This window comes from Lepidochelys kempii, chromosome 15 (assembly GCF_965140265.1).
Source record: "Lepidochelys kempii isolate rLepKem1 chromosome 15, rLepKem1.hap2, whole genome shotgun sequence".
NCBI lineage: Eukaryota > Metazoa > Chordata > Testudines > Cheloniidae > Lepidochelys > Lepidochelys kempii.
Window position 1 is genome coordinate 28254484 of NC_133270.1, and position 143512 is coordinate 28397995.

Consider the following 143512-nt stretch of genomic DNA (forward strand, 5'->3'; position numbering starts at 1 on the left):
TGCACGAGACCTCTTTCTTTTCTTCTCCTTTGATCCATGTTGCTTTCGCACACCCTGGATTTCAGCCAAGCCCTTGCACTGACAGAGAAACATGGACAGAAGCACCGGATTCACGTTAAAACCACAAATCTATCCAAATTCATGTGGGCAAATCCTATGCCCCACAACTTCCCCCTGCTCATTTGGGACTCTTGTCATCTTCCCCATTTCTGAACTGCTAATCTTCTGGGTAAGAGAGGGAGCCCAGTTGGTATCTGGTGCACCTCTTCTGACTCACTAGTGCATGTGTGCACAGGGGGCGGCTTACACTGCCCCTGAGAATAGTGTATCTTAAAGTAGCCACAAGTAATTTAAATTAAAGATCATCTTAGGGAGGCAAGATTGGACTGACTTTCTACTACAGACTTCATTCCTGAGAGATGGGGAGTGGTTTCAGACTCCTGAAGGTTTCATTTTGGTAAAGCCCTGGACACTTCAGCTTCTAGGGTACTGGATCAATGGTTCTCTTTGTTTTAATCTTCTGGCACTCTGGCTTTGCAGCCAGGCCCCACTGCAGTTCCTAAGATCTGTCCATCACTAAAATCAATCAATCATATCCTGAAAAGATTGCTGTCACTTCCAGGTGAGGCCACCTCAGCCTGACAGAATAATTTTCATAAACTGGGCTGCCACAGGAGGGCCTTGTGTAGGGAAGCTAATCCTGCCTTTAAGGGCTCTTGAAGAGCTGCCAGCTGTCCTTGTCCAAAGCAAAGGAATTTCAATAGTTTGTAACAACAGCTCAGGCCCCTGACAACTTCTCTAAATCCACGTGGCTGCTGTTCCGTTAGTGGGGGGCTGGACATCATGTTTAATGCTAACCAGCAGAAGCGGTGTGGCGGCTAAGGTGGCAAGGTCTGGGTTTGCCAGTGAAGCAAGGGTGTGTATCTGCATGAGGCTCTGGTGCATCCCTGGCAGCAGAATCCAGGATGGAAATCCACACAAGGGGACTGCCCGGCCCCTGTGGTCAAAAATCCGAAGGCCAAGCAAACTCATTCCAGGAGACGTACTTCCCAGCTGAAATGCTCACCCAGCCCCATGCCGTATTACTGTTGGTGTGAGGAGTTAACAGACTCGTTCCTGGCGCAACACGAAGTGGTGGCTATAATTGTCCTGGAGAGCTCACAATCTAGACAACAGGCAGAAAGTGCACAGGCCACAACGTACGTTAGGGCGCCGTGCCCTTGCAGCCTCCTGTCCTGAGAACCGCAGGAAATAGGCAGGAAAATACCCCAGGCTGGGGGTGGTTTGCCAATGAGAGCGGGTGTCACTTCAGGCGTAGAGATCTCCACTGACCGACCTAGAGGTAGAGGTCAGGGTAAGTCTGACCTCAGACAATCCAGCCTGCTTTGTCTCAGCATGACCCAACAGTCAAGGGAAGCTGCAGAGGGTGATGTAGTCCTTGGAAAGCATGCTATTCATTTAGCGCAGTGGGGTTCTCAAACTTTTGTACTGGTAACTCCTTTCACATAGCAAGCCTCTGAGTGCGACCCCCCCCCCATAAATTAAACACGTTTTAATATATTTAAGAGCATTATAAATGCTGGAGGCAAAGTGGGGTCTGGGGTGAAGGCTGACCCCCCCGTAATAACTTTGCGACCCCCTGAGGGGTCCCAACCCCCAGTTTGAGAACCTCTGATTTAGCGCTTCCCTCCACTTTGTAAGGAAGGAGCAGTTAAACACTTTGATCCAGATTATGACTCCAAACTGGGGCCAGCTGCAGTATCCAATGACCTGAGCAAAGGTCTGGTTTGTTTAAAGTATGTGATAAGGCAACCCACTGAGATGAAACAGCTGGTTTCTAAGGGAGGCAGGGGGTAGTGATTATAGCCACAACGCTATAACCAAACAGCATATTAAAGATGGCTCAGAACCAAAGGGGGAAAGAGAGGAGACAACAGTGCTGATCCTCTGATTCCTTCTACTCACTAAGGGCTTGTCTTGTTCTATTCCTGACTGACCCCATAAGGGGACACTCTTCTTCTGGCACAAGGGGTGCCTCATTCCTGATTAAACTTCCCACACTTTGAAAGGTGCTTAGGGTGAAATTTTCAGAAGGGCCAGAACGTGCTGGAACCTACTTACTTGGGAGTCGTCTCACTGAATGTCAGTGTCACTTAGGTTCACACCTACCTCTCTCAGTCACTTTTGAAAAAGGGATGTAGGCTCCTAAATGGCTTTTTTTTAGATGCTTTTGGAAATGTGGCCCCTTGATCCTTCCGGGGGCTGGAGCAGACTGGACAGATCAGAGCATCACTCCCAAATTCCGTGGCGCTCTCCTCTCTCTAGCAGGTCGACCTACCTTGGAGCAAGCGACCTCCCTCACTCCCAGCTGTGGGGAAGCGGCAGTCCGGGTTCCTGGGTGCAGTCTGGGGCCCTGCGGGCGGGTACAGCGACTCTCCGAAGCTACCGCCCTGCAAAACAACGGGACAACTGCTTGTGAGAGAGGATTGCAGACCCCTCCCTGCATTCAGGCAAGTGCTTAACTTGTAACGAAAGAGGCGGGGCTGGGGCTATGAACGGCCAAGCCCAGAGGGGCTGGGACTCAGCCCTGGCACAAGTTAAGCCCCGATTCAGGCCGGAGAGGGGGCGAGGCGATTATTCATCGTGTCCTCCTGCTGGGGCTGAAGCTGTTCGTGTGTCTGGAGCCAAGGGGGTGAGTGGGAGGGAAACACCCTCCGCTGTTCTGATCGTCAGCTCCCCTGGTCACCTCCCCTCCCCTCCCCTCCCCTGCTGCCTGGGCGGCCCTGAGCCCCCACCCCCCTGTCCCCAGCACCTCCTTGGGGGAGCGAGGCAAGGCAGTGACACGTCCCAAGAGCCCAGCAGCCTGGCTCAGGGTGTGTGTGTGTGTGGGGGGGGGACACAAGACTCCCTGCCCCCCCCCCCACCTCGCCTGGCCCTGGGCGTGACTTCCCAGCTGGAATCGGTCTGGGGCCAGTTTTGACCCCCCGCCGGTGGCAGCTGGCAAAGCCCTTCCCCGGGCTGGGAGAGGCGCCCCCGGCTCGCTGGAGCTCTGCAGCAGGGCTGCCGGGCGGAGCAAGGGGCGGGGGGTCCCCGATCCGCCTCCTGCGCTCAGCCCCGGCCTGCTGCGCGCACCAGGGTCCCGGGGTGGGGTGTGGGCTGGAGCCGCCTGCGCCCTGCGCGCACCGGGCAGCGCTGCTCTGTCTGCGGGGCGAAGCGGCACGAACTCCGCGGAGCCTCCCGGCCGGCGCCGCCCTGGTAAACGGGCCCGCCTGCGGGGAGCCGGACCAGCTCGGCGGCAGACCCGGCTCGCTTGCCGGGGCTGGAGAGCGAGTGGGCTGGCGCGGAGCGGGGTTTGTCCCCCCGCGGGAGGGTGGGGACGGCGGGTGCGGTGCGTTCCCCGCTGGGGCTGTGCGGGGAGACGCTCGGGAATTGGGGGGTGCCGCCCGCCCGCCCGCTGGCCAAACTTGTCTAGGAGCGTTTGAATGGTGCCTTTGTTCTTGCGTCCCTGCAGCAGCCGCTGCGCGCTGAGCTGGGCTCCCCCCTGGGAAAGGGGGTGCGGGGGGATCCCCGTCTGAACGCCTGTAACGTCTGCTAGCCCCCCTGTAAATTAGCCCTGGCATTTCAGACGGGTCCCAGCTCCCGCGTCTGCCGCGGGGTGGGCGCGCTGGATTGACTGGCGCCTGGAGCGGGTTCGAGTCAGCATCTGGGAAGGTCCCGCATTCTGGGTCCTTTACGCACCAGATGCCCGGGTCTTAAAACTGCTCGCGGAGAGGAGGATGCTGATTGCGCCGGACAGAAAATGAACCTTGCAGCCCATCAGTAATTCATGGGTTAATCTCGCTCCAGTGAACCGGGGGAAATCAGATGTGCATTTGTTCCAGATCAACCTTTGAGGCTTCATTATTGTTTTCGCTATTCTAATTCATAAAACGAGACCTCACCCTCTCTAATTGAAGTGAGTGGGGCGGGGGGAGAGGGGAAGAATGGATGCAAATAACTCTAGTGGCTAAAATATTAAACACATGTAAAAATCTGGGTTGAAGGGTAAGGAAGAGAGCGAGTGGTGGATGGGGCTTGTCGCCTGCACCAAAACTCTGGCAAGGTTTAAACTCCAATATTTTGAATATTCCATGCGTGAGACAGGTATGAACAAGAGTCTTTCGCTTCGGAGACTAAAGATCTGAGATCGGGGGAAGTGCTAAGGGTGGGGCATTAGCCCTTGGAAATGGATCTATGAAAAATGTGTGCAGTCTAAGGAAACAGGTGGATTTTAAAATTCAGCAGAGCAGGGGGTCATCCTGCCTGGATTTCAGTAGCAATTGTCTGTCCATTTTCCTTGTAGATTCTCTAGTGTCTCTGCCGCTGGCTGGCTGGCTTGTCTTTCTCGAGGGGCAGAAGATTGTTGCCATGGTGAGAATGTTGCAGAGTTCATGGTCCTAAGGGTGGTGAGTTTGGGGGGCTTAATGAAATAGCATAAAGAAAAAGAATTCTTATGTAACCGTTGAAAGCAGCTGACAGCATGTTTTCATTGCACCTCCTGATTCTCTGTATTGCGGGGGAGCACCTAGCAAATAGAGGGATGTAGTGAAAGTTTGAGAATGGATGTGATGTAAACTGGTCAGCAGCCTAAGAGCTAGGCTACTTCTGCTCTAGGAGTATTTCCAGGGAGGTAAAATGCTGCAGATGTGGCTAACGTAACCATTTTGTTTTACTGGTGTTTTTTTTATCAAAACCTTTGTTTTTGTTTAAAAAAAAGAAAAGAAAAGAGAAACCCCCCACCCAACCCCAGATTTTAACAAACTGGTTTCACAAAGCATGAGATTTTACAAAAGAACAGGACTTGTATGTGAAATTAGCATCTCCAATTGTGCATGAGTTGTAGAGTATTATTCTAGTTTAATGTAGACAGAGGGAATGAACTATTTCCTGTCTCAAAGAAATGCTGATCATGGATTTTGTGGTTATACAGGGATCATGGTGATCAATGCAAAATATAGCGAGGGGAAAATTGTCCAACAACTTAGATTTTTTTTTTAAATACGCCAGATATCCTTTACCTTCCTATTTTAGTGCAAACAGCAAATGGTGCGCGAACATTGCACAGAGCGAACAGTAGTTACTGTATCAGAGTTGATCACGGCAAACTCAACCTAACGCTACACCATTTAAAATATGATAACGTTGGTGGCCATGTAGAAACCTCCCCATCCCGGCTGGAACTGAGAGTTCACTAGTCTGATTTGTGTATTGCAGTGGTCCTGGCCTCCTATTCAACCAAGGCTTTTAATGCAGTAGCTCTCAAATTTGTTCAATTGTTCTGCTAGTGTATCTCCTCCACCATGCTCCCTGAGCGTGCAAAAGCTTGCACGGGCATTTTTAAAAAAGACCATCAGGATCATAGTCTCTTAACTCCTGTGGGCAAAATGCAGCAGTAAAGCAAGTGGAATGTGGTAATGCTGCTAAACCTTCTAGCATAACTAGGTAATTTAAAATCAGGCCATGGTTATTTAACTTCTCTGTGCCTTCTTATTTGTCTTGTTCTCCAGCAGGCATGCAGGCAGTATTTAAATCAATAAAATCGAAGGACCAAATAGCTAGGTTTCAGCTATTAACGTTTGTTTGGTCTGCCACTTAACCATCTGAACCAGATGGCTCTACCCGAATGCTTCTATACTTTGAACTTTGTCAGTGTTATGCTGTTCCTGGATACTGAGGTCTATGCACCGAGTAGACTGATTCCCTCCCCCGCCCCCCCCTTGTGAGATTGTGCTTTCAGAGCTAGGAGGAGAATTCTCCACAATGGATATGACAAGGAGAACAGATGAATAATTGGGTTTATTTACTTATAGCCAGAGCTTGTGCTGTAATGTAGCATGGAAATAGATCTTGTTAATGTTTTGATGCTGGGATGGATTGGAGGACACATTGTTCATCCGCTCCTAGGGCTTCATGGTGCTGCTATTCAGCTATGATATAAGGGGCAGTTCATGAGGTTTAGATTCAGTCCTTCCTCAGGGACGGGGATGGAGTAAAACAGAGTAAGGGCTTTAGGCTTGGGCCCGAATTAGGAATTGCTGAAACGATCACTGAATCCCAAGTGCTGCTAAGCCAGCATGGACACGCTCAGTTAATCCTCTAACTGCCCTCATTGTGAGCTCTCTCGCCAGGCTGCTGTTTGCTGCAGGGCTCTGATATCTTCTGGCATCTCTGGAAAAGAGACTCTGTACCAGTAGCAGGCTGTTGGCTCATTCCAGCATCGTCTCGGTCATCTGCAGAAGTAGCACTCAATAGCTCCAGCAATTGGTAACTGAGCATGAGCTCTTCTTTCTCCATGTCACCTGTTCACATCAGCAGTGGCCTACAGCTGTTAACATCTGGTGGCCCTGTGCTGTCCCTGGGATATCCCTGATGGATAGATGTCTGTAACACATCTGGCACCCCAATGGTAGCTTCAGTAGAGAATCTGAGGTCAGAATGGACATGGACACTAAACTCCCCTCTGTCCAGGTCAGGCTATGAGGGGTAGGACTGGGGAAGTTTACACTGATGTTGCCTGGCTTGTGGTTAAATAGGGGACTCTAGGCTGGAATCTGGCACTTTTCAACAGCATGAAATTCACATAAATGAAAAGAAGCAGCCTCATTTGGCACTGGCCCCAATCAATGGAGTAGGACAGTAGGTGGTAATAAATTACCTGAATTAGGCCTCAAAATATCCCTAAGCCCGGAGAACCTAGACTTGGTCTCAGTGATTTTGGCTCCTTTTCCTGAAAAAAAAAAATAAAAAAAAATGGTGCTACGGAGTGATACAGACACCTAACGACTCTTCTTCCTTCCCCCGCTGCCCTAGGTTAGAGTCTTCTGCTGAGCACCCTCCGCTTCCACTGACTCCAGAGAGAGTTGAGGATGCTCAACAAAATGGTGGCCTTGATTTGTCTCTCTGTTACCTGTGAAGTATTTTGTATGTGTGAGTGAGAAAGAAGGGAACTGGTCTGGATATACATAATATCTATGTGTTGTACCTGATTTATATTTCCCAGTAATAATTGCTCTTTTTGTAATGTCTTTGTAAATTCACAGGTATTACAAAAAAGAGACCACCTGAATTGAAAATATTTTTGATTCTTGCTGGCTATGGTACATCATTTGATTCTGGGGAGTTTAAAGATGGAATTTGGTTGGCTGTTGCTAGCCTTGCAGTTGGATATGAGCAAATATTTGGAGCTGTGTGTGTGTGTAAATTTAAATTCCTGCTGATCTTAAGTTTATTAAGCCGTGCAAGATGAAAGAAACTGCACGGGCTGGACGTATTGGTTAGGAATGGAGTCTATGTGGTTGACTGGAAAAATAACTATCATTGATCTGAAGTTTCTTTTGGGGTTTAAAGGAGTGATTTGAGAGGCTGCCTTGGTCAGGGGACAGAAAATGACATGTGACTCTTTCAACGCTTCATCATCACTTTGAATAGGATGCAAGTTAGTAGTGACTAAAAGTTACTATTTGACAACTGTTGATCCTTATGGAATGACCGGAGTGTCTTCAGTCTGTTCCTGGTACACAGGTATCTGTGATGAAAATTACCAGCATAATTGGTGCTAGTAATGAATCACTGCAAGCAGAGAGCTTCATTTTTGAGTAGGCAGGAGTCTAAGCAATTGCATGTCTCTCAAAGTGGTGCTTCCCGGTCCATCTCGAGTCATTCCTTGGCTTTTCAATGAAATTGTGAACAAGGGTCACCACTGGTACTAATTATGGTGTTGGGTTTGTAAGGCTGGGAAAATAACGTGTGATAGGGGGCTTGGAGATTAGCACATCTGACTTCTGCCCTCTGTCTCTCTCTCAGGGGGCAGTAGTGGTGCCTGGTTCCGGACCCTAGGCTGGGAGCGTTTGGGCCTCCCCTGTCGCATCTGGGTCTTTGCCCTTAAGTGGGGCATGGTAGAGGGACCCAGGGCCTCCCTCCCCAGGGGGCCCTGCGGAAGTAAAACTGGCAGATTCCTCTCTGGAGAAAGTCTAAGTGTGCCACCCTGGGTTACTTCCTACCTATGATCATAGTTCAAAGCAGCAGCACCTGCTGGTTCTCAAAGGGGATGATGGTTGGAGAAGGCTCTGCCTAGTGGCCTAACCCACCCTGTGGTCCCCTCTCAGCTCCACCTTCTGTCTGGCTTCCTGGGGAAGAATTCTCTGGAATAGCCTGTTCACCCTCCCCTTGCCTGGCTTCTGAGCTCCTTTTAACCCACCCTTCCAGCTCAGCAGGCCTGGAGGGGTGGGTCTACCAGGGCCCTGTATTGCCTTTTAATCCCGTCAGGCCCAGTGTGGCATTTATTGACCCCATCACAACAAATGTCTTGCTATGTTAAGGAACAGCTCTTTCTCCTCCGTCCAACTTTGTGAACAGGGCTTAGTATTTGGGGATTCTTGAAATGGAATCAAAATGTTTTTGTATGGCCCCCTTTTTGCCCACGTACTGCTCTGTTTATGAATCCTGATCGGGGAAGGGCAGGGCAAAATCTGCGCGAAATTAAACATTTTTGCTTCTGTGTTTTTTGGGTGTTGAAAGAGAAAATGGTGGTCCTGTCCCCACCACACCCCTCTCACCCCACCTAATCCTCTGGCACAAAACCTAAGATTTCCTGGGAAACCAACTCCCGTGGGTGTTAGCTTGGCTGATTTATGTCCCTGACTCTGATGGACTAGTGGGGTGTCTTCTGGCTTCATTCCAGCTGCTGATCTCAGGATAACGATTCTGTTAATACTTCTAGCTGCCTGCAGAAGTGGGTAAACTTTAAACAGATCAGTACCTTGCTGGCCACTGGATCACCATGGGATGATGAACTGAATGTTGCCATCTTTTGGACTTTGTCCTCCATGCACAGTCATTGCACCATCACGCTGATATTTCTAGTCTAGGCAGCAGGATTATATTTCTGGATTGTTTTAATATCTGACCCAGGCCAGCCGCTGACAAAATTGTTACTGGGCCAACAGGGAGCTGGAAACCAGAGAAGGGAAAAGTCAATTCTTGGAGGGCACTTGAGGTTTCTCTCTTCCACCTTGTAATGTGTTCTTTTTCTGTGGTCTTGGCTCTCTCCTCATTTTCCTGGTCACTGGGGCTGAAAGGCAGCTATTGAGATACTGAGACGGTAGTATCTGAGAGCGCCTTTCACTGCAGCCAGATATTGCCAAGAGATCCCTTTTCAAAAGACCCTCCAAATGGCACATGCACCGGGGTACCGTGACCCCTGGTTTGCGGGTGCATTTACCCGATCTGTGTTGACGATCAGATGCACCTACAAATCCTCTGCAGACAGACCTCTCCTAAGGCTCCCTTGAACATTTGTCTCCAAATCTTCTCTCCCTGTACAAATCCAGTGTCAACCTGATTGTGGAGCTTTCATTTTGCTGAATGTAATTTTTTTTTTTAAAATAAAGCCAATTAATTTTCGCAGCTCTAGGCAGGCATCAGGTGCTCTGTGAGTGATTTCCCCCTGCCCCCTCCTTTTGCCATGGTGCCTTCGCTACCCTGCAGGAGCTGGCATCCAGCGATGCGCATTATAGCCGTGCAGTGAACTGCTTCTGAGCTGTGCTTTCGAGCCAGCTTTGAGACAAGTAACTGTAATGCTGCCATCAGGTTTAATAATATGATGCAGGCTTAAATTACATCGTAATATTGTCTTGCTGGAGATCCCAAGGCCTAGCACTCACAGATCAGTCATATGAACCAAGGACTGATTTGTTCCCCCCCACCTGCTCTTAATCAACTGGAGAACATTCACATGACAGCATTCTAATGGTGTTTGGTTTGTGAAGGAGTTACTTGAAAAATGTCACTGCACAGCTTAAATAAAATGTCCTGCTCACCACAGCTTAGCTGCCTTTGTTCTATTTTGTCTAGAGACTGACAGGAAACTGATGGAAAAGAGACATTTTCCGCATGTCGCATGCTATGTAAATGAAGTCGTATGCCAACAAGAGGGCATTAGCTAAACAAAAGAGACGGGGGTATGGAAAGGGGAATTAGCTAAATCTCTCTGGACTTGATTCCGGTCTTACACCGGTGTTCCTTCATTAACTTCAGTGGCGCTGGTCTGGAGTGAATAAGATTTCAGTGGCGTTACTTCTGATTTACACCACTGTAAGTGAGAGCAGAATGGGGGCAGGTCTACATGTCAAACGCTGCATCGGTGCCATGTACTGATGCTGCTGTCGTGCTTAAGTGAAGATGCTCCTATGCGCCGGGAGAGAGCTCTCCCGTCGGCGTAGGTAATTCACCTCCCCTGAGAGGCAGTAACTATGGCAGCGGGAGAAGCCATCCTGTTGACATGGCCTTGTCTACACGGGGTTAAGGTCAGTGTAACTGCGTTGCTTGGGGGGTGAATTTTTCACACCCCGAGCGATGTAGTTATACTGACATACGTCTGTAGTATAGACCTGGCCTAATAGTCTCTCTTGCCTTTCTATAGTCACCTACGCCCATCAGGGGGTACCCATAAAACGAAGTGTACGGGGAGGGTTTTATCCCCCAAAATCTGTTGCCGTAGAGCTGCTCGTTAAATCTCTTTCTGCAGAACTTGGTATGCAAAATGCAGGAAGATAAATCCTGGAGAGGTCGCAAGGAGAGGACCGTATACCAGTATCCACCAAGGCTTATTTTGCAGGAGGAATACTCCTTAGCACTGTGATCCCTATTGGGTCCCTCTGGATCTGAATAGGAACAAAGAGAAAACAGGAGGGCAGAAAACAGGTGGCGAAGATCTGAGTGTGCCTGAGGGATATTTATGTGAGACGGGCTTATTTTGTTTAAAGCGGTACCTTTGCACAAGTGCTTTGGGAGCCGTGTTACACCCTTGCGGTCGCACAGTTAGAGATGGGCTGGGCAGCGTTCCAGCGATTTTTCAGCAAGAGTAGCCATGAAATTAGTCCTCCTGTTGTTTAACTGAATGGCTGTCACATTTGCTGTCCTTCAAGCTCAGAGAATTGATCCAGTGGTGGCTGCATTGTAGGCTTGTAACCCTTTCGTACTCCGGGTGCTCGAGTTCAGGAGCCTGTAGAAATGGCTGGGTTTTTGTAGCCTGCAGGGATTCTAATGCTGGTGATTACTCATGATCCTTTGCACTTCTGCAGGGCCTGTTTCCTGTGGATCACAATCAAGTGCCCGCAGCCCACCCCCACGGGATAGGTAAGTATGGTAGCGTCCCCATTTTACTGGCAAGCAAACCAGAGGTACAGAGAGTCTTTAAATCATGATTTGAGGACTTCAGTAGCTCAGACATAGGTGAGAGGTTTATTGCAGGAGTGGGTGGGTGAGATTCGGTGGCCTGCATTGTGCAGGAGGTCAGGCTAGATGATCATAATGGTCCCTTCTGACCTTAATGTCTATGAGAGAATAAGGACAAAATCTTCCTGAGTGGCCCCTGATTGAGGATCCTTCACTTTCTGGGGGCCCATCTTGAGACACGGGGGGGTAGGGGGAAAATTTTCAGAAGTGCCGAGCACCTCCAGCTGAAGTCAACGGGAGCTGCTGGTGCTCAGCACCTCTGCAGATTGGGCTCCATCTGTCTCAAATTGGGCACCTGAAATCAGGGGCCACTTGGGAAAGTTTTAGCCTAAATGACTTCCTTGCTGCCAGAGAGAAGGGGGAGGGGTGAGGTAATATCTTTATTGGACCAACGTCTGTTGGTGAGAGAGAGGAGCTCTCCTTCCGGTCTGGGAAGGGTGCTGAGAGCGTCACAGCTAAGTACGAGAGCAAATAGATAGTTCAGCATAAGTAGTTAATGGTACTTCTAGGGGACCATTCAAGGTGAAGTGGTCCATTAAAACCCTTACAGCCCTAGGACAGAAAGGGGGGTTAGTGGGTTACAGATTGTCGTAATAAGCCATAAATCCAGTGTCTCTGTTCAGTTCATGATTTTCAATATCTAGCAGAGTAATGAATTTAAGCTCCTAGGCTCGTCTTTAGAAAGTGGTGTTCAGGTTTCCTTTGGAGGATGAGGACTGATAAGTCAGATGTAGAATGGTCGCTTTGTGGAAAGTGTTCACCCACCAGTGATGTGGTATTCTTGTCTCTTATCATTTTCCTGTGTGAGTTCATTTGAGAGTGCGGTGATTGTCTGGTTTCACCTCCCTAGTGCACTGGATGAGGGACACCACAGTATGTGATAGGCACGTGTAGGACCCATGGATCTTGAAAAGTGTGTTGTGGGGGGTGTTGATCATTGGAGCTATGGCTGCAGGTTTTGCATCTGTTGTTCTGGCAAGGCCTGGTGCTGCTTTGAGTTGGTGTGTCCTGGTCTGTGGGGAACTTGCTTCCGCTGATGAGCCTGGAGAGGTTGGGGGGTTGTGTGAAGGCCAGAAGTGTGTGTGTGTGGGGGGTCAGGCAAGATTTCTTTCTCAATGGGGTCCCCATCGAATATGGGCTGTAGTTGTTTGATGGTGCCTCATATGGATTCCAGTGTGAGGTGGTAGGTGACAACCAAGGATTTGCGGATCCCTGCCTGCCCTAAGCCCATGCTGCTCCCACAAGCGGCCGCCATATCCGGCAGTAGCCCCTGGGGGGAGGGGGCGGGTGACTCCACATGCTGCCCCCGTCCGCAGGCACCCCACCCTCCCCCGCAGCTCCCATTGGCCAGGAATGGGAGCCGCGGCCAATGGGAGCTACGGGAACTGCTGCCAGACATGTCAGCCGCTTCCGGGAGCGGCACGGGGCTAGGACAGGCAGGGAGCCTGCCTTAGCCCCACTGCGCCACCGGACTGTTAGTGGCCGAACTCCCAGGTTGGCTGCAGGAGGGTTGGCAACCCTATCGCGGTTGACTGGTCGGTGACCACTGGACTAGATGATCACGATGGTCCCTTCTGGCCATAAAGTCTGAGTCTATAAATCTTTTTTCCTCCCTTCCTCCCCCCCCTGCTGTCTGCCAGTGGCTGCCGAAAAGGACAGAGTCCTCTGCTCAAGTGGCTCTGGGAAATGACCCCGAGACACTGCCATCTGCTGAGAATTAACCAGTGAGGCTATTTGGTGCTGTCCCTGCAAACAAGCTTTGGCTTTAACTGTGAATTTCTCCAGTGCTGTAAAGAAAAAGTGCCCGCAATAGACTGTTTGAGCCCAATCCTCATGTAAATTGGTGTGGCTCGGCTGAATTGGGTTTGACCTGGCTACCTCAATTTAATTCAGATAGTGGAACATGTCTGGCTCTTTTTAAAGAACAGCAACAACAACAAAACCCTTCACCATGGCTATTTCCAGTGGTGTGATCCAAAATCAACTTATCCCGGTATGCCCAAACTTTCTAAAATCATTTCTCGCTGAGCAGAGACCAAGCATGATCACTTGCTGTCCTAAAGGGGTTTTTAATTTGAGAAAGTTATAATAGGAAGGAGTTGGAATCAAGTGGTTTTCATAGTCCTAACCACAGGGTAACTGCTGTGATGCTAAAATACACCAGCCTTAATACTTTTGGGTCTGTTCCTCAGCTTGTAGCTAACTAATTCTTACCACTTAGCTCCTGGGAGGAAAGGTAATTGATAGTGGGGATGAGTGGGGCCACACAAAACTTGTTCAAGTTTGTAAACCACTTGCTCTGTAATGTAAGCCTCCCCCGCATGAACAAATCATTTAAATGCCCTTCTAGTTAGAGAGAAGCTTGTTCTATATATTAGGGCTTCAATTCTCCATCTCATTGCTCTACTCAAGAAATCTAGGCTAATAGATGTTCTATGTATCAATAGATCTCCTCTATTTGGTACATAGATCAATTCATATACACAACTACAGTGTAGGAGATCGTGTATATACCACAGGGAAACCACTTTTAACAGCCTAATTTTTGGAGGGGAGCAGTTAGGTCATTGAAATATATACAGATAAGGATAACGTGTTTTATTTACACACTTACCCCAGTCCTGGAATAGAGAAGGTCAAACAGCAGGCAGAGCAATCTCTTCTTTCAGGGATCTCAGCCCAAAACAATGCCCAGTTCTCTGGGAGCAACTCTGCCTCAAGAATTGACTCTAATCAGAGGCCAAAGCAGAGACCAAACTATCTTGCTATTTGCATAGCTCGCTAACCTGATCCTCTGCATTATAAAATGAAGAACACCACACCGCATATCTCCCCAAGATTGAACATTTGCTCCAACCTGAAGAAAAAGATCTTGGAAGACTACGTGTAACAGCACCACCTGGTGACACCTCTCAGAACAATATGTTGGCCCATCTCTGAAAATCTGAGCGGGGTCAAAACCAGATTCTGTTACCTAAATACCCTCTAACTTGGGTGCTTTTAGGTAATATGGAACTTGGATCCAAATCACTTCTGGCCCTTTTTGTGCATGGATTTTTCCATGTAATATCGCAGGGGAAGTGTGCTATGTTGCTAGCCCTATCTGCTCAATCAGATTACCTTTGTGCTGAGCCTTTTGTACAGAGCGATCCTGCAACCCTGACTGTCTCTCGGCGGTGGATGTGGTGTCATTAGTCCCTGCGCTATGGGCTTTGGTGAGCACACTTTTAGCTGGGAAGTGCAGGCTTGATAGTGAAGTCACGCAGTTGAATTCAAGTAGGATGCTCTGTTGGTAGGATTAAACCTGTTAAATACACTTGTAGATGGACTTGTGAGACAATGGCATATTTCAATGCTAATGGAGACCATATCTTCAGAAATGGATTAGAAAACCCTTGGATCAGATGCCTGGTAATTGTGTGTGTGAGCATGAGTGGAATGGAAGTAACTATCCCCATCACACGGCAGGATACCTGGATAGCAAAGCTATGGAGAAGAATCACTTTGAGAGCTGCTTCTGCTCTTTATTCAGGTTTCAGAGTGGTAGCCGTGTTTGTCTGTATCAGCAAAAAAACCGAGGAGTCCTTGTGGCACCTTAGAGATGAACACATTTATTTGGGCATAAGCTTTCGTGGGCTTTTCAGAGTGCTTGTAAAGGCCTGGCAAAAAAATAAGGGCAAAGCTGTGGGTGAGTGTGGGAGTTTTTGGAAGGAACGAACTTCATAATAGTGTATTTGGTTACCTGGCTGACACCCCAAAAGTGTGCAAAACTGGCAATGGGGATGAATTTGCACCATCCTCCCTGCAGAGAACTCCACTAGAGGATCTATCAAACAATTCTGCGGAGCCTTCCTTTGCCCTCTCAAAGTCCGTTACGCTGCTGAGAGATCTAAATGAATGTGTTCTCCCAGGCTGAGAGGACCGCAAACGTGGGTTGGTTTAAAAATCATCAGCTCGATACAGGAGGGTATTTGGATCTGTTTGAGTTTGAAAACTCTTCTTTGGGGATGACAGAAACCTTCAGCCCAGAACCCGCGTTGCAGTTTGGTTTGTTTGTTTGCCAGACAGTTATTAACACAAGAAAATCTGCTGCAGATGTGACGTTATCAGTGTGTTTTGCTGAATGCACGGGCTTTCGAGCCTGCTCTCTTTAACCAGATTAATGGCATTAGGCTTTCAATGTAAAAACTCTCTCATCGTTGGCACTGGCAGGTGGTGTAGGAGCAGCAGGCTTGTTCAATGTTTAAGAAAGCTGCATTGCAGAGCTGAGAAGCCTGGGGAGATAGGCTGCCTGGGTCAGTATCGTGGCTGTTGGATCTCTGCAGACAGCGTGAGGTGTGAAATGGAGGGCTCAGCGCTTGGCTGTTGAACTGATGATCTTTCAAATACTGACGCTTCTTCTTTTTTACCACGGACACGAGAGATGTGGGACTGTTCCGTTCAGTGGCTTCTCTGTACAGGCATTGTTAAAGTGTGGGTGAGGCAATGCAGTTTGAGTTTGATGCTAAGCTTCTCGTGCACACAGTTGCTCGCTCTGCAGGCTCGTTCTTCTGCATCTGTTTAGTTATTCCTACTCAGAGGGGCTGGGACTGCGTTTGTGCTGGTTCATCCCTCCCAAATATCAGGGGCTAATTAATACAATGCCCCAACCTGATACCTGGGAGGAAGAGGCGAGGGTTGAAGAACAGGAGCTGGAGAATGATTCAGTGATTATTTTTTTTCCTGGTGCTGGCACAAGTATTGTTTCAGCTGTGTTCTGGGCTCCCATCCTGCACAGACTGAGCAGAAATTGAGTTTATTATTTATGTATTACTGTTCTTATTAAGTGCTGACAGGAACTGTGTTAGACCCCTACCCGATCTGAAGAACTGACAGTGTAAAAGTCACACCCAGAGAACTGGGAACCCCCCCGAAGAGCGGGCCTTTTTCTTTGTTGTAATGAATAAACCAAGGGTTAGATCCTCAGCTGGTGTAAATGGGCCTCGCTCCACTGATTTGCCCCGGCTGGAGATCTGGTGCTGAATCCCTCGGTGAGGCTGAATGAACAAAAAGGGAAAAGCTGTTTAACATTTATCTGTGGCCTTTCTCCCCATCCCCTTTGAATTCTCTTCCTCGCCACCGGCTGTCAAGGTGCTGGAGTGTGGCGTGGCATGCAGCGTGGCACCCATCGCTGTGCTGTGCACAGGTGACCGGCAAATGCAGGTGTTCCAGCGTGTAGTTGCTAGCGGCCAGCCCTCTGTGTCTGGGAGGGATCAGTGTGGGGGTTATCACGACAGTTTGAACCCGAGTAGACGCCTCGCAATGGATCAGCGCCGTCCCCCTCGCTGCCTCCCTAGTTAGCTGTGTCCTCAGGGATATACGTTAGAGGAGCAGATGTGGAGTCTGGGAAGTTTTCCAGATGATCACTGGGTGGGTGGGGTGGGGGGTGCACTGAGCTGAAGTCTCCTGTCTGGAATGCTGTTGCTAGCAGCACTGAAGCTGTGCTGGGCACGGGTGCGGATGGGATGGGGCTGGTGCTTTTTTGCCCTGCTTGACTTCCCGGCACAATACAACCTAATTCTGCAGAGGGGCATAGCCCCAGGGGGCTGGTCACAGAGAGGAGCCGCTGGCTGATGGCAAGACTGGAGTATGGAAAATGTGCAGGGTCTCCTCAGGGCACTCCCTGAGCTGCAGGGACCTCTCCCACAGAATGGAAGGCAGGGCCTTGGTGGCCAAATAGCTGGGAGTAGTCAGGGAGAAGCGGGTAACTAGTACCCAGGCTAGTACCAGGGGGTTGACATCCCCAGGTTGCCAGCCAGCGGCAGCTGTAACCAGCTTACGCTCCACTTCCCATGACCCACTGTGAACAAAGACCATGGGAAGTTCTGCCTCATGGGTTTGACAGACAGCAGCCCCCTGGCTCATGACTGGATTCCTGTCCTATATAAAGCCAAGGGACATTGCAGGAAGCGTCTAGGCAACGTGGATCTTCTGTAGCTGCCGTGACTGCTCCTTGCCGTGGAATTCCTGGCTTCACCTTGGCTTGATTTGGACTTTGCCTCCCGACTCGGATTCTGATCCTTGGTATCGACCCTGGCCTGGGCCTGACTATGAACTCCTTGGCTACTCCTAGCCTCGGGTTTGCTCTGCCTTGGCCCTGACTGCCCTTGCTGGGGTCCTGATGGTAGCAGACACTCCCCTCTTGACCCTGTGCGTATTCATGCAGGTGTTAATGCTGCTGGGCTCCCATGTTGATCCCCTTTTGTGGCTTGTACCACAGCAGAGCTTCTGAGGGTGCCATGCTGCCAGGGACAAGCGGGGGGCTCCAGTCATTGTGGAACGAAGTGTAGAGAGAGGTTCTGGGAACCCACCAAATTGGGGAGCAGAGATTCCTGAGGCTTCCCAGTGTTAGAGGCTTAGGTTGCAAAGCACGGCTGCAATCCCTCTTCATTCCTCCCCCTGCCATCCTGCCCCCAAAACCTCTTCCTAAGGAGGGAAAGATTAGGAGGAATCTCTGTTTCCCAGGTCCTATGCGGCTGCCCCAGCTCCCTTTTCTAGTCATTCTGTGTCCAGTGGTAATTAGTAGACCATCAGAAGGTGGAACATGCAGTCATATGGTCAGTAATCAAGGGAATAAATCTGAAGAGCCCTAGAGATGGGAGAGAGGATATGTTTGCAGGTGAGATTGGGGAAGAACTGTAGGATCGGTGAGGATGAATGATGCAGAGGAAAAGACTCTTGTACAAAGAGAGGCATGAGATGTGGCAGGTGGCACCAGCAGACAGGAGGTGGCCGTGGGAAAGGGAAGTCGGGGGAGCGGCCGGAGTGAGTCTAGTGCACTAAGAGATTTTTCTTGTGAATTTTCAAGCCTGGGAATCTCTCTGTCTTTCATGTAGAAACCCTTCAGGGTTATTTTCAGTAGCCCGGACCCACTCTGGATTGAAGAGAAAAGGCACAAACCAATCACCCTGCCTTCTGAGGTGGTGAGGGTTCGCTGCTCCTCATGGTATAATTATGGCTGACGGTTGCTGTCGCTAGTGCCCCCTCTCGCTCTCCACTGGTGTGAAGTGGTGAGTCTCCATTGCCCAGCTGTCTGGAGCGGTATCTGGTCTGGACACAACAACCACCTGGTGCTCTGGGGTGGAATTCTGCTTTGTTGTTCTGGTGGAATGCCAGAAGTCAATGAGGACACGAGTCCATGGGGCTGCACTGGTATCATGGAAGGCAGAATTTGAGTACGTTATGGACGTCCAGTGCTGCTTCTGGCTCTGAAATCAGGGCCTCCTACCGCACTGCATTGCCAATACACATCTTCCCTTTGAGCCACACCAAGGGAGTGCAAGACTCTCCTCTTGGCTTCGGAAGGCATTGACCGGTCACAACTCTCAGCAGGAAACATCCAAACAGTGGTGAGATTCCCCCCTCTCCCTCCTTTGACCGTAAACGTTTCTTGGTCCGAGCTACCAGTCTGGAATGTGACAGAACTACAATCTCTCGTCTGACCCAGGGGTCTGCTTGGTAGTGGGGATGTGAATGTTGGACCCCCTCAAATTCAGACCACATCTCTTTCTTCTGCCTGTGACTTTATATGGCTTTGATACAGGTGAGTTTGGGGCTAGAATTCAGGGCAGTTGCTGACCCCTGTTGCCTTGATGATGTGATCTCTGGATAGGAAAGATGCCAGTTAAGTCAGGGATCTCTTGAGAGGGACTGTATAGAAATGTAAGTTCTGTATCCTGTCTGCTGGGAGTGAGTAACAAACTTTGTACTTGGACATGTGCTGCAGAAAACCAGGGCCAGTTGGCAGAGAGTCCCCATGCTAGATGACCCACTTTTGACTGCACATGGTTTGCGTGTTTGTTCTACTGGTGAAGAGACAAATATGCTTGTGCAGGGGAGCATCTGTGCTTCCTGAATTGATTTTGCCCAGTTTTAAATATGAGGCCAAAAAAAAAAAGAAGCTCTGATTATCTTCAGACTGAGACTCTGAAGCAGTTGGCTCATCATATGGAGTCAGCAAAACATTTAGAAAAGTCCCAAATACAGAGATAAGCAGCTAATGTGTTTGTGTGAATTTTCCTTTATGCACTCAAGTTGTAATCCTACTGTAGTTTTTGTGCGTATGGTATTAGTTCCTGGTAATGGATCCCACTGTATTTAACATTAAGAGCTTAGCAGCAGCATTATAAACATCTAGGATTTCAGGCTAGAGAACAGGTATTATACTATGCTGGGGTAAAGTTGGAGCAATTCATAGAGGACTTTCTTTTAATTCATGCATTAGCAGATTCGTGGGCTCCATCATACAGAATGGATTTGGTCTTGCGGCTATCCCACAAGGCCAGGAGTCAAGACCTCAACTCTATTTCCAGCTCTTCCCTGAACTTACTGTGTGACTTTGGGCAAGCCACGTGTGTCTCAGATTGCCCATCTGTAAAATGGCTGCAATACTATTTCGGGTAGTCACTGTGAGAAAGTCATCGCTTGCCAAGTAATCATGTGGCTGTGTCTCGTTATTTCCTATTCTTAGTACAGGACAAATGTGTGAGATCTCAAATACCACTGTGTGGGTGACGAGCTCTTTTGAATGGTGACCATTTTGCCAGTGTCACAGGGCTGGTATCGGACGACATGCATTAAGGTTTGCAAAGTGCTTTGAGATCCTTTGGCTAAGTAGGGCTGTATTTGCACAAAGTGTGATACTGAAAGAATATGTAATAAAGTAGCAAGCTCCAGCAAAAATTGCTAGAATGAGACAGTTATTGAAATTGGCTCCCTACTACAGAAACTTAAACTTGAGTAATTAAGCAGCTTTGGCTGGGCAACTCTCTTCCAACAACCGAACATCAATCCCCAGCCTCTGTTTCCGAGGGCAGAACTAAAGGCGTTCTTATGGGTGGAAAGAGGAGAATTTTAAGTCAGTTCTTGTCCAACTCTGATTTATTATCTGATCTGACTTCAGATAGTCTGGGCTTAGTTATTCCAGTGAATTTTGTCACCTCTTAGGATCCCAAAGCAAATACATTTTCTCTTTTATGCAGGCTAGCCATGAATTGGATTGAATCTTGCAAGTAAAAAGAAATCGTTGAAAAGCTTGTTTCAATGAGATCAAAATTCCTCTTTTTGCTTGAGCTGGAAGATCCAAGAGCAGAAATCTAGGCTGGGCAGTGTGGTCTAGTAGTTAGAGCACTGGACTGGGACTCCGGAGATTTGGGTTCTTCTGTTCCTAGCTTTGCCACTGGTCTGCTGGGTGACCATGGGCAAGTCATGTTCCTGGACTTTGCCTCCATTTCCCCATCTCTAAAATCAAAGATTATCTGTTATTTAGGTATGGTAACCAGGATCCAGCTATGTAATTTGTATAAGCAAAATGACATTAGCTGCCACAAATGTAATCTTAACGCTGTAGGACTTGGTTCATTTAAAGTCTTTGCTGCCATGCTGTGCAAAGCCCTGGCAGCCCTTAATGGGGTTGATCTTAAAGCTACACGAACACTTCAAATTTCCAGTCAGAAAGGTTAAAGTTCAGTCAAACTCCATTTTCCCCATTGTCAAACCTTGCTGCGGAGGGTTGGATGGAACTAGTTTACGAAGGCTCACTGGGACTGGGACGAGTGGCCATGTTGTAAACTATCATGTGACTTGTCCCATATGATATTTTCAAGGTAAGCCAGATTGATTTGAGGTGAGAGTCATCCTTGGGTGTGTGGCTCAAATTGGGTGAGACGTTCACTGAGCATAGTACAGAGATGTGTGTCTGAGACCTTTTTTTTTTTTTTCCATACCTCTTTGCATTTCTCCACGGTCTCACCCAAGGATCTCAGAACACATTACAAACGCTAATGAACTAAGCCTCACAATTCCCTATGAACTTGGCAAGTGTTATTCCCACATCACTAGTCTTGAAAGAGGGACAGAGAAGCCAAAGCAACCGGGTCAAGATATTACTGGCACAGCAGCTGGGAATGAAATGCGGGACTCCTGACGACTGGACTTTTGTGCCTGAGCCGGAAGCCCATCCTTCCTCACAAATACGTTAGGTGCTGGACTGACGTAATGCAATGGCAACACAGTAGCCGTTTTTAAATGATACAGGAGTTGGCAGCATCCTTTTAGCAAAGTCTTGGAAAAAATATTTCAGTTTTTTAACTTAAATATTTCATACACCCCACGGTCGAGACCTGCAGTCTGCTCTGCCAGATATTATTGCTCAAGTGTAAAGGGTTGGAGAAATCCAACGGTGAGCTGTTGTTTCTCCTCTTTATCTTGTGCTAAAAATGCTCCAGCAGGCATTAGAATGAGCAAGAGTGGATGCTGGAAGTAATGCAATTTAGGTCTTCAGAATCTGTTATTTATACGCACAGAGAAAGGCTTGTGTATTTCACCAGGGTTTTTTCGGTACCTGTAGGAAATGCCGTTGGCTTAACCATTATGAGCAGAAAGTTCTAGTTCAAGAAGCGAATTTTGCTTATTCCTGGCTGAAAGGTCAGTTGGTTTCTTTGATTGCTTAGGCTGACAGACAACGTGAGAAAATGGTCCCTTTTTTAGATTTCATTTTGCTGCTGCATGCGGCACAAGGGAAACCAGCTATCAAGTGCAAAGCAGTGGGGGGAAGAGGGCAGATGCTCCACGGTGCTGATCTGTGACATGGGAGACCGGGTTCAGTTCCCTGCTGCACTACAGGTTATCGGTGTGATGATGGGCAAGTCACTTAAGCTCTCTGTACCTACCGCCCATCTACAAGTGGGGGATAATCTATCACTGCCCTGAGTCACAGGTAAGTAATGAGGACAAATGCATTAGAAGTTTGTGGGGTGCTCAGATAATGGGGGATTGCATAAATACATTACTCTAGATGAAGGTAACATGTTAAAAACACTGCATGTTTGCCATAGGTTTTAATTGACTTAGATAGTAAACTCTCTCTCTGTGTATGCAGCACCTAGCACAATACGGCCCTGATGGTAGATTATGGCCCGAAGGGCCTACTACAATACAACGCCTTATAACTGGGAGGAGTATGTCACTGTAGCGCAGATTCCAATAGCCGCTAACGTGCTCTACATTAAACGAGTCATTTAATTTAAACTGACCCCCCTCAACTTCTCTTTGCCAAACCGGAATGTGCACTGTAGGAAAATGGGGGAACGTTATTTATCCAGATCAGAGCTGCTTGCACCGAAGATTTTTTGTTTTCTTTACAAGTTGGTGTCTGTAGAGAGGGTCCCTCGTTATTGAAGAAAACCCTTTGCAATACTTGAGAATAAATAAAATGTTGCCGGGTTGGGGTTTTTATTGCCCTGCCTCAGTCTGGGAAAGTTGCAGTTTCTCTCCTGGCTCAAACTCCGCCCTTTCAGAGGGTGAGTTTGAATGGACTGCCTTTTAGTTTTGCCAATAACTCTTCTTTCTTAAAAGAAGAAAAAGTAGCTGAATGACGCCATCTTGTTCCATTTCTCATCCTGAGTGGGAGGGAAGCACAATCATTCTCCCCATTTTACAGAAGGTGAATTAAGGCACACTGAGTCATATTAAACTGTGGCAGAGCTGGGCATTGACCTGCAATATCCTTGAAAGACCTTATTGTGTTAACGTTGTGTATTATTGTTGACTGGGATTATATGTAACCTCTCTAGGGGGAAGATGGGACCGATGTAGGAACTGGGAGTTCAAAAGGCTACACTGAGAATATACCAGACAAGTTTGGACTTTTGGGACAATAAGTGTTAAGTGGATTTCCTGGGGAGTTCCTAGGGAGTGGTTAATGCAAGTTCCCCAACTCTGATTATGCAAAAAGCCAGCCTTTTGACGCCACACCCTGAGGAGAGGGTCACTGTTGATTCTCTATTACAGAAGGCCAGGCTCATGGGCCTGAGCTGTATAAAGAAGCCACTGGTCTGGCCCGTTTTTGATCTGGTTCTGGATTGAAGATTGGTATGAACTTGTAACCACAGGGAAAAGCCAGTTGTGGGTTTTGATGGACTAAAACTACCAGAGCCCTAGGCTGGAACTGGGGTGACCCTGTGGTGAGCTTTGTAGTAGGTGTGTAGGAACTTCTGTCGTGTTAATCTGTTTTCTGTGTAACCTTAAGAAAAAACGGGCTTGCTTAGAAGGGGCTGTGTGGTAACTTTTATAAATGCAGGCAATCCCCACTGGTCACAGCCTTCAGAGAGAGAGAGAAAAACACACAGGCAATGGCCTTTTGGGCAATCTGGCTTGCTGGGGCTATTACAGTGTAAGGCAGGGAACTGTGCAGCCTGAGGGTTGGTCAGGAGGAAGTGCTTCAGAGCTGTAGCATTCAGCCCTTGGGGGGCTAGCGGGCTTGAGCCAACAGCCCAGGCAGTCCCAGCAGGTCTCTTTCCATTCACTTCACCGGGCTTGGGATCAGGACCAGAGAGGACATCTTGGATAGCTCCAGTGTGACCTCCTTGGCTGACATAGGAGCAGTGGAGAATGGCCCTGGCTTGATGTGGGGCCTTGTAGCCCTGGAGGAGTTGAAGCCCCACTGGGAGATTTGCATTCTACACAACCTGAACATGAGAACGTGCCTCTTTTGGTGCAGGGGGCTGAGAGCGCCTGTCCCCCTGGCTTGCTAGGCATGCTGAGGCTTCAAGCTCTGCCTGTGTTCCCCTGGGACAACATGAGCACCCTTAGCCGAGCAGGGAGCAGCAGCTCTGCTGCCCGACCTGGAAGATCACCGGTGCCGGACTCAGAAATGACCCAGGTGCAATGACACTTATTTGGATTGGGCACCTACGGCTCTCTTTAGTCCTGCTCCAGCATTCGAATCTGCTAACGTGGATCCCTGCCCGCCGGGGGGCCACACGCAGACTGAGGGGCCTGTGCTAGCAGACCTGATAACAGGATCAGGGCCTTGCAGCACAGTGGGAACTGTGAGTGCTCAGCACCTCTCTGGATCAGGCTGCCTGTCCACCCATCCCTAAATATCTGCACGAGAGTTTGTTTGCACCATGGTAAAAGCTCTGCGCTCCCCTTAAGGGTGCACCAGGGTCATGCTAGATGAGGTGCATGTTTGTGTCTTAGGGGACATCGGTTTGCAGTGCACACACTGCACGTCGGCCAGCATCAGTTTCCCAGGAGTTAGTTTTCAGTCACCGGCTTCATTCCTTCAGTCAGGTGCTGGTGGCATCCGTCAGAGCGATCGCTGTCACCCACTACAGCGCCTGAGCTTGACTCACTTGTGTTTGCTTGACTCTGCCATGCCCTTTGACAGGTTTCCATCACGTGAAGCGCAGCCTTGCGCCTGCCTGAATGGAAGTAACCAGGGATGAATCGCAGAATTGCTTTTTGCCTCGGAATTTGGGGCCCTCCCCATCAAGCGGGCAGTCTGCAGCCATTCATGCTGTCACCATCCAGGCTGAGCGGCAAAGAGGAACTAGTCAAACCCACTGGCCCTGCCCGCAAGCTGTCTTGCTTTTGCTGAAGTGAGTTGTCTCTATCGCACCAGCAAAAAATGAAAAACAACCCAAAAAACGATAACTGCAGCTTCAGGATTGAAATATCTGCATTTTAAAAGCCAGGATGAGCAGGGGACGCACGTTGATTTGATTTTTCCTAGCTGGGAAGCATAAATATACACTGTACAGATGGCACATTTTCCTCTCTAAAAACATGATGAATCGGAGAAGCCAGGGTTTATAGCAGTAGCACTGCAGGGGTTAGGCAGAAATCCAGTAGAGAATCTCATTGATAATCCGTGGTACAGTGGCTCAGAGAAGAAACCCATTTCCAGCTAACTTCTGCAAACCCAGTACAAGTCACTTCGGCTTGAATGTGCAGATCATTCTCATTGCTTGCGTACATAACTTTGCCATTAACGGCCTCTTTCTTTCTTTCTTTCTTTCTTTCTTTCTTTCTTTCTTTCTTTCTTTCTTTCTTTCTTTCTTTCTTTCTTTCTTTCTTTCTTTCTTTCTTTCTTTCTTTCTTTCTTTCTTTCTTTCTTTCTTTCTTAGTGTGGATTAGGAGGTGTGGGCGGGGGGGGGGGATAATGTGTTAACCAGCTGTAAAACAGACTTTTAAAATTCTTTGTTTTGGGGACGGCTTTGTTTCATCATAGTTCAGATCTGGTGGGTGCCTGAGTGAAATGTTCTTTGTTTGGGAGGGACGGGACAGCGCCATAGATTAGATGGCTGCTGCTTTGCCAGCCAAAAGCAATTAGTCTGGAATCCAATACAACTGACACGTCACAAAGCAAAGTCCTTTGGCTTGGAGGCACTGGAGCTGGCTCAAGGAGGGACAAACTGCCCATCAGCCTGGCTCCCTGTACCCCCATGTGGCATGGGAGGCTTAAGAGGGCGTGTGGTGGCTGTTGAACCTCAGCTACCCCCAGGTGTTGTAAGTGTGAAACCCACTGTGGTGCTCAGATACTACGGCGAGGAGCACGGTATGAGAGCCTGAGTAGACTAGAGCACAGGGTAAGCGCTGGTCCCCCAGCCTTTCCTAAGAGGGGTTTGGCTTAGGGCAAGTCTTACATGCTACTCAGCTCCATTCTGGCCATGCTGTGTTTCTAGCCAACGTTGGCCTCCATTTCAGTGCCATTGACCCCTATGCTACCAGTCGAGGGGAGAAGACAGTGATTTTCTGCCATTGCAACCTCCCATCCTGGGCTGGCACCAGCAGCAGCTGGGATGGGCTCAGCCCCTGGCTCTCACTCCTCTCCAGCGTTGCATCGTGTGGAGCAGGTGTGAACATGAGGCGCTAAATGTTGTCTTGTTTAAGGGTCTGGCTCACACACTATTCATCCTAAATAAAATGAACAAGCTAGCCTAGAAGGGACCTGAGCAGCTATGAACCTTCACTCCCATTAATTTTAATTATTTTCTTTTCATCTGCAGTCAGTAGCAAATTAACTTGTTTGATTTACAGTGAAGTGCGAATACATCAGTCATACGTTTCATTGTGGCTCAAACCAGCCTGTGGGGAGCCAAGCCCCTGTATTTCATAAGTCTGGTCTGCACCTCAAGATTAGATCAACCTAGCGGTGTCGTGCAGGGCTGTGAAGAATGTCGTGCCCTTAGCACCGTAGTTGGACCTAACCCCCAGGGTAGACGCGACTAGGTTGACAATAATTCTTCCATCAACCTAGCAGTCTCTCAGAGATGGATGAACTACAGTGATGGAAAGCCCCCTTCCGTTTACCTGTGGTGGCTGTGCTGTGGACATGCCCATAGATGCAAAATGACTGAGCAAGATTCCCATGAGCCTTGGCAAATCCGAGTAAGGGGAGGCACATGGGGACTTAGCAAAATATCCAACAGAGTGACTTACTCGTACTCAGTGTTAGCAGGGACATGCAGATGCCCTTTCCCCGCTAAATTCTACAATTCCCCATGAGAACCTAGCGGTCACCCTCTAATTCCCAGGCTGAGACTTCACTGAGAGCTGGGCTTTAAGTCAGCCGAGACCGGGACAGCTCCAGGTCTGTGCAGAGTCAATACAGCTGCTGCTGTGGCCACTAAGCAATCGCCCACTGTGAGCAGCAGCACCCAGGGAATTGGACTAGTTCTCGGTATTATGAAGGAGGCCTTGAGAAACAGCAGCTGCTTGACTGCTGTGGAATCCTGTTGTGTGGACTGCGCCCTCCAGCTGGGATGAGCCGCACATGGCTCCTACCAGCTTGGCTGGGGAAGGCTCTCCCAGGGCGGGCTCATGCCTCCGGTGAGGTAACCTGCAGGATGCGGGGCCAGAATCCTCCTGTTCCGGTCTCCACTGGGTTCACAGAATGAACCTGCGTGTTGCATTAGCTTTGCTCTTGTGTCTGGCAGGCCACAGGGGCATCTGTTAAACCACGGAAGAGTCCCCATCAATTTCCCTTCCAGACGAAGTGTGTTTATGGAAGGGGGTGGGGGAAGCAGGCAAAGCAGCCTGAAGGTTCGTTAAATGGTGTTCTTTTCAGGGTTAAAACACTACAGGCTGTAGGAGCAAATGGAGACATTTCTGGGGAAATCCTGGCCCCAGTGAAATCAGTGGGAGCTTTGCCACTGACTTCAGTGGGGCCAGGACTTCACCCCTAATCTCTGGAGGTAATGCCTCCGTCTTCTTCCTACTGTGCTAAAGCTGTTAAGACTCTTGTAAATAGCAGGGGCTGTTAGAAGCCTCCTTTTCATGGTTGCATTTTAACTTTTGCGGGGGTTGTTTCGATCACCTTAGTTTTGCCAAGTCTTGGGTGGTTTAGTGTGAGTCTTGGGATATTTGGTGCCTTTCTGAAAGGCGCAGCTCCTGGAGTCCTGGGATGAGGCAGGAATCTCTGTTTTCATTTCAGTAACAAAGTAAGGGTCTAGCCCATGTGGCTGAAAGAGCTTGAAAGAGCTATGATTCTATGAAAGTGTGCCTCTTAAAGGCTCAAAAGCCAAAGGCAAATCCAGCCTCCCAGTGTATTATTTTAAAAGGAAAGATCTCTTAATTTTTAAGCCAATCGTGTGTTTTTTGGGGTTTGTGAGTGTATGTGTGAGGGAGCCTGTTTCATGAGTTGTGAAGTCTTGGGTTGGTGACTGTATTTTGATGGCTCCTTGAGCCCAGAGTTTGTTCTCTGGCCTCCTGGGGTGGTGTAGCTACGTCTTAGGGTCCGATAGGCGGGCATGAGATGTGAAGGAAAACCCATGGTCTGAATGGATCTTTAAGAAGGAGTCAGCCTTACAGAACACTAAGTGCAGGTGGTGTGACCAGACGTCACGATATGCAATTATTACACCCCTCTGCCCCAGCCCCGAAAAAAAGTGTCGTGATTTTTCACACTTGCTATCTGGTCACCCGCAGTGCAGGTTTCACTCAGCACTGGCATAGATTTGGGATTAACTCAGTGGCTTTTGCCCAGGTCTGTGCCAGGGCAGAATTGTTATGTAGCTGTTGTTTTTACAGTACCCAAGAGCGTGCTACACCCTTCTTAGCAGAATTAGAACAGCACTGGTCCTGCTTCAGCTGCTTACCATCTAATTTTAGGGGATGGAGGAAGGTTCAGGGCTGGGGCAGTGATAGGGCTTTTGCTTAGTCACAAGAACTTTTAATAACGATTGTTATTGACTCGCTTCTTCGGAGCGTCCTGGGATGAGCACTTCTTAAGGAGGGATTTGGACAAAGGGAAGGTAGCAGCTTGGCTGGGCAGAAGCCCGGGTGTCTCTCTGAAGGAGACGCTGTAGCTCACACAGAAGCTATGGTTTGGATGCAGAAATAACTGAGTGGAGTTCTCTGGGCTGCGTCATCCAGGAGGTCAGACAAGATAATCATAATGGTCTCCACTGGCCTTGGAATCTATGACCTGGGGACTTGAGTCCAAGTGGATTTGATCTGATTTGTTAATGTTGTAGGAAAATCCTTCATATTCTGAAAAGACTCGGGTGTGTTGGGGATCGTGAATGACTCTGCTCTGGTGGCAGTCTAGAAATAAATCACAGAAACTTGACCTGGAAACCTTTGCTCTGAGCCCTGGCCTGTGAAACCCACTGCGGTAAGGCTGCTTCGCTTTCCTGCCGCCTTCCTTCTGGGGAGGCTGAAATCTGCACCATGAATGTTAATAAGATTCCATGCACAGCAGTGTGCTTGGATACAAACTAAAAAATTTCCTTTCAAATCGATTTGTTTATCTGTATATCTTTGGCCGGCATTGACTCTAATCCGTTCTCCATGCAGGTTTCAACGGAGGGAGCTTTTGGAATGAGGTTGCTTTTTATTAAATGTAACGGTTCTCACCCTTTGAATTGCCCTATGAAGGCTAACATGGCTGCTGTTCAAAGGTTGGTACTCATTTGAGGGGGGCTTTTAAATATGCTTTGCTCTACATCCTGCCCAAAACTGTTGCTCTTTGTTGGTAAGCAGCTGCTGTGCTGCACCCCAGAGATAGTTGCAGTTCTGTGGTGGATGGGAGGAACAATCCAGGTGTATAGCTTACATCAGGTCCGTTTTTTGTTTTTTTTTGGAAAGTGCCCCTTGGAGTTGGACTGCGCTATTTAATGATTGTGCTTGTGAAATATGCTAGGTACTATTACAATATACTCCCTAACCCCTGCTATCTCTTTCATGGGCCCTGCTTGAGCCCCAAATCAAAGTAAACCAAAGTTCAGCCTTGGCTTTCCAACCCCCAAGTGAGGTTTGGTTGGATCTGAGATTTGGATTCTGCACATCATAAAAGTGCAGCGTTTGGAACCTGGGTTTCAGCTCAGACCCGGGTCTAACTTCTGCTCTGCCTGTCTGGCACATCCATTCCTCCTGCAGCTATGGCATGGTGGCAGTTCAGGCCTGGGGCTTGCTGTGCCTGCGGGGTGGGGATGTGGTGCTGGTGGCACTCACAAGCTTATGGCACTCGGGAGACTGATGGGGAGACGAGAACGGATTGATTAATGCGCCGAGAATTGTAGTTAAATTAAGGATACGGGCTTCACGGACCATTGTTCTTCCTGGCTTTACAAAGTTAGAGGGCAATCTGTGTGTTTGGGGGCATGAGGAGTCAGGGCTGCCTGGCATGATGCTAGCTAAAGGAGGCCAAAAGGCAATTGATGCAGCTGGGGCTTGCTGAGCATGCACATGGTGATGCTGTGAGCACAAAGGCATTGAGCACAAAGACGGGAGGGGAGGGATAGCTCAGTGGTTTGAGCAGTGGCCTGCTAAACCCAGGACTGTGAGTTCAATCCTTGAGTGGGACATTTAGGGGTCTGGGGCAAAAATTTGGGGATTGGTCCTGCTTTGAGCAGGGGGTTGGACGAGATGACCTCCTGAGGTCCCTTCCAACCCTGATGTTCTATGATATTCTATTCTATGAGGTGCTGGGAGCAGATGTAGAAAAGTAGACAGCTGCCAAGTGACACCCGCCGCTGTATTCCTCCTCTGCACACAGTACTCTTGATTTGCTTCCCACCATGAGACTCCAAGGCAATGTTTTGCTCTTGGAAAGGACCATTTGTGGTGGTGGTGAGTACTGTGTTGTTTGTACTGCAGTAGAGAGGCCCCGGTGGAGACCGGGGGCCCTGTTGTGCTAGGGGTTGCATAGACACGAGGCAAGAGAGTGTCTCTGCCGGAAGAACTTACAATCTAGATGGACAAAAGGTGGGTGGGGAAACTGAGCCTCAGAGAGGTGAAGTGACTTGCCTGACGACTTCTGGCGGAGCTGGGAATAGAACCCAGGTGGCCTGACTTTCCTAGCCAGTGCCATACCTGCTAGGCTACACTACCTCCCTGCTGTATTGTGTCTAGTTTAGCTGGTAAATGAGTTGGGTGCTGGTAAAGCACTGCGCGCAAGTGATGCTAGATAAATAATCAAGAACTGTAGTGGCCCTTCACTTGGTACAGACAGCGGTAACTTCGAGAGAGATGCAGGATGTTTATTCTAGCGGCTCATTGCATGACTTACTGTTATGTGAATTTTCCCCGGGCCATGATAAATACCTGTAGTCTGCTAGCTGAGGACTGCACCCCAACCTTCTGCCCCAGCCCTGAGCCCCCTCCAGCACCCCAAACTCATCATCCCTGCACCCATCCCAGAGCCCGAACCTCCGCGCACCCTAACCCTCTGTCCCAGCACTGAGCCCCACACTCTGAACCCCTCATCCCTCCCCGAGCCCTCACCCCCCCCACACCTCAACACTGTCCCAGCCCTGAGCCCCCTCCAGCACTCCAAACCCCTCATCCCTGGCCCCACCCCAGAGCCCAAACCCCCACACACCCCAGCCCTGAGCCCCCTCCCACACTCTGAACCCCATGGCCCCATCCACCACGCATCACCTCCGTTTTGGTGCACATAGCAAAATTCATCCTGCCCGTGGATGTAAAAAATTAGAGGGAACGTTGGTCCTCGGTGCTCGTTCTCCTTGTAAGGCTAGATGTGGAGATGCTGTTGCGTGGGCATCAGGCTGGCTAAAGCATGTACAATCCCTGCTGAGCAGCAGCTTTGCAGTGGCTTCATGCTGTTCCTTTAAATGCTTGTCTAAGACCTCTGGTACGGCAACCTGGGCGAATTTATATGGTGATGCCCAGTTTGTTTAGAAGGTTAAATGATTTCTAACTGCTGAGCAATTTAGCCCCAACCGGCCGGAGAGATGTAACATGTGGGAGGGGAATGTTGGGATGGACCTAGGCTAATTTGTGCTGCTGTGAGGCAAGCAGCGATTGCTAAATGGCGGAAGCTGTGTTGGGATCTCTTCTGGAGCCTGCAGAAAGCAAGCAAACACCATTTCCCCACAGTGGCTTGTGAATCAAGTGGAAGAGAAGGAAAAACGATGGGTCGTACTCATGGCACATCTTTCAGGTTGGCAACCAGATCCCTTTGGAGCGCTGGTGATTGACACACTTTAGCCAGTCCCTGCACTGGTTGCTGGCTCTTTGGCCAGAGGTTCATTGCCTGCTTGTGCTGTCCCTAAAGGGAACATGGGGTCTCCTGGTCCCAAAGAGAGCTTCTGATTCTAGTCTAGCTGTATGGTTGTTTTCCCATCATTTTAAACATTGCCACACACCCTAGTGTAAGAGCAACGGGGGCATATCAGGGCCTTCCAGAGGCAGGAAGCGGATGGGACCTTATGCCAATGGTGTAAGTGAGAACTGCCTCTGTGCAGCTGTTGGGCCGGAGCTGGGCAGAAGTTGTGACCGGAGCAGAGCTTGGGTAGAGCAGAGAATCAAGCCCTCAGGGACAAATTCTGCTCTCCGCAGCCCTCGTGCAGCTTCCAACGTTTGGAGTTGCATGGGTGTAAAGGAGCAAAGCCCTTGGCCCAGGCAGCACAAACCCAGGGGCAGATTCTCTGCTCTCATGGAACTCCACTGACGTCAATGGAGTCATACCAGCAGAGGACAATGGGTGATGCAGGTGTAAGATGGATGTGAAGCATTCTCTTGATGCACAAAGAACGAGAAGGGTTACGTTCGGCAGGATGCAGTTTCCTAGGTGAGGAATGAGGTTTGAAGAGATTAATTTGGAGGCCAGGCTATGCACCAGCCCCCTCTCCCTCTTCTTACGCTGACTTGGGCTCTGCAGGAGATTCTCCTTTCTGCTGCAGCCAGGAAAAGGCAATTCAAATGCAAGTGCTGGAAGCGATGCAGGCATCAGCTACTGTGTGATGAACACAGTCAAGGAAGCGGTGATCCCAGCAGATCACCCTTTGACAGCAGCACCAGCAGCTCTATCAGCCAGCTCTGAAGGGAAGAGAAGCAGGAAAGGGGGAAAAAAAAAGGTCAGATGTGAAAAATGTCTGGAATCGTAAAACTTTTGGGGGATTCGTGCTCTCAGGGTTGAGACTTGGGGGCCTGTATTCCTGTTGACTGTAGAGAGTTTTTAATGAAAAAGAAGAATTCATATCTATTCTGGAGTCTTGTGGTCTCATTAAAACTGCAGCAAAATGAACACTTTTAGAGATGTCTCACTGATTTTATTTCCCAAACTACTGATTTGAAGGAAAATGTAGCTTCTCTCCTCATAGGTAGGTAAAAGAGTCTAGTGCAGCTGTAACTCCAGTGACCCTTATTCTCAAACTGTATAGCTAGTGTCTTTTGATGACCGTGTGGGGAAAAACACAGCACCGAACTTTCACTGGTGGTGGTGGTGGCCGTAAATATTTATGTCATGGTAGCAGATGCAGATCCCAATTGGGATTGGTGCCTTGTTGTGTTAGGTGCTATATGACACAGCAAAGAGACCATCCTTGCTTTCTTTTCTGTGTATCTATCTAATACACTGTGCACGAATCAGCCTGATCTCAAGATGTCCTATAGTCTCCATAGGGCAGATGTAGTGTCCTTTTAACTCTCTTTAGCTAATTGGTTGTGACAAAGGAATAGCATTAAGAATCGCAATTAATGCCCTTTCACTGGAGCTGCTGCTGCGGCAGTGACGTTTTTTAGAAAACTGTAGTTGCTCGAGGAAAGGTGGGTTGGCGCCTTCACATTGCTGGTCTCTGGAAATCTGACAGCTCCCTGATAACCAGCTGAGAGCAAAGAGGCCCTAAATATCCTCTCTCTCCCTTTCCCATGTGCCCATTGTATTGTAGCTCCTTAATATTATCATCTCCCTAGTTGCTTGCATGTATCAAGCCAAACAGAAGAAATCATCTGTATAAGGAGAACCTGCTGAATTAAATTCTCACCCATGCCAACAAACTAACAAACTGGTGGTGCTCTGACTGCTGTATTTTGTGCAGTATGTAAAAATGCCCCTCAATTGGCATTATCCCCTGAAGAGGCAGAATAAACTGCCAAATTCTGGGATGATTTATTCAGTGGTGGTTGATCCCTGCAGCTTAGTATCATCTGAGATTTCTTCAGCAATGTTTACTTGTGTTATTTTAGGACAGAGTTGGGCTTTACTTGCACACACAAAACATATTTGGATCTTTGCAGAATTTCCTAAATGTGTTTCGTGTCGGACTGTCTACCTGCATAATTTGTACTTGTCCTTTATTTGCTTTTTGGAACATCAGTCAATATTCAAACAGGGCAAGTGTAGATTCTAGCATTTTTATTTTTGTTTTCATCCTTCATGGGCCGGATCTTCTTGTGAAGCTGAAATATTAAGAAAGATTTTGGTTTTCCCATGGGTGGTCTGTTCCAGAGAAGAGAAATACCATGAACAGACCAGCTTTTATGTTATGCCAGTTCTATAGTTGGCTCCAAAATGGAAAAAAGGAATCCAAGGAAGTGTTGTTGTAGCCATGTCAGTCCTAGGATATTAGAGAGACAAAGTTTTTTATATTCTTGTGCAACCAGAGTACATGTGACCACCGGGCGCCGTGTTGTTTCATTTTCAGTAACGGCTGTTTATTTTGAAAAGCGACTCAGTGGCCCAACACGAAGGCAGTTATGGCTTTGATAACAGTGACTTCTACAGCCCTGCCTATTGATACATCTGTTTGATCGAATCTTTCTGGTTTAGGTATTTACCCAGTGCTTATGCAGTAAGTAGAAAGTCGTCCCTTGGTACCTACCTTTGTTCCTCTTTTGAGAACCAGACCATTTTGGGATTCATGCTGATTCGGCTTACTAAAAACCTCACAGTGGGCCAGATCCGCAGTGCGTGAAAATTGGCGTAGATTCACTGAACTCAACAATCTGACTTGATTGACGCCAGCTCTGTATATGGCCTAGTAGTTGTACATACTGGTCGACCAGTAGCTCGTCAGGGTGTTCCGTTTAAAACTCCTAACGTGCCGTGGTTTAAAAAGGAGAGATGAATGGGAAGAGGAAATTAATGACTGGGCTACCTAAAGGAGGAAATCTGATGGTCCCAGATCATTACCTGAGTGCATGGTAGATTACATCACATTATTCTCCGCATACTGTGGCTTGCGTTTGGCAGGATTAGCAAGCAGGTCTCTGCTCAAGGAAAGAGGAAACTAATGTTCAACTTGTGCAGACTCATAGGCGTAAAGTACAGCTGGCTGGAAATTTTTCAACTAACTTTTTTTGACAAAAAATGCCATTTTCATCAAAACGGAAACGTTTAGAAATCTATTTCTGACAACATTTTGTTTACCAGAACACTTCATTTCATTTTGTTTTTCTAAGCTCAAAACAGGATATTTCAAAACTTTTAGAACAGTGGGTTTGGTTTTTCATTTTGAAATTGAAATAATTTTTTCTATTAAAAAAATTGCAAGAAGTTTTTAACAGGTTGAAATTGGAATGAGACGTTTTTGATTTTATCAAAATGTTTTGATAGTCTCAAAACTATTTCTTTTTATTTTTGAATTTCATTTCACGGGAAAGTTCAGTTTCTTTTGTTTCCTTTCCATTTCAGAATGGAGTCATTCAAAATTACGGAATTTCTCATGAAATGGAAAAATCCAGTTCTCGCCTGTGTCTAGTGCAAAGGAGTATCATTAATGGGCGCTGGACATGCTGTCCCTCACACACAGCTGTGAACACTTCTGTTACCTGGAAATACCACCCTGGCCTAGAGGGCAGTGTTGTTGATACACAGTGCCTGGACTGTGGATGAAACTGATATTCCATCTCTTCCCCCTTCCTTTAACTTAGAACAAATTTAGCCAAAAATATTTTAACCATTTTCCCCCTCTCCCCCATCTATTTTTTAAAATCAGAAACTCTTAAATTTTCCATCTCCTGAGTGGCTGCACAGCCAAGGTGTAAACTATAATCTGGAGCCGAAGCTGTGCAAAGTGAATTCTCATGATGTTAGGTTTCAGAGGACATTTAAAGCTGGAAGCATCCTGTTTAAACAAGATCTCCAACTGTTGTTTCAGATTTATGGAAGAATTAGCACTGCTGGGTTTATTTCAGTATGGCTCTACATTTCATATTTATGCGCCAAAGTGAGATTTATTGTGGATTAGAGTGACAGAAAACGCATCAGCAATATCTAAATGTTCAGTGGGAAAATACCTTTTTTTTTTTTTTTTTAAAGACTCCACTGTATACATTTCCTGTAGCTTCTCTTAACTTGGCTGAGGAAGATGATCCAATATTTTATCTTACTGGTGACTTGCAAACTCTGTTTATTTTTCCAGACAGTCTCAAGAGTCAGCCATGACAGACACGATGTTTGGCAGCAGTACTGATCGGTGGATGTGTCCAAATGACAGGCCGATGTCCCTCAGAGCCAAGGCCAAGTAAGGGAATTCTTTGTTTGTTTGGTCAATCTAGAATTGTTTGCGGCTAAAAAACGTATTGCTACAAAAATGTATTTGACATTTACATACAAAATTGGATTAAACAATGTAGATTCTACTCTGTTACACCAATGTAAATCCCAAGTAACTCCAGCTGTCAATCGGATTCTTATATTGTGTCCATCACCTTGGTGTCATGTACTCTTTGAAATGGGTGGTGGTGTTCCGGGTTTACCATTGCCGTTGAGATAGGAAGCTGGCACTGTGGCCTTGATCGTGCTGAATTGTCTGTGAAAATCCACTAGGTCTATCACTATGTGGACTGGTTGCTGGTGCTTGTACAAGCATGTCCCCTAAGTCTGTTCAGAACAGGGGTACCTCAGGTGATGGTTAAAATGCCCGTGCCTGGTCTGCATTGGCACTGTTACCACTGTCCCGCATTGATGGAGCTGCATGGATGACAACCATGGTATGAGTTTTTCAACAAATCCTCACACTTCAAGCACACCCTGTGTGTCTCTGGTGAACCCTGAATTTAGGTGCGTCCAAACAGGTCTTGGACTAGTGAATCCCATTTGTTACCAGACCTTAATAAATACAAAAAACAACAATCAAGCCAGTCAGTTTGCTCTGGAATGAAATCCAAATAATTTAAATGAATGGATGTGTGATGTATCCCTTATAAATATCAGGGATTTGTTTTTATTTTCTAAAGTTTAGGCATCATAGACGTTTGCAGAGCTCGCTGTATTCTGTAGCGAGTTGATCAGAAATTAAATTGTTTGCTGATCAAAGCCCAGAGCCATATAAGTAATGTTGTTTTATATACTTGATCTCTCACCCCGTCAGAAAAGGGAGCCGTATCTATTTATAACAGAAAAAGATGAATTGGTGTTCATGTGAAAAATTTCTTTCCAAGAAAGACTTGGACCTGTTAGCCAAGTTCTTTTTCAACTTCTAACCTTCAGCTTTTTTTTTTTAAAGTGGGGCATGGGGGTTGTGGTGGGGGGAGAAGAGTTTATGATGGAAACACTGACTTGTATTAACCTACTGCGTTGGGAAAGTGAGCCTTGAAGATCGGTGTGAATGACTTGAGTAATTTTTAGGACAGGACGTCGTGTTAATTGTTTGTGGAAGAATCTGTACTGCAGTCAAAATAATCAACTACTGCAAGGATGGAAAGATTTGCCAAGAGAGAACAAGTCAAAGGTTGATAGGTTTAGAGGATGACTGGAGATTGGAGCATGGCTACACAAAAACTGGATCTAATGGTCCCGAGAGTTTGGGAGTATTTCGATTCAGGGCTTGTTCAGAACCATATAGAGTTAAGGCCCTCTTGCGTAGGTTAGTGTTGGTGCTTGGTGCTAGGTCTGCACTTTCCTAAATTCAGGCCTGTTGGGCCCAGGAGTTTACTCGGGGCCTCTCTCTTTAGCACTTACAATCTGTCCCTGTTCCTTTCCTCTGTGTGTTTGCTGCCAGTGCTAAGGGCCATGGCCATCATGTTCCAGTGCCCGAGATGCGTTTGCCATTTCCCGTGCAGCGGGGTCTTCGGGGAAAGCGAGGAGAACGTGTCGCCTCTCCTGTGAGGGTGTGGGTGTGCGTGTGCAGGCCCCAGATGACTCACGCCTGCTCTGATGCTTGGGCTCAGCACCTGCTTCTCTGCATCGGGCTCGGAAGGAGTAATGGGAACAGTCTCGAGAGAGCGACGAACTGTCAGTTAGAATCACCAATGAAACAAGAAATGCTGTTTCTGCTGCTAGAATGAGTTGTCATCATTGTTTTTCTCACCTAATCTTTATTCCCTCTCTGTTTTTTTGTATGTCTTCCTGCAGTGAAAAGGAACAGTAAGTATCCTGCTTGCTTCCGGGTCTGTTGTATTTTGCTTGCACCTAGAGGCATTTTTATGGGCTTCAAAGGAAAGCCGAGACGTCATTAAAAATAACAGCTTTGGAAAAAGTTGTCATATATTTTAAGCAACTTCAGGGAATTTTTCAAAAAGCTCCGCAGCATCCCCAAATGTCTCTGCTTCGTCCCCTCGCTCAGTCGTGCAATGCAACTGTATCGGGCCTACGTACCAGCTGTAGTAGGTACATCCTGCAGGGCAAAGCGCTTTACAGCTCTCAGAGCTAATAACTGCAGTAAATAATAGCACAGGTAGAGAAAAATGAACATGCAGAGGCAAGGGAGAAAAAGAGAGGTCTTCACCTGAGATCTGAAGAGAGATGACAGGCCAGATCCCTGTGTATCGGTGTGGCTCCCTGGAAGTAAACAGACCTGTCTGCCATTGATTTATATCAGCTGAAGATCTAGCCTGCAGAGTTGATGAGAGAGATACAGGGAAGCTGTGCCAGATGGTGGGAGCTACAGAGGAGACTGTGTTTTTGTAGCCCCAGTGGCAAAATTGCATGGCTGGCTGGAGGATGAGGGAAGAGAATTGCTTAAGCCAATTTTTAGTCTCTTCCCCCGCCCCCAGCCCCCCTGCCATCGCCGTCTGTATGAAAAATGATCTTGGCTTCTTGGCATTTGCTGTGAGATGTGCTGAACCTTCTGAACTGGAAGGGACCTAGATTTATTCCCCTTCACACAGTCTTCTAGAGTTTACTGAGAGAGCACTCTTCGGAGTGCAATCTCTGGCCAGCAGTTCTAACCTAGTGGAGTTGTAAACCTGAAAGGGCCCGCCTCTCCTTTCACCTATATGTAAATCCAGAGCAGCTCCACTAAAGCCAGAGTAGATCACCCTGCTCTACACGGGTATGAGATCTGGATCAGAACCATTCTCTCTTAAAACACCTGAATCACTGCAGAAGTGCAAACAAACCGAACCCAAATGCATTGAATTAGCTAGGATTCCATTTGCACAAATGAGCCTCTGTGATGCCCTTAGGATGGGGAGAGACCAAAATGAAACGCCCTGTGAGTGGGTTATTATTTATTTAAAGCAGTTTGCCCTGCAGACCGTGGAGCCGCTTGATGAGCTGAAGTTAATGCCAGGGGCCGGACTGAAGAAGCTTGTGCCAATGTAGCGGCGCTCACCCTTTGGGCGGCACGGGGGCAGTCTGCCTCGGGGGCAGCGCTGTAAACGAATGTCTGACGTTGTGGCTCACGCAGTCAAGCCTGGTGCACAACAAATTGACAGTGAACCCCTACTTAATCTGGTGGTGTCGATTGGAGAAATATCAGCTGAGTCACTGTTGCATTTGCAGAGGAACTGGATGCAGTAGGAGCAGCCTCCAAGCTTTTTTGCCACTGTATTGTCTCCCTGTTACTATTGCTTTTCTCCTATAAGATCTGAAGTAAAGCCCATTAAAGTCAGTGGAAAGATTCTCGTTGAATACAATGGGCTTTGGATCAGTCCCTAATTAATGACAGGTTTCAGAGTAGCAGCCGTCTTAGTCTGTATCCACAAAAAGAACAGGAGGACTTGTGGCACCTTAGAGACTAACAAATTTATTTGAGCATATGCTTTCGTGGGCTACAGCTCACTTTATTTGATGCATAGAATGGAACATATAGTAAGATATATATACACACACACACATACAGAGAAGTTGGAAGTTACCATACAAACAGTGAGAGGCTAATTAGCCGCTCACAGTTTGTATAGTAACTTCCAACTTATCTGTTTGTATGTGTGTGTCTAGATATATCTATATCTTACTATATGTTCATTCTGTGCATCCAATGAAGTGGGCTGTAGCCCACGAAAGCATATGCTCAAATAAATTTGTTAGTCTCTAAAGTGCCACAAGTCCTCCTGTTCTTTTTAACTAATTACAAGCCACAATCTACAGGGTAAGTTACCCTTTGTAATGACATGCCACATTGATATCTGGGGTCAATACGCCACAGAACTTCTAAAAACAAGGCCCCTTCTCCTCCACCTTCGTGCAACGCTAAATTGCTGCTCAATCCGTCATTATTCTGATCTTGCTTTCCTTTAACACAGGACCTAGCCAAGGCAGTTTGACAAAGAAATAGAATAAAATGAGCAGTGGACATATACTACTTGTTATACCTGTGCAATGCACAGGATCCTGCAGCTCATACATGAGAATAGGGAACATAGTGTCCAATTCAGATGTTGCAAGCAGTAGTAAGAACAATTTGTGCTCTCTAGACACACAGTATTTTGCTGCCTGGCATGCTATCTTTGTTTGGCGCTCCAGCTGCTGCTGTGTAGGGAGCATGAAATAATAGAAATGTTTCCTGCTTGAAGCTGTTATGTTGCAGTCATCTATTTATATGAATCGGTTCAATTCAGTAGGTGTGTATCTATCTGAAACACAAATTGGAAATCACTGTTGCCTAATCTCCTTAGCAGCATGTTGACAAATACTTGTTTAAGAGAGTTTCACATCCATGTCGAGAACGTTACAAAGAAATCAGACGTTTGAAATCTGGCACTGTTCATCATGAAAGAGAAATGTCGTATTTATCCCTCAAAAACTACTTGGATGCTTCAAACACCTGCTGTCTGTTGCACGTTTTCGTAGTCGCTAAACCATTCAGATGCAACTGCTAATTTACCCACCTTGTATCACACTTTATGGGGAGTGGCTGAAGACCCATTAGGATGGAGCTAAAAACAAAATCAGTCCTTGGCTCTAGAAATGAAATATTGCCTGCCCTGTAGTTAAATGAAACGTTACTTGTGACTTTCATACGGATACAGTCCCTAAGCAGTTAACGGCCACTTTGAGATTGCTGGGTGCTGGCATGCACTGGAAGGTTTTGATTCATAGAGAATCTAGGGACAATCTCATTTTAAGATCGTAAATGAATGCTTGTTTTTGTTTAGTGCTTTGCAGCCTACAAGTTGTGAGAACCTTGTTCCAAATATTGGTCTCAAAAACCTTGGGTCTCCTTGCTTCTCCTTGCTTCTCCTTTCACTTTCACAGAGTTGCTCCTGATTTACTACCAGTGTAAGTGAATGGAGCAGCTCTGGTGTGAGAGGAGAATGAGGAGTCCTCTCTGTTCCTTTTCCTCACCTGGTTCTGTCCTCTCCCAAATGCATGGCAGGAGGAGCTAGACCTACATCTCCACCAACAAAGCTTTTTCCTGAGGGGCTGTAGAATTACAGGGCTCACTTCCCTCTACACGCTCCCCCTTTGCCCCCTCAGGAGCAATTACTGAAGTCTGACAGGCAGTGCCCCTTATATGTCCTTTAATCTAAGGGAAACAAGCCCTCTTGCTAGCTTTCCCTTGTAAACACCCAAGAGAGCCTTTCTTCTCAAGGCTGGGATGAAATACACGTTTGGAACTGTAGATGTTAGTAGAGAAGCCTGCCTAAAGGAGCTGCGAGGGTCGACGTTGTACAGCATGTAAGTCATGGCAATATTTAGCCCCACTTGTCTAGCAGAGATGGGTCAATAGCCAGCCAAACAAAACTGTTGTAAGGACCCAGGGACTAGAACCCACATCTGCATAGTCTGGGGGAGTTGATATTCCGACAGCACCACCAGGAGGTCATGCAGAGGCTCAGCCAGGGAGCACTCTGGAGAGTAGGCCACAGGAAGTACCACCTCTGAGACCCAGAGTGACAGTACCCTGTGGCCTCTGATTGGCCAAGTGCCCCTACTTAACCCCAGTGGTTGGCCTGGGAAGTTGTCTGGGCAACTACACAGGTTGAATGCCTGTCTTCACCTCATCTCCTGATGTCCAGTCTCTGACTCTGGCTCTTGTTTCTGGGACCTGGCCTTGCAATGCCTCCAACTCCAGCCTAGTGATTCCTGTCCTTGGTGGCCAGACCTCAGTCCAGCTGTGACTGCTAGGCCAGACCGCCTATGCCACAGTCCCACACAATTGTAGTGGAAGTTACCTGGAGATACTCTAAACTACATGGTTAAGACAGGGGCTTGCCTATGGAAGGACTTCTTAATGGACGATTTGCAGTGTTCTAGATTAAGCCATTGTTTTCTTTTGGCATGCTGGAGGAGCCTTTGACTTGGAGACTTAGCCTAGGTGCAGCCTTTGACTACTTGAAATGGTTCTGATTTCCCAACCTTGACATGGCAAATTCTCACAGGCAGCTACTATGTTTTTTCATGGCTAGGATTCTGGATGCTCAGAAACTCAGGTGTTTTTTGCATGTGCAAGTCAGGAAGTTGGCCATTCAGATCCCAGGTTTGGGTGCCAGAATGACCTTTTTTGTGTAAAAATGAGTGCTTGGTACCCCACAGCAAGACACGCGTTTGAGCCCAAACCCAGGGTCTGAATCCCTGTAATTTTGCAGGTTGACTCAACCTCTGTCCAAAGTTGGGGTGGGGAGGATATCAATATTTGAGTATGCAAAATTTTGTGCCCCGCCCCTTCTCCAAGGCCCCACTCCCGCTCACTCCACGCCCACCCCTCCGTTGCTTGCTCTCCCCCAGCCTCCCTCGTTTTCTCTGGCCTGGAGCAGGGGTTTGGGGTGCAGGGTGGAGGGTAAAGGTTCCCACTGGGGATGTGAGCTCTGGGATGGGGCCGCGGATGAGGGCTTTGGGGTGCGGGAAGGGGCTCAGGGCAGGGGTGTGGGGTGTGGGCCGGGAATGAGGGGTTTGGGGTGCAGAAGGGGGCTCTGGGCTGGGGGGTTTGAAGTATAGGAGGGGCTCTGGGCTGGGGAAGGGGGTTGGGGTGCGGGAGGGAGTGCAGGTTCTGGGAGGGGGTTGGGGCGTGAGAGGGGTGCAGGTTCTGGATGGCACAAACCTCAAGTGGCTCCTGGAAGCCGCGGTATGTCTCTCCGGGTGGCTCCTAGGCGGAGGGGCCAGGCGGCTCTGCACGGTACGTGGTATGCGCTGCCCTTGCCTGCAGATGCTGAACCTGCAGCTCTCATTGGCCACAGCTTCCAGCCAATGGGAGCTGTGGAGCGGGAGATCAGGGTGGGGGCAACATGTGGAGCCTCCTGGCCCCTCCACCGTGGGGCCGCCCGAAGGGACATACCATCGCTTCCGGGAGCCATGCGGCGCCTTAGCCCCTCTGCACAGCTGACTGGACTTTTAATGGCCCGGTCAGCAGTGCTGACCGGAGCAGCCAGAGTCTGTTTTCGACTGGGCCTTCCAGTTGAAAACCGGACGCCTGGCAACCCTAGCTGTTGGCAAGAAGGAAGAGTTACTGTACTATTTTTTTCCCTGGCAGGCTGTTGGTGTTCTCAAGTGCAGTGAATTGGTCCTTATTTTCCTCTACCAGTGGCACTTGTAAATTCCATAGCTTTAGCCTGTTGGTCCTGATGTAAGGAGGTTAGTGTGCCTTGATTTGCCAGGTACTTCAGCAGCACGTATGCAGAGTTTGTGTAATTGACCTTCCCTCCCTCCCCCACTACCCTTCTTTCAGGATGCGTGAGTGCATAATCTACTGTGTTTCTCATGGGGGCCTTAGCTATTCTGCTGAATAGTGCAGAAGGGGGAAAATGTGTTCTGGGGACCACAGGACTGAACATGCCCCGAGTCTTCGAAACTATGGTTAGACTCCATCCTGGGGCCTTTGCTGGGAGTTCTGTTTTATTAACGAAGAAGTTGAGTGGAATATTTAGGGCATCATTGAAGCGTGCATAAAAAAGAAGCCGTGTTCTGTAGTGGTTGGGAAAGAACCGCTCAGCGGAACTTGGCAGCTTATGCAGCACCAGTATGCCGAGTGCGTCGGTCCCACAAACGGAGAGGCAACGGCAACCCAGCAAGATTTATGGAAATAGTTGCTGATGAACTGCAAAATGTCGATCAGGGCTTTGCTTCTGGGCTGGCCGAGGAAGAGCGTGTTTCTGTGTTTTCCTTGCATTATAAATGAATAGAAGCCTGTCTCCCCTCCCCACCCTCCCCTTACGCACCGCGCAGAGTGTCGGCAGCGGCTCGTTCGGCCTCCGTTGGCGTGGCGGGTGCGAGCAATTTGCAGCGCTGCTCAGCGACCTCGCAGCCTGCTCGGGGCTACCCTCCCCCTAGACCACAGGCAGCTCCGCGGAGCGATCCTGCTGCTCTCGCCTTCCGTAATTGAATGGGACGGGGAGAGTTATTTGACGTCTTAAGGCTGAGACAACGGGCTCGATAGGCTGCTGGGGCTGTGTGATAAGAGAGAGAAACCGTTTCATGGAGATTTGCACCAGGGAGACCCTCCTGACAGGGTCTGGAAGGAGCAGGAAATCTAGAAGGTTCTGCTCTTGGTTACCAAAGAGATGGGTGGAGCCCATAATCCTGGCTCTGAATCCCTCCAAGGGTGGACATGAACTGGCCCTTCTTTGTAATGTTGGAGAGCTAAATCACTGCAGGGCTGGGGACACCCCAGCCAGTGGCTCCTACCCTGAGCTGGGATCAGGATAGGACAAGACTTCCTCTTCCCCTGCAAGGAGTGGCTGGGGCTGTCTCAGACCCACCCCCAGAAACCTCTCTCAGCTGCAGGAAGCTCAGCATGCCCCCCCGCTTCCTGCTCCCATCGCTCCTCAGCTGCGGAGGGGAGGGGTCACTGTATGGGGAGCTGCTCCCCCATCCGCCCAACCACCATGCATACCTACACACCCACGCCAAGCCTCACCCTGTATACCCAGAACCCCCCTAGCCCTCCATACCTGAACCCCACCCCATTGAACCTCAACCCCTGCATCTAGAGCCCTCCGCACCCAGACTCCCACCCCTGCATCCTGACCACCCCCATTTTGTTTTTTGGGCTCGAACTCCCATTCTGATGAGCCCTGCACCACCCTGAGCCCCCACATCCAGACCCCCACGCCACTGACTCCCACAATTAGCTGCACCAAGCCCCACTCCCCCACCACCCTGACCCCTTCGCTGAGCCCCAACCGATTTCACCTGGAACCTCCTGCAGAGTCCCAGTGTCCCTGCACCTGGAACCCTGGCCCCCCTCCAACGAGCCTCTGTGCATCCAGATCCCCCCACGCTGAGCCCCTCCACACTTGGATCCTGCCTGGTTGAGCCCACCTACCCCCCACCTGGTGCAGAGGGGCAGGGCACCAGGGTGATTCTGGGACAGGCCCAGGCCTTGTGCTGTGTCAGGTGCAGCCTCACCACAGAGGCCATGTCCCCGGGATCGGGGGCGGGGAGGCTGCAGGGTGATCTCCCACCTTCATGCACTGCCATGCTGGAGCCTCTGCATTTACTTCTCGGCAAATAAAAGGTGCAGAATTTTAAAATATCGTGCGCAGCATTTTTAACGTGTTGACGCAGAATCCCCTCAGGAGTCATCAACCTAAATAGGTAAAGAGCAGCTAGTTTGACTGAGTGGTTTGGCGGCAGCAGCGCCATGCCCTTCAGTGCAAGAATCCGTCAGTGACCTGTTTTCCATTGCCAGCCAGTGCAGGCGTGTTCTGTACCAAACGTGTGCTGAGCAGGCCCGGAGACTGAATTCAGCCTTGGTTATCTTGCTATCTGAGCTGTGCACCTCCTGTTGATTGTGCCTGAGTCATATTTGTACTGTGCCCATCAGCCTTCAAGTCTGTCCTCCCAACTGGAGGATAATGTGTAGCGTATGTCTCTCCCTGGAAGGGCATTAACAGTGCAAGCAAGAAAAATGGTGGACTCCGTAATGGGGTGTTAAAGTTCTGTAGGATCATTTGGGACATTTTATGGGTTATTCACTCTCCATTAAGTGGTCTAATAGGACCATCATTTTAACTGACTCATTGGCCGAGATTCCTGAAGTATGATGCATCCATGTGCTTAAATACATGGCTTTATACTAGGGATTGAAATTCAATGTAGGCCGTGGAACGTTTAATAAAATGTTGATGTTTTCCGTTTAGACCTTCCCTCCCACCCAGCCCCCAACAGAGAGCTGAATCTGTGCTTGGTTATTTTGCAAACACGGTGACTCAGCTTGCCGAGGAGATTGCTGGGCAGAAAGGGAATAGAATTGTAATCTCTCCAGATGCGATACCGACATGTGAACTGGGAACTAGAGAACAAACTTCTGATCTCAACCTCTCTCTTAAAAGTCCACTTACTCCCATCATTAGCAGTTTTAGTGGTTTGTTAGCTCTTTCTGTGCAGAACATTAATATACAGAACAAACATGGTAGTTAATAAGACTACAAACGAAAATCAATTGGAAGCATTTGATTTAGTCGGGGATCGGTCCTGCTTTGAGCAGGGGGTTGGACTAGATGACCTCCTGAGGTCCCTTCCAACCCTGATATTCTATGATTCTATTCACTTTTTTGTGGGCAGGGATCGTTTTTGACAAGAGAAGGAGGCCATTGTGTTGCTGCACAGCCTAGCTGACAAATAAGGAAAAGAAGAGTGTATAAAATGTAACTGGATCATTTGCTTAACTTGAAATTATGGAAATAGTTTTGGAAAGGAAATTGCTTTTCTCTATATGAAACAGGCCTCCTAATTGTTTTCCATTTTGCAAGTGTTAATCTTTACTGGCAATAAATTACTTGACACCCACGCCCCTGTTAAATTTATTTTTTGTGCTCTGCAAACTGCAATAGAAGGACCTGCTAATCTAAAAATGTGACCTTCTGAAAACACCTTTAGGCAGCGTTTGGAAGGCAAAGATCTATTTGCATGATGTCAGCGCAGCCTGAATAAATTCAGTATGAAGAATTTATTACAAAGCCGAGATTAAATAACTGGGGAACTCTGGTTAGTGTGGCACAGCTTCTGTCCATCCGTGCCTTTCCCCGGCATTGGGACTGGTGTGCCAAACCCTCATTCGTTCACTTTGTGTTCCACGGTGGGAATCGGTGTTGCTAAATCTGACTAGTCTATCATGATTAACCCGACTCTGGCCCCTACTGTAGGCCTTCGCATGATGTTCAGGAAGCAAAATTGGGAGTGGGGAGGAGACTCCATCCCCACATCAATCTCCTGTAATCCAGGGGAAACTGCTCTAAACTGCAAGGCCAGAGTTCTTGTCCCAGCTCTTCCGCTGATTGCTCTTTAATATTTCTGTGCCCTTCACAACCCTCGTTATTAGCTGGAGTCTCCTACTGTGACTTTGGAGGCTAATTAGCATTCACCCATTTCACAGGTAACATAACTGAGAGGTTGCACAAGCTCACATCAGGAAGAGCTGGGACTAGAAAGCCCTGCCTCTAACACAACAGAGCCACGTTAGCGCACAGATTGTGTAGTAGCTTTGTGTGTTGGAGTGGCCATCACTGAGAGTGGTTGCTGATTGGCTGCAATTTGTTGGAGGCGGGATTCTGGAGCTATAAAGCTTACCTTGGCTTTGGAAGAATCAGTTTGGCCAGGCAGCCTGGGCTGAGCTGGGGCTAGTCCCAGCTGTGGAAGATCTAGTCATTCTGGGACTGAAGTGAGTTTGGAATAAATAAATACACCACCAGCCTGGAAAGATTTTTGACAAAGACTTGCTGTAATTCTGGGGGGTATTTACTTTAGCTGGGAGCTATGAAATTGCTATGGGAATCTTTGTAACTGAAGTTATTTCCTATGGGACCGAAAATTAAAAGAAGTCTACTACTTCCTCCACCCCCCCTCCCCAATATTCTTAATGCGCTTGGGTCTCTTTCTGCCTCTTTCCCCTTCACGGTATCGGAATCTTCCATCAATAGCTCACACGCGTTAGATCGCTGTGTGTGATACTGAGGAGGCGTGTGCAACAATCCGTCACGATGCTGCCCTCCCGTACATGCTCGGTACAAACAGCAATGCAAACAGGATTCACTTTACACATAAGCAGGGCAGAGAGTTGAATTCCACATACTCACTCCACAGGTATTGCAAGAATCCCATGTGCATCAGCCAAAGAGTTTTTTCTCTGTTTTAAAAGCCTGCAGACTGGTGTGTGTGTGTGTGTGAGGATTTTTGGTGTAGGTTGTTCACTTTTTGTTTAACAGCTGTCAGAAATAGCAGGGAAACTTGGTCTGATTTAACATGGAACACCGTTATAATTGGTGCCTTCAGTCTATCTAGTGATGGAGCGTTAAGCATAATGAGTTAGGCCCTTATGTGAAAACATGCATGTGCTTAATTTGAAGTCCCATTGACTATTCAACTTGCTGAAGGATAAGTATGTGGTAAGTGTTTGTAGGATCAGGCCATCTGTCACTAAAGGGCCAGCTTTTCAAAGATATGTAGGTGCCAAAATATGCAGGTAGGTGCCTAGGGTGACTCTTCCCAAGGGATTTCAATGGGAGTTAGGTTTCCAGCTGCTTAGGTGGCTTTTGAACATCCCACTAGGTGCCTAGCTGTATCTTCTGGTGCTTAGAGACCTTTGAAAATCTGACTCTAAGACCCGGACCCTTGCAGTTGTTCTGTGCCTGCAGATTCCTGTGCCTGTGTGTGGAGCTCCTTGACTTGGTGCGTTTGGACCCAGCCAGTAGCTCAGCAGCAGGACGTGATTTTTCAGAAGTTCCCTCCATGACTAGGACAAATGGCTCAGCTCTGGGGGCAGGACCTTCAGAGCAGAGTGTAACAGAGAATGGGAACCTTTCGATAGAATTTTCAAACCGACTTGGACAACTCTAGATCCCAGAGATCTAGGTCTCTATTCATTTCTATAGGCTTTGAGAGTAATTTCCACAGGATCCTATTGGTTTGGGGAGCAATTTTCAAATGTGCCTCAGTCCCCTTGAAAGTGACTGAAAATGTTGCCTTTCTCCTCCTCCTCCTCCTCCCCCCCCCCCGATTCCATTCTACAGGATTTTTAAACCTGTAGCATCCTGAGTCCCTCCATCTCATTACATTCCTCTGCTGTGGGAATGGGTTCAATTGCTCGGTATTTCTTTTGGCAGCGTGGTGTTGTGCTGTGTTTTAAATAAACGTACAACCCCCATTTTATGCCTGAAGTTTCTAGAATGAGAGGAATGGGAACTGAGCTAACTTCGTAATATATTTAGCAAATCAGCCTGCAAACTGGAGGAGGAATTCTGTAGCCACGTCTTCTGGCTGGGAAGTTATTGAGCATTCAGAGCTGGGGAAGAGAATGCTTAGAGGAAGTGGGTTTAGTTGTTATAAAAATAGTAATTTTACATTTACCATTTTGTAAGTGTTTCTGTCGTCATAACAGCAGAGGAATGTCAAACGCCTCTCGAATTCACAAAAGAAAAGTAAATGACAGTTCTTATTTCTAAGGGTTTCAGAGTGATAGCCATGTTCGTCTGTGTCAGCAAAAACAATGAGGCGTCCTTGTGGCATCTGATGAAGTGGGTGTTAGCCCATGAAAGCTTATGCCCAAATACATTTGTTAGTCTCTAAGGTGCCACACGGACTCCTCGTTGTTTTTATCTCTAAGGGGTTGACCCTAAATTTTATTCCTTTGGTGAATTTCAGACAGAGTTCTAGTGTTCTTTTCAAGGTAGTTTTTTCTCCAAGGTAAATGTGTTACCTAGGGCTGTGTAGTAATGTATGATGGGGTAAACATTCAAGGCAGCACACAGGTTAGCTGGGATGTGCTACCAAGCACGGGGTTACAGCTGACTAGAGGACGACAACTCTATTTCGCAGCAACTTTTGAGGTTCCCAACTCTTTGTTCCACATTGCAGTGAAAACAAACCCATTTGTGTGTGTGTGCCACATTCATGTCTGTGCTCCAACTAAGTCTGTCATCCAGATCCCTCTGATTCAGACAGAGCAGGGACATGAATCGGGATCTCTCATCACCTCTTCTCTCAACCAAAAAAACCTTTCTGCTGAGGAGGACGTTGTGTGACTCCCACGCTTTCAGAATAAACAAGCTTCTCTTGTATTTAGGGTGTAGTACAAAGGCCCAGATTTTTAAAGGTGTTGAGACATTGCTGTGCTCAGCATCGCAATGCCTAACTCATGGAGGAGTCTTAAAATCTCATTTCCTAAAGGGATTTAGGCACTTAGGCATTGACAGTCAATGGGATTTAGGCACTTAGGAGATTTTAAGACTCCTAAATTAATTGGCATTGCTGCATTCACCATTGCAATGCCTTAAATCTGGGCCTGAATGCCTTGTGGGGGCTGCTGAGTGCTTTCAACTCCTGAGCCATGTCTACATGATGGAAATGTTCTAAAAAGGTCCCTAGTGTAGACAAGACTGCTGGGGGAATTCAGTACATTGTAGGATTGGGCCCTCAGCCTTTTAGGTATGCTGGTTGTCAACTATCTGGGACCCACAGAAGATTATGATAGCCCATGAGTCTAGAGGATGGGCAGTGGCTTCTGGGAGGTTCATCTCCGTGGGGACTGATACTTGACTAAAAAGGTCATGTACTGTGCTAGGTGGCTGACTGGATTTCAGGAGGAAAAGAATGCAGAGCTTATCACTTTATATCTAATTATGATGCTGGAAGTGTCAAGGAAGCACTGCATAGCAGTCTTGTGACTGGATGTTTTATTTATTTTTGAGCTAGCTGGTCACTGAACATATTCCCCCCACCCCCTTTCCTCTCCCTGTACAATCTTCCCAGTGGGACCAAGGTGAACTGAAAGTAACATCCGAAAATGAACCGCTATGAAATGGATTTTCATTTCCGAACAGCAGCTTCGGTTTGTCAAACCAATTTTGTTCTCCAGAGATTTCCTTCCACATCACGATACAAAGACACCAGGGCATATGGGGGCAATCTTCAAAATGTGTCTCTCTATTTGACAGTTTTGTCCATTGTGCCAGGGGAACTGGGTTTGAAGAAACAAAAGGAAGATTATTTCAGGGATGTTTATATATATTTCAAATTAAAAAAGGTTGCGGGAGAAGTGGGGAGCAAGAGAGAGAGGAAGAGGACAGTAATTTTGTCTCTGCATGCAATGGTATAGATGGAATAACTAAAGCAGAATGAAATTAGGCAGATATGCCTTCCACCTTCTAATAAGATCCTGGGCAATTACTCGTTTCAAATAATGCCTATCATTTTGGTAGTGATGTCTGGACTTGGGTCAGCAAATGAAAATGTGTAGTTCCTGTACAGATGCATACAAAATGGGAACGGGTTAATGGCTAGTTCTTCGCGAAGCCTGAATTCTGGTAAAGAACCAAGGAAGGCATACATCTCATGATCAAGGCAGTCTCGTTTTAGTTAAACTAATGCATCCAGCTGCGTTAACCCATCATGTTGGGAGCTCAGTTTTCAGTTAGGTTCCTCTTGCACAAAACAGTGTGAGAGAGCATAGTAGAGGAGCCTTGTCTTAATAAGTATCTGGTTGGCGTTGCCTGTTCTAAGCAGACACGGGAGTTGTAAGATGTAGGTACTTTCATGGAGATCTCTGAAGAAACAAAATCCGTTTCCAAATGGGATAATGAGACTGTTTCATAGGATTTGTCGTATTTTAGGTGCCCCTACTGTGAGCAGTGTCACTAGAATTGGGTAAGGAGCAAAGAGTGTACTGGGGAAAGTATTTGTTTAAGAAAATGTTTAGAGCTGGGTAAAAGAATCTCCGCTCTTCCACCTGGGTGGTGTTCCCACCACTTTCCTTGCTGTGTGGACAATCGGTGCTGTCTGCAAAAGAGACCTATCTTTCCTCTGTAGAGACTTCACGCTGTGGTGGTCAAAGCCTTACCAGTGTGTGGAAAAGTGGAGGATTGGAGAGGGAGGGAGAGGAGTTTAAGTGGGGAAACAGCTTCCCATCTCTCATTTCAAATGTCAACAGCCAATTTCACAGCTGCTGATACAATTTCCAGGATGGAAGTTACAGATGCTGATGGCTAATGTGATGACTGATGATTGGTAGACTGTAAGGTGGCACTCAATGAATTCTGATGAGTTTTTCCCATGCATGGAGATTTAACAAGTGGTTAAAACCCATAAATGGGGAGAGAACTGGTAAACATGAGATAATTATAAAACTCAATCTCTGTGTGCCGATTGTCTGCACTCTTTCTATTCTGGGAAACTTATTTCTAGTGGGCCCTGTGCTTGTATAATGTACCTTTCCTCCCACTCCCAGTCTCGCTGCCTTTGTGTGTTTTGCAGACTCCCTGCTGGATGGTCGGTACATGGAAACCAGCCGGAAAGGCAACGGAAAAATGAAGAGCTGACAGATGAAGAGAAGGAGATCATCAACCGAGTAATAGCTCGAGCAGAGAAAATGGAAGAAATGGAGCAGGAGCGTATTGGGTAAGGAAACGACCTGGCTAATTGCTCCATGGAACCCACAAGATGGTAACATGAGTCAGTGAATGGGCTTCACTTTGTTTGTATGTGTTAGATTCAGCCCTGTGGCATGAAGATCATAGGGGAACCCATTTGATCCTCATACAACAGAGCTGCATCTCCTTGCTATCTGCTGCCACCTACCTCCTTCCAAAACCCCTTTGAGCCCAGATATTTGTGTCATGCTAACATGGCTTTGCCCATCCAATGCATCTGGGTTAGCTGAAATCAAATAATCCATTACAAGAAGATTGATTCCCCAAGAGGGCCCCTACATTTTGGAATTCAGTTTCCCCATCCTGGAACCAAATAGCCTAAATCTATTGACCTAGGGGGCATCCTGGAAAATCCATTTTCGTTATTCATATTGACTTGTATTACAGAAGCACATAAAGGCCTCAGCTAAGCCTCATTGTACTGGGGGCTGTACAAGCACTCACTAAGAGACCGTCCCTGCCCCAAAGAGATTAGAATCTAAATAGACAAAACACAGAGGCGTGGTCTACGCTACAGGTGTAAATCGGCTTAATGCAACTCCAGCTACGTGAATAACGTAGCTGAACTTGACGTAGCTTAGGTTGACTTACTGCGGCATCTACACCACACTGGGTTGATGGGAGAAACTCTCCTGTCGACTAACCTTATGTTTCTCATTCCGGTGGAGTACCGGAGTTGACAGGATAGCGTTCAGCGGTCAATTTAGCAGGTCTTCACTAGACCCACTAAATCGACTCCTGGTGCAATGATTACCACAGTGTCAATCCCTGGTTAGTGTAGACATACCGTGGGGCATTTGGGGAAGACTGAGGGGAAGTAGGCAGTTCCTTTGGAAACTTGGGTTGGGGAGATATTGTTTTGTAATTTAATTTTTGCTGATTGTGGTTGTATGTAGCAGGGCCGTGCTACTGTATTTGATGTTTGTACTGATTTGATTGTGTATGGATGTCTCTTTAATTGCTGAAAATGATAACTAGATACTGGGATAGGAGTTCTTTTAGTAAATAAATGAACAAAACAGGGGGTCCCAACATGTCCTGGAAGTTTTAGCTTGTGTTCTCTTGCATGTCAGGATGGGAGCAGAAGGGTTTTTCAGGGAGGGTTTTGTTAAGTTAGCTGAGAACACACAGTGCTATGTGTGTGAAATAGTGTACAAGGAAAGACAATATAACATTGACTTTTGCTGAAGGATCTAGTAATTAATCCTTCATTGGCAGGAAGACTGACTGACAGCAAAAGTGAAAATTAGGTGGGTAAAGATCAAACCCATGAATTGAAGCATCCCTGAACTCATGAGGTGTCTGATTCAAACTCAGAGCCACATCTACATTTTGACAGGTTTCAGAGTAACAGCCGTGTTAGTCTGTATTCGCAAAAAGAAAAGGAGGACTTGTGGCACCTTAGAGACTAACAAATTTATTTGCGCATAAGCTTTCGTGAGCTACAGCTCACTTCATCGGATGCATACTGTGGAAAGTGTAGAAGATCTTTTTATATACACACAAAGCAGGAAAAAATACCTCCTCCCTCCCCACTCTCCTGCTGGTAATAGCTTATCTAAAGTGATCACTCTCCTTACAATGTGTATGATAATCAAGGTGGGCCATTTCCAGCACAAATCCAGGGTTTAACAAGAACGTCGGGGGGGGGGGGGGCACGGGGAAATAGGTTACCTTGCATAATGACTTAGCCACTCCCAGTCTCTATTCAAGCCTAAGTTAATTGTATCCAATTTGCAAATGAATTCCAATTCAACAGTTTCTCGCTGGAGTCTGGGTTTGAAGTTTTTTTGTTGTAATATAGCAACTTTCATGTCTGTACTTGCGTGACCAGAGAGATTGAAGTGTTCTCTGACTGGTTTATGAATGTTATAATTCTTGACATCTGATTTGTGTCCATTTATTCTTTTACGTAGAGACTGTCCAGTTTGACCAATGTACATGGCAGAGGGACATTGCTGGCACATGATGGCATATATCACATTGGTGGATGTGCAGGTGAACGAGCCTCTGATAGTGTGGCTGATGTTATTAGGCCCTGTGATGGTGTCCCCATTTTAGATGTAGATGGTGTCTACATTTTGGTTATCCCTCCCCAGCCCCTCAAATAGGGTAAGTCAAATCCTCAGATCTAGATACCCTGGAACTGGGGGGTATTTGAAACCTGGATTTGGAGCTGAATATTATAGTGTGGGCCCATTTCTACAACTTCTAGCCCCGATAGGTCATTTAAAATGCGGTCTAGGCTTTTTCAGGGGGTACCAATGTAAGATGATGCCCAGCATGGGTGGCTGGCAGTGGGGAGAAGACCATGCACCTCTGGGTCTGAAAGCATGAGCCTCTACTGCATGAGCTAAAAGACCCACCTCTGTTAGCTCAAAGCCAGCAGTGGACTCAAACCTCTAAGTTGTCTGGCCACTTGGGGAGGACAGAGAGCCACCCCGAGTAAGCATGGGATACAACTGTGTCTGTGTAACAATCTAACATCCAGCACCTCCATGGAGACAGCCACCAGGCCTTCCTTGCTGGGCCAGATGCTGCTCTGTGTTACCCATGGCAGTCCAGTCGCTCAATTGCCACCACTGGAGTGACTCTGGGTTTAGCTCCGCATCAGTGAGAGAGCAGAATTTGGCACGCTGAGTTTTATCAATGGGCCTAAACCCTCTCCCCTTGGTCAAGCACAAGTAAATGGACTTGGTGCAGGGGAATTCTGAAGCAGTACAGCAACTTACCATCCACCCTTCCCTCCCTGGGCTGCAGACCTGCACCCGAGCAAGTCTGCAGCAGCTGAAGGTTTCCTGCCATGCCTGCCCCCCTCACCCGCCTCCCTAATAACACTCCTGCCTGACGATGTGGTGGAATGCTCTGCAGCATACACAGGGCGGACCCCTGTGCCATGGGGTCTCTGCATCCTGCTCCTTGCCCCAGATCCCACAGAGAGGTCTGTGTATCTTGTGACCGACTCAGTCGTAGGGGTGTCCTTTCATGACGTTTTGATAATTGCTGGGGGGAGGGAGGTGCGTAGGCCGTATTATGCCCCAGAGATTGTCATACTTGCATTTGCTCCCTGGCCCAGTCAGAGGGTCAGGAGAGAGACACAAAGCATTCGCTTGACTCGTTTTCTAGCCAGCAGCTACTGTACAGCAGTGTTTCTACTAGGGGAGAGACGGAAACTGCCTTCTGGGGGTCTCTTCCAGCTGGCACCATTGGCCTGCAGTGACCTGTTCAGCCAGGGAAAGTCTCGTCCCCACACTGGCTAAGCTCTGCCTTAGCTCCAGCTGCAGCCTCTTGTGTCCTCCGCCTTTTTCAGCGCCACGATGGAAACCGTACCAGACCCCAACGTTCTCGCCTCGTCGTATCCCCGTGCTGCTGTGATCCCAATCCACGCTCCTTTGTTAATCATGGTACACCCCCCATTGTAGCTGCATTCGTTTATTTAAATGAGGCTAGCAGTTTAATAAGCCACTTCATATTGTTGCTCTGTGGACTACTGTAGGAAATGGACACAGTGTTGTGTTCTGCTGAAAAATGGATAGAATTCATAGGGCTTTTTTTATGGCCAGAAGGTGGCATTAGATTATCTAGACGGACCTGTGTAACACTGACTTTCCTCCAGTTACTCCTGTGTTGAGCCCAGTAACTTGCATTTGGCTGAAACATCTCTGCCAGAAAGGCCTCCAGTCTCCATGTGAAGACCAAGAGATGGAGAATCCACCACTTTCCTTGGTAGTTAGTTCCTGTGGTTAATCACCCTCACTCTTAAACCTGCACCTTATTCTGGTTTGAATATGGCTGGCTTTGACATTGCCAGCCATGCTACATGTGGTACCACCGGCCTTTTTTATGTACGTAACACTTTGAAGAAGTATATTGCCAACTCAATAGAACTGTAGAGCTGCAGCCAGCACCTCGCAAGTTAAGTAGCTACCGTGCCTCTGTATACCACTGCTCTCTGCTGGTTGGAAGGAGAAGTGATTGACTGTGTCGTAAGCCCCATACTGGGGCAGTTCTTCTCTTGTGCTAGAGAGCGGTGGTTTTGGAGCAGGAAGGCCAATCAGGACGCCTGCTGGGAAATTCCCAGAGGGCGTGGTGTGGCATTTGAAAGAGGACAGCACCTGTGGGAGAGCTGGCAATAAAACATCTCTTCTAATGCCCCATCCTCTTCCTGAACTTCAAGACCATCTTCCATTTGAGGATGCACAGAGAGCTGGATACTGTATACCTTCTAGCCCTACCTACCTAGCAGAGCAGTGTAAGAAGATCCCCCATTTCCTTTCGGCATCTGAGTTTGTTTGAGAATGTTAAAAACCCCTCTAGTTGTTTACTACAAGTAAGTTGCCCTCAGGGGCTGTTGATTCATAAAAAGGCAGAGCAGTTCCACCTCCTGAAAATGGAAAAACAACACATGGATGTTGAAAGCAAACAAGTGTTTGAAAATTGAACCCACGGATACTGTAACTTGGCTGCTTCTGACTCAGCTGAGATCTAGTCCTGTTCACCTGACTGTTAAAGTGAATTCAAAGTAAGCTATAAAGATATAATCAGAGATCTGCCCTAAATATGGATGGAAAGAAGCTTGGGGTGTGGGAGGGGAAGGGATCCTGAGATGCTGAATTTGGTGAAGTTAAGCATTTGAAATCCAAACTTTCTCCAATGGAAGATTCAAAACCAGTTGAAGACCTGCTGAAGCAATGCAGGGGAAGCCATCTGTCAGACTGGCTTTTCTGAAAAGCGCAGAGATGCTGGTGCAGAAGTCCTCGTGAGGGTGGTTAGTTTTTTTTTTTTTCCTGCTGCTGACGTGTAATTTGAGGATAAATGGCCTGGTTGTATAAGAAGCCCTGAAATTTTTGTTCATTCGCAAGCTAGTTCAGAGCTGGCGAGAGAGCAGCAGCAGTTCGGAGAGCAGCAACATGCTTGATTCAAAGAGGCTTGATTCAAAGCCAAACGTTCTCTAGTATGGCTTGTTTCTCCCCTTCCTCCCCAACTTTCTGTGGAATGCATGGGCAGGTGGAGGCGGGGAGATCAGAAGCAAATGGATCAGAGGCAAACTTCACAACCATACCTTCAAATGTATGGTAAAATACCCAGCTAGAGAATGATGGTGGATATTCCACTTGGGAAAGTTCACTTCTTGAAATCACGCAGGAATAGAGCTAAATCTCCAAGCCAAAAACCCTCTGTCTGTCTCTCGTGTGTGTGTGTGGTTTTTTTTTGCAGGAAATTTTCCAATTGCAAAAGTTCTGTATTTTGTTTTAGTCTCCTGATCTCCGAGCTCCTTGCGATTCCAACCCCTCACCTTAGAAGAGCATATTGAATTCCTCTCTTTAACATTTGTGATCTCTGCCTTTGTTTACAGTACAGATTTGTAGGTATTGACGTTGCCTGTTGGAAATGGCTAGCAGATTTCAGCCAGAATGTACCAATGTCCTCTACAAACAGGCAGGTTTTGTGCAATCTGGCACAGCATATTGCTGTCTTTTGAAGGAAACTGCTCTCTTCATAAGCTGGGCTTGACTTTTCACCTTAACTCTTCATGTTGCTGATGTTCAGCCTTCACAAGTTCTGCAGGGAATGGATCAGCTATTTTGTTTTCCTTTCTCTCTCTCTGTGTGTGTGTGTGTGTGTGTGTGTGTGTGTGTGTGTGTTTTTCCCCCTTTCTCTGTTCATGGCCAACCTCAGTTTGGTTTCAGCATGTGTGTACCTAGCTAGGAGCCTGGCAGATTTGGATCAAAGGTTGCTGGATGAAATGTGTGAGATTTTTACCTGCTGTGCAGGAGTGTGACTCTTGGGTGTATAGAAATGAACGTCCCTGCGCATAAAACAGTAGCTGCAGGCATATAAAAATGCTGAAAGCCTAACAAAGGCATCATTGCGTCACGCTGATATTCGACATACTTAAACACTGAATGCACCAAGTTCATGATCATTCAGTGTCTCAAGCTGAGACAATGGTCGAACCACATTTTGCCATTAGATGTATGTGCATATATAAAGAAAATTGCTCCTAAACTTTTGATCCTAATTTTAATTTTTTTAAAAAAACATTAGATCACATGTTCGATTTTTTTTTTTTTGGGCCTTCATGTTAACTTTAGTTTTAATATTCAAACCTTTAATACACATGAGGTCCCAGTAGAAATAGTAGTGGCTTAATTCTGGAGTCAGCTGGGTGATCTTTTTTTGTGTATTGCATTAACTTTTCCCCTTTTCTTATAAATCTTTGCAAGATCCCTCTACAAGCTCATTCCAGTCAAATCTGTTGTGGCAGGAGTGTTTTTTTTTTTTTTTTTTTAAAGCTGATCACAGAATTTCAGTGTTCAACTCCGTGCAGTTGTGAGGCGAGGCATAAAACCATTTATCCTTTGTGATTCAGGTTTTTTTCCCCGTTTGTACTGCATGCTGCATTGAACGTGCTGCTTGGTGCTGTTTCAAACCCATTAGGCTTGTCTTTGTGATTCATTTTTGTGGAGCTACCATAAATATTTAACTAGAGAGAACTTTTGCATGCATACGCTGGTGCCAGTTCTTGTTTTGCACTTAATAAAGGTTCTTTCTGTATCCCCCTTGTTGATGGCAGCTTGTCCGGAATACAAAAGCAAGAGAAAATGCCCACGCCATCGTGCTGCAGGGTTGCTGGCGTGGCGCTGCTCTCGTGTACTGCTGTTAAAGGCACAGTATATGCTGAGGGTGCGTGCGCACAATTGCAGCTTCTGCAGTGGATGTCAAGCTGAATACAAGGCTCCTGCTGAAATGCTTCTGGTCTATCGAGACATTTATTTCGTATTCATCACTGCGGTGTAGGGTAGTGACTGCTCCTCTCGCATCTTTGTTCTTAACCAGGGCAGTGAGACGGTAGGGTTGAGTCAATGGTATGGCTGCCGGTGTGCTGGCCAGTATCGTCTCATTGTTTCCTTGTACTCCCCTGTCTGTCCATGTTCATCTGTTCTTTCTTGTCTTACGCTTAGACTGTAAACTCTTTGGGGCAGGGACTGTCTTTTTTTTGCCCTGTGTTTGTGCAGCACCTGGCCTATGACTAGGGCTCCTGGGCACTATGGTGATGTTACTACTAATGGTAGTCCAGTGGAAGGTGCAGGTGCTCAGGACCCTATGAATCAAGCTGCTGAATTAGGTGCCTAAATAGATACAGGTGCCTCATGTTAGGCACCTAAGCCTCTTCTGTAGCCTCTTCAGAACAGTTCCCTGGACTGGCCAACTGGTGGTGCAGGAATAATGCTGCCCTATACTCCCTCCTCCGAAGACAGACCATGTCGCCTCTGTTGTGGACTCTCCAAGTCTCTTGCAAGGTCGTCTTCATGGCCATGTAGGATGGTACTGTGCCACCTGTGGGGGCTTAGACCCTGGTCTAGACGTGACGACATACATGGATGAACTCTCGGAGGCTCCACAAGGGCCATCGCTGTCTCTGGGGTGGTGCTTGTCAAGGATCCTTAACTGGTGAAGGAGTCTGGTTTTGTCTTCCTAACAGCACAGTGTAGATTTATAGAGGCGGACAAAGAATAAGCTTACTTTGCCTGGGGCTAATGTTAGGAGCAAAGGAAATATTATACCAGTCCATGTGGCCCATATCTTGCTTCCATCAGTGACCAATACCTGATTTGTTAGAGGATGGATACTGCTCCTCCCACCATAAGGAAAATATTGCTCCCCGTACTTCTCATACTGTGATTTGATTAGCCTGTGATTTGATTACTCTTATCTTGGCCTGTTCAACTGCAGATTTGAATAGTCATAAAATGTACACGCTGCTTTTTAAAATTAGCCCATTTGATACCACAGTGATGGGCACTTCGGAAATGTGCATAATGGTAATTAAAATCCAGCCACTGTGTTAGAGACACGTAGTAGAAAGTGATTAAATGGATGGTTAATTTATACATGCAGCAAAAATTAGAAAGATAAACAAATGACATCTACAGGAGAGGGGAGGAAAAGCCATGAGGAAGTCTCGATGCTGATTCGTAGCCATGACGGAGCAGCAGAATGCCATCGGTTGAGTAAGACTGATACGGTTACATAGACTTCAATTGCAAAACATTTCTGTTTGCAAGAATTGTATTAGCTGAATGAGATTGACCTAAAATTGACCTAAGACCAGCTGAAAAGTGTTGAGAAAGGAAGATGGTTTGTTACAATATAAATCTCTCTAGCTGTTAGCAGCAGTGAAAACAGCCAGTCTACATTGAATCCATCTTACTACAAAGATGTATTATGTATTAGGTTACATTGGAAGAAATCCGAGTTTGTTCCAGTCAGGAGTACCTGGACCTTTTGATACCAGTAATTAAACTTGAATCAATAATTTACATTCAGCTTGCCCTCATGCTGTATGTATGAGTTGATTATCCTCGGTCTCTATCTTGCTGTCCTTCATGATCAGTATCTGGTTTCCAAAATGGAGTCTGTCCACAGCTTAGTGGAGGATAATTTAGGTGGCCTGTGTAATGCACCTTCCTTCACTCTTCTGGTCGGGGCTGGCTCTGCACTGATCCATCTTCAGCAGACAGCAGGCTAACCCCACCTTTCTGTTAACATTTCATAGAATCATAGAATATCAGGGTTGGAAGGGACCCCAGAAGGTCATCTAGTCCAACCCCCTGCTCAAAGCAGGACCAATTCCCAGTTAAATCATCCCAGCCAGGGCTTTCATTCTGGTTTATCTGTGGTACTTGTATGGACCTGTTACCATGGTATCGGAGCGTCTCCTCACAACACTCCTGTGAGGTGGGGCACTGCTCACCCCCATTTTAGAGATGAAGAACGGAGGCACAGAGAGGCTAGATGACTTGGCCATGGTCACGCAGGAAGTCTGTGGCAGAACAGGGACGCTAATCATTGGATCATCCTTCCTCTCAGGATTCAATTAGCACTAAATATACAGATAAGAACCAATTTGCATACCAGAGCCCAGTGTGAGTGTTAATAACCCAAGTTGTTTAACTGGGGCAAACTAAACCAATGAAAGCCAGATTTATACCGCTGTACAAGTGTCCACACGCAGACATACCCATTGAATTAAATTAGTGCATTAGTGAAACTGGAGCAAATCTTGTATGTAGATAGCCTTAAAGTAACCAGACCTCATAATGGAGGAGGACATAGTTTGATGAGAACCAAATCTTTTTGTTCCAGTGTCAAGTACAATCTATTGCAATTTAATTATAGCGTGCCTTTCTTACAAAGTAGAGCAGTTAAAATCGGAAGGTGTGTAAGTAGGAGGAAGCAGTAGATCAGGAGAAGTGTGAAGGACTGGTAAGTGATGGTATGGGGAACTTGTGACAGCTCCCTAGCTGTCGGCAGCATGGAAGAGGAGGGGTCTGAACTGCAATTTAAGGAGGGAAAGCAGAGTGAGGAGGAGGGCAGGCTGTTTCAGGGAGAGCAGGTGCAATGACAGTGAAGAATCGACCTCCCACAGAGGGAAGGCAAAGCTATGGGACTGAGGAAGTTTAAAGAGAGGAGGATCAAAGAGCTGCATAGGGTGTGCCATTGCCTGAGGGTCCTTGAGTCACTGTGGAGCAGATACAGATGTGAATTTTCTGAGTGTTCTGGAAATTCAGATACTTGTATTCGGAACTATCCTGTGGCTCTGTGAATTGTTTTCCCCCAATAAAAGGGGGACTGAATGGAATCTGATTTTCTAGAGCACTTTTCTGTCTTAAAGTATGCCCAGGAACTTAAAGAAACTAGGAGTTAGATGCTAATAGCACAATTGCTGTATGGCAAAACCATCAGTCTTGTGCACTCAGCCACAGTCCACAATTGCGCAGTTTTGAACATTAGAACTTGGTTTATCCCTTCTGATGATTGCCAGGGAGCTTTAACTCCTAGCCGGGCTGCTCCTCAGAGATGGGCCTCGGGCCTCAATTTAACATCCTCGCTTGGAAGGCAGGGGCGCATGTGTGTGTAATTGTGAAAACAAAATCTTTACCGCTTTGGGGTACAAACTCCTGGCTGCAGCATTACATTCTAAGAAAAGAGCAGCATTTATGATTATAGCATCAATACTGTAATAAGGTCAATATCTGTGTTTAAAGGAGTCACATAATCCCTGTGCAAGTACACACATTGTTATATATTTTTTGCACTATTAATAGGCTCTATGTCTTTGTGAAGATGGTGCCCCATGATAAGTGATGGTTTTGCAAAACATTTGGAGCCCAATTCAGAATTGCTTGAGGTTAAAGGATGTTTTTGTTTTGTTTTTGCAATTTGTTTCAACTTTCCATGAACAAGGTTTGTTTGGACATGCAGATTTGCTCAATGGAAATGGGCCCATTTTCAAGCATTGCTGGCTTGGCATTGACAAAACTGAAAAATTGTACTTGCAGATTTTTTTTGCCTATGAAAATAGCCATTTTGCCAGAAATTTTGCACAAAACCAAACCTCTACATACAATTACATAAAAATGTAAGGTGTGACTTTTAGAAGGCATTCCTGGGTGAGCAGCAGTAGCATGCAATCTGTGGGGAAAGTAATAGATTTTGTCCCTAGATAAACCACTGGATTAAATAATGAAATGTATCTGCTGCTGGGGCTTCTAAACAAAGATATACAGTACTTGCCATAATCAACAATATAACACTAGCACCATACACGCTAGGCAATGATATTCCTAGATTTGTTGGTTTCACCCACTTGTCACACTTCCATAATGTGCCCCTGTGCAGAGAGTTGACAGAAAAGCTTCCCAGACTATAGGGTAGAAATTGCAGTGGTTAATTTAATTAAGGAGTGTTTTGAGAACAGCCAACTTTCTCTTTTTAGAAACACTGGAATAATCTTCATTCTGATCTAAATATTAAGGGCCTAATCCAGGGCCCATTAAAATCAATGGGACCCTTAGCGTTTGCAACTAAATGTATTCCCCATGGAATGTTAAACCTATGGATGTATGGTCAGGAGTGATTCCCCTGCATCACCAAGTCTGGCAGCTGAGTTTACATCTAGAAAGAATTGTGGATAAATAATCTCCAGTGAACTGAGCTCAAAGTAAGGGATAGATAGCAGCAGGCTTTAGGAATGAAGGCATGAGAGAGAATGATGCTAGAAAATAGTTTAACCATTAAAAGTACAGGAGAAAGTCATCAACCCACCTAACTCAGACCAGAGACTGTTAATCTTTAACCCATGTTATTCCTTTAAGAAAGTATCTTGTCAGGTTAAAAATCAGAATTACTTAAAGAAGAAGTGCCTTCCTTGCATTATTGACAATGTTTTAGATTATGCAAACTGAAAGAATTAAACTCCTTGACTTGAGTTTTCACCCGTATGTTGGTGGTTTCCTTTTTGACAATGCAAATAGACTGGGCTCTTTCAGTTTTGCCGATAGGCATTTTCTAGGCATTCGCTTTCAATGCCTGCTCTAGCTGCTGCACTCCTACTGTATGTATTGCAGAAATGTGCTCTATATTAGGGGGGTTTATATTTTTAAAATGTCCATTTTCCCCTCCACCTTAAAACTGGAAACTTTTCTATTAGCCTCAAGTATAGTAAAAATCTAGGGTGAAATCCTGAAGTGAATGGGAATTTTGCCATTCATTTCAACAGGGCCAGGATTTTACCCGTTTTTTTTTATACCACCTGAATTTGGGGGTCAAACTTGACCTGATAGTGTCCCTTTAATAAACACCCATAGAACAAGACTTCAGCATTATGGGCCTGAATCAAAGCTAGAGAAGTCAGTGGAAAGATTCCCACTGACTTCAACCAGCTTTGGATCCGGCACAGTACGAACTGAAATAAAATGGCTTGGTTTTGGTGCCTACAATGTATATTCTATCTCTTGCTGCACTGTCAAGGCATATTCCTTTGTCGAGTTCTTACATATTCTCTCTTTTCTGCAGTCCATAGAAAATGTCTGGCAGGTATTCTTGGGTTCCACTCTGTGAACAGATTGCAGTTTAAGGATGAAATCCACGGATCTCAGTAAGGTCTCTTCAGGGTTTGCCACATGTAAATTAGGGATCATATAGTTTGTAAATGATCCGAAAGCGTGGTCAGTGTAACTGTCATAAACCTGAAACTGTCATAAGACATGGGGGACAATGTCTTTTTTTTTTTTAATGGATGGTGTTTTAGCTGCTTTGTCAGATTTGGGTCATGCTGCAATGGGAGTGCATAAAGCCCCCTGCAGGCTTGATTTTTTTTCCCCCTGAAATTCTCTCAAGTAAGGATTTTTCTCTCTCTCTCTCTCCCCCCTTTGAACGGAATAAATAATGCATTTTAGATTCTGCTATTTTTAGCTAGTTGGTTTGTAAGTTAACCAGTTGTACAGTTTCCCACTCAAACCTTTTGTGCTCTTGCGTCTTTCCAGAGCTTGCAAACGGTTGGTTTTTCAGAAGTTGCTAGCTATGTCTCTTCACCTGCACAGGATGCAGATGGGTTTGCACAGTTGCAGTCTCTGGTGGGCTTTTTGCATTTTACTCAAAAGATTAACAATTGCTGCAAAGTAAAATATTTACATTTTTTTCTTAGAAATGTAAAGACGGCATTAATACACTACATGTCATCCCTGAAAATAAACTAGGGCCTTTATCCTGCGTCCTTTTCACAGACTGACACTAGAGCTGCTCAGAAAATTTTAGACAGAAGTTTTCCATAGAAAAATGCAGTTTTGTTTGGAATTGAAACATTGGACATATTGATTCTGATTAACTCTTTCGATAGGAAAAAGTCAAAATGCTTAATTTTGATAGTGTTCTTTCAAGTCGTTTAGTTTCAACGTTTATATTTAATTCACGAATATATATATATGGTGTATAATATTTTAAATATGATATTAAAGCTGAAACAAAATGAATCAAAACAGTATTCAAACAAAATATTTTGAAGGCCCTGAATCCACGTTTTTCAGAATTCTAGTTTAATGGGAAATTGAAGAATTTTGGCTTTTTGTTTCAAATTGGAGTGATTTCTCACCCCCCATGAAATGTTGGAATTTCCCACAGAATGGAAATTTTGTTCCTGAACAGCTCTAGCAAAAAAGTCCTGATGGCTTTTGGCTAAGTTCCCAAGCAGGCTGTGACCATAACTAGCGGGCACAGGTATTTGAGGAAATAGTGTTGCCAGTTTGAGGAACGGTATTATCTAGAACTTTACATATTCATAGTGCTTGACAAAGGTTAATCTTCATGGCCTCACTGACGGATAGGGACAGGAGTATTATCCTCACTTTCTTATGGCTGGGGAAACTGAGGGAGATAAATGGTTGTCCAGGATCGCACAGCAGGTCAATAGGATCGGAGTGCCAGGATAAGAACTCACAACCTCTTGACTTGGTGCCCTTTGCTCAGTTAGACTGTGCTTCCTCCCGCACAATGTCTTCCGTACCCATACGCCTCACCACTGTACTTTGTTTTGTTTTAAATTAGCTGCTTAAGAGATTCCCAGAATGTATTAGATTGGACACTAACAGCTGTAGATGTCTCAATATTTTCAGGCAAAATGATAGTGGAAAGTGATACATTTTCTTCAGGTTAATTACTTTTACATTTCCTAATTATATTTTACTTCATTCAACCTACAGGATCTTTTTATTTTCACTTAGACTATATGAGTCAGTACGGTTATGACTAGACTTGGAAGGGTTAGATTTTTATTCATCGTACACACACACACACACACACACTCTGATTAAAAATATTTCCATCAATAATGATTGAAATGTACAGATTAAGAAAGTAAGAAATGCTGCTTGAGAATTTATGCGAGTTTGATTTTAATGATAGTTACTTTGTATATCTTGACGTGTGATGTTCACAACTTATTTTAACAGTTAAAGTTTTAACTTTATGAATATCAATATCTACTGTCATTAAATATTTATTGTCTGACTCCCATAATTTCCCACAACTCTGAACATTTAAATAGACAAAAGTAGAAAAAGCTTAAAACTCATAATTTTGTGCTCCTGTGAAAACGAGTCAATAAAAATAGGGAAAAATGCTTAAAAATAAACCTCAATATTATCCATCAAAATTATAAAAAGAATTAAAATTGAGTTCTGCCCAGCCTAGTTATGATGCAACACTTGTCTCTGGGTTGGATGGTTACTGGGTCATCTAGGACTTCGTCTATTATGCAGTGCTGACATGGGGTGACTGTTACCTTGAGGTCCCTTTTGACCAGCTTTGGGGTCTAATCCAGAGCCTGTGGAAGTGCGTGGGTGTCTTCCCATTGACTACAAGGGGCTTTGGCTCAGGTCCTTGATGGCTGTCCAGGATGGTGAAAGTTAAAGATCCTGGGATTCTTGGGAAAGAGTGAAGGGATGGCCAATGTTTCATTTCCCTGTAACCTGATCCTGGTTTTGAATGGGCTGTAGGTGCTCATGCGTAGCACTTGTAAGGGTCTGACTCTGTGGCTATGGCTACACTACATGTTAAGTCGACATAAGTTATGTTGCTCAGGGGTGTGAATGAACCACCCCCCTGAGCAACATAACTTATGCCGACTTAGCGCCGTCCACACTGGCGCATATGTCAGCGGAAGAGGTTGTCCTGCTGACATAGCTGCTGCCGCTCGTTGTGGGTGGATTAATTAAGTCACTGAGAGAACTTTATCCTGGTGGCTTAGAGCGGCTACACAGAGAGCGTACTGCAGAGCAGTTGCATCACAGCTTCCCTCTCCCTGGCACAAGAAAGGGGGTCAGGGAAATATTTTCCTTTTTTTTGGACAGCTTTATATCCCCTGAAACGGGGAGGACTCTCTGAAAGGTACAGCCAGAGGGCTGTGCACTCCCACAAGACCACAGGATTGTGGTTGCCCAGAGAATGACATGGGAGGTAAGTGAGGTGTCTGCTCTTACTCCAAGGGGGCGAACTTGAGACATTAACCTTTGACAAAAAGAAAAGGAGGACTTGTGGCACCTTAGAGACTAACCAATTTATTTGAGCATGAGCTTTCGTGAGCTACAGCTCACTTCATCGGATGCATACCGTGGAAACTGCAGAAGACATTATATGCACAGAGACCATAAAACAATATCTCCTCCCACCCCACTCTCCTGCTGGTAATAGCTTATCTAAAGTGATCATCAAGTTGGGCCATTTCCAGCACAAATCCAGGTTTTCATACCCTCCGCCCCCCCCCCCCACAAACTCACTCTCCTGGTTAGTCTCTAAGGTGCCACAAGTCCTCCTTTTCTTTTTGCAAATACAGACTAACACGGCTGTTACTCTGAAACCTAACCTTTGACAATACCCATTCTTCTTTCTTCTCCTCCCAAACTCCTTATGCTGCTTCTTTCCTTCTAGTCTTCTGCTTTTCCCTCCTAACTGACTCCTTGTTGGGTTAGTCTGAGGGAGGCATTGCTACTGAGGGAAAACCTGATCAAAGAGGGAAGATCATGCATATCTTTGCCCTGTCTAAAAGAAGAGTCTTTGTCATGTTAGTGGTTGCTAGGGCATTACCAATGGAAATATATCTGTTAACTAGCAGTGTTTCTCAACTTTTTGGTACCAGGACTGCTGCCTTCCTAAACTGGTCAGGGCGATCTCTTGGACCGGCGCTGGTCCTCGGATTGTTAGTTGAGAAATAATGAACTAAAGGGCTAAAATAAGTATCTGTGGTGTCCAGCAGAGGAGGGCTCACCAGCACCACTCTCCTGTCTCTTGCACCGTGACTGTCTTTGTGCTACCATGTCACATTCTGTGTGTGTAGGCGTCTCATGAACCGTTTGGAGGACATGCGCAAGAATGTGGCCGGCGATGGGGTCAATCGCTGCATCCTGTGTGGAGAACAGCTGGGATCAGCTTGTGTGGTGTGTGAGGACTGCAAAAAGGTGAGACCTCACCTAGGCTGAACTTGAGAACTGCAGATCATACTGATGGTGCAACCTTCAGCTCGTGTATTCAGGGACTGCTGGGTTCTACCCTAGCTCTGACATTGACTCCCTTGGGCAAATCACATAGGTTGTGATTTTTGAAAGCCGAGTAGGGGATTTAGAGACACAACTCCCATTAGTTTTAATGGAAGATGTGTATCTAAATGAGCTCTGGTGGAATGACTGTTTAGTTTTTTGTTTTTTGTTCACTTGCAGTGCTGAAAAAATGAAAAGAAATTTGTTTTGGTTAGAGCAAAGTGTTTGGCTTTTCATTTAGTTTTTGAGGTTTTTTTTTTCCTTCAGGTTTTTAATTTTTTAAAAATAAAATTGAAGTAGGTTTCAGAACAAAATGTCTTTTTTTGATCAAGACTTTAGTTTAGAAAAATTTAGTTCAAAAAATGTTTCCCAGCTTTAGTCTGAATCTGTTGGGTCAGCTTTGCAAATCTCAACCTTAAACTTTATGCCTCCGTGAAATGAACCCACCTCCGCATGGCTTTGTGAGGGTTCGTGAGAAATCATTTTTAAACCATTTTGAATGTGTGAAGTGCCACAGTAAATGTCAAGTGTAATTATTATCACTAAATCTGAAATGATGTCCCTCAGTTGCACTTTGACATAGCTGAACATATGCTATGCAAAATGTCCTTCTGTTTTGGACTCACTCTATCTGTCTATCTATCTGTTTTGGACGCCCCATCACGGCACGGTGAGCATTGCTGGCAGTCTCAGTCTTAACTTTTTGAATTTCCTTGATCATTTATTTTTGTACCTTTGAAACCAGACCTAAACACACCTCTTAGGGTGAACAACTGTGAGTCTTTAACTACAGCAGGATTCAGGGATTGTTCTGCACAAGGCCTTTCTGGCAATGCTCGGTGGCAGCGACTTAGTGTCCCATTGTGCCATAAACATGTGATTTTGTTTTGTTGGTAGAATGTCTGCATGAAGTGTGGCGTCGAGGCAACCAACAGCCGCCCTCATTCCATCTGGTTGTGCAAGATCTGCAGTGAGCAGAGAGAGGTTAGTGCAATTCTCCTGGCTGGTTTTACTTCCTCACTGCCCATGTCTGGGATTTCCTGCCGGTTAGTGGTTCCAGAATCAGTAGCGGTTTTAAGTCGGAGCTTTAACGATAGTTGTCCTTAGCATTTCTTGATATTAAGCATTCTGCCACGTGGAGCATTATTTAAGGGGCTGGCTTCATGTTTGTACAATATTAATTCTGTGTAGGCTTGTCCCAAGAATCCCAGAAGGAACTGTGTTAATTAGATATAGGGCCAACTTCTTTCCCAAGCCATTAAATCATTTAAATCTCTCTCTCTCTTTCCCCCCTCATTCTCTACCCTCACTCCACGGACAAACTCCCATTGACAGATGAACAGCTCCGAGTTAGCAGGACCCTCTCAGTAGAGATGGGGCAACTTTTTTTAATGAAAAGCAGGTTGAACAAGATGTGTTTTCCTCTAAGAAAATGAACCACTTTTGCATCTACCGATCGTCTGTTCTGGAGAGGGTTTCATGGCCATCAGCCCCATATATTGGCTTGCCCTGTGCTTTTGTACTGTGGCTCACAAATTGAGAGAATAGGTTACGTGGAGACTTTCCCTTTCTGACAGGTCGCTTTCAAGCGCTGTGGATATATATGTTCTGTAACACGGTGTCTGTTCAAAGAGAGGTGAAGTTTGGGGCCTTGGTACTCCATGCTTCTGCTGTGTCTGGAATACCAGGGCCCAATTCATGGTTGCATGGCACCTGGTGAAGTCATTTGCCCCAGTGCCAAGTGGGTGTAAGGTGCTGTCATTCTGGGATGATAAGGTTCTGCACTCACTTTGCATTGGTGTATGTGATTGCACAGTAGGCAGGGCCACAGTGAATTGTGCCCAGCATGCTTGTGAGTTGGAGAGTGAGTCAAAACACTGCTGTGTGCGAAAAGCTAGAATCATCCGTTCAAGCAGGCTGGAGAGTTAATTCAAGGCTGGCTATCAAGAGGCTCCACCCACCATCGCTTTGGGTACCATGCTCATCATTTCACTAAACAAGGTGATAAGCATCAAACGAGCTCTCGAAGGCTGATCTGCCCAGCCAGAATGTAGCTATGGGGCAGCTGCTGAGAGCTGATTAACCCTTAAATGTGGGGCACATCCCACCTTGTTTAATAAAGGGATGCTCTTGTGGGCGAAGCACTGCCATTTTCAGGAGAGTGAGAACCTCCCTCTGAACCTCTCTTGTGCTCTGCCTCTTTCCCAGGTGTGGAAGCGTTCGGGGGCATGGTTCTTCAAGGGCTTGCCGAAGCAAGTGCTACCTCGGCCAATGCCCGTCAGCAAGAACAAGCCGCCGCAAGCTCCCAGCGAACCTGCCTCCTCGGAGCCACCTGCTCAGGACCTGAAACTTCACTCCCGCACGCCGAGCCGTGGTAGGGGGTGGATTTTTGTCCTTCCATCTCCTCTCCAATCTCTCTAACACAGCCTCAGGGGGTGGTGGGGTGGCTCATGGCAATATAGTGCAGTGTCTGGTAGTGAAAGCTTGGAAGATCCATCCCTACATGAACACGTGTTGACAGTAAAATGCCCAGTTGTGTTACTGCTAGTGTATGTTTTCTGATCAGCCTGTAGTTTGTCCTTTTCCCCCACCCCCGCGGGTAGCTGGGTGGCTCCATTCCCAACCCTCAAGACCCAGCTCTTGTGCCTCTTCTATCTGGAAGATCTCCAAGGCCCTGGGCAGCTTTTTAAAGGTTCTCTAACCTAAGCCACACACACGGCTGCGGTAAGTACCAAAGCATGCTCTGTGCAGGGAGACAAATTCACTGAGATGATTGTAGGGAAAGTGATTAATGTGAAACCTTGGTACTGCAGTAATTAAAATAAGAAACCCCAACAAAACAATTTTGGCCCCTTATGGGTTCAATTAAAATGATCAATGGGCTGCAGTGCCCTTTAGAACGAAAGGCATGTTCATACAGTAAACCAGCAGCCTGATTGATACTCTCTAGAGTAAGCCTTGGATTTTGATTTTGTTCTGGAGGGAAAGGAGAGCAATTCCCTCCACCCCCTTCTTCAAAAGCTTCTGCTAACTTAATCACACACATCTAATCAGCCCGGAGGACCTCTGCTAAATTCCAGCGTGGAGTGAAATAGGAAAGGGAGCCTCGATCCTGAGTTCGAATCCTGCTCAGTAAAACCTCATGGAGAAGAACTGCTAAAATTCTTCCAGTAGGCGACCTCCATTTGGTGGAATTTCCTGGAGCTCCAGGATCACATAACTATCCGTTCGTTGACGATTGAGGTTGAGGCATCCTACTTTAAGTTTATTCCTCAAGTGGTTAAGACAAGGCTTCATTGTCTTCCATGCCCAGTTCAGATCCTGGTCACATTCGGAAAGCCCTGCAAACTTGCCTGTTTGTCCCAGCTTTTCTGTAACCGTTGGCTCAGCTTCTTCTACCTACCCCCCTCCTCCCTTTAAAGTCACGATGCTGAAGGTACTGTAGGATATTCACTCCCTGTGAGTGGAAATTGCTTTTGCCTTAATATAAGCCATACATCCCAGTTCCAGGATGATGAACACTCACATATGTTCAAGCTAATGACTGCATTGCTGCCCCAGCTTTTGGCTAGGAAGGCAGCACTACAGCTCATTGCGGATCTCCTCCTCTTTTCATCTTGGTACGAGGGTTCGCTCCATTCATTGATTGCTCTTTGTTTGTGCTGCTCAGGGCAAGCTGAGGCCGGGGCCTCTGCCGAACAGGACTCTTACGGTAAGAGCACTGGCTTTCAAACCTCTACCCGGCTGCTATCTCATTAGTGTGTTTGCTGAATGTTCCTGCCTGCTAATGCTCAGGGACGTGCAGCAGCCAGGTTTCTCCTCCCACCCCTCCGTAATCCAACAGCAGGGCCCGTAAGTGCATGAAAGCTTTCGATTACATTTAATTTCCTCTTTAGTTTTTTCTTTGTAATTTATAAACAGGTGTGTGGGTGGGTGGGATGGGATGGGATACCTTCAGAGAACACTTCCCATGTGATGGAAAAGGCTCATTCACCCAGGGAGGTGACCAGTGCCACCCTGCTGAGCAATGATGCCCGCGGCATCTGGCTCAGAGGTGCTTGCCTCTTGTTTCCCATGTTCCTCTTATGTGCTTCCACTCTTCCATTCTGAAGAACGTCTTCCGGAAACCTACCCTTCCCTGGAGCAAGAATTCAGAGCTCTTGCTAGCTAGTTTAATCTTCCCTCTCTTCTTCTGACATCCCCCAAAGACTCAGTCATTTGTGGTAGGACTTGAAGTCACCTGGGGACCATAGCAAAACAATGCTATTCATGAGATTGTGTAAATATTGGCTTGAAAACCTGCTACCAGGTGACTTTTGGGAGCCGTGTACCGCCCCTGCAGACCAAAGTACAACAGGAATGTTTCTGTTTATTTCAGTGGGAGTTGGCTTGTGCTGCATGTGAGTTTGTGTTGGGAACTTCTTAGGATTCGATCCAAAGCTATGGTTAGATGTGGGTCCACTGCAAAATTCAGGTCCAAATTTCAAGCTCCCAAAGTCAGGGGATGTTTGGAGTTCAGGTTATTGGATTGGTCCCATCTCGGATTTATGGGTTTTTGAAGCCGGAAAGGACCCCTATGATCACTGAGCCTGATCTCCTGCATAACACAAGTCATAATAGAATCGCCATTGTTTTCTTGTCATTAATCAATTACAAATATTAAGTCCTTTCTGCTGTGGTTATTTTTATCCGGGGTTCCAGCTAGCCCTGTAATGTAGTTATGGGAAGCCTGTTACATAACAGGGTATTTTTATACCAACACCACCCATTTCACAGGAATTTAGTTATTTTGGGGCACTCCCACCTCCTGTCCATTTCTCAGTTGAAATGTTGTAATTGAAAGAGCCGAACTACATCTGTAGGTGGTGTTTCCTGACGTGGATTCACATGCTCCTCACTGTATTTTCAGGTTATTTAATTTGAGTCACGCAACCCCTCCTCCAAAACCCTTCATGTAAGAGAAACTTTAGAGAGAGACAGCTGTCGATTACACACTGTGAAAGAGACTGAGACCACAACCCTAGAAAGGCAACTTCTGCTCCTGATGTGGGTTCTCTCTATTGCCTTGGAGTTCCCTATATTGCCAATATAACCTACACTAGCACAGAGTGGGAAATTGGCACCTTCTAGTGCCTGGTCCACAAAGAGGATAAGAGTTTACTACAGCTTCCAGCTAGAAGAGCTACTCTTTTAGCTTAAGCTGTAGAGGCGCATGCAGTTAGCACTGAAAGTCCTGGCTTCTCACCAAACCTGGGTGGTGAGTTAGCCTTAAATTTCTCATTGTGGTGAAGGAGGATGCTAATGTTTAACTGTTCCAGTGGGGCAGGTATTAATACATAAAAGAATGTATAGCACTTTGAAAGTGAAGTGTGCTCTACAAGTGCTAGGTGGTATTATTCAGGGGGCAGCATTGTTACTCACATCTATCCTTTCAATTGGTCATAGTCATTTCCTTAACACCTTTCCTGGCAGGGAGGCCCAAGATTTTTACCCTGACTTTTAACCCTGCCCTATATCAGGCAGCCCCTTGCTTCTGGGCAGAGGTGGGATGAAACCTGTCATTGATCCTGGATTGAGGACCTCTTACCTGGACGGGGGAGAGCCAGGGTCACCGTGTGCTGCATTCTCGCCGTACTCCTGTGCATGGCTGCTGAAGAGCGAGTGGTGGTGCTTGGTCCCAAGCTCAGTTCTCTTGCCTGGCTGTGAGCTGGCATCACCAGGCCGGCCTGTTTATTTGGAATCGTAGCCCCATGATTAAAATCTGAATCACAGTGTAAATCCCATAGAATTACCTGACACCCACATTTAATGCCAGGCATGTGCCTCGGGATTGAGGCTGTCGGAGTAATGATTAGCCTGCTGGTTACTTTGTCTTCAGAGCAGCAGAGGGTCACTGATCAGTATGGCTCTTGCAGACTGAGGTCTGGCCAGCAGTACAAAAGCAGAAGCCCCAGCCTTGTGTCGCTGCAAACATTCACCTTTTCCATTTCCTTTCAGGTGGCCCTGAGGAGAAGAGGGGAATGGGCAGGAAACCAGGTTTGTTTCTAAGCTATGGATGCCTTTCCCCGCTTCCTTAATAAAGGATTTCCTCCCTCAATTTATTCCAGAGCCAGAATTTGCTGGGGCAGATGCCCAGATGCCTTCAATAGCTTGGAAGTTTTGATTATTAGTTAGCGAAGCCATGTTTAATTTCCAAGTGCATAATACTGTGACAAAGCTATGGCTACCTAGGACTTTACAACTATCCCTCTGGAGCACACAGTGGCCACTCAGAATTCCACAGTGATAGCAGAATAGAGCTCAGATTCCAACACCACTACATGCTGCTACATGTCCTGCTACATGCGCTAAAGGAGAATCTCCATTTGCCATTAGCAATATAGGGCTTATGACTACACTTGAGCAATTCTGTTTCCATCCAGTAGAGGGCAGCAGAGCATATACACATTAGCCTGTTGATTTGCAGGGAATTGCAGTTTGTTTTTGGGTTTTGTGACTGTTTTAATTCAAGTCTGTTTTTGTTTGTGTTTAGTCAAATCCCGGGACCCCAGCCATGATTCTGAACGTGGCTATAGTTCAGAAGAAGAGAATCCTGCTGCCTACAGGGGAAGGAAGGGGACGAGACAAAGGCCAGAAGCAGGTAAAGATTTGCTAGCTTGGCTGAGACCAGTGACTAATGCAGGGAGGATCGGGATTCTGTACAATGAATCTGCTGGCTCTTGATGGGGCAGAGAACGCCCTCTGGCGGCTGTGACCTGTCCCGTTGGCAATACGCCTTCCGGTGCCTCAGTCCAAGCCTGAACGGGAATTCAGGTGCTGAATGCATTTAAGTTTCTCTGAATGGAAAGCAGAGAGAGACCAGCTGCCCCCTCCCCCAGCTTTCACTCAGGAAATCTGGCAAGGCAACATCCTGAGCAACATCACAGCTTTACATGCACTCTCCGCTCCCAGCACTGACGCATGCTGTTCACTCTTGGGGGTTGATTTGGCTCAGGGAAAGCTTGGGCCTGGATGTAAGCAGGTGCACTTGCTTAGGAGTCTCACCTGTTTATGCCAGGGCTGAATCTTTCCTGGCCTGATTATCACAAGTAACGAGCACCTGCTGCTCCCACTGACATCAGATGGTGGTGTGGGTTCGAGGCCCAAATGAAAACCAGGCTGTTAGACTCTTCTCCATGCTGAGCAAAACTCACCTCTATTCAGACGGCTAGCGCAGCACTCATGCACCGCTCAAGTCCCCCCAGCCTCTGATTTTTGGTTGCCTTGATTATCATGCACATTGTAGGGAGAGTGGTCACTTTGGATGAGCTATTACCAGCAGGATAGTGAGTTTGTGTGTGTGTTTTTTGGAGGGGGGTGAGGGGGTGAGAGAACCTGGATTTGTGCAGGAAATGGCCCACCTTGATTATCATGCACATTGTGTAGAGAGTTGTCACTTTGGATGGGCTATTACCAGCAGGAGAGTGAGTTTGTGTGTGGGGGGGTGGAGGGTGAGAAAACCTGGATTTGTGCTGGAAATGGCCCAACTTGATGATCACTTTAGATAAGCTATTACCAGCAGGAGAGTGGGGTGGGAGGAGGTATTGTTTTATGATCTCTGTGTGTATATAAAGTCTTCTGCAGTTTCCACGGTATGCATCCGATGAAGTGAGCTGTAGCTCACGAAAGCTCATGCTCAAATAAATTGGTTAGTCTCTAAGGTGCCACAAGTCCTCCTTTTCTTTTTGCGAATACAGACGAACACGGCTGTTACTCTGAAACCTGTTTAAATATGGCTGCTGCTTATGCATTTCTGCATGCAATGTAGGCAGGGTCTTAAACAACCTTTAAACCATTAGCCCTACTGCGTGTGACCATTTATCACTATTTAACCAGGCCGCTCCTGGTAATCAGCGCCCTCTTAGTGTGCCAATGACTTTCCCAAGGCTGCCTTTTGTATATATCCCTGCTGTTCTGCAGAGACAAGGCTCCTGGTGTGAGAGGCACGTTTTTTCCCCACATTAACTCTCTCTACACTTACGTAGCCGCCCCCGACCTGTTGCTATACACACTCTCCTGGTGTGCGGAGACCCTGAGAATTCATCCAAGGGTAAAAATACCATTTATGTCATAAGAAAGATTTATACCTGGCATCTTCAGCACAAGCCAGGTAAGTGCTGAGACTTTTTGCATTCCAGCCAGGGGTTGCAATTTATCAACAAGAGGAGATCAGAATCACTAGCCAACGTGGCTGTAATTTATCTATTCAAACCACCGGCGCCAGATGAATGTAAATAAAAACAAAGACCGTGATTGTGGTTGTCTCTGAAAGGGAAGGTGATAGAGTATTACACCACCTTCTAGGGCACAGTAAGGCTGTAATTTCATTAGTGGGCACGAGAAGTTACCATAAAGGGAAGTCTCCAGTATGGGTTTCAACTTAGCCCTATGGCGCCTGCGTGTTGAGCCCGACCTCCCAAAGGCATTTCCCACTCTGTCTCCCCAGCATCCACTCCTACAGGCCTCCCCCGAGTAGCTGAGCTGAGGGTAAGCCATTGCTCAGTAGCACTCGTTAGTGTCCCCATCTGGCATAAGATACCCCGAATGATGCAAAATACCCACTCGTACATACCCCTCTTTAGAACATGCCCTGGGCTTGGTCACGCGTTCTTACATGTATTTCATCCCAATGCATTGCTGTCAAACAGTGTATTTTGTGCATTTATGCCTGTGATTGTAGTTTGGTGCAAACAGCTTACATGCCAGATTCACAGCTGGCATAAGCAGGAGCAACTCGGTTGATTGAGCTCCTGCTTCCCCCAGCTGGCACAAAGAGTAAATCTAACTGCATGCTAAGGAGCAGGACAGCGGCCCTTAGCTAGTGATGACAGGCTTCACTTGAGGTAGCAACGAGCGTAGCTAGAATCTGCTGAGAAGTTGTTTCTTTTCAGATCTGCCTAACAAAATGGTTCGATTGGAGACACACAGTGAAGCCATCTGCTTGGATCTATTGGATGAATCCAGCTGGTCTCAGACATTTCATGCCGTTGAATTTTCACCCTACTGTGAGACAGAATGAGTTCTGTGTCATTTTGCTCTGCAAAAGCGTGCTCTCCGCCAGCCACCTTCGCTCTGGCTGTTGCTAACAGCTGCCTGTTTTCTTGGTTTCAGAGGAGCAGCCGTGTTAGTTTGTATTCACAAAAAGAAAAGGAGGAGTTGTGGCACATTAGAGACTAACAAATTTATTAGAGCATAAGCCTTTGTGAGCTACCGATGAAGTGAGCTGTAGTTCACGAAAGCTTATGCTCTAATAAATTTGTTAGTCTCTAAGGAGACACAAGTCCTCCTTTTCTGTTTTCTTGGCTGGCTTTGGTGGCTTGATTGATCAGATTTGTGTGATTTTTAAGAAACCCCTATCATCTAGCAAGGGATAGCTGGTTATTGTAAGCAGGCCATTGTATATTGCCCTCTGGCCGAATCCTTCACTCCCATTGTCCTACTCTAGGTGGCTAATGCTAGCACATTTCTTCTCCCTCCCCCTCAGTTTCCTTCTCTGCTCTTTCCCGTCTCTCCCTCTCTTGCTGTGACATGTGCTTGTGGCGGTGATAAAGCTGGAAGTTGCCCTTCCACAAAGCAACGTTAACTTCATAAACACGATAGTTATGGGCAATGAAAAATCCCCAGATCTGGCGACGTTCCCAGAGTTCCATGTGGGGTGATTTGCGATACATGGAAATGGGATGGATTTATAACTGTGATTGAGAAAAGCCAACCTCCCCGTTGCTGCTGTTGCTGTACTTTCAGGCAGTGAACCAACGGCTGCTGTTTCTGGCCGGGGAAGCTACCCACCTCCTAGCCGCAAACCGTCTGAGGTCAGAATGGCTCCAAGTGGCAGCGAGTTTGCTGGCAGGGTTGCTGAGAACTGGGAGTACGCAGCGGAAAGTGAAGTCAACAGAAGCCCTGGAAGTGAGAGAAAGCAATGAAAAGTCTACTGGGGGCGGGATGGGGGAGGGTGGAAGGGGGGGAGTGGGTTCCTGGTCCTGCCTGCAGGCTATAGCGGTTGTGTAGGATAGTGTGCGATCAGTGTCAGTCTGGAAAGAGCCAGCCTGGAATGAAGTTGGGTAAGTTGTGCCTCTCTGCCTTATAGCAAACTGCCTGCTTTGTCCAGACTGACCCTCCGGAGCTTCCCCCTAGCAGACAAGCAGGACCCCTTCCCCCTCCCCTTAAAGTGATAGCAACCAACACAAGCCTCAATACACCACACTTAGCAGACTGAATGCTGCTGCAGACCAAATAAATCTGGCTTTGAGTGGGGCTGGACAAGTCCAGGACCAACACTCCCTTCAGCTTCAGGAGGCTTGAAGCCCAGAGCCTGATCAGGCTCATCAGATTTGAATAATGAGACCAGCCTGTGTCCCTCCCTCCCCCAAGAGGAGCTCTGGTCCCAGTCACTGATGCTGGGCAGACACAGACTTACTCTTTCTTATTTCCTCCCTTGACGCTGACACTATTTCCCTTCTTCACTTTCCCAGCATAAGGGAGAACGGGGATCATGCAACAAACCGTTATCAGGGCTACTCAGCTGAATTTGCTCTGGCCATGCCAGTGTCCCCTGCTGGGTTTTGCTACCCAGGAATGTTCGTGGGAGTGAGATTGAGTGGCACAAATAATCACCAAAAGCTACGTTTAGAACTGACCATGCAGCAAGTGAATCTGCTCGCACAGAGCTGTGCTCACGTAGGAGGGGACTGCACACTCACCTCCTCCTTGAAGAGAAATAGCACCATTGTTTGCCTGGGTCTGTCTGAGCTGCTCCCTTTAAGCACAAGCAGAGGAGAAATCCTGCTGTCATTATTTACGCCAGACTCCCACAGAATTCCTAGTGGGCTGGATTTTTTTAATGTATCCTCACTACTTAACCTTGAGGTAGGTCAAAATTCTACAGATGAGGAAACTGAGGTACAAAGGTCGGGGGCTTGCAGTTAGTCTGTGAGCCAGATTTAGCAGCCAAAGAATCCTGGGACCCAGTCCTTCTGTTAGGCCACCATGCTGAATACGTGTCAGACTCTCTTGCCTTTCTCATGCTGGGGTGTGTGTGTGTTTAATATAAATGATATATATATAGTGTGTGTGTGTGTGTGTGAGAATTTGCAAAGTGCTTTGAGATCCCCAGGTAGAAGGTGCTATGTATATGGCATTTTAGTTGTTATAAAACTAGATTAAATGCAAAACAATTGTTACCTTTGGAGAATTCAGACCGTTTCCCAAACATGTCTCCTCTTCCAAGGTGAGGCGGACAGGTGCCGAGTGAGCCTAGCCATAACACACTGATGCTGCACATACTCTCCGTGCGGTAATTTCAAAGCTTCATTGATGAAAGCCACTGCCTTGATTCTGCTCAGTGTCACTTGTTCCATGAAAATTTAATGGGCCCCAAGCTCTTGTAAATTGTTCTGATAAAAACTGATGACTGACAGCTTATGCCAGAGCTTGTCGAGGACAGAATTCTCCCTAGGGGGCGTTGTAGGTTGACAGGCAACTTCAGAGACGGCCTTTCAGCAGGGAGCTGAGCTGGTAAATTTATGTTGTGAGCTAAGCACCACTGGAAAAAATCCAAGTTCTCTTTAATTCCTTGGAAATAAAAGGAATACTTAATAGCCAACTGCTGGAGATACTAATCATGTAATTCCCTTGCCTGGTGCCAGATGGAGTCTGTGCTTTCAATTTCATGTTCCTGTGAATAACAGAGGTAGAGTGGACTGAATATTAAGGGTGTATATCAGCCTGCGGGTCAGGCAGGAGCCCTCAGAGCACTTTCACAGTTTATCTCATCAACCGTAATCTCTGTTAGACAGTACAGCCTGGCAGTAGTTCTGTTGTTTAATCCAGTCCATATGTATGTGCAGTGGAGATTGCTGCAGTAGTTCCTATTATCTTAGCGTTACTTGCAGTGAATCAGTGTAATCTGTCTATCAGCAGAGTTCATTGTCCTACACACTGGGCTAACCTGGTGCAGTAGGTTGGAAGGACTGCATCAGGAAACTTTATAAAGATTTTCCCCAGTGCACCCAGGCCGTGAGAGCTGGGTGAATACAGCATAAAAACTCCTGTGAATAAGGTTTGCTGCTGAATTCAGCTCAGCCGTGCTTTAAACAAGTGCTTAAATCCTTCCCTATTCAGGAAAGCAATGGGGCTTAAGCATGTGCTTAAAGTTAAACATAAGCTTAAATGCTTTCCTGAATAGGGATGCTTTCCCGACACACTCATCCAATCAGGGAGAAGTAACAATACCATGTGACTCGCATCATTCCCACTCAGCACAGATTGAATGGTGAATCTTTGTTGAGGATTTTTTGCTTTAGTCTCTACCCATGTTAAAAATCAGGGGAAAAAGGATTGTTTTTTGGGGAAAAAAAAAAGAATGAATTCGAGTTAGTTGCAACCTCAAACACAGGAACCACCGGGCTGGATCAGACCCAGGATCCACCTAGTCCAGTACATTGTCCCTGATAGTGGCCAGCACCAGATAAAGGTGGAAGCATGGCTTGCTCTTTCTGTGCCCTATTGAAATAATTCTCGATGTGCGTACGTATTGATAGGGGCACTAGACGTGGTCTGAAGTGAATGGATTGTGGGCTTGATCTTGCCAGGTGCTGAATTCCCTTCACCCTGCAGCAGCTTTCAGGATTAGGTCCTAGGGCTGCTTTTCCACCAGGCCATTGTTCAAAAGGAGCGGCAGCAGCCCGCCATTGTATTCCGGTTTAGGGGGCACAGGTTTTTCTCTCTCTGTGACAAAAGAGGAGCATCTGTTTTATCACATCCTGTAAGGTCATAACTCCAGCTGTGCAGCAGACAAGGAACCTTATTCTATTGACTATAAATATAACTTCCCAGAGGCCATGCTGATCTGGCTTTGCTTGATCAGCCTCTGCCGGTACTGGTCATTGAAAAACTTTGCTTCACCTTCTTGGTGCTTGCGTTCGTGTCTGATGTGACACGCCAGTCAGTGGTGTGGATGCTTGGCAGCTCTTATGCTCTGATCCCTGTGGGGACTGCTGCAAACCTTCACCTCTTCCTGCCCTCCTTACACCTGGCTGCTGGAGAGGGCCAAGAGGTCAGCTTGTACCCACAGGTTACCTGACCCACAGAAATGGAGGGATAGGTGATTGAGACCAGTTCTGAGACCTATCGGGCTCTGGGATCAATGGAAGCTTTCATAGTAGTGGGTGTTTGAGACTTTATAACTTGTAACAAGGCTCTTAATCAGTTTCTGTTCTCCACTCCATGCTACACACACACGTCTCCTCCTTATTTCATTTCTTCTAAATAGAGCTCAGCCAGTTTCTCTCCCCTCTGAGTGAAATCTCTTGTTTCCTGCCTTCTGGATGGCGTCTGGCTGCAGCAACGCTTCTCCTCTGCGCTCTGCAGCCCTCCTGCGAACAGTGTGATTTTCCTGTGTCAGATAGGTATCAAGAGGCTTTAATTACCTCAGCCTCTCTCATCTGAAATGTCTCCGGCTAGGCCCGAAGCCAGACCGCTAGTTCCATGACTGGCAGGACTGAAAGGCCCTGGAGTGGGCCTAGTTCTGCTGTGTCATGGTTAAGGCTACGATTTTGTCACAGAGGTCGTGGAAGTCACAGAATCCGTGACTTCCAGAGACCTCTGTAACTTCAGCTCATGGCCGCTGGGGAACTGTGGGGTACAAGGGACCCCCCGAACTCTGAGCCACCTCAGACATCTGGGGGACCCTGCAGCTTCTGGCCACTGCAGGCAGCGGGGCCCCTGGGAGCTCCAAACTGCCGGGGGCAGCAGGGTCTCTGGGAGCTGCCACAGGCAAGGCTCCCGGCGGGTGGGGGTGGCCCCCTCAGCTCCCAGCGGCAGTCCCTCTGAGCCATGGGCAGTGGGGGAACCCCGCAGCTCTGAGCTGGGGCCCCCCGTGGGAGCTGTGGGAACCCTGCAGCTCCCCATTTTGTCATGCATATTTTTAGTAAAAGTCTCGGATAGGGCTTCTGTGAATTTTTCTTTATTGCCCTTGACCTGTTCCGGGACTTCTTTACTAAAACTACGTGTGACAAAATCTTCGCCTTAGTCAAGGTGGCGGGGGCAACACCTGGAGCTGTGCACAGGACAGGCTGTTAGAATATGTGGCTCCATTGGCCAAAGCCCTCTTCTTTCCTTTAAGGGGGGAAAACAGTGATGTGCACAGCTGTGGAGACTTGTGCAGTCAGTGGGGTGCAGTGATGACCAGAGAGCATCTATCGGTGCTCCTGGCTGTGTGAGATCGGGAGTAGACTGCCTCCACCCAACCCCCACAGAACATCCCTGCTCAAAGTCCCTTTACTTTGGCTTTTGGTGGGTGGTGGTTCGTTGTTCTGCCCTTCATGAATAGCTTAATCCCGCCTCTGTCAATCCCTATGGGAATAAACTCCACACTATTCCTTGGCCACAAAGCCCATTTCCTTCACCATATTCTCCCGTCCATCTCTCCTTGTTGCCCAGCGTGTTTGGACACAAGAAGCACAAAGTGGAGTAAGCCGTTTCGCTGGGTGGATAAATGGATGTTAAGTACATGCAGTACATTGGCTCGTTTCACTGTATGTAGCAATAGGATATCACAGTAAAGGCACGCTTCCGGGGCACAGCTGGTTTAAAAAGAACTGCGTATGGAACTAGCATTGACACAGCAGCAGTAAGGAATGAGTGAAATCAACTGTGAGTTATTGACACGGGCGAAGAATATCAGAGAGGAAACGGGAAAATAGCAGCATCTAATAATAATAATAAGTGGGCTCTTATATGGCGCTTTGCACTGGTAGAACTCCAGGTGCGTTGCAAAGGAGGTCCGCATCATTATCCCTATTTTACAGATGGGGAAACTGAGGCACAAAGAGGTGACGTGACTTGCTGAAGCTCACCCAGCAGGCCAGTGGTGGAGCCAAATTGCTTCTCTCCTAGCGCTCTATCCATGGGTCCACACTTCCCCTGTAATGTCGTTAGGTAACACTGCCTTTCATCTGGCTGTTGGAGACCAGAAATCTCCGTTTTAACCCTGTCTTGGCCACGCCGTCATCGGGTTATTCTCCTAACATTCCCCACTGTTGCTAGCTCTGGTGGAAGTGCTGGTATGGACTGGGCTCTGGGGGCTACCGGCAAGTTTGATCATAGTGTCACTAAGCCTGTTCTGAACTGGCCCACGCTAGTCCGCTCCCCTTTGCTGCCACCAATAGGACTGCAATGGTAGTAGCAAAGATGGGAAATTTGGGGAAAATGAATCTACTATAAACAGTCCACACTGTAAATGGGCACTCACAGGCCAGTCACTGAGTTGCTCTGTGCCTCATCGTCCCCATCAGTAGTACTGGTCCAGCTTTGCAATGCACTTTACTCCTCCCATCTGAGCATCTCAGTCTGTTGGCAGCTACTCTTGCTATACAGAAAGTGTTGGGAGGCTCTGGTACCTAGGTGACTGACTGGTCACTATGGCCCAGGTTTTAAGAACTATTTGATTTCAGTGGGAAGTAGGGGTGTAAACACCTTTCAGATCTGGGCCTGTGTGTGCAAATACATCCCCAGCTCAGTAAGCGGGGGCCCTGTTTTAGGAAACTTTGAGATGGGCTTTGAATTGAATTCTCGTGTACTCCCCCTGGATATATCCGAGCAGGGGATGGCCTTTGTGCTAATGCGATTTGTTGCGATGATGGCAGTTTAGGAGAGGGGTGGGTTCTCTTCCCTCTCTGAAAATAAAGGGGTTGAGCCAGGCACGCAGCTGGTGTCAATCAGTGGTACTCCACTGATGATTAATGGAGTCATGCTGACATGAGTAGCAATAGACAACACCACACACCAAATCCAGTGATTTTTCTCATGCCACTCGCTGATGTGCATGTTTCTGTCTCTTACCGATCAGCTGTCATGGCTCTGAAGTAGCCTTTGTCTACAGATTCTAAATGCCCCGTTTCGCCTCTAATCTTCTCTCCTCCTTGTAGGTGTAAAACGTGCCAATTCTGTTCAAGCTGCCAGGCCTCCTCCGGTGACTAGTCAGAGCTCTGCTGCTCAACCAGGTACACGTTCTGCTTTTACGTATTCTGGGTCTATTTGTGCCATGGAGGTGCTGGCCTGCATTGGGATGGTGCAGAATGGCTTCCCTGAGTGCAGGACTGTGCTTTGAAGACACTACTGATCACTGGGGTGGATCAGGGTTATCCCCCCAGTTACACACATGCATAGAGGTGTAATGGCTTTTCAAGTATCTCACCATGAACCAGTGCTGGAGCCCAAACCGTGACGTGGGAGCCAAGACTCCTGGATCACTGCTCTAACAACTCGCTGTTCCCACAGGGATGGCTTGGTACAGGCTGTGGTAGGCCCTTGTTTCCTGGGCCTGTGCCAAGAGGTGGAAAAGGTTGCATGCCCCATTCTCTCACTGCTGCTTGATCAATGGTAAAAATGATTCTGTTCCCAAGGACCGATGGGGGGTGGGGGAGAAGGGGGTTTTAATCACCTGCCCTTGAGGGGCCATTGGCTTTGCTGCCTGGTGCAGGATAACAAGATAACTGTTTTATACCACAGCTCCTCCAGTGGGTGGCAGACAAGAGCCCGGGCCCGCTGGGAGATATCCAGAAAGACAAGGTAAAGAATCTCAGTGGGTCCCCATCCACTGTAACGCACTGACTTGGGATCACACGGTTTCCTGCTCTGAGAGAGGTTCCTGTCCTTATGTCAAAATGCTTCAAAAGGGTGACAAAGCAGGTGACAGAGTTAATGGAAAACATGGAGATTTTTGGAATGAAAATATCATTCAGAGCAGAATGAATCCAGGCTATTGCACCTAAACTGTCTCTTCTGCAGCTTTCCCTTCTGGTCTCTGGTATTTAACAAACACCATTTCAGATGTTTCCATATTGTAAATGGCCTGATCTCTGCATCAGGGCAAGAAATTCTTCTAGCCTAGTGACCTGTTGGTGTGGTTACTAGTGAGCCCGTAAAGATAAATGGCTTAGAAAAGGTGGATTAATGGTGGCATCGGGAGCAGATCGCTCTCCCTCTTTGTTTAGTCTGTGTGCCTCACTGGTGCCTCTCTCTGTGTGGCTCCTATTTCTTTCATTCTTCACCGTAATGATGGATTGAATTGCTAAGTCTCTGCCAACGTTAATTGACAGGCCAGGTCAGGGGACTCGCTTTCTGAGCAATTTTGCAGGTTATGATTTATTTAAAGCTTTGCTTTTCCTCTTAGAAGGCCAAATTCTGCTTTCATTTACCCTGGTGTAAATCTGGAGTGACTACTGATGTCAATGGGGTAACCTGATTTGCACCTGAGGAACTGAGAATAGAATTTTGCCCGTGTAGTATTAAAAATAAAATAAATGCTCAAATTAAAATGAATGTCGTCTTTCACCTTCCCTTCCTGGGGAAACAAGCTGTGCCACATTTGAATTTCAGGATGTTAATTATAAGCATTCAGTTCCATCTCCTCTATTAATTCACATTAACTAGGTGCTGCCGTATTCCCCTCAGGCTTTCATTCCAAGATCTGAGAGTAAAAGTGGGTTAGCTATCTGTTTCCGAGCTTTCAGATTTTCCTTGACTGAGTCCTTTGTATTTGGGGAATTCTGACTCAGCAAAAGGTTGGGTTGAAATGTAGCATCTCCATCACTTACGGCTTAACCCCCCGGCAAGGAAACTGAGAAGCCCGTTATGTAGAGATCACCTGATAAAAAAGCAAAACCCCTCGCAAGTGTATTATGCAGAAGCATAAAGGGCCCCAGTTACGGCTTCCATGGAGCACAATGGGGTAAGAAATAATCCAGGATGAAGTTCATTTGTCGCTCACCATGGATTTCCTCCCTTCTTAATTTACGAGCTGAATCAGCTGTAAGCCAAGCACCCATCTCGACCAATTGCCGTGGCCATGCTCACGCCCCTTTGTTTTATTCGGTCCTTATGGCACTTCCATCCTTTCGGTATCTGAGCACCGAAGTGCTTGGGGCAGATTAGAAGCCAGGTCACCTGACTCTCAGGCCTGTATTCTAGGCAGTAGACCATGCTACCTCCTTTTTGTGTTTGCTTTCAGCAGGAGATATGTTTCCCCCAAGCCTCCATGTGAGTAAAACACAACGTAAAGCTCACCCACTTGGGTATTGGCACCCCCACAAGCATGGGTATAGTATACATAAGGCACAGAAGTCGAGCAGAGTTTTCCCCAAACTCCTTTGCACATCACGGGTTCCCCCTTCTGCCTAGCAATTTGAGGGGGAAAGTGTCGGTATAAACGAGGGGCAATCCCATAGAATGTGGAACGTCAGATTTGCTTACGCAAATAAGAACATAGGAGTGGGCATGCTGGATCAGACCAATGGTCCATCTTCTGTTGGTGGCCAGTGCCAGATCATAGAATCATAGAATATCAGGGTTGGAAGGGACCCCAGAAGGTCATCTAGTCCAACCCCCTGCTCAAAGCAGGACCAATTCCCAGTTAAATCATCCCAGCCAGGGCTTTGTCAAGCCTGACCTTAAAAACCTCTAAGGAAGGAGATTCTACCACCTCCCTAGGTAACGCGTTCCAGTGTTTCACCACCCTCTTAGTGAAAAATTTTTTCCTAATATCCAATCTAAACCTCCCCCACTGCAACTTGAGACCATTACTCCTCGTTCTGTCATCTGCTACCATTGAGAACAGTCTAGAGCCATCCTCTTTGGAACCCCCTTTCAGGTAGTTGAAAGCAGCTATCAAATCCCCCCTCATTCTTCTCTTCTGCAGGCTAAACAATCCCAGCTCCCTCAGCCTCTCCTCATAACTCATGTGTTCCAGTCCCCTAATCATTTTTGTTGCCCTTCGCTGGACTCACTCTCCAATTTATCCACATGCTTCAGAGGGAGTGAACAGAACAGGGCAATTCTGAGCTGCTGGCAGTTGGTGGTTTAGGGACACCTAGAGCGTAGAGTTGTGTCCCTGACCCTCTTGGCTAAGAGCCATTGATGGACCTATCCTCAATGAACTTACACAGATCAAATCATCACAACAAGCAATAGGTTCGAAGTGGCAGCAGAACCGCTGCTAGATCTGTGTCACCGTCGCCATAGAAAGGATTCCAGTTCATCTCATGTCTCAAACACACCAAAACCAAGCTACTGGTGTGGTTTTCAAACCCGTGGGTAGCCAGACTGGCAGTAGGTGGCAGAACCTTTCTTGGCGGGTGAATCCGTATAGGGCAACAAACTTAAAAATGATTAAATGCTTTTTAGCATAATAAGGCCATGAGAAGATCCCTCCCTTTTATGAAGGAGTCCACGGAATAAGCTTGAGATGCACTTGTCTAGTGGGTAGGAGAAGCAGAGGGAAGAGGAATTTAAAATTGATAACAAGATCCAATGGCTAGAAGTTGAAGCTAGACAAATTTCAGACAGCAAGTAAAGCGTAAATGTAAGTGAGGGTCATTAACTGTTGGATCAGCTTACCAGGTATTGTGGTGGATTCTCCATCACTGGCAAGTTTTAAATCAAGATTGGATGTTTTTCTGAAAGATCTGCTCTAGCTCAATCAGGAATAATTTTGGGGCAGTTCTCTGGCCTGTTATCCAGGAAATCAGACTAGATGATGACCGTGGTCCCCTCTGGTCTTAGAATCTCTGAATCTATGAAAATCAAGTAGGATCACAAACTGTGCAGCTCCAAATCCCAGGTGCCTAAAACTGGCCTAGCTGAACTTTCAGACATGAATAACATTCCTCTCCAGTGCTGCACCCCATCTCATCGGGATCTGTATGTTCAATGCCTGTTTTCTTTTGCACAGTGAGCCAGTCAACCGGCCCTCCCCAGACAGACCCGGCCTATTCAGCAGCAGCACCCAGGGATGAGAGAGGAGGTGGTGGAGGTTACTCAATGCCTGCGGCCAGAGAGGAGAGGGCTATGCGCCAGCCTGCCCCATATATGCAAGCCGCCGCCCCAGCTGCACCTGCACGTCCGCTCCCGCCGCCTCAGGACGACGAAGAGGATGAGGCCAACAGCTATGATTCTGATGAAGCAAGTAAGTAGCCTGGTGTCGTACTGTCCGGCTCCGATACAGATGGGTTGTTTTGAGCCACGTAAGAAAAGTAACAAATCTTGGGCCAGATCCTGAATATCTGAGGACCGGCTTTTCCCTCTGGCTTCAGCAGCGCTCAGTGCCTCTTGAACGTCGCCCCTTGTTCAGAGGGTCAGTGGAGGTGGCTCAGAGGGCTGCGTTGTGGGAATGTGACTATAAATTTGAGGTCAGCAGGTCCCTGCAAAGTGCACCTTGTGCGAAACTGTTCTATTTTTTATGTCGCCTTATACTCCCGTTTTATCTTTGGCAAAAAACGGGAACGCTGTCCTTTTTAAGTGACTGCAGCTTTGATCCTCTGAGGCTCATGTCATGTTCCTGGCATCCACTAAGTGCTTTTAATACTTGATAAATAAGTAATCAGGGAGGGAATTGTGCTATTTTGTGACTCCATTTCTCTCTGACTGAAAATAACAAACCATCTCCAAAAATTCAGCGTTCGAGTTGAATAATTCATCCTGTTAGGAAGGAGCCCAAGGGTCTAAGTGGCAACTTCATGCGACTTGGTTTTAAACCTTGAAAAAGGGGAAAGTCAAAAATTGAACTGCTAATGTAGAGCCCCGTTAAAGGCACAGTATTTGCAGAGGCTGAGAGGAGAATCTGGCTCTGACCTAGAGCTAGATCCTGCAAACTTTCCTCATGGGGCAAGCCCATTGATTTCGACATGGCTTGCAGGATCAGAGTCCAGATTTTTAAAGGTAGGTAGGTACCTAAGTCTATGGCCCCAGAACCTTAGTTTATTTTACTCTCTCTAATATATGCCATTCTGTAGCATGTGTGTAAATGCACATGTCCACATGCGTACGCATATGAGAAGACATTCAGGTGAAGCCTCTATTTTTCTTTAGCTGCAGGAAATGCCAATAGACAGGTCCATCCGTATAAAGGAGAGATCCTTGTGGTTTCAGTACTTCTGCACTAAGATTCTCCCCCCCGCCCCATCCTAATTCATGAGCTTACTGGCCATAAGAGTGAAGATCAGGAACTCCAAGAAGGCATCACTTCATGTTTCAATCCTTTTTCTGAGGAGAAAGACAAGGGTGGTTAGGAACCACGAGACAGTCCATAAATATTAGGCAGAGAGGAAAGTGGCCATGAGGAAATTTAGTACAGTGGGATCCCGTGTTTAACATTTCCTCTCTCCAGTCAAATTTGGGTGAGCACCCAATGCAGTGAGTGTGCAGAACCCAGGCTGGAAACAACATGAAACTTGGGGTGATCGGCAGTCTCTGCTCACTTGGGAGAAGCTGCTGAAGTTCAGGGCTAACATGCACTAGCAGGTCATATAAAGATGTGGTCTGCATTGTGCAGCTGCTTTGCTCCTTTAATAGGTCTCGCTTGTGCTGTCATCTTCTTGTTTGCATGCTGAGCACTAAACTCTGCTAAAACTCTCAGTGACCCCTCCCCTGTGTTCCAGGTAAACGTTTGCATAGCTCTGTCCTGATAATGTTCTGACTACTGTAGCTCCTGAATTTGGCCAGGAGATGCTGTGATGAGAGGTTAGTTGGTGACTGTGTGTAATAATGGCTGCAGTGTTTGAAATGCCCTCTAAATTTGTGCACACAATTTTTCATCTGCAGTCACAAGAGCAAAGGGGAACAGCCTCTAATGACCTGGTCTGCAGGCTTATCCTTCACAGTCCCAGTGAATTGTGCCCATAGTCAATTCCGGATGTTAAATTAGAAGCTAAAATGTATTGCGTGTCATAATGCTGTAGGTTGACGTCTTCATGATGTGATGCAACATGGTTGCCCTGTACTCCAAGAGGTTTGGGCTCTCTATGATGATGGAATGCCCCTTGGCAGAGCAATGCTATCCTTTTAGGAGACAGCAGCCAAGGTCACGGTCAGCAATTTAAAATGGTGTCTCTGCCTGGGGTAAGTTTTGGGAGGAGGCTTGCCAGGCAAATGACAGGTCAGAACGCTTTGGATGAAGTGAGATTTTATTGCGATGCTTGGTGAGGGCACTGGGAGACCCAGTTCAAGCCCTTGCTCTGACTGAATTGGGGTGGTCTGGGATGAAAAACTCCTTTGAATCAGGCAGGCAGGGACTTTAAACCTGGTCTCCTCTCCCCCCACCCTCACGTTTTTGTGAAAACGTTCAAAAGATTTTCTTGTTCCAACGTGGAATGAAAAGAAATTTCGGAACCTCGGGAGTTGCCATGAAATGGAATTGTCGTCCGCTGTCAGCTCTCACTGGCATGGCAGAGTGCTCAGTGGACTATGCGGACACCCTCCCTTCCTTAGCGCTGCTCTGCCTTTGGGGCTAGGAGCTGCCAGGGTTTCATATTGGTATCACTCGGCTGCGTGGATGAAATATCTCCAGTGGCTTTGTTCTTAATAAAACCATCTCTTACCTTTCCCTCTCCCCTCTTGCTAATTAGCCACGCTGGGGGCGCTGGAGTTCAGTCTGTTGTACGACCAGGAGAAGAGCTCTTTGCACTGCACTCTCATCAAAGCAAAAGTAAGTGCACCCTTGGAACAAAATAAAATGACTTAAGAGTAGGCCGGCCGGCAGGGTCTGATCCGTTATCCTTGGCCCCTGCTCATTCTATGTACACAGGACATTGTCCTCCCCTGGAAGAGCGTATTTCAGAAACGCCTCTCTCTGTTTTCATATGCTTCCCAAGACCCAGTCTGGTTTCCACCTAACTGAACGCAATGGAACTGAAGCTAGTTCTGCCGCCATCTCTCCCCCCGCAGCCAGGCGACCCACGCAGGCGTTACTAACAAGGATGTGTGATCTCCATTTCTGTAATAGCTGGGTGCTGGAGGTAACAATAATTCCCTTAAGGGTGAGGTGTAGGATTCTCTGCCCTTCCAGCTCGCTGCAGACTTGGGAGGAGGTAGGACTGCATTGGGCACGTCTAAGGTTCCTTCCAGCGCTAGAGCACCGACTGGCTCTAGAGAGACTCCCTATTCCAAGTGTAGGGAACGTTTTGGAAAACTCTGCTGTCTCTAAAAGTGGCAGAAGTGTTTTTTTTCCCAGTGTAGGAGACATAAGTGAGCCCCTGTTCTGCCACCCAGGAAAAGGCAGATGGGAGGGTCTTGTATCGCGCCCTAAATGGTAGCAAGGCACGGGCTCAGTCTGATGGTTAGTGGTAGCAAACTCTCCTGCGGAAGGCCCTCCTCCATAAACAGTCTGTCCCTGGAGACAGCAAGTTACAGCGTGGGTTTCATCATCTGCTCTCGCGTCCCCCTCGCATGCATCTGCTGCAGTAGACTTGGGTAGGCAGGATAGCTAAGCCACAGCGACTTAAGGCCACCAGGTCCTTGAATAGACCGTTTCCCATGTGATGTGTCTCTGAACTGGAATCCCTTTGCTGGGGTATGTTGTTAGGAGATGGATGAGAGGAGGTTATTTCTTGCAGCAGTTGAGCAGATAATGGAGACTTGAGCCATCTTCAGAGGCCACATGCCAGGAGCTGGCATCACATGTTTGACTGGAGCCTAGCTGAAGGCAACCTATGCCTGAGTGTGCAGATGCGTGTTCTGGATAGGAGTGCATCCGAGCGGCTGAGTGCGCTGTAATTACCCACCAGCTTGCTCAGGTTAATTGATTTCCCACAGCCATCTCACGGGGTTATTGGGGTTACTTCTGCCCATGTGCAGCGGGTTGATTATAGCAACTGTAACCAGGACAGTTACTTGAGTTACGCTGAAGATAATTGGTGTAGTTAATTCCATCTCCTTTAACCACCTGCAACAGCCATTAGTACCAAGGCTCTCAGAATTGAGCAGGGGCCTTGCAGAGATGTCAGCAGACAAAGTTAAGATGTCAGCCCTTTATTTCCAGGATTCCTGTTTGTAATGGTTCAGTCGACTTGCCATTTCTGTTCATGCGATCAGGCAAAATCAGCAACGTTTAGCTGCCATTGAGTGTATGTGCAATGAAACCCCAAGCTACAGCACTGTGAGCAATGTCTGGCTAGGTCCTAAAACTCTACTTTCATTCTTGTTAAAATCGCAAAGCAGAGAAGTCCACAAAATCTCTGAATTTAACAGCACAGATTCAGGTCTGAATCCAGAATTTGTTCCCGTCACTAGGTAACACCACCGCCCGCTGACATTCACAGATACCGTACCTGACTGCCCGGTGCGCCCACAGCACTTGTATCGTATCTAGTCAGAGCAGGTGATGTCAGGCTACCCGAAGTACAGCAAATGAATCAATGCTGCCATTCCTCAATATTGCCTGATGGGAACGGGCTGCACCCTGCAGTGACAATTCCCCAAACCTCAGATCTGACCAACAGTCTGATTTCCCATAGCAGTGAACATCTCAGACTGAAACACCTGACTCAGCACTTCTAGAAGATCAGGCCCCTTTTAAGGTGCCTTGAGGTGGGCACCCAAAATCCCGAGTCATGTGGGAAAATGTAGGCCCAAGTGCTTTCTGCTGCAGCCAGCTGTGTTTCAGTGGTTTGTGGTGAGGTCATAGGATGGACTTGTATCCCTAGTGCCTTGAGAAACAGAGGTAAAGTCCTGAAGCCTAATGCGCCTCCCTGGGTAGAACCCTGGTAGGTCCCACTGAAGGTAACTGGGGATCCTGCAGGCCTGAGGGGAAAGTGATGTTCACATTTCACCAGTTCTGTAGGGTGAATGCCATTGAATGCTCGAATTCCTGCAGGAGGTACCGCTGTCCTGTAGAGAAGGCTGGTAATTCCAGTGTGTAGACGTGCTGGTGGTAGAGAAGTGTGCAGAATTTTCCACTTTGAAAATGCCAACGTGCACCTCTGAACATGCCTCATCTTCTACTGCGTCCCAGCTTCCCGTGCATTCGCTCTCTCTGGAAGAGCTCAATCCTCTTAAGTGTTCAGGAATGACTTTCTGGATGAAGGAGGTCTCTCCTCTTTGTGCTAAACATGCTGCCCCAGCGGTGTCATTTCAGGCTAGCTCTTCAGCAGCTCCGACCCTTTCGTAGGGGATGAAGACGTGAAGGCAAACCTTTGCTTCTTGAATGTGAGTTGGGAAGCTGGCTGGGGATAATGCAGACCTGTCCGTTAGGTTGCACAAGACTCAAACACAATGTGAGCAAGTCGATAGCAGAAAGTAGCATTGGTCTGATATTTAGAAGCTGAATTTGAAGTGTTGGTTCAGGGTTGGGACTGTTCCGCTTATTCAGAACAAAGAGCCTTGATTTATTCACCACATACCTTCCGTTCCTTTTATTAATTTATAGCTCGTAATAAACTATTGCTAAATCCTTCCCCTCAGTGCATTTAAAGATGGCTAACCCCCTTCATTATCTTTTAGGGTTTAAAACCAATGGACTCCAATGGTTTAGCTGATCCTTATGTAAAGTTGCACCTATTGCCAGGAGCCAGTAAGGTAAATATCTATCAATTAATTTGCTTAACTCTGTTACATTGAAACAGTGAACAAAAATATTACGGTACTGCTTTAGAGTGGAGATTTTTCCAAAGGACTGAGATGGCCAATTCCCATTAAAATTAATAGGAGCTAGACATTCAAATCCTCTAGGCTGCTTTGGAAATCTCAATTCACAGGCCTAAATATATTCCACATGGAGAGAAAAATCTCCAATGCTGCGTTAATCCTGAGTACTGATACTTTTAAAACTGAAAATAACAATAGCGTGGAAGGAACAAGAGCAGGTCTCAAAGGCAGCTGCTCTATTGTTGTTTGGAAATTTGCCTTGGTCTCTCACCTCTGATTTCTGTACACGGTTGCTCCTTGCCGTTATCTAGTATGTGACCTGCTCAAGAAAATGAAGCCTTGGGCCAAGCAACCTTCCTGACACCTGTGTCTCTTAGGATGAATGGTGCTTTTGTAGACGCTGTGCTGTAGGTCCTGGAAAATCGGAAGTGTGAAACCTACCATAACTCAGTAGAGACGAACTGCACTAAATGGTCCGCTATTCCCCAACTCTCTCAGGAGCTCACACAGGCCTTCTAGGACATTGCCTGTGTGATGGCTGCTCACCAACATTCAGAAAAAAGATGCTTTCTGGGGTCCACCCAAGAGATGACTGATCTGAACACCCCTTAACACCGCTGATGTTCATACCTGGATGCAAACAGATGGGATTGGCTCAGTGGGCTGAACTAAAACCCCAGAGCTGAGAACACTTGTTGTGTTGGAGAAGTTTGAATCCGATTATTTTTTAATCATGTTGATTATGGTGATGCCTAAGGACCCACCAAGAGCAGAGCCCGTGGTGGGAGGCCCTGTACTAACACACAACAGCAGAGCATCTCTTCCCTGGACAGTTTGCAGTAATACTCCTTGCATTGGCTGCTTCTGCAGCTGCTCCTACCAGCTGGAATCTCTGACAGGTTCTTCTCAATCTGGATCTGGACTTTTCTTTGTCTCAGAGCCAGCTCTAGTCTTTTTCTTCTCCCTTGGCACATGAACACAATCAGTCCAATTAAGCTTATTTACACACTGTGTACCAAGCAGGATCCTCCTCCACCTGATGACTGGCTTCTGATGCGCTCATTGCTGTTAAATAGGACCTTTCCCTTTGTCCCATTGAAGTTCATTTTGTTATTAGTGGAGAAAAGTGCTTATTATTGTAAGGATATCAGCATCTCCTTAATTTTGGATGGAAATGAATAGGACACTGGTGAATGGGGAGTGGAATAGCTCAGCCTGGTGGTCTTTGTTAATGGATGAGCGCTCCCCGATTTCTGAGAGAGGGTGTTTTTTCATATTGCCTTCAGTTTTGCATTTTTCACAGCAGCCTTGCAGAAGCAAGCAGCGTACAGGACATCTCGAAAGACTAATACCTAGTTAATGAGCACAGAGACGCTTCAGAGAAGGTGACATTGTTAATACAATGCAAAACATCTGACACAAAATCTAATTATTACTGGAGTTTGAAAGATCAATTTTACTTTGAAGGTTCTTTGTGTTCTAATTAGAGCTGTGAAAAATATCCACCAAGTGAGGAAATGCTCCAATTATTTTCTTCATCAAAGAAAGCTCTGTAAACTCCCGCTCCCAGGACCAGCTGAAAATTGAATTCAGTGGAGAAAACTTCTAGGAAGAAATGAACATTGTTGGCCCACTGCCTAACAAATGTCTCTTCTGTTTGCTGTGGGGATTCAAAGATTTTTTCCCCCCTCTCTCTGGCTGAATTATACTCAAAAGAAATGACTGAGGTGCCACACTCTTTCAAAATAATGTTAATAAAAAGTTTGTAATTTACACTTTGTGCACTTTGGGATCAGATTGGCTCAAACATCAAAACAAAAGAAACATTCCAGCACACCCACAAAATACAGTGGGCAGAATCCATCCCTAGTGTAAGATCTGAGTAGTCTATGTCCCCAATGTTTTGGGCTAGTGTTCCTTTCTTATCCTTTTTTCATACGTTGGAAAAAAATTCTCCAGTTAGAAGCATCTGGGATCTTGTTGTTAGCGTTAGGTGCCTCTGTTGATCCAATTCTCATTCATGGCGTATCTTTCTACTTTGCAACAGTGGAAGGAGGCTACTAATCTTGCCCAGGCAGAGAAGCCCAGCCAGATGTGGAATCTCGATTTAGTAGGAATACAAATTTTTCCCATGTGGCACAAGAGCTGAAGAAGCCAAAACTTCACTAACTTGAGAATCAGTTAATTTTCTGTTTGTACAAGGGCTGAATTGGCCGAGAGTAAGTAAATATGAACGAGTCAGAGAGAGAGACAAGAAAGTTCCTGCTTAGACTTTCCATTTATTTTAGGCCACCAAGTTCATTTTCCAGTGGGCTGTGCCTGACCACCTAAACTGCCATGGCACGGTAAACACCACAAACTTCCTTTAGAAGAAGAGGCCATGTGCATCTGGGTCAAATTATGAGGATTGGAGTTTGACTCTTAAATGAGATTAGTTTGGTGACTTTGGTTTACAAGCATTACTTAAAAATATTAAAAATGTTAGGTTAGATCCTGTAATACTTTGCTTGGGTGAGTGGCCCCCCGTGAAATCAAATACAGGGGAACCGTGGGACTACTCATGTGAGGAAAGATCATAGGATTGACCCACTGTTTGCATAATGCTTGACCCGGGACCATTTTAGGCAGCAGACAGTGTGTGTGATTAGTTCTTTGTTTTGATTTTTGAAACTCAATAGTCAAACAAATTGAGGACCAAGACTCTGCGCAACACTCGCAACCCCATGTGGAATGAGACCCTGGTGTATCATGGCATCACGGATGAAGATATGCAAAGGAAAACACTCAGGCAAGTTGAAGACAAAATCCCAGTGTCTTACACTGGGGATTACAGTGGACGAGAAGCTGGGTATGAGTCAGCAGTGTGCCCTTGTCGCCAAGAAGGCTAACGGCATATTGGGCTGCATTAGTAGGAGCATTGCCAGCAGATCGACGGAAGTGATTCTTCCCTTCTGTTCGGCTCTGGTGAGGCCACATCTGGAGTATTGTATCCAGTTTTGGGGCCCCCACTACAGAAGGATGTGGACAAATTGGAGAGAGTCCAACGGAGGGCAACGAAAATGATTAGGGAGCTGGGGCACATGGCTTATGAGGAGAGGCTGAGGGAACTGGGCTTATTTAGTCTGCAGAAGAGAAGAGTGAGGGGGGGATTTGATAGCAGCCTTCAACTACCTGAAGGGGGCGGTTCCAAAGAGGCTGGAGCTAGGCTGTTCTCAGTGGTGGCAGATGACAGAACAAGGAGCAAGGCTCTCAAGTTGCAGTGGGAGAGGTATGGTTGGATATTAGGAAAAACTATTTCACTAGGAGGGTGGTGAAGCACTGGAATGAGTTACCTAAGGAGGTGGTGGAATCTCCATCTGTACAGGTTTTTAAGGCCCTGGCTGGGATGATTTAGTTGGGGTTGGTCCTGCTTTGAGCAGGGGGTTGGACTAGATGACCTTCTGAGGTCTCCTCCAACCCTAATCATCTATGATTCTATGAAAGTGCACTGTGATGGGGAACTGGGTGCTCCCTCTGCACAGGGGTGAGTGTCATTCCCTGCTGCAGCACTTAAAGTTAGCGACCTTTGCAACCCTTTAAGAAACTGGGCAGAAGTAGAGGTGAATGAAAAACGTTCGAAGGATCAGTTTTCCATCAGAAAATGCAGCTTAATCAAAACTGCAACATTTCCTGGGGATGTCGATTTTAGATGACATTTTTGATGGAAGAAAGTCTTAAGAAATTGTTTGGATGAAGTCAAAGTGAAACATTTTGACATTATCATTTTTTATTTCCTTTAAACTTGTGCACTATTATATTTTAAATAATGTCTATTTAATATTAAATATTTTATATTCTAGTTTGACATTATCAAAATGAAACATTTTTACCTTATTGAAACTAGATGTTTTCACATTATTCTAGCAAAATGTTTCAATGATTCTGAATTGACATTTTTCAGAATTTCCGTTCCACAGGAAATTTCAGAATTTTGGCTTTTTGTTCTGAACTGGAACAAATTAAAAAATGTCAGAATTTCTTGAGGAATGGCAATTCTGTTTTCCAACCAGCTCTGATCACAAGTTAAACTGAGGCTGCTAGATTTGGCAGGGATCTTAGATGTGAGATTTTTAGGCTTTGCTGTTTACATTCCTCCCACAAACAATTCTTTTGGGTCGCATAGCACAGAGTCTGAGCTGGGAAATCCTCCAGCCCATTCAATATTAGGTCCCTTTTCTTGTTCGATTCAGGATCTCGGTGTGTGATGAAGACAAATTTGGCCACAATGAATTTATCGGTGAAACTCGAGTTTCTTTGAAGAAACTCAAATCCAATCAGAAAAAGAACTTTAACATCTGCTTGGAGAGAGTAATACCGGTAAGTCTCGTGAAGTTCTGCTATGTTGTCATTACTTCTGGTGCTCAATATAAAAGTAGCATTCAATGGGCTTTGGAGTGGCCGTGAATTTGAGACTCCTGAGTGGCTATGTGACCTGTGAATGTGAAGGTGTCTGGGAAGGTGCTCAGAACCTGAGGGCCAGTTTGTGGTCTCAGTTGCGGCAGTATAAATACGAAGTAATTCCATTGTAGGCCATCATGGAGATCAGAATCTGGTCCAAGCACTGCCTGGCCTGCTGGTGTGATAGGGCAGTTCTTCAGTGCACGGGGCATTCTGTTTCATGGACTAGCACAAGTCTAATTTATAGGATATTAACCCCCCTGCCCCTCGAAAACGTCTGTGATGTGGGCAAAGGGCAAAACTCTGCTCTTGGATCCTCATGCTGACTCTTGTACCCTGGTCTCCCAGACGGAGTTCTGTAAACGTAGGAAGAGCAGTGTAACAGAGCTGAGATCACTACTTTAGGATTGAGAGCAGATTTTTGCCCACAGGCTTTAAACAAGGAAAACTAGGCAAATTGCTGAGGTAAGATCACTAATAGTGCTAGCAGGAACCTGTCTGAGCAGCCTATGTGGAGTTCCAGAATGTCCTGTCCAACTGTTTACAACTAGAGGCGGAATCCTAGGTAAAGGACTGACCTCATGAGCGAGTAGCATATTGCATGCTCCCGTGTACAGCTTTGGAGGTGAAGTGGAATATGGGTGGCTTTCTTCCCTAGAAATAACTCATATGGATGCCCACAAGCTGCTTTAAATATTTGAATGGCGGTAGCTCCCCTGACAAGACAGCACCCTGCAATCCAGTATCCTACCACAATTTTTCAGAAGGGAACTTAGGGGAGATGATTGATTACCTGGGTGGGGAAAAGATTGCACGCCTGTGTGCATGGAATAGATTCAGATCTATGGCTCTGGCCATCGGAAAATAGGAATAAAGAAACTCTTGAAGTTCGATGGGTGGATAGAAGCCACATCACTTGCTGAAGAGCCTGTAGGTGTGTGGGACAATTTCACAGCCCCCCGCCCCCCGTGGTCAGTAAGGGTGGCACCATGGCTGAGTTTGACCTGTTGGGTGTGTGCATGAATATTGTTTCTGTAGGGAGAGACCTCTCTCTGCCTGTGGAGTTATTAAAGGGAATCTCTCTTTGTTCCTATTCCAAGATGAAGCGGGCTGGAACGACCGGCTCCTCTCGCGGGATGGCACTGTACGAAGAGGAGGTAAGATCTGGTGCTGCCCATGCTCCTCTGGCTCTGCTTTCAAAGGGCATCCTTAGCTAAGGGTGAGAGGCACCGTTTTCTATCCTTTTGGTGCCACTAGTGAATGATGGATTTTTTGTTTTATAATCCCACTTCCAGAGCCTCTCAGCCACTCCTTACAGTGCAGGGCCGTCGTGAGCGTCATGCTCTAGGGGTGATGGCGCTGCAGGCGGAGATGTGTTTGCAGCGTGTGCCGACGTAGCCGCTCCCTGTGAGCTAGCTAGCTCGAGCGCTGGTAGCAGTCAAGCACCGGCAGCATGGATTACCGCCGGAGCACATAGCCAGCGTCCTGGGTGGACTTGTACATACCGCCCTGCCGCAGCGTTACTGCCATTGGTACTCGCGCTAGCTAGAGTGACGCTATCTTGGGTATAGCTACACGTACTGGAAGCCCGTCTCTGATTGCCGTGTAGACGTACCCGAAGAGTGCACCGCTTCCCTGTTATCTGCCTCTTCAGTGAGTAATGGAATTGCTCTCCTGATGCCCCCAGTATAGAGCCAGCTGGGGTGTGAGATCCCAAGGTCATTCCTGAGTCCAGGGCTCTCACGGGGGAACCCATGATGCTACCGGTTGGGTGGGATGTGCATATCTCTCTAGTGCAGGCTCAAACGTCTAGTCATGGTGCTGATGCGAATATTGGAGGTGAGTTTCTTTGACTGCTTTGCAGGCCTGGATGATTCAGGCATTTCCTCCATGAGCCATCATGTTTTTCCTGTTTGCCGTGTGACAAGAGGGGAGGGTTAGTTAATGGTTGTAGAAGGAGCAGCCGAAGTGCCAGGTGGGAGGTGGAAATGTTACAAGTGCGAACTCTCTCCCTGTTCTGCCTTCAGAGCATCTGCTTGCAAACGCCCTTTCAGATTGTAGGTTCGTTCCAACCTGAACCTGAGACTAAAAGGTGCCACATGTAACCCCCCCCCCCCGACAAAGCGAAACCAGCTAAAACTTTCTAGCAAGCCATTGAACAGGGTCTGCCGAGTTTAACCTAACTGACACATACAAACCTTTTCAATCCTTATTGAATATAAAAAATAGAATCATAATAACTGGACGTGGCTTCTGCACATTGTATTGGTCACCTTCAACAAGTAGGTTCCTGTGTTTAAACACTTCCTCGCCTTCCTCTGTAATCTCTCATGGTCCCTTTTCAAGCTTTTCCTTTAGTCATTCCCTCTTTCCTGCACAATGGATTATGGTAAATCCCTGCCTCCAATATTCCCATGTGGGTGTGTTTCTGGTCTCTCTTATCCCAGTCCCCACTCATTCCTCTGGCTTCCTCTCATAGGTAGACCGCGGTGGTGATGTGGAAGAACGAGGAAAGATCCTTGTGTCCCTCATGTACAGCACCCAGCAGGGAGGCCTGATTGTTGGCATCGTCCGTTGTGTCCATTTAGCTGCAATGGATGCCAATGGTTACTCGGATCCTTTCGTTAAACTGTAAGTTAGAGCCCAAAAGTTCTGATGTTTGTTGTGCCATCATGCGGGGAGCAAAGTCCATGATGGAGCGTGTTCAAGGGGGGTTACCTTAAAGCCTGGTTATTGTCGGAGGAATAACTCTCTGTTAACCATGGTGGCTTCTAATTCTGTAATGTACCTGCTCCATTAATTTCACTGACCGAAATGCGTTTTAACTGGCATTAGTGCTGCAAAGCCCATACAACAGGGGAAGGGTAAAATGGATTCTATCCAGCTTCATGCAAAACCAATGACATTGTCAGCTGAACTGTAACTGCAGACTCTTTGGGATTGCAATGGGGCATGCTGCCATTCACATGGTGCAAATTCTCACACTCTAAGTGGGCTTCTGATGCGCCTTTTCCAGGCGCATTCCAAAGTGATTCCAAACTCAGCTTCTGATTCTTCACTCCTCAAGACGCACCAGTGTAAAATGGCTGTAGCTGAGTGGAGAATCAGACCCTCAATAGCAGACCCGTTGGGATTGAAGTCTTGATAATCGTGTGGTATAATACACAAAACAATCTCACCATTGGCTGCGGGGCATGGCCGTGCATACGAGATTCGCTGTTCACCCCTGCTGCCCAGATTCTGATCTGTCCCATGCCCTTGCCATAAGCAGAGCCATGCTGGCCTTTACTGCACTTCACGGTGGTGCTGCCTCTGGAAATATGCATTTTTTTAACAATCTCTGTACAGCTAACAGTTACATGGGACACTGCAAGAGGCAGGAAGAACACCGTGTGCTATTCACATTCTCAGCTCACTGCAAAGTCAAATGACATGTAATCAATTTGTAAACTTGGCAAATTTTAATTTGAAGCTCTTAATCCGGAATAGATATTCCACAGTTATCCTTTCAGGCTAGAACTTCCCTCTACACCTAAACCATGTAGATATTTTTTTCCCCTGGTCATTTTCCATTTCCTTTCTCCCCTTACAACAAGAACACTTTCCCTCTAAAAAATGAAATAAAAAACACTGATAACCCCTGCCCATAACGATCCACAAGTCTTGTTTGCTGTTCAACAGAGTTGAATGTTTTTCCTCCAGTGTCATGCTTTATTCTCTCTTGTGCTCTCCAAATAGAACACTGAGATTTTTACTTTCAAAGGTAATTTAAACAAAGATTTAATTAATACAAACTGTACAATTTAGCATTGCGTTTGGACTGGACTGTTAAGACTGAGCTAATTGTTTCCATACTTATAAGTAAAACTAATTCAGTATGCTAATCTGTGCTTCATTAAATGCTAATTGATTATCAGCTGTAGTTGGGTTTTTTCCCAAGTCTCTCTAGACTAGTTTGTATTTGTGCACTCTTGAAATTCTCAGGAGCAGAGGCACAATGGAATAGCTCCCCATGGAGGTTAAAAGCATGGTTTGGCATCATATAATAACCAGCTTGTCTACTACTTGTCAGTGTCATGATTATTTCAGCCTCTCCATGCTCGTAGCCCTCACTAGCATCAGTCAAGCTCTTTTCGACTTGTACGTGTATTTCCAATTTAGTCCCTTGGGCATTTCAACACTCCTCCAGCCATTTCTTTGATCATTGCAATTTTCCCTCCAAGTGCCTTGTGAGAAAATTGTGGAGCAGGTTACAAATAAACTGCCTCAGTGCGATCTCTTCTACAAGCTTGTTCTACAGCAGATTCAAGTGAGAGGAGTGCTAGCTATTTGGATTTAACATGATTCTTTTTAAAGGTTGTCTTTCTAATCTAAGTACCACCAGTGCATCTATATAGAGAGATTTATGCTGAATTCAGTAACTGGTGCAAAGTGAATTGTTCTAGTCTTAGACTGAATGATCTGAAACAGGTTTTTTACTCATTTTGTGACTTTTATTAAGTTTTAACTTCCTTAGCTATGGTTTTTCCAGTCCAGAAACTCCTTTTTCTTTAATTTTCAAGCTGGCTCTGTTCATTCACTTCACTTCAGTTCTAAGATGCTTTATGTTGCTCCTAGTTGGCTGAAACCTGACATGGGAAAAAAGGCCAAGCATAAGACTCAGATTAAAAGGAAGACGTTGAATCCTGAGTTTAATGAGGTAAGGATGGATCCCCTTTTTTAAATGGGCCAAACTTTTAATTCTTTGTGTATGTGAAACACAAGGCATTGCCAAGCACAATTGCTCTTTCAGGCTCCTTTCTGTCTTCAAACTGTTCAGGGCTATTTCTGAAATAAATGAGTACAAAGTTAATCACCACCTATGGAGGATAGGATTATAATTCAAAATGATCTGGACAAACTGGAGAAATGGTCTGAACTACATAGCATGAAATTCAATAAGGACAAATGCAAAGTACTCCACTTAGGAAGGAACAATCAGTTGCACACGTACAAAATGGGAAATGACTGCCTAGGAAGGAGTATTGTGGAAAGGGATCGGGGGGTCATAATGGACCACAAGCTAAATCTGAGTCAACAGTGTAACGCTGTTGCAAAAAAAGCGAACGTCATTCTGGGATGTGTTAACAGGAGTATTTTAAGCAAGACACGAGAAGTAATTCTTCCGCTCTACTCTGTGCTGATTAGGCCTCAACTGGAGTATTGTGTCCAGTTCTGGGCTCCACGTTTCAGGAAGGATGTGGACAAATTGGAGAAAGTCCAGAGAAGAGCAACAAAAATGATTAAAGGTTTAGAAAACATGACCTATAAGGGAAGATTTAAAAAACTGGGTTTGTTTAGTCTGGAGAAGAGAAGACTGAGAGGGGACATAACAGTTTTCAAGTACATAAAAGGTTGTTACAAGGAGGAGGGGAGAAAAATTGTTCTCTTTAACCTCTGAGGATAGGACAAGAAGCAATGGGCTTAAATTGCAGCAAGGGCAGTTTAGGTTGGACATTAGGAAAAACTTCCTAACTGTCAGGGTGGTTAAGCACTGGAATAAATTGCCTAGGAAGGAATCTCCAGCATTGGAGATTTTAAGAGCAGGTTACACAAACACCTGTCGGGTTGTCTAGATAATAAGTCCTGCCTTGAGTGCAGGGGACTGCAGTAGATGACCTCCCGAGGTCCCTTCTAAGTTCTATGATTCTGAGAGTCACGAATCTGGGCAGCCTAATTGAAGTGTTTGATATTTTGGCCTTATCTCCTTGATCAGGGAGAAATATACATGCTAGATTAATTTTAATAATTCAGTGTCCTCTCCCCCTCTATGAGAGAGCAAGTGATCTAACTAAATCATGCAGAGGATGATTATTTGCTAGCATTTTATTAAATCTCTGTGCAGTCTTTTAAATTAAGTGTTCACAGTAAGCTTTAGAATGTAAAGGTTCCTTAGATTCTTCTCTTAAAGCTGGGTTTTTGGAGTAACTCTAATATTTTGTGTGCTTTCCAGGAGTTTTTCTATGACATAAAACACAGTGACCTGGCTAAGAAATCACTGGACATATCGGTCTGGGATTATGATATTGGCAAATCTAACGATTATATCGGTGAGTTACAGGTCTGTCTACTCTGTGCCGATTGATGGGAACAGGGTGTTTCCCTACAGTGGCTCTGAGGTCACACACCGCTCCAGGTCAGAGGGGCGAGGCAAAGGATTGCTGACAGTTGGCCGGCTCTGCTTGGGAATCCAGAAGTGGCCAAGGTGCTGGGTGTGATTAAAAACGGCAGGCACTTCGGTGGAGAGGGTGCTAAGAATGGGTCGGGCTTATCAGAGCTGCAAACTCTCTGCCACAAAGTGCTCTCTCTGTGTTTGGTGATTTTAAATGACTCACCTGTCTTTAGGTCCTCTTCAGTGCTCTGAAATACAAAGAAGTTCCATTTTAAGCATTGAAGTAGGACCTCGTGGGCAGCAGGACCGGGGATTCAGTTGCGACTCCTCATGTTGCACCATTGTATAGAGGACCTGGGCTCACAAGCAGATTCTGCTCTGGGCTGATTTTATAAAATTTGCCCATTTGACCCCTTTTTTTGGTCGGCACTTTTTTCTAACTCTAACTTGGTGGCCCAGCTCTAGGTCAGAGTAACCTGGAGCAGGTAAACTTCAGGCCAGATTGTGGCCTTTCCGCAGATAGGTGGGGGCCTAGACAGCTCGGCGGTCAGCCATGTGCATTGAGCAGGGAGGAGCCAGAGTTTAGTCACGCGAAGGAAGGGAACGGTGGTATCAATAGTGGTGGTAGACCCCCCAATATTGGCATGGCACCCTGCCCCTCTTCTGCTTGCACTCTGTACACAAATATCAAAGTAGCTGAACGCGTGTATGCCGCTTCTGTATCCCAGCAGGAGGAACTTCTCCAGCTACTACTACAGCTGAGGAGAACTCTAATGTGCATCTGGACCTCCCATGCCACACTACTTCCATTGGGTTAAGCCAACGATAACGGGAGGAGGGGTTGTAGGATGAGAACATGGTTTGAAAAACTAAATATTTAGTGTTAGGCTCTTCAGAACCCCTAGGGTCTAACCCTGCCCTGCTGTCTAGGCTGTCCTGTGTGGAGGGGTGGGGTGAGGGTCTCTCACTCGGGCTCCATTTTAGAGGAGTTTTGGTCATCCGTGATGCTGCCTCTATTTTGTGCTGACTAGAAGACTCCAGTCTCCAGAGCTTGTCAGTCTGGGACCTTTTGCCAGCATTAAATGCACAAGACATTTTAAACTGGGGAGGAAAAAAGAAATACAGAAAAAAGTGGCACCACGGAAATGGGTAATTGGAACCCTGGTGTCTTCTTTGACTATCCTGCCTGCTTCTTTCCTCCAGGTGGATGTCAGCTGGGCATCACCGCCAAGGGGGAGCGTTTGAAACACTGGTACGAGTGTCTGAAGAATAAGGATAAGAAAATTGAACGCTGGCACACTTTACAAAACGAGAGCCACGTTGCAAGTGATTAAGGTCCCCAGCACCAGTCTCTCTGAAATACACGTCCTCTGCCAAGTCACAGTGGATTCCCGATGTCTGTCTTCCGAAGCCAATGCTACATGCCTTGCCTACACCTCTTTGGATCCCAGGCATGTTACGCTGCCCTGTCTCCTTGACGCCAGCATCCTCTGTTTGCCATTCTCATCCCAAAGAGCAACCTGGATTTTGTGTGTTCAAATCCATTTCTGACTAGTGCATCATTCTGATGTATGATTTTGTCAAGCAATAGCCACACACTGCGGATTTTCATTTGTCTTCATTTCTCACCAGTCTAACCTGCATCATAATATTGCTTCCTAGTCTGTTTGCTGAAGATATTTGTTCTTGAGGAGGTGTTTCACTTGGGTGCTCATTGTTCTGTCCTCATTAACCCAAGTGTGTTTATTTTTCTCTCTGCATGTCTCTTTCCACTCCTCTCATTTTCTCTTCGCCAGCTGAAATACTTTTAGCATCAGTTCGGTCTATTGGGATGCACAGTCCTTGAGCCTACCATATTATTATTGCTTTCAGGATGTGGTGGGGGAGCAGTTTGAAAGTTGGTATCACAGCATCGGACAGCTCAGTTAATTTGATATCAACACCTAGGTTGCAATAAGCAAAAGGCTGTTTGTTCTGCATTGGGTTTGGTTATAAACATAACTTAGTAACTGCATTTCCACTGATACAATCCGGAGAGTACTAGGTATTTGGCTTCTTTTCCAGAGGGAACATTTTTGCAGTGTATGGAGCTAGCAAACGGGGTGGTAAATACTTTTGAGATTTCACAGCAAGGACACTGAGTATTATGGCATTTAAATAAGTAACTGGAAATAGAGAGGTTTCAGAGTAACAGCCGTGTTAGTCTGTATTCGCAAAAAGAAAAGGAGTACTTGTGGCACCTTAGAGACTAACCAATTTATTAGAGCATAAGCTTTCGTGAGCTACAGCTCACTTCCTCAGATGCATATTTCCTCAGATGGAAATAGAGAGCCACCTTCTGCATGGTCATTTTGGAAACACCAGATCTGAGTTTTGGTTTGTTTCTGACACAATTGATTTTGGAACTAGGAACCCGCACATGCTCTTACTATAGGAATCCTTCCTTGTCTTAGACTTGCAACCACCTCCCATTCCAGTGAGGATGGCTACATAACCTAGCAAATAGATGTATTTGGGGGCTGAATTTGTTACGCTCTCTTGAGCCAGTATTTTTTGTTTCATAATAATTTCATAAATGTTCATTTTACCACCTGCAGATGCGAAAACATTTCCTAAGGAGTTGATGTGTTTATTTGTTTTCCTTTTAAAATCCAATACTTAACGAAATTATCTGGGACAGTTAGTGGTCTTCCAACTTCAATTTTCTGGTGGGTTTCCTTTTATTATTGCACAAAAGAAACATTTGCTTCAATCTGTGCTTAATTTATTGTTTGTGGGTGTTTTATTTCATATCAACAAAAGGAGGGCCGACAAGCTCTTGAATTGATTTTGATCTTTTTGATACCAGTCTGATCCAGCTGCTGTTTTTTACAACCTTCAAGCATAGCAATGTCAAGATTAGTACAGTAAGTACTCCTGGGCTATATGGTCGCTCAGCGACAAACTTAGGACGCAAACCAAAACCTAAAGACCTAGGTTCAGGCTGTCACCCCATGACTCCTTTGCAGGCTGCTGCTGTCTCTGCTCTGGTGTGGTATTGTGTGGTGTGTTCTGAATGGAGTTGTCCCTCAGAGTCCATAAGTTTTTTATTCTGATGAGTTATTTGCTTACTCTTGGCTTTTTTCAGTGGAAATTAATAGTACTAGTCATTTGCTATGAACATCTTTATAAAGCTTTAACTTCACAGACAGAGGGGAAAATCCAACCCTCTATCCTGCATGAAGGTTTCAATGGGCCGTCACCGTACTGTATTCCCGTGATGTGCTTTTATACAGAAGAAACTATAGGCTAGTAATTCCCCTGCCTGGAGTCCTCAGCTTTCTTTAGCTGCTGTTTCTTTTGGAGCCTTGAGACCGTGGGGGCAGTCCCTGCAAGTGAAGGAAGTGCATTGCTCAACTGAATAACCCCACTCTTGCCACATCACCAGATCGTGGGCCCTGCGCATGTCTTCTGAGCTGCTGTTCTAGTTTGTGGATTGTTTCTTGTCCTCTTGTGCAGTGTGATTTGTTTATATGCTCGTAGAACATAGGGGTATAGCGTTACAGGGAGTGTTGGCTCCTGTAATCATTTAAATGTCAATGGGATAGAATTGAGATGAGTACTCTTGCTCTCTCTCTCTCCAAGGGGAATAAAGCTCAATATTGTTTGCATTGTTCTGATGAAAACCAACAAAGGCTTTCTGCTCCCTCAGACCACCCGTCCACACAATGCTGCAGGGTGCTGTCGCTTTGGGACAAATCACTGCAGCTCACAGCAGTGGGCTGTTGCACCATCAATTTGATAAGGGATCACATCCAGACCTGGTGCATGTCCCCTTCCTTCTTTCGACGGGCAGCTGGCAGTGCTAATGTTTATGGTCCCTTCTTGGGTTCTCCTTCCCGCTCTGACTGCCCCTTCTTCCCCAGCTGTGATTTCAGAGGGCCAGTCTTTTCTCTGCCTTGCAGAGTGGGTGGGTCCGTGCGGTGGGCATTTTATTTTTCATTCAGGTCAATCCAGAGCGTTGGAGTTGGGCCCACGGTGTAAATGTCACAGCCTGACCTTTCCCAAGGCCGGGGGACTCAGAGCTGGGTTTTCGGCTAAGGAACCTGCATGTCTATTCAGCCCTTCTTTCCTTTTCGAGACGGTAGTGCCCCCTGCCCCCTGAGGTAACTGGTGTACTGAACAGGGCATACAGGCCGGGCCCAGCCCCTCCGAGCTGAATCCACCGGGACACTTGTGTTCGGGAGAATCCACTGAAATGTATAGGAGCCCCGCTAACTTCCTTTCCTCAGATTTCTCTCTGGCAACGCACCGAAGGAGACTACGCCATTCCCAATGCAAATGAACCCTCTCCTCTTCTCAATCAAATCTCCTTCACAAGAGCTGCCACTCACGTCAAGGGGGAGCCATGCCCACGCCCAGACCTTGGGGCTTATCAGTGTCCTTTGATGTCAATGGAAAGACTCCCAGTGATCTCACTGGGTATTGGATCGGCTGTCCCTATGTATTTGGTAACTACCCTGTGGAAGTTCCTGGGTGCCACATTCTCTGTCTGTGCTGGGCTCTGTCAGTTCCTGGCTGTAGTGCAGAAGTTCCCTTTGTCCACTGTAAAAACAAACTACGGGTCATAATGCAATGAGAGAGCAGCCTTCCAGCGGTGCGGCTTCCTGGCAGAATGTATAGCCAGGTTGTTTCAGGCAAGTTTCTCTCTCTCTCTCTCTCTCTTTCTCTCTCTCTCTCTTTTTTTTTTTGCTGTGGGTAATCACCTTAACCAGGGTCTGCAAGATATAGCAAAACGCAAGGGATAGCGTCTTGTTCCAGAGCATCTTCTAGGCAGTCCTTATGGGCTCTTTCTTCATTCTGGAGAACTTGGTTTTCAGGGCTTCTTGTTGAAGTCCCAGCTCTGTTGCCTGGAAACTTGTGCCTTGAGCCAGAGACCACTCAAACCACCTGCAAAGGTTCCTTCTGGACAAGGGACCCAGCTTCTTGGAGACACCTGCATCAGCCCCTTGAGGGGGGGAAGCCCTCCTGAACTTGGTAATGGAAGAACCTGACCTTACTCTAGAGTTTACGGTTAAGTAGCTGGACTGTTTTACTATGACCAAAATGTCTCAGGCTGGAACAGGGCAAGTTTGAAGCCTCCTTTGGGAGTAGACAGACTTCCACAGGAAATTGCCCTACGGTCATTGAAGCTCATGCTTGATGCCAGGGTGGCCAGTAAAAGGCAAGACCACAGCGTAGAGAAGATTTGCAAGGCAGCATAGGGAAATACTCCATCTTTTCCCAGATTGGACACTTTTTGCAGATGCACTTCTGATTGTACAATCCAAATGACTGGGGAATATGATCACATTTCTATCAGCTTCTTCTGCTTGACCAAGCAATGATGATTATTCAGGGCCTGTCCGCTCTAGTTTGAAGGGATGGAGACAAGGGAATTTATTTCTGTATTGGTACATTTATTTTCGGCATCTTAGATCCAATGCCCCACACTGAGACACCCTTCCTAATTTACTTCAGAGCAATTTGGCCTGTGGATGGATGGGGCGTTCAGTGTTTTTTAAATGCAGTACAGTAATCTCCCCATCCTCTTCCTTTCCATGGGTTAGACTCTCTCTTTGGTGTGCATCTTTATTGTTGCTTTCTCACCTCCTTTTAGAACACATGAGTGGGGTTCAGAAGTCAAAGCTGCTTTAAGGACAGAGGAATCCAGTAAGGCAGCTCCTGGTCCTCAGTGAAGTCTGGGTTGTGAACGGCCGTTCGTTGCAAGTAGCTGGAATACCTGGCAATTCCAAGCTGCTGCCGCTGTGATGCAGAATAGAAACACTCAAGTCTGAGAGCCTCTCTCAGCCATTGGGACCAGTTAAAAGCAGAGGCCCTGTTCTTTGCTGTCCTCATTTACACCAGTGCTAAGAGGGCATAAAACACTAGTGTGTTTGTACCTGCTGCCTAGGCATTTTGCACTAGTGTGAATGCCAAGACACAGTACAAGGTAACGGAGACCCAGGCCTAGGACATGAGTAATTGCTCTGGGATGCTACAACGGATTTAGAAATGTGCGAGATCTCAGAAATCATCTAAAATAGTTAACTCCAGCTCTCTTAAAAGCACGTTTTGCAGAGGAGCTCTTGAGATCAGAGTTCCTGCCGCAGCCCTGAAACATTTCTCTGCAAATGGTCACCTAGTTCCCATCGAGATGTATTTATTTTTCTCTATATTTGGGTAAAGAAATTCTGCCCAGTTTTTCTAGGCCCTGTGTCAGGAAAGCACTGAAGCACTTTCTTAAATCCACTGTGTTCAGCTTTAAGCGTGTGTTTAAAATTAGGCACATGCTTAGGAACTTTCCTGAATGAGACCCTAGTGCCCTCCCTAAAATTTGTTTGTTTAAAACCAGCTCTGATGTTGTGTGTCCCACTGAGGAAGTTTTGTATCTCCCTGAGGCTTAAGCACCTGTTTCCATACGCAAGGTCAGCTTATCTGGCCATTCAGAATAGCTGATCCTTGAAGCCAGTGGCAATTGCATCACACAGGGTCATGGCCACAGATTCTCCAGTCCCTATTTCTTTATGGCCAGCTCTGGCTGCATTGTCTCCGTTGCTAGAATAGTCTTTTTTATATTAGGGTGATTGGAGCAGTTCACTGTACTCACTTGTGGTCTCGCTCACCCATTATGCACATCTAGCTTAATTTCTTTGCAATTCGAGTTCAGTACTTCTGTGCCTGTCTGCAGTGTTGCTGCTAAGTAACCTGAAGAAGTTCTCTTTATCCCCTGCTATCTGTACATCTATGCTTTTCAGGCTCGAATGTTTTTTTTTTAATTAAGGACATATTTCTGTTTCATGTCCTTGGTTCCTAGCCTCATTACCTTGCATTTCTCAGCACAGAATTCCATAAAGCGCTAACCCCTCTCTGCCCCTAGACAACTGAAGTCAAGTGAGATGTTATTGCCTTTGTCCTTTAGACCGACAGCTGCTGCTTTTGGCTCTGCCTTGCTAACTTTTGTATCACCGGCAAATGTTATCATCTCATTATCCTCTGCAAGGCTGTTCTCTTAGGCCAATGAGACGTAAAGTGAACAAAACTGATGCAAACCCTCGTATTGATCCTTTTAACTTCCCCTGGCCAGTGAAGACCGCTCCTTCCTTCCATCCCATATTTTTTCCACGCCTGAATGTCTTCTGTATTTTATATCCATTTATTTCTTCACTCAAGGAACTCAGAGGGATATTCACAAGAGCAGTGAGGTGCTCACTGAAAGTTTAATGGGGGTTGAGTGCTTTGAAAATGTCCCTCCGTCCTTCCTTCCTTGTGTTGCACGTCTCAATTATGTACAAAGTCCAAATAAATTATGTCCATAGTAGCTGATCTACACTGAGAATCCAAACTAAAATTGTCAATTCTACCTGTTTTGCTTTTCTGGTCTATTTCTGCCTTCCCTCCCCCATTTTCAGTACCTTTCTGAGTGGTAAATTTGAGCATACACGTCTAAAGTGCCCTCAGTCTTTTCTTCAATCTAAATGCCTTTTTTGCCAAATCTATCATTCCCTCCCTATTTTCCAGAGGTTTTGTATAAATTTGCCCTTTTATGTTAAGTATGTAAAAAGTGGTTTGCAAACAAGGCTTAATTTTCAAACTTGAATGCTTACTGTGGGGCATTAATGTGAGTACTTAACTTGTCATGGGCATTGAAATAATCTGCATTAGACTCTGCCAATTCAAGCATTCAAGTGTGGAACTGACCACCTTCGATGCTGAGTGGGGAAATTGGGCTCACAGTATTTATAGGTCTAGCAGTGTCCTATGCTGTAATGTTCTATTATAGAATTGAGATCATAATTTAGATAATCCTGATGTGTCAAGGAGCAAAGTTTGAATGGAGATGTTAATTCCTGGGGACCCCTCCCCACAAAAAATCGTCTAAGCAATTCCTTTAAAAGATAAATGGCAGTAAAGCCTTCTTTGTGTGTATACATATAGACACACAGAACAATTAAACAAAGATTGACTTTACCTGGCAACTTCTTACCATCACCTCTCTTAACATTCCCAACTTGGTCTGCTTTAGTTTTGAAGAAGTTATATTCAAGTCATATACTTGTTCAAAACATTTTCCATTGCTGATACCACTTTCTGAGTATTGCGTAAGTCACATTCAATGTCTCCATTTCTCACCCGTTTCTGATTTTTATGTTGGCGATTTGTGACCTGACCTAGTTTTTGCCTTTGTAAATAAAGCATGCACACATGGCTTAGGAATGGGGCAGGAGCCTTGTCTAATGATGTTTGCGTTCTAACTAGCATGCAGTGATTTTACAGCAAAATGTCAGTTTACCAATAATGAAAGAGAAATGTAATACAGAAACTAGAAATACTCTCCAGTCTTCCGCTGCATGCAGGTACAAACATCTTCTCTCTTCGTGTGATATCTAATAAAGTAAGACTATTGGAAAAAACCCAGACAAGCTTCTTGGTTTTAATTTTACTTCAACAAGCTCACTGAAGGAGATTAACTTCAGTAGGACAACCAAATGGGCCGACTCCTGAGCTGGTGTACGTCAGCATGGCTTCCCTGATCACAATAGATTTACACCCGCTGTGGATGTTCCGCTTCACTGTGAGTTTAGGAACAGCGCGTGTGTCTCAGGAATGGGTGTATACCATATTGTGTTAGTGTGGGCTGACTTTCGTGGATGATACGGCTTCAAATCCTAGGAACACTGTGGAATCGGCTTTTAGTCAGATAATGAAAAACCCAATATGGATTGAATGGTGAATATGGATTGAATGGTGAGGTCACCTCACTTCCATTGCTGGTAGGGATTATTATTCACTAGTATTCCAGCAACCAAAATGGATGATAGAGTTTAAGGCCAGAAGAGACCCCACGTCATACAGTCTGACCTCCTGTATGACGCAGACCATCAACACCACCTAGCACCTGCACACCAAACCCAACAACTGGAATTAGACCAAAGAATTACAGCCCACAGGAGACTAGACTATTATCAGGGACCGAGGTGCAGAATTGCCCAAGGCCACCATCATGGCAGGGAATTGATTTAAGTGAGAGACACCCAGATAATCCTGGCATGAGACCCAAATCCACACACTGCAGAGGAAGATGAAACTCCCCAAGGTCTCTGCCATCTGACCTGGGGAGAAATTTCTTCTCACCCCCCACATATGGGAAAGATATTTGTGAATCTGATTGTAGCATGAGTGATTTGTCACCTGCAACGTCATACGGCACATCTGCTGCTGGGTACTCTCCTAGCTAAAGCGTTCCAGTCCCTTAGGCCACAGTCAAACATTGAAGCATGTGTTTAACTCCCATTGACGTCCTCCATCCAGACACAGCCCCGTGTAACTTAGGTTGCATCTACCCTGCAGCTGGGAGGCGATTCCCAGTTCAGGTAGATGTACCTGCAGTAGGTCTGCTCGAGCTAGCACCGAAATAACAGTGTGGGAACTGCACTGCTAGCCACCCGAGCACGTACCCAGGGTGGCAGGTGAGGTGGTGTTCACGTGACTAGCTGGAGCAGCTGCCCGTGCCACCGGAGCCGTGCTCGGCATTTAGTGTGAACCTCGCACTAAGCTGGCAGACGTACATCTGCCCGAGCTGTAAATGACACCCTCCGGTGGCTGTGTAGACGTACCTACAAATGAGCAGCTGCACACTATGAATACTGAACAGCAGAGTTTGTGGAGACCTGATCTGAAAATGGTCACCTGCAAATTAGTCATAGACCCATTGAACTGTCAGACCAGGAGGGAGTTTAAGGGATCTAGGTGGTGAGGCAGAATTCGCGGAATGCTTACGAGTACCCGGCTGCAACTGACTTGACTGGGATTGGTCTGCAAGCCAAAAAGAATCTAATAGTCTTCTGTCCAAAATTCAACCCACTCCAACCCCTGCAATGTTCAGTGGCCCTTTGCCTGGTTCTGTAAGGCCCTGTGCTTAGGGTGGGACATTATGGGTATTATAATTCTTGTCATTGCTCGTACTATAGAATATTTTAGGATCCAAACACATTCCAGTGCAATTAGCTTCCTTCACAATACCACGCATGCATTATGCACGAAGTATAGGAGGCTCAAAGTCAGCAGGACTTTGTTATGCTGACAAGGAATTTACTTTTTGATGTAAAAGACTGACTGGTTTATATCTCCTGAAATGCTATTCAGATTGAAAGCATCATTTAAAATATATGCAGAGCTGTTAGCAATGAATTCAGCTAAGCGAGGATCTGTTGCTATTTTATTCAGTATTCAGAAGTCAGAATGCTTACTGCGTGCAGTCTTTGTGTGCCTGACTGCACTGAAATTCACATTCCTTGTTTGTTTGCCTCCTCTTTGCCATGCATCCCTTTTGCGGCTGGTGGCAGTAATTGAATAGTGAGCTATATGTTTAAAATGAGTCTCAAGTTCTTTGAGCCTCAGAACAGCTTCACAGCTGACGCTGGTTATAGTCTGAAAAAAAAATTACCATGCATAATCCGATTTCAGCTCGGGGAAAGAAGCCTTCATTAGACAGGGGAATAGGTGACCATCCCAGCTTGCTCTTTTGTTTAAAAGTGCTATTATTTAGGTAGGCACAGAAGACCCTCCTTGGAAGACTAACTTAGGTAGGGCATGGGACACAGGATAAAGCCCAAGAACCAACCTTGACCACTGATTCCTTTATCTCTTCCAAGCTTGGCTTAGTTGCCCAAGAAGAATAAGGCTATGTTCTAGAAGGGATGGAATGATACTTTAAAAATCAGCATTTCATGATACTAAATAGATTTTTAACTTGCCCCTGCCAATAATAGTCATTGTTCATGGCTGCCAAAGCAGATCCTTTAGTTCCCAACCAGCCACCCTGCTGAATTATGTAGAAGCCCCAAAACCTTTGCATAAAATGTAAGAAAAGCAGATCCCGGTCTTTAGTAGAAGAGATTCAGTGGGAGGTTGGAAAGTGTTTCAGCATCAGAGATGGCTGGAAACAGGCCAAAATCTCCTTGGGATCTGGTGCCTATTTCCTTCAACCTGGGGGTCAGAAACCCTGAGTGGAGAGCGAGAGAGGTCTTTGATCTCTGATGTAAATATTGGTTCAGAACAAAACAGAATTCCTCAACTCCACAACTGATGGTAGGGAAAAGCCCTGCCCCGGCTATGGAGCAACAATCAAAGAGACCTGAAACTAATCAAGCCCTTGCACAGGTCCCTGTGAGCCAGATTTAGAGCTACGTAACCCTTCTCCTGCTCCGCCCTACATGATAAAAGTTCCCTTATGGCTTAGATGATGCTCCAGTGAATCACGGCCACCAAACCCTTTTCTATTCTCATGTCCCTCCTGGGAAACGCCAGCATCTGGATCGCCTGCTTTAGCTGTCAGCTCCGCTGCTGCTGTGAGCCTGTTCTCATTAGCAGGGAGCTGAGCTGCACCTGGGCTGTGCTGGGGCAGCTCCCCTTCCCGCTGACGGCAGTGCCATCTGCTGGCATCAGACAGCATCAGGAAGCACTGGCTGGTACAACTCCACCAAGTGCGCCTGTCTGCTGTAGCTCTGAAAGCTGCAATCTGCAGGAACGGCTGATTTGAGGAATATGGTTTCAATGGTCCAAATTAGTAGCTTAAACCACAAAAGGTGAGTTAAAAAAACCCAACAAAATCCAGTGGCTGGACTTGCGTTCCTAGCAGTTGTTTTGTGAGTCATTGCGTCCTGTGAATAAGAAAAAAGACCAAGGTCCTGACCAGTCATGCTCAGTGAAAGCTCAGAGGGTGTTCTTAGCAAGAACAGTTTGCATTAATGCTGCTACCCTGATCAAAGCCTCATACAGGTAGTTACATGCTGCATACCTAATCAGTGGTTTCCCGAGGCTGCTGTGTCCTACACTTTCTACCCAGGCATGAATTATGGCAACTCTTGCAATGCCGGTTGTGAGGTGGGGAACTATTATTAGCTTCTTTCTACAGAGGGGGAACTGAGGCCCACAGAGAGAAACAACCTGCCCAGGTCTGTCCCAGAAAGCCAGAGCCAGGATAAATCCTGACTCCCAGGACCTTCTGTCACCTCTTTGCGGCTTGGGTAACCTTACGTTTGAAAAGGGGCTGGCTCTCCCGTCCTCCTGGATTCCCTGCAACCTTCCTGCCTTGCTCCTGAGGGCAGAGTGGTGGAGAGTGGGGAGCAGGCCTCCTGCACTGACGTTGTACCAGCCCCTGCATCCTAGAGACCCAGGGTGACCAGAAAGTGACCTTTCTCGTAAGGCTTTGGGACAGCACTCAGGAAGCCAGCCTCATGCTCTGTAACAACCTGGGGCAGCTGATTCTCCCAGCTGTGCTGCGGCTCCCAGGAAGGCCAGCCAATGGCCATTAACTTTATTAGCATTCATTACAGACATTTTGCAGGGGGCCCATGACTGTAACACCTGAGCATCTCGAACGTGATTTAGAGTATGGGTATGTCTTCACAGGAGCTGGAAGGCATAATTTCCAGCTGGTGTAGATAGACCCAGGCCAGCTCAAAGGTTAGCTGGAAATTACACCAGGGTAAACATATCTTAAGACACAAATCACTTCCCTTCTCGAAGGAGCTACCATTGGAAGACGGTATCCCCGTAACCTCTGAATCTCTGCCCCATGGGTCAAATCAATTTCTACTGATTTCAGAGGAGTTTGAGTTTGGTCTTATGACTAAGGACCAGAAGACAAAAAGCACGCTGTCAGCGGATGAGAGAGGAAGGCAAACCCAGCAGCCTCCTCCATTCGGTTTTTGATTGGCCTTGGCAGCTTTGTCCTTGTATTGCTTGATCTCTTGCCTTTTGTTAGCTGGGTCTCAAGGAGGGGAAAGGAAACACGCTGCAGAAATGATCGTGCCAGCATTAACGCCAGAGGTCTCTCTGCGGAATGGCTTTAAGGAAGTTGTGTGGAACCAGCCTTGAGCTAAGCTGAGTTCAGCGGGAGCTGAGGGCACCCAGCACCTTTCAGAGTTGGGCCCTTTAATTGCAGAGTCTCTTTGTCGGCCCCTGAAATGCAGCCACCTCTGGGGTGGGATAACTGACAGTAACTGTCTAGGGCAGGTAGGATGAAAGAATAACCTTTCTGACTGAAACTCTAAGAGCCCAGATACCACAGAGAGGGATGTGGTATAAGAACCGCACTAGGATGAAGTTAGGCACAATACAGTTGTCGAACTTGGAATTTGGCCTGGATATTGCAGTGACACCAGCTGATTCTTGTACAACATGCCCTCTGGCCATGAAGAGCAGAAAGAGTCAGGACCCTGGTTTTCCATCTAATGTGAAAGCTGAGTTTTAAGAGCAGGTTGGACAAACACTTGTCAGGGATGGGCTAGATAATACTTAGTCCTGCCTTGAGTGCAGGGGACTGGACTAGATGACCTCTCAAGGTCCCTTCCAGTTCTATGATTCTCCCCATCTTACAGCTGGGGAAACTGAGGCATGGAGAAGGGCCATAACTTGCCCAAGGTCACCTAACATGCTAGTGGCAGACGCCATCATGCAAGTGCCCCACACCACACTGCCCCAAGGAGTCAGACCCCTGCCCTGGAGGCTCCTCCTGGGACTGGGTGGGGAATTCCTTTAACTTCCCCTAGCCTGATTGTTCCTCCAACCCAGCTGATGTGGCTTTTCCCCTTCCTCCCATGAGGAAGCATTACTGAGCCTATGGATTGGGGGCTTGGGAGGTTTCCGGGGCAGGAGTCGTCTTGGCAACATTCTGGGATGCTCATCCCCCTCTCAGCTCTGAGGGGGAGAATACTTTGGAGAGAGGAAGTGTTACACTTCTGAGGGCGAAAATAATAATTCTCACCAGCAGAGGGCACTGCCCACCAAGGCAACAGCTGCATCTCAACAGACTGAGAGAACAGGATCCATCCAGCAGCCTGTGGCAGAGGAGGGACGAGAACCCAGGCGTCCTGGCCTATAGGCCCAGTCTAGCCACTAGACAACACCCCCCTCCCTCAACCACTCAGAGCGCTGCAATCCGTGACCCCCATTTCAGGTACCCTGTGTCCGAAGCGTTTTGGACTTTCCTATGGAGCAAATCCACCCCTCTCTGCAAACTGGGGGCCAGTCCCACTGGCTGGGGTCAGGGGTTAGGTGTGTACATAGAGCTGGGCTCCCTCTGCCCCTGGGCAGGCAGCTATTGGGGACATGGCAGAGTTGGGCTGGTGGGGCAGGATGGGCAAGTGCCGAACGGTGCACAGTGACCACGGAGTTAATTCTGTTGAAAGTGGCACCCCAGGCTTGGGTAGGATTCCAAGCTGCATGGGCCAGCCCTGCACCCAGGGAGCATGGTGCATTGTTTGCTTTCTCTGCAGACAGACACGGCCCCGGGGATGATGGGGACACATGACTATTTCAATAAATGAAGAGCTTTCTTTCCCCAGATGTCCACTCCCATATTGGGGGTGCCTGGCTTTTCCATCAGCCTGCACTGGGGTTTCACTTGGAAGACTCCTGGGGCGGGCTTTGCTTAGCCAGGGAGAGTCACATTGCGTTTGGTTCTAAAATGGGCTTTTCGGCTTCCAAGGGCAAAGCTCTTTCTAGCAGCTGAGACCAGGGAGGCGTTTGGCCCAGCATGTCTGTCTGTTATCTATGCTAGTTATGCACGACCTTGCTGCTGGGAAATTTTAGAAATGTTCCTGAACTTGCCCGACTCTAGAGTACAGGACATAATGGGTGGAAAAGACCCGGTAGGTCACCTTTGCCAAAATCTTCAAAGCTGGGTGCTTAAAGTTAGGCTTCTAAATCCATATTTAGGCACCAATCTGCAGGTGGCCTGACCTGCTGCTCCCAGTGGGGTCTGTAGTGCCCAGCACTTCTGAAAAGCAGGGCCTTGGGCTTTAGAGTCCAAAACACTGTACCCCACCCTTGTGGAAGTGGAGATAACCTTGAAAAGGTGGCCTGAGTGTCACTGAAGCAGAGATGCCTGTTTGAGTCTGCAGAGAGCCTGAAGCCATTGCTCTGAGAGGTATGACCTGCCCCATTCATCTCAATCAGAGCCCTGTGGACTCTGCAATTCCCTCATGGGGGAATGTGGCATTTTCCCATAGAACTCAGCATTTGTACGTGGAATTTTTAGATGGAGAGTAAAATGGTCCCTTGCCCATCTCCCTGACCAGCCAGGATCTGTCACTTGCTGCCCAACTTCTCCTGCAAGGAGCAGTGGGTTGGATTACAGTGAGTGCAGGCTCCCTGCACTGTCCCATGGCACCAAAGCTGAGTCCAGCCTGCCAACAAGGAGCAGAGGGAACCGGCTGGGCTGCCTGGAGAAGGACACCGGAGCCAGAGTCCGGGAAGATGAGCTGCAGACGCTGTCTACAAGCATCCTTCTTTCCCTGGCATGAATTGACTGGGTGGTGGTGGGGTGAGAAGAAGGAGCGTGGGCAGGAAGTTCTAAGCTGAGACACCTGGACTGAGGCCAGATAGGTGTTGGGGCCTGACGAATGGAGTGTCATTTATGTGCAGTGTGGCTGGAGAGGAGCAATTCCTTTTCTCAAATGGCTGTTTTGTAGATCTCATAGACTTCTCCCCCTGCCCCCTCCCCCAGTTCTTTTGTGCAAGTGCATCAGAACCAGAGTCTCCTGGCTTCAGAGCCCTGTGAAAGGCACATCTATTTGATGGGAAGCTTGGAGAGCACAGTGAATAAACTCGCCCTCGAAAATCACGGGTGAATTTTACGTCCATGAGGATGAGCATTCAATAGGAAATCTTGATACCCAGCTGTAATATCCAGAGCCTGCAGCAGGTGTCGCTATTGCTCCAAATAAGGAGGACTTGTGGCACCTTAGAGACTAACAAAATTTATTTGAGCATGAGCTTTCGTGAGCTACAGCTCACTTCCTCAGATGCATGCAGCAGTAGAAAATACAGTCTGTATTTTCTACTGCATGCATCCGATGAAGTGAGCTGTAGCTCACGAAAGCTCATGCTCAAATAAATTGGTTAGTCTCTGAGGTGCCACAAGTCCTCCTTTTCTTTTTGCGAATACAGACTAACACGGCTGCTACTCTGAAATATTGCTCCAAATATAACCACCAAGCCATTCAGCCCAAGAATCTAGCAATAAAAGAACAAGAATTTGGCTGCGTCTTCCTCAGCTCTCATTTATTAATTTTTGTACCAATGGAAGTTTTGCGGCGAGCTCAAGATTTGGCCTAATGATACGGGTGAGGATTTGCACTTCTACAGTGGGCTTCAGCTGAAAATCTCGAAGAGCCTTACGGAGCCACCTAGCGGTCACATTGGGGAGAGCCGTACTCCTACAGTGGTCTAGCTCTAGGATACTTCCGTGACTCCCGTTCTACTGGCTCTTTGATGGAGTGGGACGAAGGGGCTCAGAAGCTGGCCTTAACCTAGGAGACCATTATTCAACCATTTTCAAGAGCGGCTGGCCCAGGTTACACATTGAATCAGAAGTCAGGAATAGAACCCATGAATCCTGACTCCAAGTCCCCAAGTCTAGCCTAAAGTACAGCCCATTTATGTGCAGAGTGTTTGCTGCAGTGGTTGGAGATGGGGAATTCCTTTTCCCCAAGGGCTGGTCTGTGGCTCTCGTAGGCTTTTTTTCGCCCCCCTAGATTCTGTTGTGCTGGTCCACCAGAAACAGTGTGTCCTGGATTCGGAGCCCTGTGCGAGGTACATCTGTTTGATCAATCCTCTGATTGACAATGGAGTGCCACTCCTTTCCTTATGCCTTAAGGTGGCACCATCAGGGGGACTGTTTGTGCTGTCTCCTGGGGACAATTTAGTGGAGCACTTGTATCTAAGGGGGAAGTGTGGCCTAATGGAGTGGGCCTTGGATGCCAAATCAGGAGATCTGGGTTCTAGCCCCCCGCAGTGCTGCTATTTCACTGGGAAAGGCTCCAGGACTTAGTTTCCTCATACAGCAAAGGGTACACATCTCTGTAAAGCCCTTGGGTGTTTCTGGAGGGAAAAGTGCTATAGAAGTGTGAGCTATTAATCTAATTAATTCGTGATAGGCCACCAGCAGCCAATGCACTGGCTCCATGGAACTAACTCACGGAATGAACGTACGTGCCTTTGATCTTCTTGCGTCTTTCCTGCCTAAAACTAAAAGGGCAAGAATTCAGCACTTGACCTCCTAGACGTCACATGGCGACAGCATTAGCAACACACGAGTCATGAGATTTTGGGGAAATTATGGAATTTTCAGGGTTTAAATTAGCGAGGTGATCCCTGGCTCCCCCTGGCTCCCCGGGAGGGGCCCAGTGGAACATGCTGACGTCAGCAGAGGACAAGTCATGGGGGGTTCTCTATTCAAAGGGCTACAGCATTCAAGACAAAGCATTTGTGTACTCTGTCTTCTGTGCCCCTGGAAAATCAGACAGAACAGCCTGTGTTTTCTGGTTTGGGACAAGGAGAACCCAAAAGGTCACCCCACTCCTTTCAGTTGGCTGCTTCTCTCCAATCAGTGCTACACCCTGGAAACAGATTAACCCCTGGGGTAACCGCACTGGATTTGTGACACTAGGCATTTGTGTATCTACGACTTGTTTAGTGCCAGCATTGTGGGTTGTGTTTCCATAGTGCCAGGGCTCTTTACAGACCGTGTGATTCTCGCTCTTGATGTTTCTTTAAAAAAGGGGAATCTACTGATGGCTAAAGATTCTGCTCTGTAAAGTGAAGCCCTTGCTATAGCCACAGAGCAGGCAATGAGCACAGCACTACCAGCATCCCCTGCCTCAATCGTGTCCTGCTAGGGGGAAAGGGAGTTTACTTCTTGTGGCCATTCAGTCCTGTCTAGCTGCCGAGACTGGGAACCAGAGGCCTGAGTAGAGCTGGTGGGAAAATGGGCTCCTTGCTGCCGAAAATGTTTACGTAAGACAAAAAAAATTCTGCACAAAAATCCAAATCCAAACCACTTCAGCCGAAAACTGAAATGCTTCGATTCTGAAACGCTGCTCTGGTGCCTCCTGGGAGTTGTAGTTTAGGTAACTCATGCTCCCATTCTCCTGTACAGCTTGGGCTCCCCAGGTTAGACTACATCTCCCATGATGCATCACACTCTCCCTTCTTGGGCTGGGGAGAGGGTGCCTCAGGGCCGTCGCGTGGCTGCAGTGCATCATGGGAGAAGATGTCTGACTAGGGAGCGCAGGTCATGGAAGACAATTGGAGCATGATGCACCCAAACTCCACTCCCATGAGGCACTGCGGCAGAATGTCGGCATCAAAACGTTTGGGGTTTGGGGCATTCCATTTTTTGATTAACCATCCCCCTAAACGGCCCCCCCCACCAAAATCTAACTGTTCTAAGGAAAGTCGACTTTTTAAACCAGACACTCGATGAAAAACCAATTTTTCGTCAAAAAGAGCTTTGACTGAAAAGTTTTGACCTACCCTAGGCCTTAGCGACCTCCACTGCAGTCAACAGGAAGGCTGGATCAGCGCAAGGATGGCGGTTGTGACAGTGTTTTATGTCGCACTGAATCTGCAGCCAGGAGCTGGGCTGGGACCATCAGTTCACTTCACATAGGCCACTGTCAGAGGGAAGTAATGTCTTTTCCACTGCTGCCAACCTCTGCCTTATCTCACCCAGGGACCTAGGGGTGGGAGCCTTTACCCCCCGCTATGACTCGCCTGAGCCATCCCGTCCCGGTGGACACGTTTCAATTTCCTGTGTTTCCGTCCCACTTCCTCCTGTGCTTTCCTTTCTCTGCGGGTCTCTGCGCTGTACCGGCCGTGCCATCGTTCTGCTGAAGTCAGTGGCGTGTTACCCTGTACCCGGTACACTCAGCTGCACAGCAGGTGTGTTCGGCTGGAATGTCTGGCCACAGTTGAGCGGTTAATGACATGCCGGTGCGTGGCTTTTTGCATTGTTTGGCTGGTCATCTGGGAGGCCCTAGGGTCTACGCTAGCCATCAAATAATAGAACAAGGGGGCCGCAGGAACGAACGTTCAGCCTTCATCTGCTCACCCAGCCGCCTGCACGTGCAGCTTGAACACACACGAGGCGGAATGCACATGCGCACAGCCCCAGATGGGCACAAGCGTTTGGCTGCATGCAGGAGAGGGGGCAAAACGCGGGGAAGCATGACGTCACGACCCACGGGCCTCGAATCCGGGTCTAGAGGAGCAGCCGCACTTCAACCTTCCCCTTGGCAGTCTGCTGACAGTAGCTGACTCAGGACCCAAGCAGCCCAGCCCCAGTTTGAGGCCCCGCCCCGACATCTCATTGGCAGAGTCCCAGAGCAGCTGATTGGCCTACTGGCCATACTTAAACCAGGAACAGGAAGCTGTCTGAACAGCTGGGCTCCACTCTGCCCTGGACTGTGGTGCTTCCGGCTCCCCGAGCTTGACTTCCCGGTGCCCTGACCTGGCCTGACTCTGGTTCCTGACTTGTGGTTCTGATCTGCAGTTTGTCTCCTGTCTCTGACCCCCTCTTGGCTCCTGACTGCGGACCCCGGCTCTGACTTGGCCTGACTCTGGTTCCTGACTTGTGGTTCTGATCTGCAGTTTGTCTCCTGTCTCTGACCCCCTGGTATCCTGACTCTTGGCTCCTGACTGCGGACCCCGGCTCTGACCTGGCCTGACTCTGGTTCCTGACTTGTGGTTCTGATCTGCAGTTTGTCTCCTGTCTCTGACCCCCTCTTGGCTCCTGACTGCGGACCCCGGCTCTGACCTGGCCTGACTCTGGTTCCTGACTTGTGGTTCTGATCTGCCGTTTGTCTCCTGTCTCTGACCCCCTGGTATCCTGACTCTTGGCTCCTGACTGCGGACCCCGGCTCTGACCTGGCCTGACTCTGGTTCCTGACTTGTGGTTCTGATCTGCAGTTTGTCTCCTGTCTCTGACCCCCTCTTGGCTCCTGACTGCGGACCCCGGCTCTGACCTGGCCTGACTCTGGTTCCTGACTTGTGGTTCTGATCTGCCGTTTGTCTCCTGTCTCTGACCCCCTGGTATCCTGACTCTTGGCTCCTGACTGCGGACCCCGGCTCTGACCTGGCCTGACTCTGGTTCCTGACTTGTGGTTCTGATCTGCAGTTTGTCTCCTGTCTCTGACCCCCTGGTATCCTGACTCTTGGCTCCTGACTGCGGACCCCGGCTCTGACCACGGGGTCTGGCTGCCCATGACCTGGCCCTGATATACAAGTCCAAACATGGCTACATAAGGTCCCTGGGAAGTTTTATATTTTAGTTGAGCTAAAGGGAGTTAATTTCTCCTTTGCTTTCTGAGGTAATGCTTCCACCCTGTGTCTGTATTACAGTGACACCAGATCCTCACCTGGTGGATGGTTTGGCTATGGAGTTAGGAGTGGGAATTTTGACACCTGGGTGCTTAGCCAGGCTGCTGTTCCAGAAATATTTTTGTTGAACTTATTTCCTGCCAGCTCCCTAACAAATGGCATGTCCCCCTGCGATCGGGTGTATGTGGGTCATTCTAGTAATGCCACATGCTTAACTCCCACTTCAATTCTATTTTGAGGTCTTAAGTGGTGCATAGGCCTTGTGTTGCCCTGTGCACAAAGGTGAATTTCTCCCTCAGTGCTGATAAATGATGCTAACAACCCTGGAGATCAACAGCGTCTTTGTGTCTCCAAACCAGTACAGTAGGGCAGTGGAAGAGCAAGGTTCCCCATGCTGCCCTGCCAATCTGCCTCACGCATGCTCTACAGAGATCATCACTGGAAGGTGAGTATAATTCATTCTTTAAGTCCGTGCAGGCTCTGGACTCTCTGCTCAGGCTGCCAGCAAGGGTGTGGGGGGAAGTGATATTAATGGAGACAATGGTTTTAGTGATGTGATCACCTGTCTCCTAGGAACAGGATGGAGACCCACCCAAAATCACTTCGCAGCATCAGATGGCAACAGCTTTCAGACCCCACCAGCCTGTGCTGGCATTGAGGTGGTGACTTAGACGTGCAAGGCTATAATTACATCCAGTCTCCACCACAGTGCTGCTTTAGGACCTGCCCTGACCTTCAGGAGACTGTCTCATGTTCTTCCAGGAAAGCTTGCAGTCTCCTCCTGAAGTTACTGTGAAGGCGGTGAAGATGTCATGCTGTGATGATGCATTGCAATAGGATTGTTAAGTGCTCCACATCAACAGCTGCACAGAGGAAGCCATTTACAGTGCACTACACGATGTTGGTCCGACAAAACCAAGGGCCTGTGCTACGTATTCATAAGTGCCATGAGAGCTATCTGCTAGGACTTTATCTGTGAGCTATTGCATATTTACGGACATCTCCCATTTACAGAGCACTCCTGAAATCAGGATGACTGCATGTCAAGACATCACAATACAAGAAGCATGTCCCATGCAGGCAACTGCTGTAATTTGGCACTAGGTTGATGTTTATGGCCTGCTATACTCATGTGGTGGTCAGTTACTGACAAGAGCAACTTCACGTCAGTGGGGCTGCTTGTGAGAATAACTGCTCACCAGTGAGAGCAAGGTGATCAAAGTGTAGCCCTCAGAAGTTGCAACAGATCCCATCTCACGTGCCTTTAAGTACAGCTGTCAGGATCTTTTTTGTATATAAAAAAATAAAATAAAAAATTTTTGTGTGTGGGAGAGATGCCAGTTCATTGAAACCAAAACTGTTTGCAGGAAAGGGTCAATTTTGATGAATTTCCTGATTTAAGAAAAGGTTGAAAAAAAGCTTTTAAAATGGTCAAAATGCCCATTTAACATTGTCTAAAGGAAACGGTTCAATTTTTCAGTCCAAAATGAACTTTTGATTGGTAATGTAACTTACCCAAGTTCAATCCAAGAAGAGGCTGCCCCAGTTTGGGATGGCTATCTGAGCACCGAGTACTCTTCAAAGTACAAATGGAGATTTGGAGAAGACATTGGGATAAAAAGGGCGTTTTCTGTTACCATTTAACAAGCTGCCTGCCCTGACTTTGTTCCGAGCTCCTCTGCGAAAGATCCCTTGCATCCCAATTGATCCTTGACCAGGACCGTTAATTGCAGGTTATGCTCTTGCAGGTAGCTTTGCAGTTTAATTATGCCTCAGGACGTCTGGATTTTTCTGCTGTTTCAATGAGTTTCCTTGTGGGCTAATTAGATTTAGACCTTTGGTGCAATCAATACATTCTCATCTCGGTACTGGCCAAGCCAGTCGTGACCAGTAATTTACAGCTCTAGTTCTGAAATCAATACAGATCTGCTCTTCATTGAGAGCACGGTAAAACAAGGGTAACAGCAGGCCCACTAAGCAGCTGACATGGAAGCGGATCCCATGCTGGTTTTGGGTAGGGGCTAGAGCAATTAGACAGGGGCTGCTGCAGAAGCAGTGAGTGGAGGGAAGCAGGCCTCTTTGGCTGAAGAGCTGACAAGGTATAAGGTTTTTGCCCTCTCTTGAGGCAGGATATATATAATGCAAGTCAGGCCACCCAAGAACTTTTAATGTACAAGAATGCAGGTTCTATTGGTCTAATGGAGCCAGGGTGTGGCAAGCCCTAGTGTCATGCACAGTGAGATGTGACCACCCTTTTCTGGAAAAGAGAGCTGTAGCCCAGGAAAACTGTAGGGTCTGTAATGATAGGTTTATTTGCAGTACGTTATTCAGCCCTTAGGTATCTCCGAGCTGTTCAGAATTCCAGATAAGATGTGGTACCTGGTAAACAAGGGTGATAAAGCTGGAACTAGAGCTGTGTGGAAGCCTGTTTGTGTCGGTTGCTGTTTTCTTTAATAAGTGACTCCTGTTTAAGAAGTACCATGATTCCAAGTACTGTGATAGGACCTAGTATGATCCATCTTCCTTCTACTCTCCCCTTTTATCACCTTCCCCTTGAAGTAAATCTCACAGAGCCAGGCATCCTGTTAAACTGATAGATACCCTAGTCCCAGTATTCTGCAGTGATGGGGCTCTGATCACTTCTTTTGGGACAGGACGTCTCTTTTCACGCCCAATTTCTGTTACTGCAGAGAATTAAGGGCAGGGATATGAAGCATTGGTGGAACTATTGTAAGAATGTAGAGACCTGTATAGTGTAGGCAGTTAGACAGGATGTCCCCAATTGTATTCTTAGAATCTACCCACTTGGGCCCTGATCCTGCACCCAGAGCACTTTGCAGGACTGGGACCTAAAAGTCTGACAATAACTTAATAATGCAATTCCTGTTCTTTCCAACTCCCTTAAATCTGGTCTTATGGTGTAATTTTTTCACTTGTCCAACATAAAATGGACTCAAGTCAGCAAATGGCAGTAGTTCCTCAGATTGCATCTAATCTCCCAATATTGCCCTTTGTGGGAGCTAAAAACTTGCCATTGCTCTTGGTCACTGGTAAAACGAAGTGTGCAGGTAATTCACCTAGCCAATGGCAGCTAGTACTCTCCTTTGTCCAGCTCACAAGCTGCAGGCAAGCGGAATTAAAGCAATCTCACAAAATCTGAATGAACCAGAATGTGAAATATTCAATTCTTTGTGGTTCAGAGGTTTGGTGGGTGAACATTTTATTGTGTGATCCTCATTCCTCTCTGTCTGTCACTTGGTTTCTGATACTTTTTTAGAATAACAACATTTTGGTCTGTATTTCACCATTTTTCAGTAAACACCCTACCTCCTGTATATTGCCATCTTGCTTTTCACTCAGGACCCATGGAGATAAATCTGGCCCTCAGTGTTTCCTACAGACATAAACCAGTCATGCTTGGGACTTTACCTCAGCTACCCCAAAAAATAAAACAAATCTGGTTCAGAACAAGGTTACCAGTGAGGCAATTATTCTTCTTATGCAAAATTCCATTTGCCTCTGGGGTGTGGCATTTCCTTGAGTAATCCACACTAGGTGAAAGTGTGTCTTTGTCCCCCTCTAGTGGCTGGTCCAAGCTTGTACGGTAGCTGCTAGGTAACACCCTTAGTCCTTTAGCTCAAATGGTAGAGACTCAGGATTTTAGTACTGAAATGCTGCTGAGGACCCAAGCAGGGTAGGTTACTCTGGTCAGATGTGGATAGATGTTATTTAGTGCATCTTCTCGGTCTCCTTTCAGGCCTGCAGTGAGTGATGTGCCTGGCTCTGAACACTATTGAGCTTTGTGGAGCTCACCTGGGATATGGGTGTGACCCCCAAACCCCCTCAATTCTAGCTGGTAAGGGGGTTACAAGAATATCTTGATCCTGGTATAGACATTTTGGTTCACCAGAGAATATCATGCAAGGTCTTACATGCAAGCCAGGGTCACACTGGTCATTAATATAGTATCTAGGCGTACATTTCACAGCCATTCCAGAAGTTATGTACGTATGCTGAAAATGTGCTTTAAAGTCTGCATCAAGGTAGAGTTGACAAGCAGGTTTTTCAATCAGACAAGAGATGATTATTCATCTATCTCTCTGTTGGCATGTAAAATAAGCATTGTAAGCTAACACACTGGCTGCACAGCTTCATACATAGTCAACAGGGTGATGTGAAATCAACTGGGCAGCAGCACACAGGAAAATAAGCTCGAGGGGTTATTCTGACTCGGGTGCGATAAGACTTCTTTAGACAGGAGGTTATATATTCCTTTTGTTTCCATTATCCTTACTCCCAATTGCTTGAATCTTTGATCATAGAATCATAGAATATCAGGGTTGGAAGGGACCCCAGAAGGTCATCTAGTCCAACCCCCTGCTCGAAGCAGGACCAATTCCCAGTTAAATCATCCCAGCCAGGGCTTTGTCAAGCCTGACCTTAAAAACCTCTAAGGAAGGAGATTCTACCACCTCCCTAGGTAACGCATTCCAGTGTTTCACCACCCTCTTAGTGAAAATTTTTTTCCTAATATCCAATCTAAACCTCCCCCACTGCAACTTGAGACCATTACTCCTCGTTCTGTCATCTGCTACCATTGAGAACAGTCTAGAGCCATCCTCTTTGGAACCCCCTTTCAGGTAGTTGAAAGCAGCTATCAAATCCCCCCTCATTCTTCTCTTCTGCAGGCTAAACAATCCCAGCTCCCTCAGCCTCTCCTCATAACTCGTGTGTTCCAGACCCCTAATCATTTTTGTTGCCCTTCGCTGGACTCTCTCCAATTTATCCACATCCTTCTTGAAGTGTGGGGCCCAAAACTGGACACAGTACTCCAGATGAGGCCTCACCAATGTCGAATAGAGGGGAACGATCACGTCCCTCGATCTGCTCGCTATGCCCCTACTTATACATCCCAAAATGCCATTGGCCTTCTTGGCAACAAGGGCACACTGCTGACTCATATCCAGCTTCTCGTCCACTGTCACCCCTAGGTCCTTTTCCGCAGAGCTGCTGCCTAGCCATTCGGTCCCTAGTCTGTAGCGGTGCATTGGATTCTTCCGTCCTAAGTGCAGGACCCTGCACTTATCCTTATTGAACCTCATCAGATTTCTTTTGGCCCAATCCTCCAATTTGTCTAGGTCCTTCTGTATCCTATCCCTCCCCTCCAGCGTATCTACCACTCCTCCCAGTTTAGTATCATCCGCAAATTTGCTGAGAGTGCAATCCACACCATCCTCCAGATCATTTATGAAGATATTGAACAAAACCGGCCCCAGGACCGACCCTTGGGGCACTCCACTTGATACCGGCTGCCAACTAGACATGGAGCCATTGATCACTACCCGTTGAGCCCGACAATCTAGCCAGCTTTCTACCCACCTTATAGTGCATTCATCCAGCCCATACTTAACAAATATATTGTTTTCACTCTGAATATATCTCAGTGCTGTGATATTAAGCATGGGGAATTCCATCATACAAGTTGGTGTGTGCGCTGTTCCCATGGGGACAGCGGACCTGATATTACTTTCAGTGTTCAGAGGAGAAGGGGAAAGCGTCATAAGGGATTGGGGCACACATATTGTTAACCAGCAAAGCACAGTAAGGGCTAGCATTGCCCAGAGGAGAGTGCTTGGCTGGCTAACAGGCTGGTGGTGTCAGGGAGCTGACACCCAGCTAAACACTAGCAAATACTCCCCTGTATTCACAGCCCACACACCACTGTAATAATCTTTTGTACAAAATATGCCTTGCATATGTAAAAACTAATAACTCACTGGTCAATAATATCATAGTAAAGTGTATTTAACAATTATGTAAAGTTATGAACATAAGTGGAAATCATGACTGAAGTTCAACAAATAGGTCTGGGAAGTGGGTAAATCTGTTTCTCAAAGACAAAGGACAAGCTGACACCTCTAGCCAGGTGTCATCAAAGCTGATGGGCCATCACTTATCAAGAGGCCATTCTTTGGCAAAGAAAGGGGGCAGGAACAAAGAGAGCTGCAACTTAGAAAACAACTTAGCAAGACTCCCCCCACCACTAGACTCCACGTCTCTTTCTGCTCAGTTGAATAGAACTTTATGGGGGTGGGGCCAAACCATAATAGTGAGGGGCAAATACCCCAAGGCATCTCTCTCCCTGTCCATCTCCCTCTTTTCAAAGACAAAAGAAACAGCTGTTAGAATTTGGGGGAAGAGTCTTGACCTGAAAAGTTTGGTTAATAATGCTATTGGAAAGATGGGGTAAGGACTCTACTTTCAGTCAAGTATAGTTTAAGTTAGGCACTAGGAAGCATTTTAACTTTATTTTTCCTGTAACCATTTCTAACTTTTATGCCTCATTACTCGTACGCACTTAAAAACTCTCTCTTTGCAGTTAAATCAACTTCTTTTATTCTTTAATTGAAATGAATCCAGTGTGTTTACATAAAATTACCTGGGTAACTCCATTTAAGGTGACAAGTTGTGTAATGTTCCCTTAACGGGACAACGGACCTCATATCTCTGGACTGTCCAGGAGAGGTCTGGACAGTGCTAAACACAAGCTTTTGGCAGAAAAGCCAGGACTAGGAGTGTGTTGTTGTCACCCTGCAGTATAACCAAGGCTGGTGAGAGCCAGAGAATAATCCAAGTGTGGCTGGCAGGCTGCAGTTACACACACACACACTCAGGGGGTGGCCTGCATGCTGGAAGGCTGTTTGTGAGCGGGCCAGGTGGGAGCTACTGCAGTGTAAGGCATCCAAGGTTAGTGGGGCTAGAGTGGGAGTGACACATCCCTTCAGTGGTCTGCATTGCACCCTGGCATGTCACATTCTGTCCTGCTGGTAAAGGGTAACAAGGTGACTCATGGTCCTGAGTACCCCAAGAACCATCACAATGGGTCTGCATTGTGCAACTGGCCTCTTTTGCTAATGAGCTGAACCAGATGTGAAGTTTGGACATGCCACAAAGGGGTGTACAAACGTGCACCTCCCCCTTGTAGAGAGGGGAGCTCTGGGAGATATTTTCAGCACTTCCCCTTATGAGCATGTTGATAGGTTCTCCCATTGCTTCAACGGAGGAGTCCTTAAAGGCAGCTGAGCTCTGAGCAGCGTGATTATGTATTACTTCTTTGCCCCAAAAGCCAGTTCAGGCCACCTGTTGGTGCTTAGCCAACTTGTTGATGTGCTAGGAGAGTGACTCTCACTAACTGTTGTGTAACTTTCATGGGGACTCTTAGCTACCCAGCTGTCCCGCAACAGCTTAATAGCTCCTCATTGGCATCTGTTTTTTTTTTTAACCACTCATGGCAGATCACTGATGGAAAGAACAGATGTAGGCATTGGAATGGTACGAATGCAGCAGAACAGGAAGATGTGCACAGATTCAGTGACCGTATATACCAACCAAGCTTTGTACAAGGACAAACGCTTATCTTCAATACAAGAAGAATCACAGCCTTAGTTACTGGGAAAAAAATGGGTGTATTGATAATTTGGACATTGGAATATTTTGAATTTATGCCCTGAAGAGAGGACATTCCAGCCTCTGTACACCACACACTGGACTATCAGCAGTCTTCGAAATATTTAGGTCAAAATGTTCAGACCTAAAATTAGCCTAAATCCATATTCAGAAACAAACAAAAGTTTTTGGATGTCAGTAGAGCTGGTTGAAACATGGTAAAAAATAGTAAAAAAATATTGAGGGGACTGGAAAATTTTCAGGACATTTTTCATTTTCTTGACAAAAATTGTCCTGACATTTTATTTTTAAATGAGAAAAGGTTTGATGGCGAAGCTTCCCTCCCCTTCCTCTCTCCTTTCTACTTTGTCCCTCCCTTTTTCCAGGGTGGGGGAGGAGAACGTGGTGTTCTTATTAAAAAGCAATTTCAACCAAAATGAAAATTGTTCTAAAAATTTACATTTTGGGCAAATACCCATTTTTTTGTTGGGGAAAGAAAAAGTGTATGAAAAAGTTCAACCAGGTCGAAATACAAATAAATAAATATAATCCTAATTAGTGTCTGAGATGAAAGGGAGGGGGAAAGTGTTAAACTCAGAAGAATCCTGTTGGCCTTATGAATATAAATGGATTCATTTTATTGAGGGTCTGGGCAGATTTCCTTGCCCAGTGCTTGCTGATCATTTTCTCTCTCTTCTAAAAGACCTTTCAGATCCCCGCTCAAACCAGAAGGCCAGAAGAGTGGAAAATGTAGGCACTTTATCCTCATATGTGGCTCAGCACAGATGCACCCCTATGAAGGGCAGCAGGATTGAGGCCTTTGTTTGGACCCCCCAGTGTGACAAGCTGCCCATTGGAAGGCCACCACGGAGTGTGAGTGTTGGACTGTCTGACTGAAATGTTTCAGTCCTTTTCATCTTAGGAAAAGTTTTTTTTTTAATTTAACATTTAATTTAAAAATAGAGGAGCTCAAATAAATCAATCCCTCTTCTATCCTCTTTATAGCTCTGCTTTTCCAAAAGCTTGCAGCTGGAAGTCTCTTTATCTCACAGGGCACAGATAACGATGTAATTATGAGCTCAGATCAATGGCTTTCGTTCCACAGGTGCCCAGCCTAAAAATAACAGTTATCCTTTCGCTTGTGTGCATTGCTCTGCTTGCCTCCCCAGCTGGTGGCTCTAAGGGGCTGCTGGCCCGAAGCAATGGGGTTGTGTCACCTGGGCTGGAGACAGCTGGTAGGGGACACAAGCGGCATGGACAGTTTCACACCACTCAGTTGACTGCAGCGCACTCTCCAGCCACAGGCATTCAGAGCTTTGTTGGAAGGCGCTCAGTGCCCTCCTGGCCACCGGGAGACCTGGGTGGGAGCCATACCTCAAGTTGTACGTCCAAACAGAGCATTCACTCAGCCTAGCCTGGGTTCTCACTGTTCACCCTGCAGATGAATAAAGGCTCCCCTCCCACCCCACAGTGCCATTATGGGGGTATAAGGTTTTGAATGACACCAGGTCAGCAGGCCTAATTATAGGGGCCTTAATGTCATGCACAACAATGGCTCCTTTGGAGAGAGTTTCGACTATACCAAAGGTATTAACAAGACTGGTCAGCAATGCATGGTAACCGTGTCTCTGTCTGTCTGTAGATTTAGATTTTCTGACCCACTGCATTCAGTCTTAGTGCTGATGTTTTCAGCTTCCCTGGTGCTTGTTTACTGCAGGGTTAAGTTAGGCTCCCAAGTAAACAAGGGCTCTCCGGAGATCTCTAGCTATAACAGCCTTTCTGCAGAATGCCTCTCGGCTTTTCAAGTGCTACCTCCGGATTCCCTAAACAGTAGTGGGTTAGAGCGACATAGTGTGTGAAATATGGAGCCACGCTGGAGTAGCTGGGTGGGTTTCTAAGACTTTCTCCAAATCCAGTGAATAAATATCAGCCCTTTTTTTTATTGCATGCTGCATAATGGGAATATAACTTATTGCCATCAGGGAGCAGAGCATTCGGCAGCTACCGTAAATTCTGAATTCCAATTGACCACATATGCATTTAAACAAAAATACAGGCTATGCCAGCAAACAGTGAGCCTACCGGGAATATGGAATGGAGTTTTTTGATTAAGCACATGCTGAATATTAATTGTGCATTATGCTGATTTTATTGTAAATATATTCAGAGTACTCAGCATGTGTACCTGGCTCCAGATTATAGACTCTGAATAAGAAATGTTCTAAACACTGCAGTGTTAGTAATATTCCTGGATTAAATTTATGGGCCTGGGCTTTTTTCCTTTCCTCCTTGGAGAAAACAACCTTTGATCACATAGCTTATCTGAAGCAGTCGGTTGTGTTTCATATTGTTCTCTGGAGATTTCAAATTATTACTAGTTGTATTATGGTAGTGCTACATATTGGCAAAATACATGTATCCTTGCTATTGGCTAGAGCACTAGAGGATAACAGCTTACTACTCATGAGCGCACATGGAACTACTCCTTTAGCTCAAATGGTAGAGGTCTATAGTGCTTTGGTACTAAAGATACAGGGTTCACACCCTGTGGGTCAACCCTGATGAGGGGCCCTGTACAATTGTCCACTAAAAGACAGTCTCTGCCCTGAAGAGCGTACAGCCTAGATAAAAGCAAGAGATAACAGCTGGGTATGGCTACAAGACAAGGGCAGCAGTAATAAAAAACTGCTGATTATGCACCTAGCAGATCTACACAGCCCTGAATTTCTAATATTAGTCAATCGTTAGCGGGCAACAAGTAGCACTTAATTATAAATGCACAATCAAGGCCTGATTTTTCATTGAGCTCCTCGTTGAGACAGTGAAAATTTGACTAAATTGCATCTCCAAGATCCTAGTCGGTGCAAAACTTCAAGGAAGGTCTTGTTTACACTGGGACAGCTACATTGATACAAGCCATGACCGGGTTATTGGCTACTCCTGCAGCGTGGGGCAGAAAATCTTCTTTTCTATCCCAGCATTCCCTGCCAGGCACATATTAGCTTGCAATTATTAAAATGTAGCCCCTTCCAGGTTCCACTGACTATGCGGATAGAGTTGTTTAGATACTAATTTTTAAAAATGGTGAGTAAAAAGAGAACCGTGCTGGATCCAAGGCTGGGGCAGGAGAGGTACTCTGAGCTCAGCTGAGTTCATCAAAGGGCGACAGGTTTCTCCTTGGTTTTCAGTTCTGACATATGGCATTTCCTGTTTGTTTTAATGGCGAAGCTGGCAATTGATCAATAACGGGGCCTATTGGAGGGACAGCACTCTTACTGTCTAGAGGGCGATCCAAACACACCTGAATTTTGGGGTGCTTGAGGCATGTATCTAGGTCTCCGTGCTGTGATTGAGCTCATCTTTCTTAGAAGCATTGATTTAAAAGGGTCAAAGTGAGAGCTGCTTTTTCAATACTTATTTAGCTGAAACCTCCATCAAGTTCAACTGAGTTTGCCTAAGGAATGAGTGAAAAACGGAATTGAGACCCAAGGGATTGGCCCCATGTGTATATACTTATACAAAGTAGAGATCAGACCAAGTTGGCAGAACTGACTCAGCCATAGAATATTGTAGCCTATAGTCCTCTTAATGGAGTTAATGCTCGCTGTGAATGGATCATTGCAGAACACTCCAAGTGTTCTAACAGAAACGACGAATGAAGCTTGAAACAGTAGCTGGGCTTAGCTGAGAAGTTGCTATTGTAGTGGTCTAAACCTTTTAGGTTCTTAACCTGAAGAAGAGCGGTAAAACCTTTTGGGTTTTGTTCCTCCATTAGTCACAATGACCATTCATAGATTTAGGAGTTTAAAGGGGATTAGGTAACCCAGGGAATACACAAGCATTCACAGAGGAATGGACAAGATGACCTAGGTCATCATACAAGAGGTTCATCTTTGGAACTGGAAAAAAGAAAATCCGGCTAGAAACTTCTTTCTAAAACCTATTCAGAGTCAGAAATTAAAATGTGAGCCTCGGTTTAAAAAGGAATGTTGGAGAAAATTAATTAATTAGGCATTGCCACAGCTTGTCTTAATTAACCAGATAAGGTTTAGCTTCGGTAATTAGAGGTCAGTTAAGCAAAGCTGAACAGAGGATTGTTATCTAACTGATAAGAGCTTGCTCTATGGAGACCCATGTTGTTGTTATAAACCTCAATGCCAAATGAAAAATCTTTTTAGTTGTTGTTGTCACAAAGAGAGAGTATATGCCTTTCAAATTCCAGATGCTCCACCCAGATGTGCCAGATGTTCCTGGTTGGTTATGACCGGCAGGTGGGACTTAAAGGGATGGAAGCTCAAAATTTAGAACATGGGAGCTGCCCAGCTTATCCTTAAAGCCCTGCCCCTTCCTCCTAGAATGAATTGTTGGTGAGTTTTAGACCTCTGCAGAACCACGCCCTGACCCTGCAATCACTTCGGCACCTGCGTCAGGTCAGGCACATGAGTATTCCCATTTAAGTCAGAACCCAGTGCTCTTGATTCCGCCACCCTTTTGGAGTAGCTTTGTTATTGGGTTCTGTTTGTTCTTGAAACAGTTGCTCTACCCATGCAGCAGTTTGCTACGTCTCTCCGGCATGTTTTCAAAAACTAGATAATCCAAGCAGAGCTTAATAGGCACCGATGGCCATGCAGGCATTCTAGCCCATCCAGCATGGAGCTATGTACTCGCAACACAAACTGCATAAGCCACCGCCAGCACGTTTCTGCGGTGCTGTTGGCAGGCCGAGCAGAAAGGAAAGCATCAGAGAACATAGTCCAGGAATGTTTCTGAGGGCAAATTATTTGACAAATGTATCACGCAGTCATTCTCAGCCTTAATCGTACTGCGCTCCACTCCCTCAGCTACCTTCTGCTTCCCCCTGGCTTTGCACCGGGGGGGGGCAGGGCAGAGTGGGGGCTACGCCAAGGCTGAGAGCCTGTGATTGCTTTAAAAGCAAGACTCGAACTCAGGCAGCTCCCCTCCTGGTTCAGTGCCCAGGCCAGGGGAAGGGGATCCTAGCAAAGTACAGAGAATCTGGGCTCAGGGCTGTGATGTGAAGGCACTAAGGTAGGAGGCTGTTTGTGTGGCCCCTGCTGCTATCACCTTACACAAACATGAGCTCATGGCTCTGAGGTGGGGCACAGGGGACCCAGCTGTGATATTTTCCAAGGAGCCCAGATTGTTGTTAGCAAGTGCTGCCAAGGGCTGACGAAAATTATGGCTATCTTTTGCAGCTTTTCCTCCCTGCTTTCCTCATTGTTTGCATCCCTCTCATTTTGTGTTTTCCTGGCGTATTGTGAAAAATTAGAGTTTGGTCATGTTATTATGTGTATTATGGTAGCACCGAGTGGCCTCAACTGAAATCACAGCCCCATCGTGTGTGGCGAGACAGTTCTTGCTCTTTAGCGTCCCCTGTCTAACAGCCAAAGGAGGGGAGAAAGGCCGTGTTAGCCCAGTTCACAGATGGGAAAATAAAGGCACAGAGAAGCTGAGTAGGCATGGCTCACTCAGGAAATCTGGGGAAGAGCCAGGAATTGAACAAGCCTGTCCCGCCTCTCTAGGGTGCTCAGGATCCTGTGCCACCAGAAGAGATTCCCCATGCTCTGAGCCCAGAGCTGGTCAGAGCGAGAGGGCAGAGACAAAACTTTTTGAACTCAGTGGGGAAGTCCACTGACTGTCTTAAAAACAAGGAGGGATTTAACTGGACTCCCAAAGCGAGGAGGTGGGGAGTGGAGCTGTTTGAGGAGGAGGTGATGGGGTCCCCCCGGGCACCTATAATGGTTACGGGCTCACAAGAGTAGAGACAAACTGCAGCAAGTGGGACTTGAATAGTGTCCGTGCCTTGTTCTGCCTCGCTGCAGAAGGCTGCTTTCACCCACAGCAGAATAGTTACTGTTAGTGCAAGCAAAATCTATAGTTGGGGTGGGGAAGGGATCGACGAAAAGCAATACGTTTTTGCAGTTTTTACCGGAGGGCCCCCCTCACCCCGAAGCCAATTCACACCATGTAGTAGTTTCCATTAAGTCATGAAATACAAGGCTCTCTTGCACCAGTATTTTTATGTACGGCAATTTAATATATGAGGCACTGCATCATAGTCTGGAGGTTCAAAATGACCCAGAAGTAATCATTTCCTAGCAGGCTGGTAGTAAACATCCTGTCACTGAGCTACGGATTCTCTTCTGTCTCAGTAAATCAGTTCACAGTGGCGCTATTAAGTGGAATGATACAGAAAAGACTTAGGGACATGTAAATACAAGCTGCCCTTTGTTGTCTGCTAGTTATAGGTGCTGTGGTCCACAGCAGGGATAAGGCATTTTTATCTTCTACCCATGTAAGGGGCTGGTTTTTCTCCCCTTACAGGTGGTGAGCAAGATAATCAAATGCACTAGAATTTTGTTTGTTTGCCCCCTCAAGCCCTGGGGAAACTAGGAGTCTATTTCAAATGTCCCATCTTGCATTCAGAATTTCAGCTGCTTACCCAAATTATCCTAAGTTCTTGGGTTTGCAGATCTGGCCTTTCTGGAGAGTCAGTGGAGAAGCTCCCTCAGTCATTAGCAGTATAAGGTTCTGTAACACATAACTGAACAGTTCCAATTCTATCCACTGGAGAGCTGGGGAATGATATATATTATACACAGAAAGATATTAACAAAGCTAAAAAAGAGTGATCTGTTAAGACAAATGAATAGTGATGCATCCACATGTACAATGACTAGCCTGACTAAACATGGGCAGGATATTTATTGATAGTACACACGTTCGATGTGTATTATGTAGATGTACTTTCTTTTTAGACAAAATTAATGTTCAGACAAATGGAATGAAAATACAAACATCAAACTATTTAAGCAGAGATGGTGGGAGAAGAGCATTTTCCCATGAGATAACAAGAGCTCTTGTAATGTTAATTAAAACTTGTGATGGGGCAAGGCCATACGGCTATAGAAAGGTAGGGGGAGATAGATATATTAGCTCCAGGCTAAACAAATCTCTGGTACCAGGATAAGTTAAATGGCAGCTGCTCCAGGTCAATTAAGACACCTGGGGCCAATTAAGAACTTTCCAGAAGGCAGGGAGAATGCTAGATTGATTGGGACACCTGAAGCCAATCAAGGGCTGGCTGAACCTAGTTAAAAGCCTCCCAGTTGGTCAGGTGGGTGTGCATGTCAGGAGCTGTGGGAGGAAGTTGCGCTGTTGGAGAGGCTGAGTTGCACACACCATATCAGGCACAAGGAAGGAGGCCCTGAGGAAAGGGTGAAGCGGAGCCTGAGGAAGTGGGGGCTGCTGTGGGGAAGTAGCCCAGGGAATTGTACGTGTCCTGTTTCTAAAAGGTCAACTACCATAGCTGATACTATTAGGGTCCCTGGGCTGGACCCCAGAGTAGAGGGTGGGCCCAGGCTCCCCCCTTTGCCCCCTCCCTGATTATCACTGAGACTGGGAGACAACAGAGACTGTGCAAGGGAGGGTAGCTTCTCCTCACCTCCCTCACTGGCTTATGATGAAAATGGCTCAGTAGGCTGTGACCCTTGCCTCTAGAGAGAGAAGGGCTACGTGGAGGGTCACGGTGAGCCTCTGAGGCCAGCGAAGTCCGCCAGGAAACGCGCGATCCACGGAGACAAGACAGAGCTTTGTCACAAACTAGAGTTGAGTATTAATCATTTATTTGTTTTTAAAAGAAACCATCTTATTTTCCCTATGTGATTAGTGTATGAACAGTTTATTTTAATGAATATATTTGTTCCAAATTTGCTAACTAGCTACGGTGCATAGTATTTGGTCTGTATATTCCTCTCAGGCAATTCATGGCAAGTATTGAGTTGCTGAAATGGGAGCTCAGTTGGTTGGATGGATCAAACAGTATAATTTCTGCTCTCTGATGGAAGCGCATCATCTAGAGTTATGTCGCTGGAACAAATATTAACTTCTAGGAGCTCAAAGGTCTTTATTCTCAAATGATTTTTCTTCCAGCCAACATTCCTGCCTGTAAATGCATTGACTATGTTGTTTGCAGAAAGCAAACCCAGATAAAGGGTATTAAGGTAGGCCAATCAAATTTTAAAAAATGCCATCAAATAATCACAGCAGAATCTGTAGCTACACAAACCCACAGTATGACTTAGCTTGCATGTCTTAAAGCATATGGAAAAAATGCTGCGTTGGAACTAATTGCCAGCTATAGCAGGGTAGCAAGGAGGTACATGATGACACTGGTCTTTGCTTTTGTTTTACAATCAACCTCAATGGGTTGGCCTTTGGCAGAAGCATCACCATTGAAATATCAACTGGAGGGGGGAGGTGCTTTTTTGGTTTGTTTTAATAATTTGAAGAATGACCCAGGAATAACATTTGTGGCCTAACCATCTCCATAATTGCCAGATGCTGCTGGAGGCACGACTGGACAACACATGCTGATGAACTTTCCACTCTGAAATTCATGTGCTAAGCGTCTGTGCTGTCATGGGCTGCACTGGAGTTGTCCAGGTGCACAGAATGCAGGTGCAAAAAGGGCATGCATTAGAGTGCGTGGGTTCCGCTCAGCAAGCTGTCTGCTTGATACAGGTATCTCGCCTTGGGGTGCAACGTAACCCTCTTCCCACCTTGCTGCTTTGCTGAGGCCTCCCTCGGTGTGCCTCTGGAAGGGATCTGCCGTAGTAAACAACAGGGCTTCAAAGTTTCTCATGTAAATAGAAAGTGGCCAGTGCTGGAAGGTGTGATAGATGGGAGATTCAGCTACCAGTAATTGGAATTATGGGAAAGTGCAAGTCTTTCTGTCTTTAATCAACAGGGGGTAGCTATCTGTGTGTACAATTTTTGATGCAGTAGGATTCTGTCCTTAATAAATCTGGATTTTTTAAAAAGACCATAAGGAGTAAGATTCCCCCCCCTTCCCCCCCAGTGGGTGATCCTTCAAAAGGTAAAGCCGCCTTTGCCCCTTTCTGGGAGAAGCAGAAAGGCGGCTAGTTTGGAATACATACTGGAGATGGCAAGCCAAGCTTTTCACCCGAGTCACTGACTTACTGGTTGGACCATGGGATAATTTGGTCAGTGATGGACAGGTGCAGCAAGGAGAAAAGAAGGAAATGGGTGTATTAAATGAGAAAGATCTACTCAAAGTTTCTATACAGCAGTATTATGTAAGCAACACACACATCCAGAAATCTCTAGAAAAGACCGTAATGCTGTTATGACAGTTATGAGGAACGACTGGCTAAAATGTAGTTCACACCTGCTAAAATAAGTGGGAGTTTCTTTGCCTGAGGCAACATTCTAGCACAATGATTCTCAACCAGGGGTACACGTACCTCTGAGGGTACTCTGAGGTCTTCCAGGGGGTAAATCAACTTATCTAGATATTTGCCTAGTTTTACAATAGGCTACATAAAAAGCCCTACTGAAGTCAGTACAAACTAAAATTTCATACAGACAATGACTTATTTATACTGCTCTATAGACTATACACTGAAATGTAAGTACAATATTTATATTCCAATTGATTAATTTTTATAATTATGTGGTAGAAATGAGAGAGAGCAAGTTTTCAGTAATAATGTGCTGTGACACTTCTGTATTTTTATGTCTGATTTTGAGTACTGTACTAAGCAAGTAGTTTTTAAGTGAGGTGTAACTTGGGGGTACGCAAGACAAACCAGACTCCTGAAAGGGGTACAGTAATCTGGAAAGGTTGAGAGCCACTGGTCCAGCGGGAGGGTGGCTCCCATTAGACAAATTCCTTCTGGACTTTTACCATTTCACTTTGGAGGCTCTTCCTCTTTTGTTTCCTGTCACTTACCACAATTTCTCTTCCAGGTATTGTTTTCCTAATCAGCTTTCCGGGCTGATCAATACAGTACCCCAAGTTGGTGTGGAACAAAGAGGCCATCGGCGGCTAGATTTGTAGAAGTATTTGTTTGAATTACATGCCAAAAGGAGAGGCATGCTTCAGGCTCACTGCCCTAGAGCCAGACCCTAAAGCGGGTAGCAACTTCTCAGAAAGGAAATGTTTTTTGTTTTCAGTTTTCGGCTCAGCCACAGAAGCGGACCCGTCGGTTATTCAGACAGCTCTACTGGCTACCACAAGGCAGGAGGGCTGTGACTTGCTTCCTTCTTCCTCTCCTGGATGTGTCTTGTGAGCTGTGCCCACCCGTCATGACCCCAGCACACCCTCCTCCTCTCCCCACTGCAGCACTGAGAGCCCCAGAGGAAGAGTGTGCCTTCAGGAGACAGAGCCGATGCTCCATTGCCTGGCCTCATCTCTTGCTTTAGGCCTCCCAGTTGGATGCATAACCAGGGCTGAGCCCTTGCCTAGAAAACTTCCTCTGTGGGCAGCAAGAGGGTTGTTGAGTTCAGCTGGTTAGGGTAGCGGATGGACTGTGTGAGGTGTTAGGAAAGGGATGGGTGAGCTGGTAGAAGGAGATAGACGCTCTTCCAGTGGCAGGGGCAGCCAGCATAGGCCTCTGCAAACATCTCTTGTGGGAGGAAGTTTTCTCACAATGTATTTATTGGCAGGAGTTTGAATGACACAAAATTTTAGCCACTGGAAGAGCCCAGCACAAGTCAGTCCCTGTGGTTCATGTTCCTCTGAGATGGATCCAGGCAGATAATTTCAAGTCAACTTCCCAGTAGAGGAGAAATCACTGACGCAAAGTCTGAGCACGTTCTGCCTGTATCGTTTCGCATTTACATACATACACCAGTTCTGGAACAGAAGAGGTCAAACAGCATGCAGGGCAGCCCCTTTTCTCAGGGATCTCAGCCCACCCAATGCCTGGTTCCCTGGGAGCAACTCTGCTTCAGGAAATGTCTCTGCTCAGAGACCAAGGTAGAGAGCAAACGCTCCTACCGCTCCCTCGCCAAAGTGCAGAACCTGGTACAGCAAAAAATTCATCGCCACACAGCAGGCCTTGCAGAGACTGAACGTTCACTTGTAGATGAGGAAACTGCACTTGGGGAACTGTGCAACAGCTGCAACAAAATGTAACACCCAGAGGTACGCGTTCCTTCCAGCACAGACTTGGCAGTCGCTAGCAAGCAGCATCGTTCACCACAGGAAACATCTTCTGTCTGCTCCCACCATCAGTCATATGGAGCAGTGACTGATGAGCTGTCATGTTTACTGGATGGGGGACAATCACATTTCCATTCTTCCCAGTTTGCCTCAATTAACCCAATGTTTCAGTCACACTGGGGAATTAGAGGGAGACCAAACAAATCCCTTTACCCCATTTTGCTGGATACAAATATGCAGCCTGCATCCGCCCTGCAATCCTAAGCAGTTGGCAGTTCTGCTGCAGAGCAGACGGCGCTGAGTTATTTGCTGGTTGCTCAGCTTGGGGAAATCACTAGATGGGAGAGGAATTTTATGGGGTGCATAAGGCCCACCCAAAGCGCGTCTCTGTGATCCCTCCACCCACTAGGCGTCCACTCTTCTTGGTGTCCAAGTGCATCTAGTCGTCTGAGAGCCAGATTTATCCCTATACTGGCATGAGTAGCAGCGCGAGAAGCTCAAAGAGTCTGTTTGGGTCTCCCACAGTGAGGGTCTGCAGGGACCAGTGCCTCCTCCATACAGGTCAGGGTAGCACTAACTTGCACACCTGGCTGCTCTGGGCCACTGCAGGGGTGCAGAATTGTCAACGAGCTGGTCTAGGCCAGCTGGGCCCTGGCCTGCCAACCCAGCACACGGGGCTCCTGCAGAAGGGCAAGTCAAGCCCTCGGATGTAGCTCATAGGCCACCATTCTGCAGAGCCCTGCATGGATGCCAGTGGTGGTCAGCCTGGACAGAGCAGCTCGCAGGCTCAGGGCCTTGGATTTCCTGCCCCAAAGAGCTGACACTGGTTCTCTCCCCGACCCGCTGCATTTTGCACAGATGCGTGTATCTGCACCTATGGGTAGTAACGGAGCGATCGGAGCTTTTAGGCTGAACCCTAGCAGCTTTCCTTACCAGCTCGCAAGAGAGCTATTTACGGTTTCCCCTTCTAAACATAAAAAAGCTGAGAGCGAAGAAACAAACACCTGTGGAACAATATATGCGATCAGCGCCAGCCTGATTAATTCCACCGATCACAGGTGTGCGCGGGAGATTACAGGCAGCGACACAGACGATTTACCTAACCTCATCGCCTCATCTGTCACTTCGCAGCCCAGCCTTCAGGAAAGCTCGCTTCCAGTT

At 46.7% G+C, this 143512-nt stretch overlaps 1 protein-coding gene across 15 annotated transcripts; it reads left to right on the forward strand.

Moving 5' to 3' along the window:
- Positions 1 to 2552: 2552 nt before the first annotated feature.
- On the forward strand, positions 2553 to 112172 carry RPH3A (rabphilin 3A). 15 transcript variants are annotated; one of them, XM_073312415.1, is made up of 25 exons: positions 2553 to 2692; positions 4343 to 4410; positions 11121 to 11175; positions 35709 to 35810; positions 37643 to 37654; positions 51638 to 51781; positions 67490 to 67610; positions 68586 to 68672; positions 69897 to 70062; positions 71359 to 71400; positions 73686 to 73724; positions 74221 to 74328; positions 77472 to 77633; positions 83654 to 83728; positions 84237 to 84296; positions 87457 to 87690; positions 90128 to 90207; positions 93000 to 93074; positions 95822 to 95931; positions 97373 to 97499; positions 98681 to 98737; positions 100060 to 100211; positions 102198 to 102279; positions 103573 to 103669; positions 104935 to 112172. In XM_073312415.1, exons 4-25 carry the CDS (start codon positions 35728 to 35730, stop codon positions 105063 to 105065), a joined length of 2244 nt encoding a protein of 747 aa, XP_073168516.1. In that variant the 5' UTR covers positions 2553 to 2692; positions 4343 to 4410; positions 11121 to 11175; positions 35709 to 35727; the 3' UTR covers positions 105066 to 112172. The 15 variants fall into 15 exon arrangements, with proteins under 15 accessions (XP_073168516.1, XP_073168519.1, XP_073168522.1 ...); XM_073312416.1 differs by lacking the exon at positions 2553 to 2692 and adding an exon at positions 3160 to 3255; XM_073312414.1 differs by lacking the exon at positions 2553 to 2692 and adding an exon at positions 3377 to 3955.
- The last annotated feature ends 31340 nt before the right edge of the window (positions 112173 to 143512 follow it).

What these genes read in the sequence shown, in the direction of transcription:
- RPH3A (XM_073312409.1), top strand. Translation starts at nt 4,068, where the DNA reads ATGGGGCTTGTCGCCTGCACCAAAACTCTGGCAAGGTTTAAACTCCAA. An exon ending in GGGAATGGGCAGGAAACCAG is followed by an intron (nt 73,725 to 74,220) that starts GTTTGTTTCTAA and finishes GTTTGTGTTTAG; the next exon opens with TCAAATCCCGGGACCCCAGC. An exon ending in TGGCACTGTACGAAGAGGAG is followed by an intron (nt 98,738 to 100,059) that starts GTAAGATCTGGT and finishes TTCCTCTCATAG; the next exon opens with GTAGACCGCGGTGGTGATGT.